Here is a 121,896-nt window from a genome sequence, read left to right as displayed (position 1 = left end):
ATTGCTTTTTGTAGAAGTCAACCCAAAATGTATGATTCCAGTTGAAATACACATTTTAGGACTCTAATAACATCTGCAAATCTAACGGTTTATCAAAGAGATATATATATATATAATCTCTTTATAGGCCTCAAACTTGTCTCTGGGAAGCCTCAGTACAGAGTCACTGACTTTTTTGAAAATAGAGATGATCCAACAAAGACAAATACATATAACATTTATTAAAATACATTTGTATATAGTGCTGTTGTACACTCAAAATAGTTATAGTGTGTATGCTTATATTAACAATACATTTTACAAACATATACAAATACTATTCAAAGGGTTGTTCAACATGTGTGCAATAAATAGGGCCTGTGCTAAACTATACTTTTTGCTTGTTGATTTAATTAAGGAATATCTTTGGGTTTTGTTATTTCTGGCACTAAACAGGGCAAAATCACAAACTTAAAGGCGCTACTCTCCTTATCTTAAAGTCTAACAAAGGCATCAGAATCTAAGAATCTTGCCTCAGGTGGCAGTGCCCTGCAGGTTATCAGGCATAAAAAAGCTGCTCTTTGTACCTTTTAAGAGCCAAAATTCAGATTTTTAAATCAGATTCTTGTCTCTTCTAGTGCACAAAGCCCAACTGCACTCTCCGCACTAACGATGTGCTCAACCCGTGCAAAAGGCCTGAACTGTAGGTGTAGGTCCCTGACTGGGTTTGTTTTTACAGAAGACTTCTCAGTCGACTGTTAATATGTTTTGATTGTCATCATCAAGAACTAGAAGTAAAATGTGACATTACTTAGAATTTAGGTTTTACCCTGTTCAGGACAAAAAATAACAACCAGATTTTTTTCTAATTAAAACAATAGGTAAGAATGTTTACTCAAGCAGTATTCATCACACTAATGATAAAAAAGGAGTCTACTGCCCCATAGGACAATGGCATGTGGGATATTTTGCACCCAAGGTAAATTTTCACTACCATGGGCAACAAAACGTGCTTAGTTTCCTTCCCACCAGCAGTAATGTGAATTGCCGGTGGGAAAACATGAGTGTCACAAAGTAGCCCAAATTCTCCTTGTGAGGCAACTTTGTGCTACTTCAGATTACTGCCAGTGGGAGGGAACCCAAGATCATTTTGTCACTGTAGTGCAGATTAACCACGGTGACAGAACATCCCCTGTGCCATTGCCCTTAGAGGGAGCTAAAAAGCCCCAGATCCGCAAGCTGGATGTATACATATAACTCGTCTTATTTCCTCTGTCAATGGCTTTAAAATAACTCTAATTCTCATCTTCTGTTGAATTCTCATCATCGTCATCATCTTCATCCTCATCATCTTCAACTCTGTCTTTTTGTCTGTTTCCTGGAGGTTGCTGTTTAATACAGAGAAACAATATGAATTGTATGTCAAGCCATTTTAAAAGGACAGGGAATGCAAATTAGTTCAATATAATGGACTCTAATTAGGTATTCTTATAGAAAGCACGCATTACTTGCAGAGTTGGACTGGGGTGTCCGAGGCCCACTGGGGCTGTCCCCTCAGGGCCCCCCGTCCCAGTTACAGACTTTCTTCCACCCCGCCCCTCTGTGCACTGCATCGCTTATTTGTGCCCATGATCGGTGGATGAGGAAGGAGCGTCTAGGTCAGAGAGCGAGCAGGACTTTTTTTTTTTCGATGTCCCATCGGCCCAGCCTGACTCTGAGCTCTCTGTGGTCTGTAGGCAACAGACAATACCTATGGCCTCGAAAAAACTATACTCCAGGGTGAACACATGCAATTTGCAAGCGCTGTGCAGTTGTTTCTATTGCCTTTTATGTCATGTGGTGACTCCTCGCTGACTCTATCTGTCCTGCTGGCCTTCCTCTTGCCCCAGTAGGAAACATTGAGACTCGTTGCCTATGATATATGATGTCCGTACTCCCGCTCCCCTGCTTAGTGATCTTCTACCTGTTCACTATGATATGTGTGCGCATTTTGCCAAAGTAGCATGGGAAATGACATAAGCAGTTAAAAGATGGCAGCTGCTATCTCTTCTGCTTCAAGCACAGTATGGGATGCAAGTGTGGAAAATCAGGGGTCTGAGAAGCAAAGTTTTACTGCATTTCAGGAGAGGAACATCAGGCCTATGAGTAGGCAGTAGGTTGATTTCCTTTCCTTTTTCTTTAAAGGAGAAGGAAAGTCATTTTAGCATTTTACTGCCAATACAGTTGCCTTATTAGTGCCACCTAGAACACTATATTTATTGTGCAGAAAGCATTACCAAACCTGAGTAAAGAGCCCTAGAAGCTTTCTCCGTTTAAGACAGCAGCTGCTACTTTAAGTAGCTTCCTGCTTGCAGTCTAGTAGTTATAGCTCAGTTCACACACTCCTAAGGGTGGGGGGAGTGAGCTTTATGAATTCTTCTAGGAGAGGGGGGCAGGGGAGGGTAGAGAGGCGTGAACTGTGCAGACTCTGGCCCCCAGAATGAAAGATCTTTCTGAGAGAGGAAGTCAGATACCTTAAGAATATGTTTACAAAAAGGAGACAAGAAATCCTGTGTTTCTTTTGATAGAGGACTGCATTTACATAGACATGTCCGATAAAGCTTACTTAGTGTTTACCTTTCCTTCTCCTTTAATATTCACTATTCAAGGGCACCTTCAGTTGAGTATACTGAACAGTTCAATTAATTTCCCTAACAGCCTAATAATGCCATAATCACTGAGTTTAGTTATAACCAAAGTAGTTTATACTGAGGTGCACCCTTCCTTGCAATTCACAGTGGGCAAACTACTAGTGTATAAATCCATGACAACCAATCAATTTTTTTTTTTTAGGTCTCTTCTTGCAGGTGGCTGAACTAGGCTCATCACTGACTGGTTGCTATAAGTTAAGTCTATTAAGTTCAACCATTCCAGGTGAACCCAGCAACACATAGTTACTGCTGAGGTGCCTACGGTTAGTAAATAAGCCTGACAGTTTCTTGCATACTTAAGGGAGTGGAAGGGTAGTTATTATAATCACTATGTTGTGCAATATCCTAAGCTACTGAAGAGATCTCCATTTCCCCCTGCTAGAAATGGTAATCGAATTACTTAGTTTGGTGTCTCCCCCTTTTATATACGAGTTTCATTTTCTTTGCTGCCTGTTACTGAGAGATGAGAACAGCAAATAGTTCTCCTTGCAGGTGCATAATGTTCATAGAGTAGCCCATCAACTGGTAAAATTCTACTATTCCATTCACTCCCCTCTTTCCTAACATGGTAACAATGCTACCTAGACACAATCCTCAATCAGCTGTAGAACTACAATTTTACACAACACCTGCAACAGACTCTAGCAGTGTCAGACGAAATCAGGAATTCCAAGTTCTGCATTACCAAATGATATATTTTATTTTTTTGGTTTTGCAAATCATTTCACAGAACCCTGGCAGCAACTGTTTAACATTATTTCTGCACTTACGGATATGACAGAGGGCGCTCTGTTTGTTGACCCAGTTCTGGAATTGGCACGAACAATGTCTAACCGAGACTGAAAATCTGGTGGATGGAGTGAATTACGGAAAACCTGAAATGTATCATAAGGATATTTAAAAAGTTTATCTGCAGCATATACTATGCAACAAAAATATAGAATGCCATATACAGGGATGTTTATCATTTAGTTACTGTTTGCAAATGGTTAACGGTCTTCTTGCATGTTTTCTGCGTAGCTTGAGATTCTAGGCTCCATGGTGCTGATTGCTGAGCATCTGCACTGGATGCCAGGACCAGATTTGCTTGCAGTATGCATGATCCTGTTGGTAATCAGCAACAGGAAGCCAGACATGGCAGGCACCAACCCCTCTGTGCTTTTCTGCATTTTCTGATCAGGTACAGTGATACAGGATGCCTTTGTATGTGTGGATGGAATGGCTGGAAAGGGCCTCTACAGGGACCCTATGATGTAGAAGTTACTCCGTTAAGTAAGACCATAAAGGTACTTAAACTATGGTCAGAGACACGTAACTTACACCTTAATGTCTCTGTGGCTAGCTATTCTTCCAGAACCACTATTCTAATAGCACAGATAAAGCCTTATAATTTGAATCCATATATCCAAACTTGCAGGCAATTTACATCATCAATGCAAGTTTCAAATTGAAGTGATGGCTTTTGGGACTTGAAGTCCCTCTGCTTTCAGAACAAGTAAAGACACACATTATCCCCCCTAAGACAAATGCCTGCTTCTTGTATAAACATGGACTTCAGGCCGCTGTTATTCAATGGATTTCTAATCCAGCGCAAATTACAACCCATGGGTTCATGCACACGCATGTGGGACAAGAAACTTTCTGGCTGGGTTGATGGAAAGAGCAAAAGGAGCCAGTATAAGGGCTTTAATTAGCCATCACCACTGAAAAACAGCCAAACATTAAACCTTACAACATGGCACAACTACCAGTTGCCCCATAGCCACATAGCCCGCAGGAGTGGGGTATTTACAACCTATATTCTAGGAGATAGGTCAAATAAATGGGCACTCTTACTTCAAGATCTTCTTCCTCATCGATGTCTTGAATATGCTGATATGCTGTTGTTAACACCTCCAGAGCTTTTCCATGAAACACCATTTCAATAGTAACAAACTCTGTAAATAGTTTCTATACAGGACAAGAGCAATACATTATTACACCAGCTGTAATCTATATATTTGCACAAGTATTGTTATGCTCAAACAAATTCATCAGTATGCCTTGGACTGAAAATTAAAGTTGATTCTGGAGGGTATTACATTATAGTAACTGGTTATATCAGTATATACCGATTGTACATACTGCTCCCAAAAAATTGTGTGTACAGGTATGGGATCCCTTATTCAGAAACCAGTTATCCAGAAAGCTCCGAATTACGGAAAGCCTGTCTCCCATAGACTCAATTTTACTCAAATAATTCAGAATTTTTTCTCTGTAGTAATAAAACAGTACCTTGTAATTGATCCCAACTAAGAGATATAAATAATCATTATTAGATGCAAAACAATCCTGTTGGGTTTAATTAATGTTTTATTGATGTTTTAGTAGACTTAAGGTATGGAGATCCAAATAACGGAAAGACCCTTTATCCGGAATATCCTTGGTCCCGAGCATTCTGGATAACGGGTCCTATACCTGTATTACAACACATTATCTGCAAAGCCAAGAGCCAGAACATATAGGCAGCTACTTGACAGCACACTGTTCTGTGGTCTAATACATACACAGTTGGGATAATAAAGGGGTTTGGCCGTCAAAACAGGTGTAGAATAGCATAATAAATGCACCTTTGTGAGGATAATATCCTGTAGTTGAGCCTTTTTGTTTCAACAAAATTACTACGTGTAGAGTTTGGGATGTATCAAATCACCAGAAAAGTAACAGGCGATGTAGCTGGTTTACGAACATAGGTGCTTAATTGTATCAGTGCAGTTATCTATAGCAACCAATAAGATTTTCCTTTTTCAGATTAATAGTAGACTGCACAAAGGCTGCTACTGGCAACTGCACCTGGGATATTCAGCATGATACCTTATGTGCACTCTGGGTTCTGGAAAACTGTCCTCTGCATCCTATTTTCCATCAGCCCCTGCCCCCGTGAAGCTTAGTCAAAGGTCCCTATCACAGTTATTAACAGTATGGACGATTGTAACGGGAGCAAATTAACATTCCTGGATCACCGAGAGAAAGCAAACTCAAGAACAGGAAAAACTCACAAATGCCTTGCAGATAGTTCATTGGCTCCAGTTCAGCAAGGCATACATTGTAACCAATGCGCCACTAGACAACAATATAAATAAAATATATAAAGTTTCAAATCTTTACCTTTATGTCTTTAATTTTTTGCTTCTCAAAATTGTCAATTGTTTCTTCGAGCTGCTGGCTAATTCTTGATGCATCCATTGTTGCCCTCTGCAGTTCTGTTTCAGCCTAAAAAGAAACAAACAGATCATTAAATGAACAAATAAATAGCTATAGAATGACCATTTTTTTCCACTTTAAGACAAAAACAAAAGCGTATAAGCCAAACTAAAAAATTATCCTTGGGAATCTCTAGCTATATCTATTTCTGCTATTACTAGGCATAATCTATGCTATGCTGCCACAAAACTAGGAATATTCACTGTAAAGGGTAGATATTTACCCAGTTATCCCTTGTACCGCAAGCTCAACAGGGGGCACAATATAAGAAAGTATGTCATGATTGTGCAGTTAGTGCAAACTCATATGAACCTGTAACATCAGAAGGGTGATGTTACTGCAGTGCTGACGACAAGCAAAACTTTAGTTACTGGGAGGTTCCTGCTTATTAGGCACCCCCCCCAGCAACTCGAATATTACCTCTACCAAACCATGATTCATCTCTAAAAGCACACTGGCAAAAGGGTATTTTTTAGAAGAGCAGGTTACCTCCATTTTCCCCCAGCTTTCCAGGCACCCCTGCACCTTGGTAAGACTTTTAGACGTGTCACATACACAGGACAGAACTCTTCAGAAACCTTTTGTACTATACATGCCCCAAGTCAAAAACACCTAACCAGGAGTAGTGAATACCAGCAATGCTGGGGGAAATTGGTGGAGGCCTGCCTTGCTGAAAACTATCCTGGGCTGATTGACTTTTTAAAGTTAATCAGCAGCTGTAGTCCAGTGGAACAACACTGCTGTGAAAGGGTGTATGTCCCCTTTAACCAATTCTACATGCTGACTGGTTGCTATGGGTTACTGCTCCAAGGCAAAGTTAGTGCCTTTTATTACATAACCCATGTGTCCTATTGCATTTAAGGCTAATAGCACCAATATGAAATCTGGGTTGTTTTGTCCGCTGTTTTTTTTTTTTTTCTCAAAAAGAGGCAAACTGCCCCTCACTGTTTATCAGCATAGCCAGCTTTCACATTGTTCTTGCACACTTGCAGGGAATTGCATGAAATAATATGTGAGGGGCTGCGTCTAAAGTTGTTTGCATTGGTCCCATATGTTCATCATGAATATTAATCTTTGGACCAAATATCATCTTCCAAAAGTCCGTTAGTCCTCTGCTCCTGGATAATTATGCCAGCTTTGTAGTTTTGCTTCCATTATTTTCTTAGAAATATTTCTACCTGTGACTGTAAATGTGTAAAGGAAAAATAAAAAGCAAACACCAATTTCCAAGCAGAAAAAAAAAACAAATGTTAAACTATTCCTAAAGTTAATAAACCACAAATGTTTCTGATCTTTCTTATACAGGAGCACATGAAAAGAAACTAAGAGGCACACTAAATTGAATGCTACGGAGCAAAGAGTGCACTGGATAGTTTCTATACATTGTAAATAATGTATTGCTTTTGTTAGGCGATCAACTTTGTTATACATTACTACAAACATACAAATGTGCAGCAGGAAACCACTGATGAACACTAAGTGCTACAGGTCACAGAATCTACATCCTGTGGCTAAAAGAACTCATCAGCATGGGTGCAGAAGGAGATCATAAGACTTTACAGCCTGTGATCTGCTTCTGTGTCATACCCCTGCCTCTAAGAAATAAGCAGAGTGTGGGAACAAACAGTCCCTAGGATAGAATTTCCCCAGCGGAGTAGGAAAAGAGCAGGCATGTGGCGCTACCCCTAAACATTTTGATTCACATAGCAGCTTTTACTTATGACTTATAAAACAAGTTTCAAAGGGGTTGGGTATGATGTATTTTTTATTATTTGTAGTTTTTTTTTTTAATTATTTCAGGTTTTTGTTCAGCAGCTCTCCAGCTTGAAGTTCCAGCTGCTATTTGGTTTCTAGGTTCCTAATTACCTTAGCAGCCAGGGTGTAGTTTAAATGAAAGACTGATATTTGAATAGGAGAGGGCCTAAATAGAAGAATAAGTAATATAAAGTAACAATAACAATAAAATAAAAAGTTTCATAGAGCAATATTTTTTTGCCTCAGGGTTCAGTGACCCCCCATTTGAAATCTGGCAAGAGGCAGGCAAATAGTTTAAAAAATATGAAAAACAAATAATGAAGACTAACTGAAAAGTTGCTCAGAATTTACACATATACAATTTTTATTGGCTTTTCAGTTCCAAATTGCTGTTGATACCTTTTTCTCTCCATGTAAAACAGGCATTGCACAGGGAGACTTTTCTATGGCCTTTAAGAGGGGCCTGGATTAGTTCTTGAACAAGCATAGTATCCAAGGCTATTGTGATACTAATATCTACAGTTAGTTTTAATGGTTGTATATATAGTTTATGTATGTTAGTGTATAGATTGTTAAGTATAGGTTGTGTGTGCTGGGTTTACTTGGAAGGGTTGAACTTGATGGACTCTGGTCTTTCTTCAACCCTATGTAACTATGTATTTGTAGAAGCTTATTTATCAAGTGGTGAGTTCTAACTTTTACCCACTGATAAATACACTTTTAAAAATCCCATGGGAATGAATAGAAAATGTGCAAGTATTTATGTATTAAGCTCTAAACGTATATTTTGATAAATCTGCCCCTATGTAATGATTTTGCTTTGATTGGTTTTACTGAATTATGCATAAAACTGCATTCTTCATTGCTTGTTTTGCAAGTAAAAATTATGGTTTCTACAAGCCACAGGTTTGTAATGCCAAGCATAATAAGTAACCAACCCTGCCCTGGTATTTATATTTTCACAAAACGATTTAGCAAATATTTGCAGATTGGAGAAAAATATACATTTACATATTTTGTTAGAACGGCTTACTTTCTAAAACTATATGGTTTTCTGGGGTCATCTTACTGTTAGGGTCAATTTTGGCCAATATAAACATGCTTACTTCTGGTGTAGTGTTTTGAAAATGTTTAGAGCCATATATCTTGTTACAGAACTGGGATTACACATTTAGAAAGCTTGCCTTATCTTGTAAAAAGAAAAAGTATTGAAAATGGTAGTATATGTTAATAAAGTCTAAGCATAATATATTTATTTTGCCCTTTATGTGGCATTAAAAGGATACTATAATTTGTCGATCTGATGGATTTCTCTGGCGAGTTTTCTCTAGCTGAGCCATTTGTTTTGCTTCCCGGTTCCTAGCAGTCAAGGTCACTTTGAGATCCTCCTATGAAATGATAAATATCAATGTTACTCTTATTCAGACATTCAAAAACATTCACAAAGTTGATCAATACTTTATAAAAAGCTGAATCTCTATTTAGAGAGATTTCAGTAGAGTACATGGGAATCACTGCAGTTTCACAGTTAGCTAGAAATTTTAGAAGGGCTTACACCTAAAAACTAAAATTAAGAGGCTACATTTCTTCTATACCAGAAAACACACAAGATATAATCTTAAAAGGCACTTTCTATGTGAAAACATATACATATGTATAAACAATAGGTTTTAAGCCAGGGATCCCCAACCTTTTTTTACTCGTCAGCCACACTCAAATGTAAAAACTGTTGGTGAGCCACACAAGCACGGGAAAAAGTTATTTGGGGATGCCAAATAAGGGCTGTGATTGGCTATTTCGTAGCCCTATATGGCCTACAGGAGGCTCTGCTTGGAGTAAAACTGTCTCTGTGCTTCCAAATCTTGCATCCAAGCCAGAAATTTAAAAATGGCACCTACTTTGAGACCACTGGGAGAAACATAATGGGGTGGAGAGAAACGTGTTGCTCACGAGCCACTGGGATCACTGGTTTTAAGCTATCCATTGGTTTCTAAAGCCTATCAGAATATTTCCTAATGGCTTTGCAGCTTGAATGTGATATAAGTTTAATTCTGGTTTAGCTCTATAAACTCTCAGCACAGAGTAAAATTCCCTAATTATGTCTCCCAATTAAACTTCAGCAGGAGTATCTGTTCTCTGAATTCTGTAGGGAGGAGGCATTGCCAAGGGCAATGTAGAACCAAATCCTGGCAGGTTAAAGAAGAAATATTAATTTAGTATTTGTCCCCTAAAACATTAAGAGATTATTGATGAATTATTTCCTTAGCTTGCACTAAGTACAATTTAGCAGGATGAACTGAATAATCGAAAAAATGATCTGATAAAATGTATTAATTTCTTCCACCTATACGGACTTTGAAGCAAACCCTTTCAAACCAAACTCAGGATCAAGAAAAAGTACATACCTACCCTTTTAAGCTTGATTATACCACCGTAGCTTTTCAGAGGTTCCACTACTCTGGATTCAAGCCTCTCAACCTGAGTTTATAAAATGCATTCAATTAAATAAGACTTTTAGGTGAAAGGGGTGTTAATTATTTACAGTACATTTCTAATTTATTACCTAAAACAGATACCATCCTGATGACAAATACTGACTTGAATATGTACATAAAGAACACACCTTTATATACAAACACTTGTGTACATGGGAGTTAAGCTGCCCAAACATGGCCCCATATAAACTGCCAATTTGGCCCCTCCAGACTAAGTCGGCAGCTTCTTGGCTCATGTATTGGGACTTACTGACATACAGAAGGTAAAAAACCCTGTCAGACAAGGATTACTTCAAGCTGTTGATGTTGTCCGTTCTGTATAGGCCTGCACTATAATCCCACTGGGAGCCAAATGTTTGTATCAGTTCAATTCGGCAGGCCAAGATCTGCTTTTCTGGCAAGGTCATTTATCTGTATGCTTATTTAAGCAACCTGGTCAGGTTAGTAAATCTTAGCAGGTTAGGCCACCTTTAAGGTGCAAGTTTTTAAAAAGCGGTTGCCACCTCAGAGACATTTTTCAATCTTTCCCTCCCAACTGAAACATGCACTGGTAACCCCTATTCGGAAAAAACCCTCCCTTGATCCCTCCAATCCTACTAACCTCTGACCTATATCTCTGCTCCCATTCATCTCCAAACTGCTTGAGCGCCTAGTTTACAACCGACTGACGCTATTCCTCTGACAATAATCTCCTGGATCCCCTACAATCTGGTTTTAGACAACAACACTCCACAGAAACTGCTCTAACCCGACTAACAAATGACCTCCTTTCGGCTAAAGCCAAAAAACACTACTCGCTACTAATACTTCTCGATCTCTCTGCTGCTTTTGACACTGTGGATCACCCTCTTCTCCTTCAGACTCTCCGCTCTCTTGGCCTTTGTGACATTGCCTTATCCTGGTTTTCATCTTATCTCTCAGATCGATCCTTCAGTGTCTCTTACAATGGGGAATCATCTTCTCCCTTGCCTCTTTCTGTCGGGGTTCCCCAAGGCTTTGTCCTGGGCCCCTTACTATTTTCTCTCTATACCTCCTCACTTGGCAAACTAATCAATTCTTTTGGCTTTCAGTACCACCTCTATGCTGACGATACTCATATCTATCTTTCCTCTCCTGATCTCAACCCAGAGCTTCTAACTCGCGTCTCTTCCTGCCTGTCTGCTATCTCTACTTGGATGTCCCAACGTTACCTTAAATTAAACCTCTCCAAGACTGAACTGGTTCTCTTTCCCCCATCCAACGCCCACATTGTTCCCGAGGTATCTATACAGGTTAACAATTCTACCATCACCCCATCTCCCCAGGCCCGGTGCCTTGGGGTTATCCTTGATTCTGCCCTGTCCTTCACTCCTCATATCCAGTCGCTTATCAAATCATGTCACTTTCACCTAAGAAATATCTCAAAAATACGATCATTTATCACCCAAGATGCTGCCAAAATTCTTATTCACTTATATATTCCTGCTTGGTAAGATTCTTTAATAAGCCACTTAGTATAATAAACTATTGGTTAAGTATTCATTCCAGGGGTATATTTTTCTTTAATTGTGGAAATTTTTCGGAGAAAATAAAAACCTTAGGAGCAAATTTTTTTTTCTTTAATTATAATTTTTTTTTTAGACATACAATGTTTTACAGTATGGTTGTGAATACCTCAGCTTGACGGTAATCCTGAAGTTTGGCGAGTTCATCAGCAAAGTTTTTCAGCCCATGTTTTAAGGTTGGTGTTTCTGTGTCTGCATACGTATTGACTTCTCTCACAAGTAAGTCAGCTTTATCTCTAAGCCTAGCAGTTTTACGGACGTATCCGGCGAAGATTTGGCACAGCTCTCCAAAATGTTTTTCCACATTGTTAACACTTTCTTGTATCTGTCTTGTCTGATTGTCTCTAGAACGGAAGAGAGGAAAAATAGTATTATGTTACTTATTGCCTTCCTTCTTCTTCATATACAGATAGAGATAGTGAGAAAAATCTCCCACCAAAGAAAACACATAACAGAGTTTGTGGGCAATGATTAATGGAAAATTAGAAAATATGCACTGAAGTGGACCAACTTAACATCAGCCCGGTCAGTTGGCACAAATGGGAACTTGGGAATTAAAACATATCTGCTTAACTCTATGTTCTCTTCTATACCAACATAGTTATAGCTCCCAAAGTATCTTTCTGCTTCATTCCCAGCATTGTGTCATATGTAATCCCTTAACTAAGGATGTAAGGAGGCAAACAAAAAAGGAAAAGTTGCCAATTATACTAATATTTATAATACAAGAAAGTAGACGTTGCAGCTTAATTCAGCTTTGCTTCTGTGGTTGACTAAATTTGTCTTAAGCAGTGAATGCTTGAGCTTTGAGCAATGTTATTGCGTAGCTTATCAGAGATGGTGAAAAGGGTATATTATAGGAACAGGGAAGGGTGACATAGCATGCTTGGGACGTGGTGTGTGGGTGGGGGGGTTACAAATGCACTAAATGACTAAACTGCTTCTGTGAGCAGGAAAAGGGGGCAGCTATAAAGTGTAGGGTCAAATCCATGTTCTAGTCACAGCCTTTAAAAAAAAATATGACCAACCAAAATTATGTGGAGTAGCAATGTATGGGTTGGCCCACAACCCGCAGGTTTACTCTAAGTCAGGCGGTTTAGGGTTGAAATTTGGGCAACCATTGAGATTTTGGGTTGGGTGTGGATCAGACAGGGGAAATACACTTACCCTCTGCTCCCAAAGTCTCCCTGTCTTGGAACCTAAGGTGCATGCAGAATAGTGTACAGAGTACACATGCGGGTACAGGTTGAGTTTTTCCTGACCTACACATCACTAATGTTGAGGGTTTGGAGAATTTGTAGGACCAGTACAGCATATAGACACAGGTGATAAAGGCACAGATACTTGTCCCCCAAAGAACACACAGGCCTGTAGTTACCTAGCCCTGGCCTCAGGGGTCTGGCTCATTGTGATGGTGTGTCCTCTCCAGGATCAGGAACTCAGCATCCAATTTGTATCCCCCTAAAATGTCTTTCCTGGTGCCAACACAGCCATCGAGGTACCAAGCGACAATTCTTAGTGAAGAGAAGGAATACATCCTATTTATGAATGTGAATCCAGGTTTAACAGAACAACACTTTTGCACAGTAAACAAATTACTTATGTTACTCAGCTATAGAACAGTAAACATTACTAAATGCCCAGTTTGATGCAAAATAAACAGGATAGTGTTTGGTGCAAGTGCCACATTCTTGTATTCTACCCAGTAACTGCCAAAAATCAACAGGGCACTTCTCAGCTGGTTGAAATGCACCCTAATGAACCTGTCCATTCAGCCCCACCCCATAAAGAGTGATGCTCTCTGTTCCACATTAATCTACCTCTTTTCCCAATACACACCATAACCAGCCCCCAGTGGGCATTGTGTACTGCAGGTTCCCATGCTAAGGAGACCCAGCTCCACCTGGGTTCACAAATTGCTTTTCTGCAGCTCTGTTTGCTATGCACTGCTGCCTGGAATCTGCACCCATAGCTCTGTGCAAAGTATTCTGATGCCCCTGCAGCTGCACCACAACTGCGCACACCAGGAATACTATGACCAAACTAACCTCTCCTGTGTTCAGTGCCCAGAAACCTAACTATCAGGGTAGGCAATAAGCTGAGAATGTCCTGCAGGGAACCTCATGCTATGTGAATTCTCCTGCTGGATCATTCTCCCATTTATTTGCAGTTATGTTCCTGCTTTTATATATATATATATATATATATATATATATATATATATATATATATATATATATATATATATATATATATATATATATATATATAAAGCAGGAACATAACTGCAAATAAATGGGAGAATGATCCATCTAAAAGAATAAATAGAGAAGCTTAAACTGATCTTGTGTGTTTTCTTCAGCCACAGGCCACCATGCTCCTCCATGTTAAGCGGTCATACACAGGCTGCCGATTCAAGATCTAGAATGATTCTGCAGTTTATCTGCCCATGCATGGGGACCCTCCGACAGCCCTACCTGACCGATATATGCTAAATATCATCCAGATGTTTATGCGCCAACATATTCCGCAGCGCTGTACAATAAGTTGCCCATGATAAAACTTTGCGGTATACCTTGGGCGACTAATCTCTCCAAAATGCCTCTCCACCATAAAGGGCATCAGTGGTTGAAAGGCTAAGGTATCTCTTTGGCTTTTGGAAGTCTTGTGAAGTCGCCTGCAGAAGGAAACTTCGCGCAACTTCGGAAAGCCGAATCCCTGCATCGCCCTTTCCACTGGCAATTCCCTTTGTTGCTGGCGGAAAGGCATTTGGGAGTGATTAGTCACCTGTGGTAGCAGAGATTTATAGCGGGTGACTAATCTCTCCATGGGACATTAGCCTTACTGCCCACCCCACCCCACCCCACCCAAGAGCCAATCTTATACTCTCTCTCTCTCTCTCTCACACAGCATCATGTGACCAAGCTGTTACTAAGTCTCTGGATGAACAGGAAACAAAGTGAGAGTAACAAATGTGCGGCTGCCTAGCACACCATGCAACTTTATTGTGAGAAACACAGATCATAAACATCAACATGAAAACTCCCTGCTTGGAGGTAAAACTCTGATGGGAGGCAAATGATTCGCCCCACCCTATGCTACAGTCATTAAGCATGAGTTATTTACAAGCAATGCGCAACTGTAAATTACTTCTAGGCTGATATTCTAAATGTCCTGTTAAATACAACCTTAGCGGCTGCAGCTCCACCGCCAGCTCTTACCCCGCTGACTGGAATCTGAATTGCCTTCTTTCTCCGCAAACCAAAGCCCGCAGCGAGGAGGCGCGCTGAAGCGCACCAATCAGGATGCCAAATGAGGGAAATCCGCCGAAGGCTAGCCAATTAGGGAGCTCACTCCTCTCCCAGGAAATGCTGTCGATTTGGCGGAAGTCCCGCCTCCCCACTCGCCCGCCCCCATCAAAGATGGCTGGTGAGTCTGCAATGGAGCTGCTTTTTCTTGACACATTCAAGCACCAGAACTCTGAGGTGAGTGTAACGTTGTGCTTGACTGGGGTACGGGCGGGAGTGCTGGACGCAGGGTACTGCGACAAAATGACTTCGCCTTTGTAACGAGAGGCATTATCCTGGGAGTGAGGATTCTCCGGGCCTACACCCGCAACATCCACTTGGCGCTGCGAGAGCTTCAGCCCCCGCTGTCAGTTACTGGCCCCATGGGGAATTCGAGTTAGTGGCCTTATGCGTGTGTTGGTTATAGGCCTCATGGGAGTCATAGCCTGATGTGAGTGGGGCTATTGGGACGATATGGTCATAACTTGTAGCAAGATCTGTCACCTCATAGGTACTTAGGGGCGTATTTATTATGCTGTGTAAAACTAATTCGCCGAAAAAATGGAGTAAAAAGCTGTGTAAAATAAATGGAAAAGACCGCCATCTGAACGCCGGATATTACGCCGTTATTTTCCATAAGTTCCGTTGGAAGTTGGAAGAAAAAATTTTACGCCATTTTTACATGGCGAAGCCTGCCGAATTTTCTCGCCATTTTTTACACAGCATAATAAATATGCCCCTTAGTGTTTATCCTTTCATAAGTATGGGCTCACTTTAATTCACACTGCTTTACTCCCTTGCAATACGCCTTGCTGGTACATTAGCCTCCCTGCGGCTTCTTCCTATTTTTCACCACTCGCTAAAGTGCAGAGGTCTGTATGGATGGTGCCTGCTGCATATTAGCCAGGGCTCTTTTCATTTTCTTTCGTTTATGCCCTCATTCCTGACTTCTGTTGCTTGATCTGTATTTGTACTTTGTTTTGTAGCAAGGCAGCAATGTTGATGTAGTTCGATTTCCGTGTGTGGTTTACATCAATGAAGTGCGGGTCATCCCACCAGGAGTCAGAGCACACAACAGCTTACCAGACAGCAGGGCTTATGGGTAAGTTCTCTTATGGTAGCTTGTTTAAATATGTGTATATGACGGATGTGCTAAAATAAGACGTTGGGGTATTTGTCTATACATAATTGGATTGTCCTTCCCCCCCCCCCCCCCCCCTTTCCCTAAATGACTACTGTTATTTCTAATGTAGGTGCTTATATGCATATGCATTACCTGCTTAAAGAAACAGCATTAATTACATTTTATTCTGTATAAATAATCAGATGTGTGCAGGAACCACAATACTTTTTTTCCACGAGAGCTGTTGCTCTGGTTTTAGGCTTATGCAAAATGCCATTGTGTGTTAAGCCTGACTCCAAAATTATACATTTTCCTTGTCACAGGGAGATATTGGTGCTGCCGTAACCCTGTGTTTCAGACACTAGAGTCTGGTTTCTCTGTGTAGGAGCTGCTTTTGAGAACTCTTGTATCAACTCTTAAAGGAGAAGAAAAGTTAATATGTAATAAGTTAATAGGTAGTGCCAAATGTAAGATTTTTAATGGCCTTGGGCCCTAAGACATTAAACTTAGATTTAGTATCCCTGCATCAGAAGAGAGAGAAATATTCTCCCAAGCTGATACAAAAAGCATTCAAAGGTACATCTGTTAATTATTGAGCAGCCTGGCAAAACCACAGTGAATTAAATAAGAGTTGGGAATAATTTACCTGACACTAGTGGGCTATAGCTGGTGTGAAAAGAGTTCATGGCCCATGTGCAATTGATTAGTCTAAATAAAACCAGTTTCACTAAAAAAAAAAAACAATCCAAGTTATAATTTTCTTTCTTTGAGAGATATATTGATACTTTTTAATGAGCAATTTGTGGGTATGCATATTGCCAACAGCCTGTCCCGGAGTCCGTTATGACAGTGTTTTTGCTTTTAGGGAGACCTCGCCACACACATTTCACCTGGACTTGTTTTTCAACAATGTTAGTAAGCCAAGTGCTACCGTGTTTGACAGACTGGGGAGGTAAGTATACAGACTGAAAAGAAAATTAGCTGTAAAAATTTAGTTCAGGTTTTGGGGCAGAGTGGGTCAAGACATGTATATAATTTAATGTCCAGAATGTCAAACTGCATTTATCTGCATCTTCCTCTTCTTGAGTTTCTCTATAGAACTGAAGGGCTTTGGATCTGAGATCTAACAATCCGGCAGTGGTGTACAAGGAGTATTAATGCTATTATAGTCCTTCGGACCAGTGCTGTTCAGCTTATTATATTAACTGGGCAGATTTTTTTCATGTAACATATTTGAGGGCTGGATCAAATTAAAGGAACAGTAACACCAAAAAATGAAAGCGTTTTAAAGTAATGGAAATATAACGTATTGTGGCCCTGCATTGGTAAAACTGGGGTGTTTGCTTCAGGAACACTATTATAGTTTATATAAATAAGCTGCTGTGTAGCCATGGGGGCAGCCATTCAAGCTGGAAAAAAGGGGAAAAGGCACCATTGTATTCTACAGGGTTTATCTGTTAGCTGCTGTATAACCTTTGCCTTTTCTTCTTTTGAATGGCTGCCCCCATGGCTACACACCAGGGTTTATATAAACTCTAGTAATGTTTCTGAAGCAAACACAAAACTTTTACCAGTGCAAGGCAGCAGTATATTATACTTTAATTTCTTTAAAATATACACATTTTTTGGTGTTACTGTTCCTTTAAAATGCTGTGAGACAGTGAAGTCTATGGAGCCTTTAAGCAGATTGGGGGTCGTAAAAATCCTTCCGAGGACAGGGCTATGTATCTTTTGGGTAACACTCTTTTTTGTGTTGTTTAGATCCCAAATAAAAAAAAAAATGAAATTGGACCTTAATTACTGCTTCATACACAATTTACAAATTTGTTTTCCTGTGTTTTGTAAACAGTTTGGATTACGATGAAAACTCATCAATCATCTTCCGGCCAAATGCTAAGGTAATATATGGGTACTTATTACAGTAAAAGGCATATTTTCACAGCACACAGGCACACTATACTTATTACAAAACCTTTCACACATTTAATTTTCCGCTACTAAATCTTGAGAGGCAATCAAATTAATATTTGAATGAATGTGTGATTTTATGGGTCTGGGAGTTTACTGTTTTTTTACTGATTTTACTATTGATTCTTAAACAGCATGTTATCACTTTCTCCAATAGTTATTTGTAGTCCATTTACTAAGCTTATAACACAGTAAAAAGCTGGTCCATATCTCATTTGGTGCTTGTCTTTGAGAAAATTATTTTTGATATATCTCTTTCAGATCAATACAGATGGGTTGGTGCTGAAAGGATGGTACAACTGCCTGACTCTGGCAGTCTATGGATCTGTAGACCGAGTTATCATTAGCCATGACCGAGAGTCTCCTCCTCCTCCGCCACCGCCACCACCGCCTCCCCAGCACCAACAGATTGGTCTAAAAAGAAATACCAAACATGGTGAGTTATAAGTAATTTGCATGGACTTTTTTATTTTGAAGAATGTCTGGCCTCTGCGTTTGTTTACTGTTAAATCAATAATCTTAAACAAAATGATTGCTGCTTAGTACACACACACATTCCTTGTGTTCTTAGCTAGTTTAGGTTTAGATTAAATCTGTCTAACGTACAACCTTGGTAGGATTTCAGCATATTTACAGTAGACAGTATTGGAGTTAATATGCAAAGGGGGAGTTTTCATTTGTTATTTGGTTGATCATTGGGAAAGGTGACAGTTACGTAGCGATATGTTGGTATACTTTAGGTGTATGAGACTACATTATTTATCATTTTTGGCCGGCTAATGTTACACCATGTGTAGCATTACCCTTAACTGATAAACTTGCCATCTCAGCCCCTACAAATGGAGTTGGTATCTTATGGGTCTGCATTTGGGTCCTATCTGATGGCCTGTCCAACCAATATCTGCTTGAAAATTGGCCAGGTATTTATCAGGTTGGCTTTAGAATTCTGTCAAGTGAGGAATACATTAGTGTTTTGATGGGACCCTCTCCTGATGAGTCTGCATAGGCCCAAGTTAGGAACCGATTTTTGGCCCTTGGACAGTTACTGGATCAGCCCAATTTTCCCCTTAACGTAGCTGGTAAACCTCACCAAACAAGTAGGTCCCACTGTGTTTGGCTCTCTTAATGAAGGTAAACTACTGATGGTTGCTGTGGGTTTCTAACTCTAAACTTTAGTCCAGTTTTTGTGCACTTGCTTCTTTAGAAATGTGGCCGCTGATGGCTTTTTGTATCTTCGCTATGCACCTACAGGTGCCCTGAGACATGGAGACAAAAGTGTTTCAGAAATAAGCAGTGGTGTAACCTGACTCTTCGCGAACACCAGGAAAAAATTCAGGGCCCTTGTCACCTATGATGACCTGCAATTTAAGCAGTGGTGTTGCTACCAGGCAGTATAACCCCCAAACTGATCAGTGCGGCCAAAAGCCGCTCTTGGTATCAGTAAAAGAGTTTCTAAAGCGGGATGGTAGATAGTATTGGGAAAGCCGCCTCAAGGCAGCCTTTTGCCCAGAAACGCCCCTAACCTTAATTCACCCTCACTGATTTTTTTACCCCTAAATCCCCCTGCATGCTGGCTTGACCTATTTCAGACCCCCTCTCCACTGCAATCTCTACAGGATCTGATGTATGCTAGTTATGCAATTGGAAATAGGGCAGAAGAACTGTCATAGTAAATGTTTGATGTTATTTCAGCAAAAGCTTAAGGGCCATGGAACAGTTTTTTGAATTCTGAAGATACAGTTCCTATTGCACCTCAAACATTTTGAACGTGGAAAAGTTGAGCTTTTTTTTTTTTTTTTTTTAATTTCATTTTTATTTTTCACTGATTATTGGTAAATTACCATCTAAGTTCCTCAATCTCTGTTTTTATTTCTTTACCAAGGAGTGTACCCCCAGGAACATGCATGCTTACGAGACATTGTACCATAAATAACTAATATTCCTTATACACTTGCTGCTAGTGTGAGGATGGGTTGTTACCATTAGGGAAGTTTTTAGACTGTGGCCAGTATAGCCCCTTTTGATGAAAATGTGTTTGAGAGCCTGACTCAGTGCCTTGCAGTTTACTTGTGTTGCAGTTTGACCAACCCTTAGCATAGATTTGCACCCTTCCACACCAGTATAAATCAGGTGGCGGTTGCACTCACTGTTGCTTATTACCATTATAGAACCCCTGGCTCAGACCTCTCCAAAGATCATAGAGGCATTTCTCTGAGTAGGGTAACATATACTGATATTCCCTAGTCCCCTGTTTTATTAATAATCTAGTATCTGTGCAAGTGCAAATATCTACAAAAATGTGTTTAGTTGTGCCCATAAAATTGCCAAGACAACATACTGTGTCAAGGTAGGGCCACCATATGGGGGTTTAAGTATCCTGGGGAGGCACCAATTCTTTAGGCAGGCTTTCAGAAAAAAGTCCCAGTAGAAATTAAGGGGATTGATCAGCCAAAAATATGCAGCACTATGATTAACTATGATTTTATTTCCTTTGGCCTTGTTTAAAGAACTGTAAGATAACAGCCAGGCTGATAATGTCTCATTAACAGCACAAAATATTTAAGTTTGAGACATAATTTTGGTTTATTATGTGTACCTATCCCATTTGAGCACATTTAATTATTGTATCCTAGTTAAAACCAAGCCTCAAGGTACTTTTTTTTTTTTTTTTTTTTTTACAGCTTTAAAAGAAATTCACACAAAAATAAGCTTCTTTTTTTATAGGTTGCTGGGAAATGTCATTACAGTACTGCAGATCTTACAATGTAACGGATTTACTACATCCCATACCCTTTTTTTTTTTTTTTTTTTTTTTTGTTGACTATAATCATTTTTTTAGAGCCCATGCTATTTATATATTTATTTAGAATTCCACTAAATCCATAAGACTGTGTGGTACTGAGACAACACCTAAAATATGGCTGAACACACTACAGCTCATAGCAAACACACCACAGAAACATGATTTTTTTACCAGTTAACAGAATAAACAAGCAAATTTTAAACACCCCTCATCAATGTGGGAGGTAAGGGCACCTCTGTCCTTCAGTGGAGTGTTTGTCCTATAGGAGGAGACCAGATGGATATATTCTCAGTTCCTGATTGGCAGGCAGCACAGTCTGGAATTAGCAGAGTATTCTTGCAGGGTCTAGCTAGTGTAGAAACTATTCATGCTTTTCTTGTATGTATTCCAAAAATAATTCTTCCAGAAAAAAAATAAAAAAAAAAATAAAAAAAATAATGGTATATTTAAATTAAAATCCATAGCTATAGTAAATTTTCAACACAGGCCTATTTATTTTTTTGTTTTTTTTGTTTAATGTTGCCTCTTTTAAAAGTAACTAAATCTTAAAGTAGATGATAGATGAAGTTAGAAGTTGCTGGTCTCCTTGCCTCTCCTCATTTATAGAAAAAAGGCAGGTTCGCTTTTAAAATGTTGAATACAAAATAAGTTAATTAGCATGCTTTGACTCAGGGTTGGGCAAATCCATAGCCCTCCAGATCTTTTAAACTGCCTGTTTCCTGCTGGCTGAGAAAGTGCTGGGAACTGTAGTTTAACTGAATGGTCGCTAGTTTCTTCTCCCTGGTGTTAACCCTTTGTATTTGTAAGATATAGCCCTATCACTTGTTCTTTTCCATATGAGATTTAGTTCCCCAAATCTGCGGCAAACAGTGGTAAGATGAAATTGTGTGTACAAACTTATGCCGAGGTCCCACCAGGAGATTTGTTGTCGGGCTTTTTTTCGTAGCCACGACTTATCTCTAAAAGAGTAACTGTGACAAAATAAGGCTTATTAATTAAAGTAGGCACAAGTACTAGATGCAATAAAGGGCTCAAATTGTGCTATTGCATTGCTGTATAGCTACTGTGCCTATCTGCCCTCCCCTAAGTGAGCAAGGTGTAGTCTAGGTGTCCTTTTGCATCACATATCAGAGTATTTCTACGCATTTTCACCCATAGCATAGGGAGTAAGCATTTGCAACGGATTGCAGCAGGTGCAAATTCACCAGAATACGGACCATTGGGATCATTGCAAATATTTCCCAATAAGTCTCCTGGTGTGACGGTGGCTTTACATGCATTTTTCAGATATTTGTAGGAAAAGTAACACTGCTATCAGCCACTCCAGTAAAATATATATTATTTAATAAGAAGCTGCCTGTCCAATCCACTTTGAATATTGGGCTAAAACTATAGATCTTGTTCTATAGTATTTAAACTAAATACCACCGTACTGCTCCTTTTTATTAGATGTGTGCAAGTCGCTACACATTGGGCCTTCTGCTAATGAGTGGGTTGCATTTGGTCTGCTTCTTTCAGTTGAAGAAGACAAAGATGATCAATACAATGGTAGCCCCCCAAGGCCGCAGCCGAGAGGGCCCAGAACTCCCCCTGGCCCTCCGCCACCAGACGATGATGACGAGGATGAGCCTATGCCAGCCTCGGGTAAATGTACAGTTTGGTGATTGATGAAACCTTTGTTTACCTCATCTGCTGTAAATCCGCAGGCTTTATCTAATGCTGTGTGGTCTGTTATGACAAGAAGTCGTCCTCTTCCCCAGCATGCTTCCTGTGTATTGCTAAATGCTCTGTAGTCTGTTCTGCATATCTGCTTGTTGCTCTGCTGCTGTGGTCAGTATCACACTTTCCCAGGACACGCAGAGCTCTGGACTCGACACAAGACCCAGGACTCTGGTGCTTGTGTCTCTGAGCTGTGCTTTCCTTCTGTGTCTCTGTGTGAATAATCCAGCTTTCCTGTTTTATGGCAGTTTTATTGTAACTTCTGCATTTTTAAAGTTGAATAAGACTGTTTGTTTTTGCTTTCTAACTGCATGAGTCCTTTATAAACCATCAGGGTACTTTAACATTCTCATATTTTTTTTTTTTTTTTTTAATTTGTCACAGTGAATGCAGTACTGGATGCAATTTACACTATTTTGTTTCATTGTTTTATATATTTGGCTGTGTTGCTTGTCCACAGCATATTTGGTCAGGAGCGTTCAGCAAGTCTAGTCTGCTTTTTGCCTGATTTTTGGTGCTTAGGCTCAGACTGGGCTCTGTGTATATCCCAAGCATTTTTCCTTTATAGTAGGTGCTTGTACCTTATGAGCTGGATGAGTGTTCTATGCATGTACTAATATTTTGCTAAAGTAACACATTCTGATGGTACACTTGACCTTTACTCTTTGTAATTGTGACTATTCCTTAATTGTGGAACAATTTCCCAACTCTGCCTGTTTGATGATATATGTCCTCTTTTATCTATCTGTTAAGGTCATTAAAGGGAACCTATTCCTGTTTATAAATGGGGATTCTATTCTACCTATTATGGTTAAGAATTAAGACCTAGGATATTTTGTAATACAGGGCATTCCTCCTGTGTGACTGCATTTTTAAAGGGGTAATTCACCTTTGTTAACTTTTAGTATGTTAAAGCATGGCCAATTCTTAGCAACTTTTCAGTTGGTTTTCTTTATTTTGTATAGTTTAGTAATTGTTTGCTGCTGCCTATTGACTTTTTCCATCTTTCAAATAGGGGTCACTAACCCTTGTAGCCAAAAAACAATTGTTCTGTGAGGCTACAATTATATTGTTATTTTTACTTCTCTTTCTATTCAGGCCTCTCCTATTCATATTAGTCTCTTTCAATCCAGGGCCTGGTTTCTAGAGTAATAGAAACCATAGCAGCCATATAGGTGCTGAACTTCCAAACTGAAGTGTTGCTGCAGTCATTACATCAGTGATCCCCAGCCAGTGGCTTGTGAGCAACATTTTGCTCACCATCCCCTTTTAGTTGCATCTAGTGGCCTCAAAGTAGTTGCCCATTTTCACATTTCTGGCTTGAAGGCAAGTTTTGGAGATACAGACACAGCAGAGCCTCCTGCAGGCTAGCAGTCCACATGGAGCTGCCAAATAGCCAATCAAGGCCCCGACTTGGCACCCCTGCTTGTGTGGCTCACCAACACTTTCATTACATCTGAGTGTGGCTTACAAGTGAAAAAGGTTGGGGCTACCTGCTCTACAGAATAACTAATAGTTAATTTTAAGGTGAATAACCCCTTTAAACTATAAACAATAGAACAGCCGTTTATCTGCTACTGTTGCATCTCTATTGCAGTCTTTGGAAAATACCTAAGAATATAGGGGAATGCTGCTGCTACCCTTGTATAATGATTATACAGTGCTCTTTCTTTATACTAGCACCCTTTTTATAGCACATAATTAGTTCAAGTAAGATTTTATTAACAAATGTGCATATCATTATAATGAAATATCACTGTTAAAATGCAATTGGTAGGCAAAGTTTAAAACGGGCAGTATATTCAGGAAGCATTGTATTCAGAGAAAACTCTCTTGCTGTCTGTTAGTGAAAGTTAAACCATAACCCTATCATTACTTGGGGGTAGTTCCCATTAAGTATGTCTTGAATTGCATCACCCTTCATCATAGTCAGAAGATGTGTTCTCTATCTCCAAACCCCCTATAAATCACATGTACATAACTTGAAAGCTGCTTGTTTTTCTGACAGGCCCTTTGATTTGCCTTGTTCCTTTTCTGTGTCAGGTGGAGAGATAGAAGATGATGGATTACATAGAGAAGGATATTTTGAACCCATATCCCCTGATCGAGTTTCTGTCCACCCTGATGGCAACTATTCAGATGAAGACGATGGGGAAGATGATCCCCAGGATGAGGGAGATGAAGACGATGAGGATGAAGATGATGATGACGATATCAATGCTGAAGATGAGGAGGATGAGGAAGATGATCAGACTGGTGACAGCATAGCTGACGAAGAGGATGAAGATGATGAGGGTGATGACGAGGATTTAGAAGGTGTGTTTGAATTAGATTTTCCTGCTTATATAGTTGTTAATGTAACCATGGAAAACCCACTGTGTAATTTGCTGTACTGTAAAGAAAAAAGATTAACAAAATACCTTTATTCCATTTGGCAGATGATGGCTACGAACAAATTTCAAGTGATGAAGATGGGATTGCTGATTTTGAGCGGGAGGCATTTAAATACATAGACTATACTCCTGAGGATTTGGCATCTGTACCCACCATGGCCTATGACCCATATGACAGGGACTTGGGCCCTCTTCTATACTTCAGTTGTCCGTACAGAACTGCATTTGAGAATGAAATCTGCAGACTTCAGGAACTAGATCTAGACAAAGAAAACTCTGGGGAAAATGAAACATCTTTGAAGCTAACTGAATTACTTGAACTGTATCAAGATGACAGAGGCTCCAAGTGGGTCACTGCATTAGAAGAAGTCCCTGGTTTAATTGTGAAAGGACTGAGCTTTGGCATGCTTAAGGAACCTGGAAGAGATCACCTCAGTCAGCTAGTTGATTGGGCCATGCAAGCATTGGACTTGCAGCTTGCACTTCAGCAGCCTATTGCTTTAAATGTGCGGCAGCTGAAAGCAGGAACAAAGCTTGTGTCCTCACTGGCAGAGTGTGGGTCGCAAGCAGTAGAAGCTCTCTTAAATGCCAATGTCATTGGAAAGTTGTACAACTTGTTATTTGCAGATCACGTGTCATCTTCTCTCAAGCTGAATGCTTTCAGATCATTAGATAGTATCATCAGCACCAATGAAGGAATGGAAAGCTTTTTAAAACCTTCAGAAGGACAGGGGACCAAAAGTGGGTACCAGAAGCTCTTAGAGTTAATTTTGTTGGATCAGACTGTTAGGGTATTCACATCCTGTTCTGCTGTTCTGCAGAAGTGTCATTTTTCTGAAATTCTTTCTCATGTGAAGAAGATGGGAGAGCAGCTGGTAGAAAGTGCAGCAGTCCCTCAGAACCAAAATGAACTTGGCCAGGAAGCAGAAACTGCACTTGAAAGACAGACCAGAGACTATGATAATGATGTGGAGATGCCTATGGAGATGGAACATCTCCTTGATGCCACTAATGTAAATGAAGGAGATTTAGAGAAACTGGTTGGTCTCCTGAATGAGATCTTACACCTATTGGAAAAGGCACCTCATACAATGATTCAGTCTCCGGTGAAGTCCTTCCCAACATCAGCCCGCATCACTGGACCACCAGAAAGGGATGATCCCTACCCTGTTTTATTTCGGTAAGTCATATAGACAGAGGTAAATTGGGTATAAAATAAAAATGTAATGCTGTTTTCTAGCAAGCTGCCATAAAGGCATAATGTGAGTTCTGTTGCTTTAGGTAGAACACACGTGCCCACTATCCAAGTGAGTGACTCTGTCCTCTAATAGCAATAGGTTCTCCCTGTTAATGCATATTTCAGTCTCTAATGAGAGGTCCTTTGTTGTTTGGTCACTTTATGTAAAACACTCTTGCTAGTTGTGGAACATGTACACCTATTCATGATCCAGTATGGGACTCATGATTACACCAACCATATTTTCTGCTGTAGATTTTTACAGCACCAGTTGTCAGTGATCTGACTGGTAGCACTATAAAATGTATGTTTCTGGATTATGCTCAGATCTGTGTTATTAACATTTGGGGGCTGATTTACTAACCCACGAATCCGACCCGAATTGGAAAAGTTCCGACTTGAAAACGAATATTTTGCGACTTTTTCGTATGTTTTGCGATTTTTTCGGATTCTGTACGAATTTTTCGGATCCAATACGATTTTTGCGTAAAAACGCGAGTTTTTCGTATCCATTACGAAAGTTGCGTAAAAAGTTGCGCATTTTGCGTAGCGTTAAAACTTACGCGAAAAATGCGCAACTTTTCGCGTAAGTTTTAACGCTACGCAAAATGCGCAACTTTTTACGCAACTTTCGTAATGGATAGGAAAACTTGCGTTTTTACGCAAAAATCGTATTGGATCCGAAAAATTCGTAAAGAATCCGAAAAAATCGCAAAACATACGAAAAAATCGCAAAGTACCGATCATTACGAAAAAAACGCAATCGGACTCCATTTGACCCGTTCGTGGGTAAGTAAATCAGCCCCTTGGTGTTGCAAAAAAAGTCATGCAGGGGGAAGAAAAATACCACCCAAATTAAAAAAAAAATAGCTGTATAATTTGGAATGTTTCGAGAATTACTTTTTTTTTTTTTTTTAAACAATGAAATTGTCCAGCAGAATTTTTTGCACGGGTTAATACCCTTGTAAAGGTTTTTTTTTTTTTTTTTAATTAGTGGGAAATCTAGAGCTGAGCCTAAAGATGCAAAATAAACCAGTAACTTCTTCAGAGATACTTGGGGGATGGAAAACCATAGCAAAATAAATTATTTTTTTTCTCTTCAATGATAACATTTAAAATAAGACATACTGGCGCCTAAACACGAAACCATTTGCTAATGAGATTATACAGATAATAGTTGTCTTTCTGATCTAAGTGTTATCCTTCTATTAGGTATCTTCACCATCACCAGTTCCTGGAGTCTGCCACCCTCCTGCTCTCTCTGCCAGGCACCAGTTCTCACCCAGGAGTGATGTATGCCATTAGAGAAATCCTCCGATTCCTGGCACAGTCTCAGAAAGGTCTTCTGTTTCTCTTATTTGAGAATGAAGCAACAAATCTCATTGCCAGGGCATTGTGTCAGGCTTCTGACCAGGAGCAGGAGGATAATCTACCATCTGATAGCAACAACGAAGACTCTTTTGCCTTATGGATACTGCATGCCACACAGGCTCTTCAGTACATCTCTGAACTCTTTCACCATTTCCAGAACTGCACTGCCACTGAAGAGACAGATCATGCCAACCTGCTGGGTATTCTGCACAACCTTTATCTAATCACCTTCAACCCTGTTGGGAGGTCAGCTGTTGCCCATGTCTTCAGCCTTGACAAGAACCTGCAGTGCCTCATAACATTAATGGAATTTTGCTCCAAAGAAGCTCTTGGGTAAGGTTCCCTTTTGTTGCTGAAGCCATACACATTATGTTTTTGTTGTACTAATATGCCATGTACAATTTTTTAAGGCTAATGCTGTTGTGATAAAGGAAACTGCACTTGAATGTTTTTGGTGTGTACTCCCATGCCAGTGGTGGTTAAAGTACATTACCCTACTATCACTTAATTTCATGTACTTGTTTCCTCTAAGAATCTGCATGCTTTATCACAAACAGGCTTCTGTTACACAGGATACTCTTATTCTTTTCACTATTTTATACTTTTCCAGGTAAATATTATAATACAGGAGCAAAAATTGCCTCATCTTAACCAAATACCTGAATGGAATATATGTTTCTGTTATAATGGCAGATGCTTTTTCATGTTTACAGGGACACAAAGTCGAAGAAATCAGTAGCCTATAACTATGCCTGCCTACTTGTGCTGCTCGTGGTCCAGACCTCCAATGACATACAGATCCTGGAGAGCCATTCAGCGCCTCTTCTGAAACTCTGTAAAACGGATGAGAATAATGCCAAGCTTCAGGGTAGGTTTAGGCATTTTCTATTAGCATATAGTTTCACTCTAATACTTACACTTTCCCACAAGACTCCATACACTGAGAAACTTGATAATGTCCTTGCAAGTAGCAGCTTAAAGGGGTTGTTTACCTTCCAAACACATTTTCAGTTAGTACAACAGGAATAACCTTTCAAAATTACTTTCTATTTTTATTTTTTTTAATTTTTTTTTTAAATTGGTGTTTAAACTTTAATGTCCCCTCTAGCATTCAGGCAGCTCAGTAATCTAGTTACTCTCACTGGATTTACATTTTGATACAATAGTTACTAACATTGCAACTATTAACTAATGTATCAATTCTGGAGATTATGCTTAGCAGGGCTAAAGATGATAAATGTATAAACTAAAGCAGGGATCCTCAAACTAGGCACGCGGGTCGGATCCAGCCCCCATTATTTACCCTCACCCCTGGCTACTTCCTGTCTGCAGACGCATCGGGGAGTGGGTTGTAGTTTGAGGACGTGGAGGGGGGTGTAGTTTGAGGACTACAGTCCAACCCCCAACAGTCTGAGGGACCATGAACTGACCCCATGTTCAAAATGTTCGAGATCCCCTGAACTAAAGTATCTCAGAGCTGCTCTAGGGAAACATGATAAGGTGAAAATATAAACTTCAATAAGTATTAAAAAAGCAACTTAAAATAATCTTTCTGGTGTACTATCTGAAAACACCTACCATAAAGGGGTTGTTCACTTTACAGTGTCAAATGAAGGAATCTTGTGTTAAGCCAAGCTATATTTACTCCCTCCAGCAGATTTACAATACATTACATGTGGACCTGGTGAGAAATTTTCCTCTTCTGTTTTGCCCTTAGACCAAAAAGCAACAGGCTAGTGGGCAATTTAAATGTCACTGTAAATAGTAAAAATGCATGTAAATGGCATAATGTTATAAAATTCAAGTCTAAAAAATTTTTTTTTTGCGTACACGATTCGAGTTTCTACTAAAATGAGGTTCAGATAGGTTAAGCAGAACTTAACTGCATTTCTTCATGTTTAGCTATAATGCATTTCTGTTTCTTAAATACTATAATTTTCTTTTGTAGAACTTGCCAAATGGTTAGAACCATTAAAAAGTATTCGATTTGAGATAAATTGCATCCCGGTCCTTATTGACTATATAAAGCAGGTAAGAAATAATTGCTTATGAAATTTACACTTTGTGATTGAGTTGCTTGATGTTTTATTATATTTGACTTATTGGTCACCTGGTAGGTGCTGGTCTGGTTAGCTGTTGACCAAAAGACACATACAACCTGGTTGTGTCATAAGCCATATAAAGTAGCTTTCTCATCTAGGCCAAATATTATTTATAATGCATGGAGTGGCCACAGACTAGCCTACCAGCTAATTACAGTTCTACAGCAGGGAAGCACAGAGGGATGCCATGCCCTGCCTACAGCTTCTGTCAACTATATAAGAGCTTAGAATGTGGTAAGCCACAGGGCCACCATCAGAAACTCACATTTATGTATAGGGACCTGTGCAAGAGAAATATTTGGGTTTCTGAAATACTGAATAGGACTAAAATTTGGTTGCCCAAGTGCAAATTGATATTTTTACTCAATCGTTGTAAACAGGTATTTGCTGAAATGAATTGGCAACTAGTTGACTGCATTTCTCATGTATTGGTGGCCATGGTATTGTAAGGATTTTAGCAGCTGATTTTGTGTTTTTATGTATCGTCATGGATTCAGTGTGCACATAATAAACGACCCCTTTTTTAATGTCAGTCGTATAAATGATGTATTTTCTTTTAGAATGTAGACAATCTGATGACACAGGAAGGTGTTGGCCTTCTCACTGCTCTCCGCATCCTTTGTCATGTAGCTTGTCCTCCGGCTCCAGTTGAAGGTAAATTTAACGTATTTAAGCAATTGATCTAATCTTTCTTTCATATTAAAGTGGAAGTCAGTGGCAGGTATAGGCATAATGTCAGTGAAGTTATTGTGGGTACTAAATGGTAAACCTCACTTCTTTGTTTAGTGTTTACTTGCCTGTAAAAAATGCAGAATGTTGTGTGTGTTGTATTTCATTTATCATCTTAGATAAAGGAAAATATTGTATTCGTTAATCTTGATTTTTATGGCTGGCCTTCTAGGTTAAAATGGCTATTTTGTCTTTTTATATAGTTTTTAGATAAAATTCCTTCCTTTTCTACCTCTTCCCTTTTTAATAGGAAGTTGTTGCTGACCCCAGCAACCCAAAAATCTATTGCTCCATAAAGCTTTAAAGAGGACCTATTGCCCAGACATTAAAAGCTGTATAATAAAAGTCCTTCTCAACTTAAACATAAAAATCCGAATTCCTTTGTTTATTAACACATCCAACCCCATTATAAAGCTATTTAAAAATCCCAGCTGTCAATCATATATTGTCTGCCCCAGCTCAATGCCCTAGGCATAGAGGCAGGGAAGGCAATTACTTTCACTTTCCATTCAGCAACCACGTTTTCCCCTCCCTCCTCTACCATATAACTGTGTATCATTGGGATGGGCATCATGTCCCACATTCTGGCACATAAACAAGTTTTTGGGATGATACAAAACTTGCCTTAATAACTGTGGCCACAAAATGGTGCCTACCTGCTGGGTGTGGTTGTGAAATCTAAGGCTAAAGGAAACAAGATTTATATAATTTATGTAGTGTAGGTGAAGTTTATTTTACTTGACAAACACAGTAAGAAATAATTTCAAATTATTTTCTAGGGTGACCGGTCCCCCTTTAACATTGTTACTCTTTATTTTTTTTTTATTGGTCATCACTGGTGCTGATATCATTGCCTGGTTGCTAGGGACAAAAGTCCAAATTAGAGTGAACAAAAAAACTAAATCATTAAACCACAAAAAGATGAACACCAATTGCAGATTGTCTTAGAATGCCACCATTCATCAAACTTGCCACCATGTCAGGAATTCAAAAAACTATCTGGTTTTAGTGCTTATTATCACCAAGTTATGTAACTTATGCCGGTAACTGTGTTTACATCATTTTAGTTTGTGAAAATATTAAGTGCATTGGAGATTTTTATCTTTCCTTTTTCCTTAGAAATTAAAACTTTTTTTTTTTTTCAATTTGCTATTGTAGGCCAACAGAAGGATCTAAAGTGGAATCTTGCTGTCATTCAGCTCTTTTCTGCTGAAGGCCTGGACACCTTTATACGTATCCTCCAAAAACTGAATAGCATTCTCATCCAGCCATGGAGGCTGCATGTAAACCTGGGCACCATACTGTACAGAGCTATCACTATATCTGTGGCACGCTGCACCCTGTCCTTGCTCAAGACTATGTTGATGGAACTTTTACGGGGTGGCTCATTTGAATTTAAAGACATGAGGGTCCCATGCACACTGGTCACTTTACACATGCTCCTTTGTTCTATTCCTCTCTCCGGAAGACTGGATGGAGAAGAGCAGAAAGTCCAAAATGATATCGTAGACATTTTATTAACCTTTACACAAGGAGTTAATGAACAACTTACAATCTCAGAGGAGACGCTGGCCAATAACACCTGGTCACTAATGCTCAAGGAAGTGCTTTCGTCTATCTTGAAAGTTACTGAAGGCTTTGTCTCAGGACTCATTATATTATCGGAGCTGCTGCCTTTGCCTCTTCCTATGCAGACCACTCAGGTAACAGTATAAATGGTCATCTCACTGTTGGCATACTCCTATAGCAGGGGTCCTCAACCTTTATTAGTCTTGAGCCACAGTCAAATGTAAAAAGACTTGGAGAGCAACACAAGCATAAAAGTTCATGGAGGAGCCAAATAAGGGCTAAGACTGGCTATTAGGTAGCCTCTATGCACACTATCCGCTTACCGGAGGCTTTATTTGGTAGGAATTTTTTTTTTTATTCAACCAAAACTTGCCACCATGTCAGGAATTCAAAAATAACTCCCTGGTTTGGGGGCACTGAGAGCAACACCCAAGGGGTTGGTGAGCAACATGTTGCTTACAAGCCACTGGTTGGGGATCACTGTCCTATAGTATCAGTGGTGGTTACTCCTTTACCCCTCTGCAAACCGGTCACGTGGGATCCCTCCCCTGCCCTCCAAAAATATAATATGCATAAACTGAAAAAGTGATCTATAATTCCAGATAGATTTTCATTGAAAAAGACAAAAGAAGTTTGTTTTTTTTTTTGGGCGCAAGTGCAAGAGTGTGCCTTTTGTGCTCCATGATAGCACCTACACCCCTGGGGTTGCTGTTCTCTGCACTTGAGTGCTAATTCCAAAATTCAGTGCTCACTGCAGGGTCAGCAGGTGCAGCTGAGGCACAAATGATATCCAGTGATGCACAAACCAGGGGACAGGTAGGGGGACAACTTTGATAAAGTTCGTAGTTAAATCTAACTATATTTAATCATATGTTGTGGCTGAATTTATACAGGTACAAAAACAGAAAATTGCGCAGGGGTGAAGATGACAATAATGAGGTGGTAATTATATTAAAGCTAGCAATACATGTTAACATGGTACTACTTCGCACAGTGCAAAAAATATCTAAATTCATATGCGTGCAGTACCCAGGAATATGCCATAAAAAAACACAAGCATAGCATAACGTACACCCCCAAAATACAAAGGTCCTAAGCCCAATGTGCATTTTACCCAAGCACAGGTTTTCACAGGGACACAAAAAAAGCTTAATTCATATCCAAAGCCAGCAATTATGTATAGGTCCACCTAGTTTGCAATACAACAATAGTTATATTAATTGATGATGAGTGAATCTGCCCTGTTTCACTTTGCCGAAAAATTTGCAAAACTGCAAAAATTGGGGGAATGCAATGAAATTAATGTGTGTTTTTTATGGCAACTGTGCAAATTTTTTTTTTTTTTTGCGCCCATTGGAGCCTATGAACATTTTTTTTTCATGGAAAAACCTGACTGATTTTGTTCGCTGTTTGTATTGCAAATGCTTGCATAAGCTTTTTGTGAAGGGTATCAACACTTTTATTGCACTATATACACTGTCAGCCCCCTTCTGAAAGACTGGGTTTATACATAAATTATCACAATCAATCAATAACAATCACTAAATAAGTTGGCCTTTTCCTTGGTTTTCAGGCTATTGACCCCCAGGATATTGCTGTGGCTTTAAACACCAGAAAACTGTGGAGTATGCACCTGCATGTACATTCTAAACTGCTCCAGGATATTGTGCGCTCCATCTCCGGGACCTCTTGCCAACCTCTACAGCACATGATCAGGCGTGTCTGTGTTCAGCTCTGTGACCTGGCCTCACCCACTGCTCTACTAATTATGCGCACGGTACTGGATCTCATTGTGGAGGATTTGCAGAGGTAATTCTGTAATATGACTAAAATTACTCTTTAGTAATTATTTAGCCAGTAATCCAGGGGTGTGATCTTTCTTTACTGGGGTCCTGGCAAATCTAAATGGGCTGAATTATTGACACAGGTGCTAAATTGCAACAGCGCAGATTGCAGTGGCAACCAATAAGCAGTTAATATTTATTACTGCACACTGCTTGCCAGAATCAGCTGTGCTGGTGTTTAGTACTTCTATGGTAGTAAAGTAAGCCCTTCCTAGTGTTTTCTCATAACCTGTACAGTGATGCCAATACCTTATGCCAGCATGTATTTTTATACCTTGCATCTCAGTAGAATAAATTATTCTTTTAGTTTCCCCTTTTCTTGTTATTACACATCCTGTTTTAACTGGCCTTGTATTGGCTCTTCTTTAGCTTACAATTAAGTAATTGTTAGCTATTTTATTTGTTTATGCAGAATATGTTCTCATTGCTAACATGACCATATACGTACTGTAATAAGATCACATGCTATTTGTGGGATAGTGGGCGTTTTGACACCTTGAGATTCCACATTTTAGCTTTGTGTTGAGCTCTTGCCTGCTCTTCATTTGTATGTTAATGAATGAAATGCTTAGTATAACAAGTTCCTCTTCATAATGTATTCTGTACAATTTGTTTCAGTTCTCCAGAGGAGAAGGACAAGGAGAAGGACAAGGAGAAGCAATACACAGGACAGCTGGCGCGGCTGCTCGCACTTCTCGATTCCTTGGCAGCCCACCGAGCATGTAAAGTGGCAATATTACACCTGATTACTGGGGGCAAAGGCGATGAACGATATGCGGAGTTGTTTCAGGAGCTTCTGACTATGATGAAATCAGCAGCTGACAATGTCATTCACCAGCAGTGTGGGGAATATGTCATGTCCATCATACAGTATCTCTGTGATCAGGTACCTATGTTTCCCCAAGGCAATGATAAAAACAAAACAAAAAAAAAACACAAAATGAAAGACAAACACTTTGCAAAGTGCACCCTGTTAAACAGTTAATGATTTGCGTTCTCTCTTCTAGCTGCATTAGATCAATTAAAAACTTATAATAAGATACTGTGGGTTACAGGGATAGGGAAAACACATAAAAAAAAAAGATTTTAATTTGTGCTGATCATCCTACAGAATGTCTTGTTTGTGTAACATCTGTATCGAATGATTTTTCCTTTCAGGATATTGCCCTAATCCTGCCAAGCACCACAGAAGCACAAGTTTCTGAACAAGAGCAGCTAGCTAATGCATTGCCCGGTAAAGAACTTCTCCCGTCCATCTGTGATAGTCTAATGGAGACATTTGCCAACAGTGATAGCAGTTATGCATCTCTTCACACTGCCATCAGAACCATGATGTTCCTATCAGAGCATGATTACGGATTCTACCACTTAAAGAGGTAGGGAAAGGAATTATTCTATAATAGCCAGTGATGAGACACCTGTAGCACCATTTATTTATATATAGTGCAAATATTGTGCATCATTCACATCGGGCCATCCCAGTGGAGCTTACAATTAAAGGTTCCTAACTTTCATGTATGTTTTGCAGTGTGGGGAAAAAAAAAAAACTGGAGTACTTGCATGGAACCCACGTAAGCTCAGAGAGCATAAAAGTAAAAATCTTTGCAGATAGAACCCAGCGCTGCAAGGCAGCTCTCCTGATCAATGTACCGCCTGTTTAAAGGATAAGTAAACCTTTAAAATAAGTGTAAAATTGATGAGGGTGCTATTCTAAGCACTTATGCAACTTTTATTTTATTTTTTATTTCAGCATATTAAGGGATATAGGTGTTGAATTAATTTTGTTACAACATCGCTACCTGCTGGTCAGTTTCCGGAAGTGATGTTGTCAAGGAGTTTATTTTAGTAAAGTTTCTAATGATTTTCCTAGCCAGAATAACATCAGACAGCCCTCTTCCTTGACTAAAATATGGTTAGAAACAGACCAGCAGGTGGCATTGTTGTAACAAAATGTATCCATATTAATAGTACCTATATCCCATAATATCTTGAAATTAAAAAAAAAAAAGATATGAATGCACATTGCAAAAGTGCTTAGAATAGCATGCTTCTCAATTTTACATTCACTTATTTGAAAGTTTTACTTGTCCTTCAAGATTCCATAAATGACATAGGCAATTATTTATACGGCTGGCCTTGTTTATTTAAAAAAACTATTGGTTAGTCCGCTTCAGTTTGGCAGTATGACTTTACTATGACATCCATGGTATTTAGAGGTTTATGATTGTCTTAGTGCTATCTCTGAGAATTCTGGCAATCAAACTACTTGTCTGTCTGCACTCATTTTTTGTTCAACTAAATGGAAAAAGTAATTCCTTTGACAGTCACTAGCATATTTCTTGGCCATCTCTTGTGAGTCATTATATATGCTATCTGTCTTAGGCAGCTCAATGCAAGTGAATGGATAGTATGTGGTGGTGGTGTAAATGAGTACAGGTATGGGGACCTGTTATCCAGAATCCAAAACCTGGGGTTTTCCAGACAAGGGATTTTTCTGTAATTCGGATCTCCATATCTTAACTGTACTAAAAATCATATCATATAAACATTACATAAACCCAATAGCTTGTTTTGCCCCCAATAAGGATTAATTATATCTTAGTTGGGATCAAGTACAAGGTACTGTTTTATTAAAAAAGGGAAATTATTTAAAAAAATTATTTGCTTATAATGGCGTCTATGGAAGATGGCCTTTCTGTAATCCGGAACTTTCTGAATAACTGGTTTCTGCATAAGGGATCCCATACCTGTGTATTGATTGGTGCAACCAAAAGGCTGACATTACAAATACCTTGGGCAGCCACTCTATAACACACACAACGTGAAATTGGGGTACCTTTGCCTGAAATATTTTTTAAACATACACCCAATTCCCAAGCAGGAATTGCATGAGAATTGCGTTTTCTAACATTTTATATTAGATCCCATTGCTGCCAATATGGTATTTTGGGTGGTTTTAAAAACAGGGCAGGCTAAAGGCTCAGTGCTCGTCTGTGTGGGGTTTTTGTTTTTCTTTTTTTAGAACAGACTATAGCAGTGTGTTGGAAAATGTATGTTTACACCTTTATTAGGGTAAATTTGGATCAGGCACATTGCAAATTAGCATAACATTAACATCAGCTATAGACTTTATTTGTAACTGAAGTACTAAAAATCATTGCACATTTTCCACAGCTCGCTGAAGAAGCACAGCAGTGCTCTGTATGTTGTCCTTAAACGCATTGTGTGTGCCTTTGGGAAAGACACTGGTGAATTGGCTTCCTCTTACTTGGACTTTATGAGACAAATAATGAACTCTGAGTCAATGGCAAGTACCTTCATTTATTTTTTCGCAAGTTTGAAATGCAGTTGCTGCTGTGATGGGGGAAATTGGGAGCAGAGTCACCAGGGATGTCGGATTAAAATCATTATTTTTTTTGAATTCTCCTAATTCATATAAAAGCTTAAGTTATATAGTGTCTTAGTTTGCACTTTCAACCTTTTCTAAGTAGCCATTGTTTTGCTGCAGGCAAGGTCCTTAGTGGGGTGGGGAAAGGGTCCCTGCGACCCTTTCAGAGGGGAGGCTTGTGAACACTCCAAGGCTGCTTATGGTGGAAGTGCACTTGTAGGAATCTGTAATATGCAGTTTAAAAGATTCAGTGTGTGGGGGGCGGTGTTCTGTAGTTTACAATTTGCTTAATAATCTGTTGAAACCCAGGTCTGTGGGGAAGAAGGAGGAATGATGGAGGTAGATGGCTCTCACCCTACAAAGACACAAGGCCTCACCACTGCTGAAATAAAACACCTGCTCCTGAGCAAAGAGGAAACATCAGAGAACTTGCTGCTGGATTTAGAAAAGCTTGTTTTGGTATGGTAACATTCCTGCTTGTATTTATGCACATTCCTTCCAGACCTGCTGTGTTAGGGTAAAGATCTGTTTGGTCTGCCATGGACCTACTGAGTAATAGCCTACCAAATAAGAGAACTACATGATAAATGAAGCTGAACTAATATGACTGTTAAGGTGCCAAAGTACATGACCAAAATGTTTGGGCCTTTAATGCCTCATTTATAATTGCCATGTCCTGTGCTTTTAAAATTGGCAACAATGTCTGTTTTCTGTAGGAGCAATCCAAAGAAGATGACAACTTAGAATCCTTGCTGGACAACGTGTCTAGTTTTAGACAGATAATAGAATCAGCCAAGACTCCAATGCCTCTGAGTGACCAGGATGTGGAGCCTGTCCTACCTGCAACAGACCCTTTGCAGAATATGTTTAACAACAGGTAATCTTTAAGCTCTAAACTTGACAGTAAAGTCTTCCCAACATATGTTGCATGGACACCTAATTCTGGCACTGCCTCTTGACTCTGCTCACACCTCTCTGTCTTGTCACTCCCCCATACAAGAGGCCTTTGCTCACTCTTTCCTGCATAAGGTGCCATTTTGTGTGCTTACAGGGGGGTAGCATGTTGCAACATTGTTTTTCCCCCATCTATTGAAATAAAAACATCAGTGTCTCGTCTTGAGGTGGGGTCAGCATAAAGATTGCTCTTGTAATACCGAAAAGCAGCATACGATCAGAGTCCCTAGTCCCTGGAAATGCTAGGTAGAGCACCCAGCTAATGGCACTTAAGGAAAACATTGCTAAGTATCCGCTACAAAACTCCCTGCTTGACATAAGCCTTAAATTAACAAGAATCTGACCTGTTTCACTTTTCTAGGACGGTGTACATCCTAGCAGATATGTTGGATGAACAGCTGAAATCTTTGTCATTTACACCTTTCCAGCCTGAAGAAGCTGACGCAGACTTAGATATGGTAAAAACCTTTAATATATTTGTTTTAAATTAATTCATGAGAGCAAATCTTAGTCCAACACATCCAAACCTGGTGCACTAAATTCAGTTTTAAACTGCATGGGTGCATTTATAGAAATTAATTAATCTATGTATTTATAGGTTAAAGTTGATTTGCTTGAACTATCAGCAAAATGCTGCAGTGACTTTGATTTAAAATCAGAGTTAGAAAGATCCTTTTTATTGGAACCTTCATCACCTGGTCGGACAAAAACCACAAAGGGGTTCAAGCTAGGGAAACACAAACATGAGACTTTCATCACAAGGTGAGTTACATTGCAAGCTGTGGTTTGTTTGTTTGTTTTTTTTTCCTGTGACTGGATTTTCTATGGGTTTTAAAACTCTACATATATTTTAATTTTCCAGTGGCAAGTCCGAGTATATTGAGCCAGCCAAAAGAGCTCACTTTGTTCCTCTCCCAAGAGGAAGGGGCAGAGGTGGATTTGTACAGACTATGCGTCCTCATGATCTCTTCCGGCAGAGGAAACAGAACACAAGCCGGCCGCCTTCAATGCACGTAGATGATTTTGTGGCAGCTGAACGTAAGGAAGTAGCACCTCCTGTTGGAATCCCTCCACCCAAGAGGCCACCCAAAGTTTCTCAGAAGGTCTCATCCCGTGGGGGTTTCCCTGGAAACAGAGGCGGAGGGAGAGGAGTGTTTCACCAAAGCAGATTCTTTACTCCACCTGCTCCTAAAGGTTTGCTGTTTATTTATAATAGATTTCCATACAATCCCCTATTCATTTGACTCCAATTTAAGAGTGCTAACCAGTAATATGCAGTAACTTCATTGGGTAGTCTATAGATAGCAAATCAGGCTACAGGTATTAAAAGAACATGTCCACAACATTTAGGTGTTTTATAAATGCTTATTATGGATGCTGTAATAAAACTTTGCTGAGATTTTCTAATATTGCTTATTGTTTTGTACTTAGTAAATTATAATCGACGAGAAGGAGTTCGTGTCCTGAACTGGAGCCCACAGGCAGCACCACGAGGGGCTTATGTAGAAAGTAGAGGAGCCCAGAGTAATTTTGACAGAGCGCCTCTTCCTCCTCTCAGGCAAAGCTCTGCAGGTTAGTACCATTTTTTTTCCAAGTTAGACATAACCCACTGTTTTCCGAATGATTAACAACTGCTTACTAATATGTGATGCCAGAAAATGGTTCATTTCTAGTACAAAATGATTGCCCCAGGTTTTGGTTCTAGTCGTTAAAGTTAAAACTTTAATGTTTATACACCTCATGTATGTTGTTTTGTTTCACCTATTAGTGATATTACAAGAGAACTTTAAAGGGTTTGTTCATTTTTAAGTTATCTTTTAGTATGATGTAAAGAGTAATATTATAAGACAGTTCGGTCTTCATTTTTTATTTGTAGTTTTTTTTTAGTTCAGGCGTTTCAGTAGCTATTTGGTTGCTAGGGTCCAAATTTCCTTAGCAGCCCGATAGTGGTTTGGATGAGAGACTGGTAAATGATTAGGAGAGGGCCTGAATAGAAAAGTTACAAAAAGTAACTATAAAACTGTAGCCTCACAGACTAAGTGTTTTTTTTTTGCTGCTGGGGTCAGTTTAAAAACTGCAGAGTTGGTAGAAGGCAAATAATTAAAAAAAAAAAAAACTAAAACAAATAATGAAATAATCAAAAAGCTACCTTAAAGGTGAACTGCCCCTTTAAAGGAATAGTTCAGTGTAACAATGAAACTCTGTAAAATGAATAGACTGCACAAAATAAAAAATGTTTTCAGTATAGTTAGGCGAAAATGTCATTTATAAAGGCTGGAGTGAGCAGATGTCTAATATAATGGCCAGAAAATTACTTCCTACTTTACAAACTCTCTAAGCTGTTAGCAGTAACCAATCAGTGACTTGAGGGGGGACATATGGGGAATAACTGTTCAGTTAGCTTGGATTTGAATCTGATCTGCGTGCTCACAAACTAACTAAACAGTTATGTCCCATGTGCCCCCCCCCCCTAAAGTCACTGGCTAAGGTAAGAGAGCTAAAAGCAGGAAGTAGTGTTCTGGCTATTATGTTAGACATTTGCTCACTCCAGCCTTTATAGATTACATTTTTGCCTAACTATTACACATATTTTTTTAGTTTTCGCAGTCTATTCATTTTTACACTTAACTGTTCCTTTAAGCATGTATTCCTGATTGTAAATTATACTGAGATAATCAGGTGCCAATGCAAAAATTGTTTCACAACACCACAGTTTGTGTACACTATAGTGTACAATTTTATGCCACATCACATTAATGAAGCACTATTTATAACGACCATATCCCTATCCCTTTTTTAACATTAGTGCAATGAACAGGCCTTGTGCTAGTTTTGTCTTTTAAATAAGTATGGTTTCTGTTATCTGGCGTTAAAGGAACAGTAACACCAAAAAATGAAAGTGTATAAAAGTAACTAAAATATAATGTGCTGCTGCCCTGCACTGGTACAACTGGTGTGTTTTCCTTAGAAACCCTACTATAGTTTATATAAATAAAGCTGCTGTGTAGCCATGGGGGCAGCCATTTACAGGAGAAAAGGCACAGGTTACTTAGCAGATAACAGATAAAACCCCATTATATTCTACAAAGCTTATCTGTTATCTGCTATGTGCCTGTGCCTTTTCTCCTTTTTCCCAGCTTCAATGGCTGCCCCCGTGTTGACATAGCAGCTCATTTATATAAACTATAGTAGCGTTTCTGTTGCAAACTTACCAGTTTTACCAGCGCAGGGCAACTGTACATTATATTTTAATTACTTTAAAACACTTTCATTTTTTGGTGTTACTGTTCCTTTAAATTGGGAGAAAACTGAAAATTAGTCACATTCTACTTCTGGGTTTTCCAATAAACAAACCCCATCCAACCCCTCAGGCAGCCCGAGGGTTGCTCACTTTTCCACTCTAATGTATTTTAGTTGTGGTTGTAGACAGGAAGTAGACTGATCTTGCAAGTATCAACAAACAAATTGTGCCTCTTTTAAATATAAAATATGTATGTACATCACAAGGCCATTCAGTGCACAATGTTGACTGTACTGTTCTTTTAACTATGGTATATCCGCAAGAAGAGCTCTCCTATCCACTGTAGCTTTTGCCAATAAAAAACTGCATCTGTTCCTCTGTCTTTATAAATAAATACATTTTTAAAAATATTGATCGATATGTATTTAGATATGTTCAGGATAGAAATTATAGTTCAAATATTTACTGGTCCTTAAAGCAGGGGGTTTCTTGTACTCACTTGTGTGTGTTTTAGTCACTTAGAAAGCAGTTTCAGGTTTACACTTACCCATCCACCAACTAATAGTTATATTTTGGGAACCAAGGACAAGGTTTAGAGGTGCTTTAGCTGGAGATCTTTGTGGTGTACGTTATATTTATTTAAAGCAGACTTTAACCATTTGTATTTCTTCTTTTATTAGGATACCGGCCAAATCCACGTGAAAGGGTGGCCAGAGGTCGTGGCGGTATAGGACCATCATGGACAAATGCCGCTAGCAGTGCAAACAGTTCGCGTGGAAAGTTTCTTGGTGGGAACGGAAACAGAGGACGCCATGTTCGTTCTTTTACGCGATAGATGGAAAAATCATATTGGACATGTGAATATTTCATAAGAGATTCTTCACTGCACTAATGGACCAGTATAAAAGTGTGTAAACACTTATGGCATTAGCCATGCCTGGATTATCTTTTTGATACACAATTTGAATGTTATTGTGTAAAGCATTTTATTTTTGTGTACAGTCTAGTAACTTTTTTTCTGTGTTTGTTGTTTCTCCTTGCAGCTCTTTTTAATAAAACAAGAACGAAATTTGTTGTTTTCTTAGACTTATCACCTACTTTTTACCTATTTAGCAGTGTTAACCAAACTTTCTGTTAAATGGGGGACAGACTGATTTTTTTGTAGTCTCCCCTCTAATAGGACACTACATCGCAGGACTTAAATTTTTATGTTTGTTTCTGGGTTATGTTGGAGGAAGGGGGCAATATTATGTATTTTGTTTCAAGTTTATTTTGTATTTATTTATTCCTTATATATTGTATTAGGAACAGATCTGAGTTAGTGCATTGGGGATGATTCCTCTTTACACTGGGAGTGCGTGCTTGACACTGTTGCAAGCCTTAATTTATACAAGATGGCACCACTAGAGCTCATTTATTTCCCCCAGGTTACTGCATGGGAAATTATTAGTGCTGTAAGCAGTCAAAGTGGTGATGCTCTCCAGTGACCAATGCTGTGGTTGCATTGTCCAAATGGAGATGCCCATGTCAAAACTTGTATAGTCTAATGGTGGCCATGTATGGGCCGATAAAAGTTGCCAATAGACCTAGTTGGTAGCTTATTGGCCTGTGTATACAGTATGTGGGCCCCCAGGAGGGCCTTCCCAACCAATATCTGTCTGTAAACTGGCAGATGTTGATCAGGCAATTTTAATTTTACACACACAGTGGTGTGAAAAACTATTTGCCCCTTCCTGATTTCTTATTGTTTTGCATGTTTGTCACACAAAATGTTTCTGATCATCAAACACATTTAACTATTAGTCAAAGATAACACAAGTAAACACAAAATGCAGTTTTTAAATGAGGGTTTTTATTATTTAGGGAGAAAAAAAATCCAAACCTACCTGGCCCTGTGTGAAAAAGTAATTGAACCTAATAACTGGTTGGGCCACCCTTAGCAGCAATAACTGCAATCAAGCGTTTGCGATAACTTGCAACGAGTCTTTTACAGCGCTCTGGAGGAATTTTGGCCCACTCATCTTTGCAGAATTGTTGTAATTCAGCTTTATTTGAGGGTTTTCTAGTATGAACCGCCTTTTTAAGGTCATGCCACAACATCTCAATAGGATTCAGGTCAGGACTTTGACTAGGCCACTCCAAAGTCTTCATTTTGTTTTTCTTCAGCCATTCAGAGGTGGATTTGCTGGTGTGTTTTGGGTCATTGTCCTGCTGCAGCACCCAAGATCGCTTCAGCTTGAGTTGACGAACATTCTCCTTCAGGATTTTTTGGTAGACAGTAGAATTCATGGTTCCATCTATCACAGCAAGCCTTCCAGGTCCTGAAGCAGCAAAACAACCCCAGACCATCACACTACCACCACCATATTTTACTGTTGGTATGATGTTCTTTTTCTGAAATGCTGTGTTACTTTTACGCCAGATGTAACGGGACACGCACCTTCCAAAAAGTGCAACTTTTGTCTCGTCGGTCCACAAGGTATTTTCCCAAAAGTCTTCGCAATCATTGAGATGTTTTTTAGCAAAATTGAGACGAGCCATAATGTTCTTTTTGCTTAAAAGTGGTTTGCGCCTTGGAAATCTGCCATGCAGGCTGTTTTTGCCCAGTCTCTTTCTTATGGTGGAGTTGTGAACACTGACCTTAATTGAGGCAAGTGAGGCCTGCAGTTCTTTAGATGTTGTCCTGGGGTCTTTTGTGGCCCTTTCGGATGAGTTGTCTCTTGGGGTAATTTTGGTCGGCCGGCCACTCCTGGGAAGGTTCACCACTGTTCCATGTTTTTGCCATTTGTGGATAATGGCTCTCACTGTGGTTCGCTGGAGTCCCAAAGCTTTAGAAATGGCTTTATAACCTTTACCAGACTGATAGATCTCAATTACTTTTGTTCTCATTTGTTCCTGAATTTCTTTGGATCTTGGCATGATGTCTAGCTTTTGAGGTGCTTTTGGGCTACTTCTCTGTGTCAGGTAGCTCCTATTTAAGTGATTTCTTGATTGAAACAGGTGTGGCAGTAATCAGGCCTGGGGGTGACTACAGAAATTGATATTGAAATTGAAAATTGAAATTGATAAATCACAGTTAAGTTATTTTTTAACAAGGGGGGCAATCACTTTTTCACACAGGGCCATGTAGATTTGGAGTTTTTTTTCTCCCTTAATAACGTAAACCTTCATTTAAAAACTGCATTTTGTGTTCAATTATGTTATCTTTGACTAATAGTTAACGGTTTTTGATGAGCAGAAACGTTTAAGTGTGACAAACATGCAAAAGAATAAGAAATCAGGAAGGGGGCAAATAGTTTTTCACACCACTATATATCAGTAATAGCAATCCAGACTGCCGGCACTCACGAAATAAACAAATTCAGATCGCCTGGGTGCAGGATTCAGCAAAAATGTACAGAAGGAAAACTCGCACTCACGGGACTTATGTGAAAATAAAAAATTATTTATTGCCAGAGGAGTGAACTAACGTTTAGGCTGTTACACCAGCCTTTGTCAAAGTTGAAGCAAACGGATACAAAGCAGCCATAAATACCGTGTATGGTGGGAAAATCAAACCAAGAAGTGAAAAAAGGTGCATGACGTGTACACTACACGGAACCAGTAACCCCACCCACACATCACCCACAACATATACTGATGTGTGGGTGGGGTTACTGGTTCCGTGTAGTGCTTTGTATCTGTTTGCTTCAACTTTGACAAAGACTGGTGTAACAGCCGAACATGAACCAAAGAGTTTAGGGTGAGTAGGGCTTTCCCTGTCTTGCCTGGGTTTCTTCTGGGTATTGTGGTTTCCTCTCACACTCCAAAAGTAAGAGGAAGGTTAATTAGCTCCTTTTTAAAAAAAAAAAACAAAAAAAAAACTAACCCTAGTGTATGTTTATAGATGGTAAGTTCCATACAGGGCTGGGCCTGATGTAAATTCTATATAGCATCTGTAAAGCACAGTGGAATATTTTGGTAATGCATATAAAAAGAATAATAAAAGGAAAACAAAGGCCCACAATTTGTAGGTAAAATAGATTAAAAAACTTCATAAAACATGATATAGAAATGCCTCATTTTACACACACAGAAATGTAACTCACAGAAACAAGAAATTTTGGTCAACTATGCACCCCAGACATACATTCTGGCTAAAAATTCTTAGCTATAAATCCAAACTTGCAGACATCTACTTTCAACTGCTTTTAAAGCTCAACAACTTTGAGGGTGAAGTGGGGGGGGGGGGGGGGGGGTTGGGTCTAACTGCAGTTGGATTGAGTGATTCCTTAATAAGTGATTATCTTAGTGCAATTTGCCTATTCATAGGTGTAGCCAAACCCTCGATACCAGACTGAAATCATAGGGAATCTGCCTATCTGGGGCAACATGTAAAGGAACAGTAACATATATTTCTTTTTTGTTTTAAAGTAATTTAGACTATTATGTACTGTTGCCTTACACTGGTAAAAAAAATTGAGTATTGGAAAGACTGCTGCAGTTTATATAACTAAGGTTTTTATGGGGGTGATAACATACAATATGGATAAAAAAAAAAAATCCCACAAGAAAGAATGACATACTCAGCATTCATCCAATGCAATATAAAGCATGAGACCCCTAAGGCCTTTTACACACTTGAACTCGAGTTGTTCTACCTGCATTCAGTGCTCAACCTGCACCACAATAAGTACATCCTTGAAAAGAAGGGGCTGTGTTTACTCTTGCATTCCCTTGCAGTGGGAAAAAAAAAAACAATTATATAGCTGTGTTCTAATTTTTGCCCATGGGTTTCTTGAGTTTATCTGTCCTGTATATATATACTATTTATATTTTTGGGTCAATAAATATTTTTCATTAGTTGTATATTTTGTGCTTTAAGTAGATCAGTGCTGTCCAACTGGCGGCCCGCGACCCCCCTCTGTGTGGCCCCCCACCTGTCTGGCTGCTTTGATGGCTTACTCTTGTGTAAACTTTAAATGGTATCAGTACTGAGATTAACTGCCCCCCCTCCCGCATGGTTCTCACCTCAGATTCAGGCTGTAATCAGGCTGTATTGTTTAAATATGTAATCCCTTGTGTTGTTCACACTTTTTAATCTCTGTATTGTTCACCCCCTGCAGTGTTCACACCTCAGGCTCAGGCTGTAATCACCCCCATTGTTCCCCTGTTCACACCTCAGGAGCAGTAGAAACCCACAAATAATCCCTGCACACTACAAAAAGAACATATACTGAGGTGGTACTTCAATTAAAAAGTTTTTTAATATATAGTTTTTTAATATACAGTGCAGACTGTAGGAGCAGTGCCAGCATTGTGTCACTGTAGGCTGCCTGTGTGTGCCATACACACAGGCATCATAGGGCAAACAGAGTATGGCACACACAGGCAGGGTAGGGAAGGCAGAGTATGGCACACACAGGAAGAGTAGGGCAGGCAGAGTATGGCACACACAGGCAGGGTAGGGCAGGCAGAGTATGTCACACACAGGCAGGGTAGGGAAGGCAGAGTATGGCACACACAGGCAGGGTAGGGCAGGCAGAGTATGGCACACACAGGCAGGGTAGGGAAGGCAGAGTATGGCACACACAGGAAGAGTAGGGCAGGCAGAGTATGGCACACACAGGCAGGGTAGGGCAGGCAGAGTATGGCACACACAGGCAGGGTAGGGCAGGCAGAGTATGTCACACACAGGCAGGGTAGGGAAGGCAGAGTATGGCACACACAGGCAGGGTAGGGCAGGCAGAGTATGGCACACACAGGTAGGGTAGGGAAGGCAGAGTATGGCAGGTTTTTGCTGTACTACAACCATTAATATGGCTATGGTCATGTGATAACATGGGTGTGGTTTCAAGTAGGTGCGGTTTCAAAAGGGGGAGTGGTCAAAACTGGCTTCCATTATCGGCCCTCCACCACGAAGGTCGGAAAAATTCTGGCCCTCGGTACAACAGAAGTTGGACAGCACTGAAGTAGATGATTCTCTTATCCATGTATTGTATGGTCATGGAAAATTATAATGCTGGGTCTTTGTTTAGGTCAGTGCTGTCCAACTGGCGGCCCGCGACCCCCCTCTGTGTGGCCCCCCACCTGTCTGGCTGCTTTGATAGTTTACTCTTGTGTAAGCTTTAAATGGTATCAGTACTGTGATTAACTGGCCCCCTGCATGGTTCTCACCTCAGATTCAGGCTGTAATCAGGCTGTATTGTTTAAATATGTAATCCCCTGTGTTGTTCACACCTTTTAATCTCTGCATTGTTCACCCCCTGCAGTGTTCACACCTCAGGCTCAGGCTGTAATCACCCATATTGTTCCCCTGTTCACACCTCAGGAGCAGTAGAAACCCACAACTAATCCCTGCACACTACAAAAAGAACATATACTGACATAGACATACTGAGGTGGTACTTCAATTAAAATTTTTTTTAATATATAGTTATTGTGCAGACTGTAGGAGCCGTGCCAGCATTGTGTCACTGTAGGCTGCCTGTGTGCTATACACACAGGCATCATAGGGCAAGCAGAGTATGGCACACACAGGTAGGGAAGGCAGAGTATGGCACACACAGGCCAAGTATGGCACAAACCAGCCAAGAATGGCAAACACAGGGAAAGTATGGCACACAGGCAGGGTAGGGAAGGCAGAGTATGGCACACACAGGCAGGGCAGGGAAGGCAGAGTATGGCACACACAGGCAGGGTAGGGAAGGCAGAGTATGGCACACACAGGCAGGGTAGGGCAGGCAGAGTATGGCAGGTTTTTGCTGTACTACAACCATTAATATGGGTATGGTCATGTGATAACATGGGTGTGGTTTCAAGTGGGTGTGGTTTCAAAAATGGGAGTGGTCAAAACTGGCTTCCATTATCGGCCCTCCACCACGTAGGTCGGAAAAATTGCGGCCCTCGGTACAACAGAAGTTGGACAGCACTGGTTTAGGTGATAGTAAATCCAAATGATAATCCTCAAACACAATTTTAATTCCAATACTTAAAATATGTCTAAAAAATGATACCTGAATGCTACTGAGATGTCATCAAATGGCCCATTTTATATCACAGAATTCTTCCTAGGGAGAATCAAAAATTTTTTGATAGCTGCTATTCTGTAAAAGCCCCCATCTACCTTGCCCTTTGGAAATTCTGTATTGCTGGTACAAATGTTACACAATCGAAATTATATGAAAATATACAGCGCAGGAAGGCAGGGGCCCTAATTGGTGTCTGACCATGTGAATGAGATCTAATTGCAGTGTTGCGCTATTAGCGCGATCATGGGGGCATCAATAGCAACAATTGTCATGGGAGGGACATTTACCCCAGTGGACAGTGTTTAATATCTATATTGGGAAACGTGTTTTGAGACCAATTCTCTCTTTGAAACAACTTTATTGACAGCGGAGACGGAAAGAAGGCGTTGTCATGGCGACAAGACCTAGAAGGCGGCACGCAAGGCATGCTGGGAGAGCGGGAGGTTTGAGTGGGCGCTTCGCAGTGGATTCCCTGCTGTCTATGGCAGACTTGAAGGGACACAGGTGTAAGTATATCGCTATTGCTTAGCGCTATGAAGCAGCTGGGCGGGCACGATTCATTGTATAATGGTTATTGCATCGTATCAATTCGTGCGACAGGATTCGGCCCTCCAACTAAACTGCAACTTTCAAATCCCACCTACAGTCGCAGGGTGTCAGTGGGCTTTTGTACAGGGGAATAATGGAAGCAAAAGTAATGCCAATCAGCTTTCCCATATGCTACATGTTAGCTGCTTTTAGGGTTATAAATGAAAATAAAAACTGGATTAATCTCTTTTTGCCTCTCACTTTGGGTTCTGACTCTTGACACAGTATAGCAGAACTTGCATTCTTACAAAACTCTAAACCTCTGTAGTCATTGACAGATACTAGTGTCCGTTGCAGTTATATTTACAAATAACTTGCAAATCACTGGAATGAATATATATTGGAAAGTGAATTAGGTTTTCTTTTTTTATGTAAAAATAGTTTTGGGGTTGACTTCCCCTCTAAATTGCTATCAGCTCTGAAAGCTCCGTCAGTTGCAGTCAATAGAACATTAGATAAAACAGTAAAGTTCATTAAAGTCCAGGAGGCAATGGTTAGGGATCTGCGGTCAGGGGCTCATGGAGCGGATCATCAGTTTTCCTCTGCCTGTATTTTGTATTTTATGGTTCATATTTCACAAAGGCTATCAGCTCCCTTGCACACTTATATACATAGGGGATCCATTATCCTGAAACCCATTATCCAAAAAGCTCTGAATTACGGAAAGGCAGTCTCCCATAGACTACATTTTAATCAAATAATTCAGATTTTCTTAAAATGATTACCCTTTTCTCTGTAATAATAAAACAGTACTTTGTACTTGATCCCAACTAAGATATAATTACCCCTTATTGGAGGCAGAACAGCCCTATTGGGTTTATTTAATGGTTAAATGATTCCCTTTTCTCTGTAATAATAAAACAGTACCTGTACCTTATCCCAACTAAGATATAATTACCCCTTATTGGGGGCAGAACAGTCCTATTGGGTTTATTTAATGGTTAAATGATTCCCTTTTCTCTGTAATAATAAAACAGTACCTGTACCTTATCCCAACTAAGATATAATTACCCCTTATTGGAGGCAAAACAATCCTATTGGGTTTATTTAATGGTTAAATGATTCCCTTTTCTCTGTAATAATAAAACAATACCTGTACTTGATCCCAACTAAGATATAATTACCCCTTATTGGGGGCAGAACAGCCCTATTGGGTTTATTTAATGGTTAAATGATTCCCTTTTCACTGTAATAATAAAACAGTACCTTGTACTTGATCCCAACTAAGATATAATTACCCCTTATTGGGGGCAGAACAGTCCTATTGGGTTTATTTAATGGTTAAATGATTCCCTTTTCTCTGTAATAATAAAACAGTACCTGTACTTGATCCCAACTAAGATATAATTACCCCTTATTGGGGGCAGAACAGTCCTATTGGGTTTATTTCATGTTTAAATGATTCCCTTTTCTCTGTAATAATAAAACAGTACCTTGTACTTGATCCCAACTAAGTTATAATTTAATCCTTACGGCAGGTAAAACAATCCTATTAGGTTTATTTGATATTTAAATAATTTTTTTAATCGACTTAAGGTATGGAGATCCAAATTATAGACTTCTTATCCAGAGCATTCTGGATAAAGGATCCTATACCTGTATTAAGTTGCTGGGCTGTATAAATGCAAACATTCCATGAATTTTTTAATAGTGTCACCAATTTATAACCTATTCTATACAATATATTGTATATTGCTTCTAGGACCATTAGCGAGCACTGGGGGTGCTAAATCTGTTTGTTAGAGCCAGTATCTTCCATGGGTAGAGCATATTTTTGGTGTAGCTTTAAAGGGAAATAATTTCTCTGGTTTTGGAGCTGCCATGTAAATTACTGTATTGTGACCTTTATATTATATGTATACAGGATATTGGGAGCAGAAAAGAAGATGGGGGGGTACTGGGGGCATCTTTGGGGGCACAGATCCTTCTTAAGGGCTGTTGGTAACTTGGGCTGGTACAGGAGCCCAAAACATAATGTGCAATATTTTTGCCTTACATCTTTGTTAAGTTTTAGTTCTCCTTTTAAGAGCCATTAGTTGGTCCTTGCATAAGTATTTGGTATTTTGATAAAATATAGTGAAATATGCTTTTGACTGTATACATATTTTTTTATTTTTTAGCTACAAAATGCGAAGATCGGCCGCCCCAAGTCAACTCTCTGGGAATCCAGCAAAGAAACCTCGTTTTATACCTCCTGGAAAAGTTAATGCAGCATGCCCAGATACAGAAACCAAACATTCTATAACTGATTCGACGGTAAGCACAAACATTTGTTTTTTAATACCTACAAATATACATGCATATAAAATTAATACACTGAGCAAGTCTCCTGGCATACATAATGTGCCTATAATGGCTGCCTTCTTTGCTATAAAAGTCCCATGGATAAATTTATCTATATAAATCAAATTATTCCATTTCCCCTAAAAACAAGTTGCATTGAGGGTTTGACCAGACAATATAGCCAAACAGGAATAATCTTAGTAAACACAATTTCAAGCTACTTTGCTGTATACATATACATACATGTATACATGTATACATATACATACAAAGTATGCAGCCTTTTTATGACTTTATAATGCAGGGGTCCCTAACTTTTTTTTACTTGTGAGCAACATTTAAATTTAAAAAAAATTTGGCAGTACACATGGTCTTTAAGCCTCAAAAATTCAAAAATGAACACCTGTCTTGAGGCTACTGGAAGCAACATCAAAGGGGTTGGTGAGCAACATATTGCTCTCAAACCACTCATTGGGGATCACTGCTTTAATGTAATAATATGGTCTGTAACAGTTCCCTAAGCCTGCCCCCCTGTTCTCCTGCTGATCTGGCTAACTAGTTTTAGACATTTGTGTCAGTAATCAACTGTCCTCAGCCTGCCTTCAGCCTGCATCTTCCAAATCCCACAATTCCTTGTGCACGTGATGTCAATAACAAAAGGGACATCACATTTGCAATGCATTGTGGGTTATGTAGTTCCTGCTTCCTGTAAGCTGTGGAGTAAGTTGTTACAATTTGCAACATAAATGTTTTAGTCCCTCCTCCCCTGCCAGTATTTCAAATGATGCAGGAAGAGAACTGTTTTGCAGCTGGAATTCAGCATATAAATATGGTATTTGTTCATACTTTTTCAAAGGAAAGGATTACAGTGATAGGTAAATCAGGGGGTTCTATGCTGTGGGGGGCTCTTTAACAAATTTTGGTTAGGAAGCTGAAGTTTCCCGTTAATACATTTAAAGACATTAGGACGTTTTGTGCAGGATTTTGAAATTCTCTGTCCTTTATTTATGAGAGTGCTCTTATAATTATGTTCTTAAAAACCTGCATTGGGTGTGTAACTATATCATTTAAACAAGTATGCAATCTAAAAATTGGTGCAAATCTAAAAAAAAAAAAAAAAAATAGCTTGAGTTGTTTTAAGATCACATGTAAATATGGATATCATGGCTGGGTCATTGATTAGAAGAATAAAAAATGGCAAGCCATTCACAAAAAATAAATGATGTCAAACATCTGTGTAGATGTTTGTTCTGGGCTAAAATTTGTATTGGTTTGAACCAATTGACTGCATATGTTGGAAAGTCCCTGTTGCTATTGTTTTTATTCTTAACAAAGCTTGGGTACTTCATGCTTTGCCCATGTGTGTATTTTTTATGCTGTTGTGGCTTTTCCGGTCCTTCATACCGATTTTGGCAGCTTATCTGCCCCGGTATGGGGCCCTCTGACATGCTTATGTAGGGGGTTATGGAAAGTTGGAGCGAGGACCGCATCAATGAGCCAATGCTGTCCAAGCTTTGAATTTTCATACTCCCTACATTAGCACGATATTGGGGGAAAGATTAGCTCATTTGGCGACCTCGCCAAACCATAAAATCTTGGCATGTATGATAGTGTTGTAGACTAGAGGCAGGGGAACATTGTGCAGTAGTTGAATTTCCCCCTTAACTATATAATTTCTGCTTGACTAACCAAAATTTTAGCATATGTTTAAATATACAGTTTGTTGTGTTTTTTTAGGATAAAAAAGAATTGTCTTCAAGAGCCTTTGAAGAAAGATGTGGGCTGAACACAGTGCTTCCCAGGGCAGAAGGGAGTGCGCAGCCTTTGAGCAGCAATAAAACAGCCATTATGACAAGTGTTCCAGTGTGTAGATCTGTGGCTGGTAAGGACATCTTGATTATCACTTTGACATTTAGACTAGATTGGTAAAAATGTCCTTCTCCATGTGTATGACCAACTTTCCCTGATGTCTTATCTAATCATTTTGATGTTAGTCAGAACTGTGTTCTAAAGCCTCTGAATCGTACATATAAACCTTCACAAGGCTATATATATATATACTTGAATGCCTCTGTTTTGAGACAGTCTTGAGACATAAAGGCTAATGCCATGTGGCTGGTTTTATCGACAGGACAAGAATCAACCCTGTGTGGCGTTAGCAGTTTCAAAGTTTTATATATTAAGTAGCCTCATATTCATATTTAACTGATGAGAATGATGTATAATCTCTATAAAGCACTGCGGATTAAGTCAGCACTATATAAAAACAGTATAATAATCTAGTTACCTAATTACCTTCAAGTTACAACTGTTCAGTCTTAACATAAGAATCACCATACACACCCTTCCTCTTCACTCACAGTAAAAGAACGGTGGTTTTCTGAATGCGCTTTAATGTAACTTTTTATCACTCAGAATCAGACATTAACTTTGGCTTTTATTGTCATAAAAATAATAGAAATAATGTTGTATACCTTGCTAGAAGTTACCAGCTTACCCTTTAAGATACTTGCACACATGAGAAATACAGCTTGTGTTGGCATCTATGTAATAACTGGATATACTGGATATACAAATATAAAAAAGGTACCATCAAACCTCCAGTCTTTAAATGGTCAAAACACAAATCTTCACCATATGAAGTAGTTATTCAATTCCATGGTGTGATGCACAACGTATTTCAGATCAACTGATGCTTCATTAGGTGCTCCACTGGATATTTTTATGTCTTCATGAAAAGAAGATTTAGCAAACCAAGGAGTCATCCTTGAAGAATCCTTTGGTTAAGGTGGCATACATGGGTAAACTGAAGGGGCCAAATCAGCAGCTTAAAATTCGGCATATTGGCCCCTCCAAAGGGCCTACACAACCGAGATCTAGCTGAAAATCAGGCTAGCTACCAATTGGGCAGGTTTGATTTTCCCATCGGATCAAGGGCCGCATCAGCCAGACAGTTGGAACTCCAGTGATTTGATCTGGCCAAATTATTGGATCAGCCCGATATTGCCTACTGTTGGTGGGCATAAAGAGGAAACATTTGCTTGTTTGGCGTATTTAAGTGGCAGGTTTTACAATATGTTATGTTGGAAGCCAAAGGTTCAGTGTCCGATGGGACAAAACAGAACCGAGTGTCCTTTAATGTGAAAGGCTCATAAACATTTACTGCACTGCTGCTTGGAATGCCTGTGGCTGACTTAATTATCAGTGTAAAAGAGATAAGGAGGCTTACTGAGGTAGTACATACACTTGCATACTACATATGTGACTTGAGGTTTTCTGGATAAGGGATCCTTTTGTAAGTTGAATTTCCATATCTTGTCTGCTAAAAATAATTTAAATGTTAAACCCAATAGGATTGTTTTGCCAGCGATATGGACCATCAAGTACAAGGAACTGTTTTATTACAAACAAAAAAAAAAAAATCAATTTTTAAAATTAGAATTCTTTTCTTAAAATGAACTCTGTAAGGTATGGTTTCTGGATAAGGGATCCCTTACCTGCATTTCAATATGGGATTAACCAAATGCAAAATATATTTTCATATGTATATGAATAATAATATATTTGAAATATGGTCTGTCTTATTCGATATATTTTTTTTATAGAGACATGAATTGTTCATGGTTTTTCTTTAAAGCAATAAAGAAGATGTTGAAAATGCCCAGAAAATATTTGCTTTCACAGAGGCAAAGATAGTCTTTCAAGGACAAATATGTTTTATTGCTGATGGTTGAAAGACATAACTTGCAACCTACTGTTGCTGGAAAGTTAATTGCATAAGGGCCGTGACACACTGGGAGATCAGTCGCGCCGCAACAAATCCCTGTTGTCGCGGGCGACTAATCTCCCTGCAACGACAGCCCACCGGCAAGAATGTAAATCGGCGGTGGGATGGCATTTGTTGCGCTGCAATTTGCCTAAGTCGCCCGAAGTTTCCTCTCAAGGCAGCTTTGGCGAAAATCGCAGCGCCACGTATGCGATCCCACCGGCGATTTACATTCTAGCCGATGGGATAGCATTGCGGGAAGATTAGTCGCACTCGACAACGGAGATTTGTCGCAGCGCGACTAATCTCCCCGTGTGTCACGGCCCTAAAAGTAGTACTTTTTACAACCTACTCTACTAAAATGAAGACCAATTGCAAATTGTCTCAGAATATCAATGTCTACATCATATTAAAAGTTAATTTAAATGTGAACTACCCCTTTAGGTCTGCTAAACATTTATTTAAAAGCAATCAAACCCAATAGGACTGTTTTGCCTCCAATAATGATTAATTATATCTTTGTTGGGATTAATTACAAGGTTCTATTTTAACACTACAGGGAAAAAGAAAATAATTTAAAAATTAGAATTATCTGCTTAAAATGGAGTCTATGGGAGATGGTCTTCCTGTAATTCAGAGGTTTCTGGATAACATATCCTATATCTGTACAAGGTTGGCTTTAGTGACCAGTGCTAATCTAAGCTTCGAAAGAAAATTCAAATGCAGTGCAGAGTGCATTTTTTAGATTTTTGCCAGGGCAGAAATGTTGTACAGTATGTTTTGGGCTTCTGTACCAGCCCTAGGTACCCACAGCCCTTTAGCAGGGAAGATCTGTGCCCCCAACGATGCCCCAGTAGCCCACCATCTTCTTTTCTGCTGATTCCCTGCACATGCTCTGTTCTGCTGTCACTTACCTGAACTTAGGGACCCACTCACCATATACTATATAAATGTAACAGTAAGGGTGAAGACACACGGAGCTACTATCAGCTACTTGTCACGGCTACAGAAATAGTCAATGATCATTTACAGTCTCGACGTGTGTTTTACCAAAAGCAGTTTTCAGTATTGTCTTTGGCAGGGTATTTTCTGGTGTTTAGTAGCCATGACAAGTAGCTGCTACTAAGCAGCTCCGTGTGTCTTCACCCTAGTAGCAGCTACTTGTCGTGGCTACTAAAAAAGACAATGCTGATCATTTACAGATAACTGTCTCTACGTGTTTTAGCAGAGGCAATTCTCAGTATTGTCTATGGCAGGGTATTGTCTGGTGTTTACTAGCCGTGAAAAAGTAGCTGCTACTAGTAGCTATGTGTGTCTTCACCATAAAGGCTGATTAGTAATTCATTCAGATTCATATTACATGACCGATCTATAACCATGGCAACTGCATCAGAATTGAATAATCAGCCCTGTAGCATCAGCTTATATGACATACAAACCTCATTTTCTACTTGATATTTTGTGATGACCCCTAAGCTCAGCTTCTCAATAGCTGCTCATAGCCCACTGAGCATGTGCATTGTCCCTGGCACTTCTAACAGAATCCAAGGTAAGGAAGTCCTGAGGCAAAACATCCTATATCATTACTACTGTAGAGATGTTGAAACTTTAAGCCAGTGCAGTCAGTTAATTATTTAAAATAGGGCATTTCTAGCCATATTAATTTTTAGGGTTTAGTTCTCCCTTAAGTACTTTAGCTCCTCCTTCTGGGTGTATGAAGCAATGTGCTCACACATGAACAAAGGGTACACATACTGCTAGGTTATATCAGCCAATGAATGGACAGTCTTTTCCCACATGTTTTGTCCTGTCAGGTGATCAGTGATTGACACCCAGAGCATCACAAAATGGGGGCTCAAGGGGAAAATATGTAAAGAGCAACATTTACTGATGCATTTGTCAGTGTTAGACTAGTGTGTGTACCCTGTCAGCCACAAAAACCTCACTAATATACTGTTATATTGTTATTAAGTTCTGCCAGTAGGTGTCAGTATACATGTTGTTTTGTGTTTAAAAAGTGTTGTGTTGAAACCTGTGCATTGTGGGAAAAATCTTCAGGATGTGATGCTATATCCTCATAAAGTTTCAGCCATGCTTGCAGTTTGATCCTGATTGGTAAGAGTCCTGACTGTTGCTGCACCTCAGATTACCCAGACAGTCAGTCTGATAAGATTCTTTGCTGGATAACTTTTCAGGATATAAATCGGGGCTGTGGAGTCGGTAGATAAATTCTCCGACTCCTCAGTTTCTGATACTTCCGACTCTGACTCCTCTGTTTTTAATATGCTAATGTATTTTATACATTCATACAGTCAATGAAAAGCATGCTTCATGGTCACTCAACGTGTTCGTTTATGCACTGCGTGCATTGGGCTTTATTCTTATAGCAGAGAAGTAATTAATTATGACTGTTTGAGATTTGGGACATTTAAACTTGCTTTATTTTTTTTTTTTATTCCCATTTAAATTTAGTAGGAGTCGGAGTCAGAGTTGGTTCATTTTTTGCCAGGTACCCAAAATTGCCTCTGACTCCTCGACTCCGACTCCACAGCCCTGATATAAATTAAGTTTTGGTTAGATTTTCTTTCAGTTTACCTAACTCCATTAAGGCCCATAACACAAATAAGGCAGTCGTCCTCAATGGTTATTTACTGCCTAATTGTGCAGTCAGGGTTACATCCAAGGGTCTCATTATTACAGCATGTTGCAGGGTCTGGACTCGGCCTTAGGCACTCTACCCCTTTATATTAACACAGTATACACCTGCTTCCCACATTGAAACCTGACATGATGCAAGGACATAGGTAGGTAGGGAGAAAGAAGGAGAAGGGGACGTAAAATTAAAGAGCAGAAGGAAAGAAAGGGGGGGGGGCATAGAGGGAAAACAAAGTGGAAAGAAATGTCAAGAAGAGAGCTTAAGAGAGAGAGTAACAGAGAACACAACAGCTCTTTTTAGAATAAGAAATCAAAATGATGGAAAGATAAGACAACTGTGCAGGAAGAAGCAGAAGAAAAGGCACAAGAATGGGAAAATAACAGTAAGGCTGATGGCCCATGGTTAAATCTCTATTACCATGGACGACTAATCTTCCCAAAATGCGTTTCCATCAGCAAGTTAATGGCCGGTGGAATGGCATATGCCTTGCTTAATTTTTCCAAAGTCTCTTGAAGCTTCTTCCTGCAGAAAGCTTTGTGCAACTTCAGAAAATGAAGTGATGCATATACCTTTCCACCAACAATTCACTTGCTGGTGGAAAGGCATTTCAGGGAGATTAGTCGGGAGGTAGGTAAGACAGCGTACAAAATAGCAAAAAGTGATAAAAGGTAATGGTAGAAATTTTCCATTGGGACTAATAATCCATATTTTACCAGGATGGTAGGATTATCAGTTAGAACAGCCCTGTGACTGCCCACACATGCCTAGACAGTTGAGTGATAGGCATATATCACACAGTGCTGATTCTTGGCCCTAGCATAAACGCAGGCCGAGAATCAGCCACTATGCTTGAATCAGCCTAATTTTGGCCATACACGGGCAGATTTCAGCTTATTTTATGACTTCCATTGTGGGTTCCCCAAGGATATTGTCCTATACCAGGGGTCTCAAACTCGCGGCCCTCGGTACAGTATTTTGTGGCCCGCACCAACGCCTTCTCAAAAGCAATGAATGGATTGCGATTTTTATTGTGATTCAAGGGATAATGCAAGGCACGGCGGGCGGGAGCTGCTGATTGTGGAAATGACGTTATGCCATCATAACCGTTATGGGAAGACGTTCTGTGTGCACAATTAGCTCCTTAGCAGCTAATTGTGCACACAGAACGTCTTCCCATAATAACTGTTATGATGGCATTACGTCATTTCCGCAATCAGCAGCTCCCGCCCGCCGTGCCTTGCATTATCCCTTGAAAGCCAATTTTTTGTGAAATCCCTTATGCGGTCCAGCCTCATCCTGACTTTGCCTCCTGCGGCCCCCAGGTAAATTGAGTTTGAGCCCCCTGTCCTATACACAATACATTCACAGATTTTTTCATTAGGCAACCCAAATTTTCTATCCTGCCCGATCGACTAAACAACCAATCGATATAGTACAGAAATTATTGGAACGATAATTCAGAGCCCACATGGTCCAAAAATAGCATGAAACCTACATGTATGGCCAGCTTTAGGCTGATTCTCAGCCTGTGTTTATTCGAGGGCCAAGGATCAGCCCTATGTGGCATTAGTCCAAATCCTGGCATTTATAAAGCTGCCCAGACATGATAAAAGATTCACTTGTTGACAAAGTTCTTCATTTAGTGGATCAGTGCAGGCCCATCAGAAGAGAACTGCATCAATGGACTGAATCAGTCCTATTCTGACAGGATTAAGACTCCCAGATTCGCCATGCAAATCTTGGTCAGACAGACCATCTGTTTGCCTTAATACTGGTGGTGGGGGAGGCTGAATTGGCAGCTATTATTGGCCTGTGTATGGCCACCTTGAAACATAAAAATCAATTTGACAGCTAAGTGATAGAAAAAAGTGTGTTGTACCACTCAGACAAAAAAGTGCGGATGATTTTACATGCCTGGGGAAGCAATATAAACTGGGGTGTTTTATTAGCCAGTTTTGGATTTAGAAAAGAGTGCATGTTTTGCAGGCCTTTTAATTGCTGAGTAAATCAGTGGTGCTTCAGTGTTGGAGAGATGTTGCCAAATGTAAAATGCATTCATGCATAGCCAATCTCAAATGATAATTTGGCCACTGGATGGCACAGTTTCATCAGTGTCTTTGTGTGAGGTTCTCTCATTAGAGTGGTCATGGCTTATCCCACTTATATGAATAAATGCATAAATAAGGATTTCCGTGAAGTCCAACGTTATTTTCTGAGTACTCCGTTGCACCTCTTTTTGGTTTTAATCATCGGTGGTGCCTGGTTTCTGCATGTATGGCAAGGTTTCATTCAGGAATATAAAGCAATCAAGAGACTGCACAATATTTAAAATGTTCAGGGCAGCTTAACCCTTTTATTGTGCCAGTAAAACCGAGCAGTAATTGCCTGATCTGCAGTTGTCTATGGAGAGGCAATTCTTAAGCTAGCCATGCATGTGAAGATCTGCTTGTTTGGCAAGGTCGCCAGACTACTGGATTTTTCAGTAATAATTTTTTCCCCTTGAGGAGGGCAGTATCGGGCTGATGTGATTGTTTTGCCCTTGGGCCAATGATCAGATCATAATTGCCACGATTTGGGCTGACGGATCAAGGGCTGCATCATCGCACAGGGAAAATCAAACCTGCCTGACCGACATCTGCCCAATTTTTGGATAGGAGGGACCATACACGGGCAGATAAGCTGCCAGACTGAAGGGGCTGAATCAGCAACTTTAATCTGCCCCTGTACAGCCACCTTTCATTTTTTTTGCCCAGCCGAGCCGAATAACACTTAAATTAGCCTTTTAGATAAATCATCTCTGTGAAACAAACATGATAATGAGAAGCTGATTGTGGCCCTTCCCATTAATCTCTGCAGCCCTGAATCCATCTGGGATCTAGTGCAGCAGACTGCGAGAGCTGTGAGCTATTTCAGCTGTCATCAGGGAGTGCCCTGGCAATTAGGGGTTAAATCAGCATCTCTCCTATGGCTGCTCGAGTGGCCGAGCCAAATGCTTACAAAACAAAATGCTTGCCATCTCTAATCCTTGTCTTTCCTTCCTTGATGTTTTTTTCCCTTTGCTTCGCAGCAGAGCCAGGTTTCCCTAACGCCTTAATCCCCCCACGGCTGAGCAGAAGCTTCAGTGCAGGAGAGGCTGAGCTTGGCTGTGGAGTTTGAGCCTTGGGTGTAACCTAACTAGCTAGGGGAAGCACAGATCCTGATTGACAGCAGGACTAGCATTATGCAAATAGCACAAGCCTGAACAGAGGCTGATTGGGGCCCCAGCAGGGGTTCTCATACGCACGGCCCATGTTTGCCTTAAACTGCTGCTCTTTTCTCTCTCTCAATAACCTCCTATGTACCTGGATTATTTAGTCTAAGTTAATAAATACTGACAGATTAGTTTGCAAGTTACCCGTAAACATGTCCTAATGTTGGTATGAGAATTTTACATGTAGAAAGGTGTGTAAGGAACAAAGCACGCTTATCTGATAATCTGCATTTTATACATTCTCTCTGTCTCTTATTGCAGAGCATTAGATTTTTTTGTTGGGGGTGGGTGGATTTATCATCGAGGCATCTTTCAGCATTCTTCCCAAAGTCTTATGTAGGTCAGGCCTGTCTTAAACAGATTTCCTGAACCTGTGGCAGATTAAGCTGAAGGAATTTTAATAAACCCTCCCATGTAGGCGTAGGCCTAAGCGAGACTAACCTAGTTAAGCCTGATTTTTTTTTCTGTGTGTGTGGCTGTGGGGGAAAAAGAGCTGTGCAGAGCTCAAGGCTGAATGGTGGCTCCAGGAACTGGCTGCTAATAAAAGGAGAACTGAAAATGACGGGGAAAGCTCGCTCGTCTAATTTCACAGTGTTTGAAAAGCTTGATTTGCTGAAACTGGTGAAGCCATACATAGGGGTGCTGGAGGAGCACACCAACAAGCACTCAGTCATCATAGAAAAAAACAACTGTTGGGAGATCATTACCCAAAAGTACAACGCCATGGGGATGGGACGCCCGCCGCGCACCGCGCAAGGCCTACGCACACTGTACAAGAGGCTCAAGGAGTATGGCAAGCAGGAGCTGATGCAGTGCAAGACCTCTCAGGCTGACTACCAAACCACTGTGTCTGAGGCCACAAAGAAACTTGTCGAGATCATCCCACAATTTGGCGGCTTGTGCTTTGGGCTAGACATCAGCGCATTAAGGTAAGATACCGCCGCATAGCGTAGAGTGCAACTGAGATATATATATATATATATATATATATATATTTAGTGTAATATACCAGTCCTAATATAGGAATAGTACAGTGTACAGAGCTTATAATGTAAGTGCCTTCATGTGAGAATTATGTGTAATAAATACACTTATTGCCATAATAACCCCTCACTGTATGACTGGCAGGTTGAAACTGTGGATTAGAGACTAGTCAATGCCTTCCTACTTCATGTTGCCCCTTGCCAGTAAGAGGCCTACCAATGAATGTATGTGTGATTTGGGTTATATGGGCTGCTTCCTTAGGCAGAGGGGGAAGGGATGTCCTATTCAATATTAGTGCGACAGCAGAAATTGTCCTCCCACCCACGTAGTTACAGTGACATTGTATTTCAGCTGTGTGTTTCTGCCCTTATTCAGATAGCTGAAATCACACACATCATTTTATACTAGTAGGTGCAGGGCATAGGAAACGTCTACCTCCAATACTAGAATGCTGCTCCATGGAACCACTTCCATGTTGCAAAAAAATAACTTATACTTTCCATGTACATGGTCCTTAATTAAAAAGAATAGAAACAGACTAGCTGTTTAGCCTCTGCAGGGAAGTGACTCCATGGATCCACTACCCTTTTTCAAAGTTTACAGGCTCGCCCTATTTTTTTTTTTCTTTATCCCCCATAGTATAGCTGTGCATTTGCCTCTTAGTACTATGGGGTGTAATCAGTTTTTCCACCCCTCGAAAATCTTTAGCAAGTCCTTACAGGAGGAAGCGTGGTCTTAATATTAAAGAGCCAGTAATAGCATACAGTAAATATATATTATTTTTATTTAATGGCTGCATTGATGGTTTAGCACCTGTAAATGAAATATCACCTGACAGTAACAGCCCTACTTTATATGAGACCGTTTTCCTCCCATAGATGTTCTGTGTCCATCTGACCCCCACTAAACCATTGTATGCTAACAGCTTTAGGAAAAAGACACACAAATGATTTACAGTACCCAAAAAATACTACATCAGAAAACCCAAAACTGCCACCATCATCATGCATGTAAATCACCTGCAATTGCAGTAGTTGCTTGGAAACGCGGCAGGCCATTTTCCAGGTGACTAGTGCCTTGCAAGTGCTTGCAGGTGATTCACGTATTCATCATATCAGGGCATTTTCCTTTAATTTTATGTATGTTACTGGGCCTTTAAGGGGTTAAAAAATACAGTTTAATGCATTAGATTTTTTTGTTGTGTTTTTTTTTTTTTTTACAACGGATCCTTTTTAGGATTTTGCCATTTAGGTTTTGGCATTATAGTTAATGTGGATTGTGGATATTGATTTTGTTTTCCCTGCTGTAGGTCCCACCTTTGTACCTAAAGGCAAAGGTTACATACACAGCCCTCAGCCTTGGCTCTATAGGCTTCCCAGGTGTCACTGGTGCAGCATATACAGGTGTGCAGACACTGTGCCCCCCCTCCCGCTCGTTATTCTAACGTACACACGATTCAGCTTCATCCTGCAGAAAAACACAACTCAGCATAATGACAAAAAAGGAATTCTATGCAGCAGTTATCCTGTTGCCCTGCAGTGTAGGCTCCCTTTCCGCATAGCAGCCCAAACCTGAAATTCCAGTCCTAGGATGTAAGGATGTAAGCCTGCCAGCCCGGCCAAACCTTTATTTATGTGGGCAGATGGCTCCCGGGAGCTTAGGGCATGTATGCAATAAGGAAACTCCCAAGTGTTTTTACAAGGGCCTTGAAAAGCATTATATCTGCAGTGTGTGGAGCTTATTGGATTATATTGTATTCAGCAAAGAAAAAAACAAAGTAAAGTGAGGAGAGTAAAGCTCCAACCAAAATGTTGCTCTTCAGTTGCTTCTAAACTACAACTCCCAGCAGCCCCTGAAAGCTCTTGGTTGATACTGGGAGACCTATTCCAGAAACAGGAGGGCTGCACAGATTGCAGTTTTTTAGTTAGTATTAAAGGTGAATGGAAGATTATTATAGCCTACTCAAACCCAATATCTTTAGTTCATCTATGTTACCATTAAGGGTTTTTGTGACATAACTGCAGCATTTAATAGTACAGATGTACAGGTATAATGCCCTGTTGTTCTACATCCACACAAAAAATGTAAGGCATTTCAATAACAAGGTATATTTTTCATTTATTTTGTCTTTTATAGAGAATAGCTTCTTTGTCCATTATTTTTTTAAACATTGAGAGAACAGCACCATCTTGTAGTGAATTTTTTTTTGCTTTATGCGATGTCTGTGCATTGTAGCTCAGCTGGGGACAGCAGTATGGCAGCTTCCAGGGTTGTGATTTTTATAAAGAAACCCTTTGGTTTTAAATAATTCCTTCCAGCCTGCTGATGGACACTTGTAAGTAAATCCGGCAGCAGAGCGTGGGGGCACTGCTCCCCTTTGTAATTGTCATAGTAATACCCTTGTGTCAATCTTGAAGGTGAGGGGCATGTCTAGGGCAGCACTGGCAACCAGGCACTTTTATTGGAAGGAGGTAATTTTCTAGCACACTGTAGGTTTGGACAAGTGCAATAACCTATATCTACCTGATTTCCTCATGCTGGCCATACACTGAAATATCCTTTTAGGTGCACTTGCACTTGCCCAAATCAGGCCAAACCAGTCATTTAGGCCCCAGGCAACAATCAGACCACACTGCAGGGCTGCAGAGACCCTTCTAGAGAGGACCCCTCATAGAGTTGTGATGGAATTTTCCAAGCTTCCTGATAAATATCTATCTGATAGGCAATCGTTTTCACTTGTATGTGTTGCCTGTACAGGAGCATTTGAGTAACCTGAACTATTTGTTGTTTATTTTAGTGAATCCATTGTTTCAGAGGAGAAAATGGGATTAAGTTCACAGCAGCGTCCTCTACAAGAGAATATGGGATTAAGTTCGCAGCAGCTACCTATGCAAGATCAACATGCTTCTGTTACAGTTCAGATAGAACTAGAGGAAGAGGAGGAGGAGGAGGAAGAAGATGTGAAACCCCCGCCATCATTGCTCATAGAGCCGCCATCTTTGCTCATAGAGCCACCACCTCCCACAGAGATTGAAGAACCTGAGGAGCAGCCATTTCAGCATACACTAGAGGGGTCGTTGTCTCCTTCTCTTTCTTCTGTGGATATGAGGTTATCCATCTCTCCCCCAGTCCCAAGGATTGAGGAATGCTTTAGTCACACTGGTGAACGTTTAAGATCAGCCTGTGGTTGCAGTCCCGAGACCCTGCAAATGGTGAAAAAAGAACATGAAATTGTTCTGAGCAACCAAAGACAATATGGGTGTTATATCCGGGAGAAGAGGGAAGGCTTAAAAAGAAGGCAACACTTAGAAGAGGAGTTATTAAAGGCAAAAATCAAGGTGGAAAAATTGAAGGCAATGAAATTGCGACATGATCTACCCGAATACAGCAATCTATAAAAACTTTTTTGTTAAAGGCATTTTTTTATTTATAATTTTCTTTACATTGTTGTTTACAAAAGAAAACAAAAATATTTTTTTTGTTTACATAAATGGACACTGCCCACAAAATAGACTAAAATGCAGTCAGCTAGATACAAGGTCTTTAAAGTCACATTAATATTTATCTTGTGTACAAAGGCAAAAGGCACGCAAAGTGTTTCCATCTCTACAGTGTTCTCAGGGAGAACTGTTTTGGTCTAAATACCCTTCATCAGAAGAACACTGCCTATGACAGACATTGCTACTATCAGATGGGGATTACTCAGAAACATAACTCGCTGTGATCCAGCATAACCAAGGGGAAAATACCTTACTTTGCATTTTCCCATGATTAAGCTGGATCACCATGTGTATTACTTGCGGCGATCCAAAGGTTACACAAGGGGAAGGCATTTTCAGGAGATTAGCAGGGTCTATAAAGATTATTCTAGGAACACAGTCCGGTTAGTCTGTTGTAAAATGAACTTGGTACTTAAAGGACATGCCAACCCCCCAAAATGTTTTTGCCTAATAAAAGAAAAAATAATTCCAATCAACATTCCAATGTGAATTTATTGAAAGGTTTTTGTGCTTTAAAAGTTATTTGTAAACGTAATTACTGTTGAAAGGAGCATTTGCTAAACTCCTGGTTGTTAGTTTTTAAACAGTGTTACTAGGGTCAGTCTCCTCCAGCAAGACAGGTCTGTCACCTTGCTGGTTTGTGTTACATTGTTTCAAATGCCAGAGCCACCAGTGTCCCCAACATAGAGGGTTAAACTGATCTATTATTACTTTACTGATTTGATTCGCTGAGTTCTCGCTTTCACCTATAAAATATTTATTTTGGCCACTCAGTATGATATTTAATGATCTTTAACTCCAAGATACTTCATACTGAAATCAAAGATAAGCTAGTGGCTTGTTCTAATGTCAGTAGCTGCAACTTTGATACCCACTACTTGTGCCCATACAAATGCCCTGTTACTTTTATTTGCATAATCTGCGGTAGCCAGGTACCTCTTAGGGCTCTGGCACACAGGGAGATTTGTCGCGCGCGACTAATCTCCCCGTGTGTCAGAGCCCTTAGTGGCTCTTAAATCCAATATTATGTTAGTTGGATCTATAAGGTTTCTTTCTATTAGAGATGCATCTTTTAATTCCCCAGTTTGTGTCAGCCTGAATCTATCTTTTCCCCACCTTCTGATGGAATGTTGCTTTTAAACGGTAAAAAAAATGGTTTCTCTGCATCTGATTAGTTTTAAATGAAGTATGATTATACCTAAAATCTAGCAGGAAAGCAAATTATTCTCTAATTTAAGGGAATATAAAGTTGAAACCCTAAAAATAAGCCTGTTTGTAATATATATATGTTTTGTACAACTATATAGACTGCAGTTCTCTTCACTGCCTCAGGTAGCCCTGCATACGATGCCAAAGAAGTGTATGTGGTTGGCAGTGTATGTGGTTGGCCACTCGATGCAGTGGGAGTCAATTGGAAGTGACTAAGAGTGGCTTCACGCCATGCATTCTCACTTCCAATTGGCTCCCACTGCACAGAGAAGACTAGAGACCAATTTCTGCATTGGAGGCAGAGCTATCTTGGGAAGCCGAGGGTGCTGTATCTTTATAACTGAAGATGGCCATATACGGGACGATTGTTGCTGCCGATATCGGTTCCTTACACCGATTCGGCAGCTTATTGGCCCATGTAGGGGCAGCAACGACGGGCCTGCCCGACCGACATCTGGCCTGAAATCGTCCAGATATCGATCAGGGAGGTTAAAAAATTTAGTCGGATCGGAGACCGCATCAGCTTGTTGATGTGGTCCCCGAACCGACTGCACCCATTACCGTTGTTATAATTCAATCGTTTGGCTCCAGGGCCAAATGACCGATTTAGCCCATATTTGACCGATATGACAAACTAGCTTTTATTTTTTTTTTTAGAGATTCTACAACAGTCTCTTAACTTAAAGGCATGATCTTACCTCCCCTATAAGCTTTGTGTTTTGACGTTTACCTTAGCATTAACTTTCAGTATGATGGAAACAGAGGTAATCTGAGACATTTTGTATTTGGTATATATTTTTATTTTTGTAGTTTTGAAGAGTTTGCCTTTATATATTGTGTGCTAGCATGACTTTTAAAATGCTGGTTTCTGTTGTCAGTCAAAAAGCCTGAGGCTATATTGTTAGAGTTCTGAATGCTTCTATGACATATCCTTCTAGTTATACGCATGCCTATTCATCTCTCACTTGCCATACATACCAGAGTTCACTTTAAACTGTAAAGATGCTGAACAAAATATAAATAAGTCAAAAAGCACAATAAAACTGTATCTGTCATAGTTGTCAAGTTCATTTAACGTGAACAGTTCCTTTAATTCAGTTTAGTGACTGGAGGAAATTTGCCGTCTGAATTGACGTTTTTTCATTTTCCCTTTTTTTAGTTTTTTTGTTTTGTTTTTATTTCCCCATAATTGCCAAAATGTATAAAGACAAGAGTTATGTTCTCTGTACATAGCTTTCTGCATTTCAGCTGGGGTCAGTAACCTGAGAACTTGAAATATGAATATGAATGTTTCTGAGTTTTCAATAAAGACGATTTCAATTAGAAAAAAGAACCTGTTGCCTTTTATTAAACACCTTACATCTGTTCTAAATCAACTGAGCTCATATTTATTCAGGTTATGAGCCTTTTATTTGATATTAATTGGTTACAATCCCTAGAAAGTACTTGATTCTGCCGCTAGGTGAAGCATTTATAAAAGGGATTCTGTTGTGATTTTTTATTTATAAATTACACTGTTTACATTGGAAATAATTAACTGGATAATTGAAAATTGTATTCTTGAACCAACAAATGTATTTTTTTTTTGGTATATTGGTGTGTAGGTTCCAGCTCAGTGCATTGTGCCTGATTCTGAGTTTCCAGAAGGAGCCAACACTACACAATGGAACCACTTTCAGATAAGCTGTTATGTCTTCTACTCAGTGTACAGGTATGGGATCCCTTATCCAGAAACCCATTATCCAGAAAGGTCTGAATTACAGAAAGGTCATCTCCCATAGACTCCATTTTAATCAAATAATTTCAATTTTTAAAAATGATTCCCTTTTCTCTGTAATAATAAAACAGTGCCTTAAACTTGATCCCAACTAAGATATAATTAATCCTTATTGGAGGCAAAACATACCCATTGGGTTTATTCATTATTTAAATGATTTTTAGCAGACTTAAATTGTGGAGATCCAAATTACGGAAAGATCCCTTATCCGGAAAATCCCAGGCCCCAAGCATTCTGGATAACAGGTTCCACACCTGTACTGTCCACCCAAGTCGCATAATAGCAAAACAGGATTTCTCCTACTTGGGTGCCATTAATGTGAGCATATTTAGCTACGCAAATGATTTCTAAGTTTTTTTTTTTTTTCTACCATGCTGAAATCTTTACCAGCCTTCAGGAAACCTGTTTTTTGGAGGGGTAAGGGGGGTCTGGGGTATTAGAAATCATTGCCACTCATTGTAAATAATGTATTTGGGGCAAAAGTTCCCACTGCTTCTTGCTGTATTTAATGTATTTTGGGTGCCAATACCCTCATTCTCTCACTGTATTTAATGTATTCTGGGTGCCACTACCTTGGCCCCTCACTGTATTATGTATTTAGTATCTGTAGTTATTATTCATAGAAGTCAGTGTACCATTATTTGCCAAATGCATACTGTGTGTATATATCTATCTCCTGTTACTGTACAAGCTAATTGAGGCTAATAGCACATGAGGCTGTGAGTGTATTTTAGCTGACAGAGAAGTGCCTGAAACCACCTTAAGTTATTGGTAGGCAGTTTTGCCTGTTTACCCACTCTCTAAAATTCAGGGCAGTGCCAGCAAAGCTATTATCCTATGGAGGCACTATCTGTTCAGGCAGCTGAATCCTTCGTCAGGAAAATTAGATGAGACCTTGGTGCTGTATAGGGTTCTGCACAGACAAGTCTAGCCTCCCTCAAGCCACAAAAAGTTTAATAAAAATAGGAGCATTTATGCACATTACATACATTTCGGATATGTTAAAAGCAGGATAAAATTTACAGCACATAAAAGGTGGTAGTGTCCCTTGGAGTACTGAGCTGTTATCATTATAAAGGCAATTCCTATAATGTACACTGCCATAAAGGCAGCACAAATGAGACTGTGGTGTAATCTAAAAGTGGAAATGAATCATGGACTATTTTTTACTGTTGTGCCCCTATAACTAACATTGGGCTGCATGGCATGGGATTGGTTGTGCAAACTTGCATATGGTCAGTTATTAATAAAAAGGTCTCAGACGTTAGCAAAGTAAATTGTAATACAAAGGGATAGCGTTTCATTCTGTAAGCCATACACTTTAAACTATATATTACAGACCTACTGTTTAACTTTATTGGAGATAGGCCAGAACCTATCTATAGCTCTGTTCTACTGGAATTAATGTTTGTGCAGGTCATTATAAACTCGGGATGCACCAAACCCAGCTTTTCAGGTTTGGCCGAATCCATGTTAAGAGCTTCGGGCGATTACAGAACCAAATCTAAAATTTTTTTTTACACTTCCGTGTTTATGTGGCAACATTAACCCTTCCAAATCCTAATTAGCATATGCTATTTCGGATTCGGTTCGTCCAGGACCGTGGATTTGGCCAAATCCGAACCCTGCTGAGAAAGGCAGAATCCTGGATTCGGTGCATCCCTATTATAAACACAAGACAAGACTTCTTTACAGAGATTATTCATCATTCCCTGTCCAAAGGGGCACCTTAGATTGTAAGCTCATGGTATTCACACATACACCCTCTATGGTCAATTTTAGTCAGAAGCCGTTTAACCTGCCTGTACAGGTCCTTTTCAAAAAATTAGCATATTGTGATAAAGTTCATTATTTTCTGTAATGTACTGATAAACATTAGACTTTCATATATTTTAGATTCATTACACACAACTGAAGTAGTTCAAGCCTTTTCTTGTTTTAATATTGATGATTGTGGCATACAGCTCATGAAAACCCAAAATTCCTATCTCAAAAAATTAGCATATCATGAAAAGGTTCTCTAAACGAGCTATTAACCTAATCATCTGAATCAACAAATTAACTCTAAAAACCTGCAAAAGATTCCTGAGGCTTTTAAAAACTCCCAGCCTGGTTCATTACTCAAAACCGCAATCATGGGTAAGACTGCCGACCTGACTGCTGTCCAGAAGGCCATCATTGACACCCTCAAGCAAGAAGGTAAGACACAAAAAGAAATTTCTGAACAAATAGGCTGTTCCCAGAGTGCTGTATCAAGGCACCTCAGTGGGAAGTCTGTGGGAAGGAAAAAGTGTGGCAGAAAACGCTGCACAACGAGAAGAGGTGACTGGGCCCTGAGGAAGATTGTGGAGAAGGACCGATTCCTGACCTTGGGGGACCTGCGGAAGCAGTGGACTGAGTCTGGAGTAGAAACATCCAGAGCCACCGTGTACAGGCGCGTGCAGGAAATGGGCTACAGGTGCTGCATTCCCCAGGTCAAGCCACTTTTGAACCAGAAACAGCGGCAGAAGCGCCTGACCTGGGCTACAGAGAAGCAGCACTGGACTGTTGCTCAGTGGTCCAAAGTATGTCATTCGGAAATCAAGGTGCCAGAGTCTGGAGGAAGACTGGGGAGAGGGAAATGCCAAAATGCCTGAAGTTCAGTGTCAAGTACCCACAGTCAGTGATGGTCTGGGGTGCCATGTCAGCTGCTGGTGTTGGTCCACTGTGTTTTATCAAGGGCAGGGTCAATGCAGCTAGCTATCAGGAGATTTTGGAGCACTTCATGCTTCCATCTGCTGAAAAGCTTTATGGAGATGAAGATTTCATTTTTCAGCATGACCTGGCACCTGCTCACAGTGCCAAAACCACTGGTAAATGGTTTACTGCCCATGGTATTACTGTGCTCAATTGGCCTGCCAACTCTCCTGACCTGAACCCCATAGAGAATCTGTGGGATATTGTGAAGAGAAAGTTGAGAGACACAAGACCCAACACTCTGGATGAGCTTAAGGCCGCTATTGAAGCATCCTGGGCCTCCATAACACCTGAGCAGTGCCACAGGCTGATTGCCTCCATGCCACGCCACATTGAAGCAGTCATTTCTGCAAAAGGATTCCCGACCAAGTAGTGAGTGCATAACTGAACATAATTATTTGAAGGTTGACTTTTTTTGTATTAAAAACACTTTTCTTTTATTGGGCGGATGAAATATGCTAATTTTTTGAGATAGGAATTTTGGGTTTTCATGAGCTGTATGCCACAATCATCAATATTAAAACAAGAAAAGGCTTGAACTACTTCAGTTGTGTGTAATGAATCTAAAATATTTGAAAGTCTAATGTTTATCAGTACATTACAGAAAATAATGAACTTTATCACAATATGCTAATTTTTTGAAAAGGACCTGTATGTTTTTGGAGTGTGGGAGGAAACCAGACTACCCAGAGGAATCCCATGCAGACACCATACAGACTCCTAGCAGATTGTGCCCTGGCTGGGGCTGAACTCAGGACACCAGTGCTGCAAGGCAGACATGCTACTCACTGAGCCACTGTTTTGTATTCATTTTTTATGGCAAATGGAACTTATGGGTCACTCACTAATATCATTATATTTTACAGTACAGGGAACTAAATATTATCTAAAATTATTATGGCTGGCATCCTCTCTCCATGCGCACCTTCATGTCAAAGCCTGAATTGCTTATTCCCACCTAAAACCGGCCCCCTGCCTCTGTTTAACATTACAGTTGAAAATCAAAACAGGTGTCTGGGTGTCACCTGAGACCCTTCTCTCACATTCTCAGCCCACATCGCATCCCTCACCAGAACTTGTCGCTTCTTTCTAAGAAACATTGTGATAGTACGCCCCTTTCTCTGCCCCTCCACTACTAAAACACTGGCCCAGGCTCGCATACTCTCCAGGTTAGACTACTGTAACATATTACTGGCTGGTCCCCCTTCTGAACCCTCTCAATGTAATCCTCACTGCTGCTGGCCGCATGATCCCACTTGTATTTAATTCACTCCCCACCATCTTGTCGTCAAGTGGCACATTAAATGCTAAATTTTTATCCTGTCTTTTGGAGTCCTTCTTTATTCTGCTCCTCTCTATATATCAGCTCTCGTCATGCTTACAGGGTAACCCTTTTGAAATAAAAAAATAACAAAAGTGGTATAAAGGTGATACCTTTATTGGCTAATTAAGATAATCATAACAAGCTTTTGGGCTATTGACAAGGATCTTACAATCTGATTCAGGGTGTAATCCCCCTGTATTGTTTAAAAATGTAATCCCCTGTGTTTTTCACACCTTTTAATCTCTGCATTGTTCACCTCCTGCAAGGTTCACACCTCAGGCTCAGGCTGTAATCACCCACATTGTTCACCTCTTCACACCTCAGACTCTAGGAGCAGTAACACACAAATAAACCCTGCACACTACAAAAAGAACATATACTGAGGTGGTACTGCAATTAAAATTTAAATATATAGTTATTGTGCAGACTGTAGGAGCAGTGCCAGAATTGTGTATGTATTGTATTGAGTATGGCACACACAGGCAGAGTAGTAAAGACAGAGTATGGTACACACAGGCAACATAGGGCAGGCAGAGTATGGTGCACAAACAGGCAGGGTAGGGCAGGCAGAGTATGGCACACACAGGCAGGGTAGGGCAGGCAGAGTATGGCACACACAGGCAGGATAGGGCAGGCAGAGTATGGCACACACAGGCAGGGTAGGGAAGGCAGAGTATGGCAGGTTTTTGCTGTACTACAACCATTAATATGGGTATGGTCATGTGATAACAGGGTGTGGTTTCAAGTGGGTGTGGTTTAAAAAGGGGAGTGGTCAAAACGCTTAAATTATCGGCCCTCCACCACGTAGGCCGGAAAAATTCCGGCCCTCGGTATCGCAGAAGTTGGACAGCACTGATCTAGAAGGTGGTTTTTAAGAAGCTTAGAGAAAATTGTTGGCGCAGGGCCTTTCCTGATGCAAGATGGTAGAGCATTTCAGAGGAGGGGCACAATCAAAGAAAAATGTTTTGCTCAACTGTATGGTCAGTACATTGTCCTGAGCTGGGAGGGAGTGTATGGCATGATGAGAGGAAAAGGTAATGTATGGTGCTAGCCAGTCAAAATAAATAAATAATGCCTGCCCCAAGCCAGAGAAATACAAACATCTGTAGAGACACTGGGCCAGTTAATCACATGGAATTCCTTTTACTTCACACTTCAGTAATTTACCCTAATTTATATCCAGCCACTTTGATCCACGTTATCCTGTACCTTATCTGTTTGTCCCTTGCAGGCCCCCTTTTATATGACTTTGTTAGCACCTTCCACACAGATATTCCTTTTTTCTGGTTATTTGATCTATGAGCTGAATGTTGTATATATATCAGAGAGCACCATGGCTTCATTGTAATCAGCTTGAAAAATGAACTAAAATGTTCTGAAAGCTTGCTATGATTATCTTAGTTAGCCAAGAAAGGTATCACCTTTATACCACTTTTGTTATTTTTTATTTCAAAAGGGTTACCCTGTTATTATTTTGACTGGCTAGCATTATACATCACCTTTTCCTCTCATCATGCCATACACTCCCTCCCAGCTCAGGACAATGTACTGACCATACAGTTCACCAAAACATTTTTCTTTCATTGTGCCCCTCCTCTGAAATGCTCTACCAACTTGCATCAGGAAAGGCCCTGCACTAACAATTTTCTCTAAGCTTCTTAAAAAACACCTTCTAGATCTAGATGAAGTACTTTGCCTTCCTTAACAGCAACACATCCTATGCACTTAAACTCACCCCCCCCCCTTTTTGTTTCTGTTTGTTCCATTTTCCTAACAGATTGTAAGCGCCTTGTCAATAGCCCTCAGTTGTTTAAAAACTACCACACTTGGTGCATTACTGGCAAACTGGCCACTTGGAGGCATATGATAGCGTAATGGTAATATACTTTATCATGGATTCAATGGAAGCCCGCACCAGTCTTGCTGTTCTGTCACACAGTCACAATACTGATAGCAGGCTACTGTGAAATCTTCTCATTCCAGAACAGACTCAAGGGGGGGAACTACGAACCAAACTTGTATTCTGTTGCTCAAGGAAAAGGTGAATTGTGAAAAATATTTATGAGAAAAGATCCAACGCTCATTTGATTGAACTTGTTGACCAACTATTACAACTTTGTCCAGGAAAGATCCCTAGCTCCTTGCAGTCAGGATCAGCAACTCTACCTCCAAATCTTGCTTCTGAGCCAAAATCAGATTAAAAAAGAATCTGTAACTGCAAATTTTTCAAGATTTTAATGAAAAAAAAAAAGTTTTAACTATGCAGTTCATCCCAGTCTCCATGTTGCTGACTGCATTTGGTATCTCTTTACAGCATATTCAAAGACCATGGAACATTTAAATGAATGTTTATTTTTACATACATATGTATATATGTTTATTTTAACATAGCGGGTATAATGTAGAAGCATGTGGAAAACACGAGTCAAGGGTAATACACTGTGTACAATTGTAAAGATTATATATATATATATATATATATATATATATATATATATATATATATATATATATATATATATATATATACAAATTACATACATACATACATCTGTGCCTTAACAGGCGCTGCTGTATCTGTCAATGATTTTGGGGCAAAAGGAAGTGGATCAGCATTTTCTCCCTCCCGCATAGATAATAATGGAGTTAATGCCTTGTGTGACATGTCCCTTCCTGTTTGAATGAAAGGAGCAACATGCATTCAGCTGGCCATGCAACATACAGTGTATTGCCAATTGAACAAGGTCCATCCGTTTGGCCTATGGCCGATTAGTCTGCTGCCAAAGAGTGTTGGCCAGTGTGTGGCTACTCTGGGCGTTTCCACAGTGAAAAGTCATCAGTGATAGGTTCTGTCTATACTTCGTTGATGCACCCCAAGATCTCCACTAACAATAATGCGCACTTTCATTATGAATCAGTATTAGAATATATTTTATAGCATAGTAACCCTAATTAAACATTTATTTATTTTAGGATTTACTTCTATATAAATAACTGCTGTTTCAGGTTCCCTGATTGAGCTACGTACTCTCAATATTCCCTTATATATCGCCTACCCCATGATTTCTTTCTTCTCGTTCATCTGGGATCCTGTACTGTCATGATATTTACATGAATCTCCTCTTGTTTATCTGGGAAAAAATCTCAAATGTGGCGCTGCCTAGCAACTCGCATCGGGAAAATAACTGCCTGTAAAGAAGAAGCAAAATTAATGCTTCTGTTTAACACCAATTGCTCTGTAGGCCTCTGTGTGTAGGAAGCCAAATCCAGGCATGAAATTCTCTTTACTTATCATGTGAAAATGTAGACAAAGCATTGCATTTTGTTATTTCACAATAATAATGCACATTTAGTTCCTTTTGGTATCTCTGGAACGTGGGGGAAAAAAAGTAAAAAAAATGTTAGCCAATGCAATAGAGCAATTGCTCCTATTTGTGCAACTTTCTTTTAAGCTATAGTTTGATTAATTTTTATTGTGTATAGGTAACCAGTGCTATGCAGCAGTAACTTAGGTGCAAATCTGGACTGAAATAATTTTACACCTTGTACACTTTGTAATAAAACTTTTGTTATGCTTTAATGGTATTTTTATGGAACAATTTTGTCCCAGTGCAGTAAGAGTGCACTTTGCATCAGGCAGTAAGGATTCAGATGGGTGTTAGTGCTCAGTGCTGCTGCTGAGCAGCAGTTAGCAGCAGGCCTGGAATGGGATTCAAAATAGGCCCTGGTATTTCAAGTACACAAAGGCCCAAACAGCCCCCCAGCAGCCCAATAAATAGTGACTGCCTATGGCATCTTACAGCAGCCTCTCTGGCATTTGCCAGAACCCACAGATTGCCAGCCTGGGCTTGTTAGCAGTTAAACCTAATATAACAAAATGGCGGCTGACTGTTCAAAACAGTCAAAGACATTTAGGTAAATTGTATTAGTTTGTTAAATAAACTTCAACTGTCAGAATACATGTTCCTGGTAGTTGAGGAAATATTGATAAATGAGCAAAAGAATCTAACAGGTCTAAGATGTCAGTTCTGACTTCACTCTACTATCAAATCCCAGTCATGACTGAATATTAAAGTGCTACATGGTCTCCCTTTCTGTTAGGTGCAATAAAAGAACACAAGAATGAGGTGGAAGAAAGCAGCTCTTTTGCAAAGTATTTCAGTGTTGTTTGGTGCAAGGCCTCCAAGAAGAAGCACAAGAAGTGGGAAGGAGATGCCGTCCTAATCGCTAAAGGGAGAGCAGTGACATTAAAGGACATGGAGGGAAAAGATATTGGAAAAGGTATAAATGCTTTCTTAATACTGCAACTTAGTAGATAAGTGTGCATTGATACTAATACAATGAATAGTCCATTGATCAGTCCATGTTTCCTCCTGCTGCAGCCACACAAAGCCCAAGCATGACAGATCTATCCATGATCTTTTCTTAAAATGCTTCTTAAGGTCCCCATACACGGTAAGATCCGCTCGCTTGGCGGCAATGGGGCAGTCGGTTCGGGGACCGCATCAACCAGCCGATGTGGCCCCGATCCAACTGAATCTTTTAACCTGGCCGATTGATATCTGGCCAATTTCAGGCCAGATATCGGTCGGCCAGGCCGCTCGTTTCTGCCCCTACACGGGCAGATAAGCTGCCGAGTCGGTCCAAGGGACCGATATCAGCAGCTTCTATCGGCCCGTGTATGGGGACCTTTACTTTCTTCTGTAAATGCATGTTGGGCAGTTGTGTCCAAACAGTCCAGCATTCATTTAACCCATTATGTGTAGGCAGTTCTTTACTATGACCTCTGCTTTTTCTTAGTCTTTCAGATCTTGCTTTCATTTCAGCAGTTCCACATAACTTGCTTTTTAATGTTTTTTTTTCTCTTTTTAAGTGTTTAAAACATTTTTATGTCCTTCTTTTAGTATGTAAGGTTCATTTATCTTCTTTTTTTAAATCCTACTTTTAAAAAAAAACAATAATTACAATAGTTAAAAGGGTAAGCAGATTCCCTCAAGCCTGAAATCATCCTGACATCAGTAACTCAACAAGTCTAACTGAAAAATATAATAACTAAACCCTTTCTCATTTGTAATCAGTATTATTGCACAAAAATATGATGTCCCATGTAGATGTTGTGTCTGCTTCTGTCTACTTAGATGAAATGGACCATAAAGTTTCACCATGGGGTTGGTAAACACATCGTACATTGCTACCCCAGTAATATGCTAGAGGAGGATGTCTGAGATGCTAGTCTATCTCACCAGGCATAGGCCAGCATAGTAGTCTGGCATGATGGAACCATTGTTCGTATTGTAATCATTTGGGTTTAGCCAGTCTTATTAAGTGTAGCTATTTTGTGACTGGTGACATGCCTGGATTTGCACTGGGTACCTCAGCTCTACACTTTTACTTGCTTCTTACTGTAACAATGTACAGTACATGGAGCCATGCAGCCTAGCTGGGATACCCGCTGTGGCATTAAGGAGTTCCATCATGGCCTTACATAGGGCTTCTGATTTTACATGTGGCTTAATGTTCAACATAAGATAAAAGTTTTTACCCTAAAATGGAGAAATATTGGTTCAGCAGTTATATTAATTTTGTAGAATGGAAATTTAATTCTTACTATGCCTTTATGAGAACATTCTTTCTTTTTGTAGGTACGGGGTACAAGATAAAAGACCTTGAAAGCCTGGAAGAAGGTCACACTCTGATGATTGGTGGGAAAGAAATAGAAGTAATGTCTATAATGTCTCCTGAAGATTACAACAGTGGCCGATGTTTCCATTCCGTAGTAACATCACCAGCATCTACCCCTTCAGAATCTATTCAAATGAAGCCCTTCACTAACCCACTGAGAAATGACCGTAAGGGTGCTAGCAAGGAAAATATGTTTAAAGAGCTTCAGAATATCAAACCTCGTCATGATCCTTGTGCTCCGAGTAAGATTTTGTTCTATGACTAGCAAATTAAACTTATTTACTGAGCTTAGACAATTAAGTGGCATTGGAGCTGCTTCTTTAAGGACCTTCTAGGGATGTTTTTATAGGGAAGCAGTTATGCTATAGTATGACCATAATTAAACCCCTGTGTATTGGTCTCCCAGGGCAAGACTGATCTCTATATACTAGTAAATTCTTCTTGTACATTTATTATGCATATGATGTGTTGGTGAAGAGCAACTATTGTATGCATTCAGAAGGATGCAGTAAGTCATATATATGTGGTTCCTTTGTAAGATAATGCAAATTATAGGCTAATAACAACCAGTTGTAGTTAATTTTTTATTCTTTTCAAAGATGCTTTTGTTATGCCAAAACCAACGCAGCATCACCAGTGGGCTTATAATAAGACTGGCCTGCCAATCGTAGATGTGGTGGTGGATCCCTATTTAGCTGTTCATCTTAGACCTCATCAGAAAGAAGGCATTCTCTTTCTTTATGAATGTGTGATGGGAATGAGGTAAGAGCAAAATATTTATAATAAAAACTTTTATACATACACTGCCAGATGGGACCTTAGGGAATGTGCAGATGTTGTAAGGCTTTAATGCTGCCACTAGATTGCATATCAGCCTTAAGGTGGCCATACATGTTGCCATCCGCTCTTTGGCGAGGTCGCAAAATAAGGGGATCTCTCCCCAGTGTGCCCACCTAAGATATGAGATATTGGTCTAATTTGGCCTATAGGCAACATTGGACCGAGGACCCCATCAACAAGCTGATGTGGTTCCCAAACCAACGGGAAAATAAAACCTGCCCTATCGAGATCTTGCCAATTTTAGGCCAGATGTCGGTCAGGTTGGTCTGCTGAATCGGTCTAGATCGACAGCTGAAATCTGCCAGTGTATGGTCACCTTTAGTCCATAAAGTAATTACTTACCAATAAAGATGGTAATTACAGTTCCCAAAGAGCTAAATTGGCACGACTCAAAATTCTTACAGTGATCATAGCCATGATATTCAGAAACTAAGTATGGCACTTTCATATAATAGTAAGTACCCCTTTCTATATATGGTACAACTGAAATGCTTTGATTGCTTCAGCTCTTTATCTATTAAATCTTCAAAAACTGTCACCTGCAGTTACATTTGGAAATAACTTCAAAAGCACTTACATTTAATGTATAATGGAAAACTGCATGGAATTACATTTTCTGTCATTAATCAAAAAAAAAAACAGGTTCTGGGTGGAAATCTCCTTGAAAATGCTATCTTAGTCTGAGAAATGGCTTGCTGTGCCCAATTCCATGCCTGGGGCATTCCCAGTTAGATTGCAGTTTCTGTATGAAAATAAAATGCAAAGCCTAATTCTGTTTCCAGGCTTTTTCCAATTAAATTGAAACTTTTTATAGGACTTGCTGTGTCTGCTATTTCCATTTACTTTGGAAACTTTGTACAAGTTCTCCTTGTTAAGGACACTGAAAACTACATTAATTTTCTTAAGAATATTTATATTGTTGTTTAACAAATGGATTAGTGTAGCTTGTTTATTGCAGGGTTAATGAGCGGTTTGGCGCTATCCTTGCTGATGAAATGGGTCTGGGGAAGACCCTGCAGTGCATCTCCCTGATCTGGACACTGATCCGTCAGGGCCCATATGGAGGCAAACCTGTTATAAAGAAAGCACTCATTGTCACGCCAGGTAGTCTGGTGAAAAACTGGAGGAAGGAATTCCAGAAGTGGCTGGGAACAGAGCGTATCCGAGTATTCGCAGTAGACCAGGTACCATAACTGTTAGTAGGATGTATTTGTATGTAACCTTACTGACAAAATGGGGCTATTTTACTAAAACTCAGAAGAATTTTTTTCTGAATTTCAACCTTTGAAGTTGCTATGCAATTAAATTATTGCCGTAGGAAATTAAGAATATAATCCTGTGTGAGACTTCTCAAAGGAAAGGAAATATACTGCAGCAACAATAAAAGTTTTCAGTTGCCTTATATTTTTCTAATTGATTGAAACAGAATCCTGAAAACAGTTTTGTCATTGGCTAAAATGGTTTATACCATGTCAAAGCAGGCAAGAACTTGAATCACAAGTGTAGAGAGTGCAGTTGGGCTTTTTGCCTCCCCTGGTTACTTTGGGGGTGCTGCTGCCTAAGGCACCTCATGGCAGCAGCGCCCCTGTTTATAGATCTATTCTGCTTTAAAGACCGCAAAATCCTTTCCTCCTTTACTTAACAAGGTTACATGATTACCGTATCCTTTCTTTAGCACTTAGGGGGAGAGGGTGGCTGGGATGGCTAAATACTGGGGTGGTAGGTTTATGTTCCTCCATTAACACCCCCTCCCCCCCATTATCCCTTATAAATAAAAAAAAATATATATATATTTCTATAAAGGTGATTTTCATTTGTTTCACTTTAGGATCACAAAGTGGAAGAGTTCATGAAATCCCCTCTTTATTCGGTGCTCATAATAAGCTATGAGATGCTGTTACGCTGTCTGGAACAAATACAAAGCCTAGATTTTGACGTAGTAATTTGTGACGAGGGTCACCGCTTAAAGAACACGTCTATAAAAACTACAAGCGCTCTGGCCAGTCTAACTTGCAGCAAGCGAATAATATTGTCCGGTAGGTTTCACTGTTTTGTGACGTGGGTTAGACATGGGTTGTGTATTTTATATATTTATATATTGCTTATTGACAGAATAGAATGACACAATACAAAACCTACTGTCATTTCAGTGCAATGTGACTAAATGACAGGGCTGCCATCAGGGGAGGGGGTCCAGTTGTGCCTGACACTGCAAAAGTTAAGCTATAACTTACGCAATTAATGTAAATTCCGCAAAAACTGCCTAGAAAACTACGTAATTTGTTTAGAAACTTAAGTAACTTGCATATTAAGCAAAAGAAAATGCAGAAAAGCTTTACAGGGACAAACTCCACTGACCCCCAATGAATTAAAAACATTTAAGGTAAATTCCACTGCCCCAATAAACTGACTGACTTATTAGCATATTAATTATTTATTTTAACTATCTGAACTGCTTATTATAGAGTAACGGCAGTTGGTTGTATTAGGAGCTATTTACTGAATTGTATCGGCATCATGAACTTTTCAGCAGGGAAATAACTGCGTAACTTATGCAAAAACTTAAGATACTTTCAAAGCAACTTATGTATAAACTTCACCGACCCCTTATGTAGCAACTCCACTGACCCCCCAATCAAAATACTGACTTATTAGCACATTAATTATTTGTACTATTTTTATGAACTACTACTGACTATTTATTGGGCCCCATAGGAACATCATTGGGCCCCTAAACTTATGCAGTTTACGTAAATAATGCAAACTTACGTAACTTCCTTATCAAGAAAAGACAGCACAGAGCAGGGGCAGGTCTGAAGGGGTTAAACTTAGGGCAAACTCCACTGACCCTCCCAATAAGCTGAATGATTTATTAGCAGTCTACATGGTGAAAGCTGTTATTCTAATCATGTTGCATCCTCATAGGGTTAAGAGGACTTTATTTTTGCGTTTGCTAGTCTGGTGGGCATGTATTGCGTTTGGACACCCATTCTCTGGCAGGCAGATCCTTTAGTACCATCCATATGTTTGGGTCGGATATTAGGAGTGTAGCATAAGAACCAGTTTTAGCCTTGCCTTAGCTTGGTCTAGGCTGCTCATTGCTCTTGGATTCCTCACAGGAGTAGGTATTGTTCTCTGTGGGTTATTATCTGCAAACCATTTGTTAATAGAGTAGCGTGCGGTATGTATCAAACTGGCCATCTGGTAGACTTTTGTGCAGGGCACCATCTTAGAACCTTCAGGGGCCGGTAAGGATCTCGGCTGGTTTGGCTTGCCAAGTTATTGTTCTCCCTGTGTCTATCTAGTTTTCTATATTTTTCTATATAGTTATGCCCAGGTAGGTCCTTGGTTTGGATTCCAGGCTAGGTTGCATGGCTGTCCAATAGGGCTTTCATATATGGCTGCTCTTAATCTTCCCCACAGCATGCTTATATGTATAAGATTCTGGGCAGGGTTGTCTGTGACTTTTGTACTGGAGGTATCATGTTCAGCTAGAGGTTCTCTCCACATGATTCCTTGCATGGTGCATGGCCTTAGGGTCTAGGATATGTGTACTTTGTAAACATCAGGGTTGGAGAGACATATTTCTCTACAATAAACAGATGCATATGTTTTGCAGAGGGAAACAAGATGGCTATCTGCAATAGCTTATAGAGGTCTGGTACATGTAGAATGTCATTGGTTGGCTGTGTTACTTTCCTCAGGTGCTCACTACTTTAGCTGTTTCCAGTAGTGTTCGCGGGGGGAGCATATTTATGACAGGCGTGCTGGTAAGGGAGTGAGAAGAGCATACAGTGTTTTACTATTATCGGTAAAGTAATTAGTCCTCTTCCTCCAGGTGAGATTGCCAGATGGGTTGCACAATCAGTATCATTAATTTGGTGTGGGCTTGCCTTTGTAGAGCACTAGTCCTTACTCTGGCTATTCACACAGGTCTCATTCTTTCTTTTATTTCAGTCTAGATTCCTGGGCATAAATAGGATTCACAAGTTTATACCAGGTGTTTATCTCTACTTGTTCACTTGTTTTGGGATGTATCTAGTTACATTCTGGGATCCAGATTTCCTTCCTTAATGGAACTGTTAAGGTGGCTCTACACGTTAAGATTTTTCTTTCCCTAACGACCAATTTCAGTGCGATCCGACAAATCTGCATTATTGTAAGGATAGTGGGCACCAAACAATAGCACATCTAGCAAGGTTTCATACATTGGTAAGAAAATTGATTGGGCAGGTTTGAAAATTTTCATCGTTAGCAATGAAATATGCCCATTGTCCAATCGTTTGCAAGACCAAGCAGATAGTTTTCCTAGCTTCAACTGATATCGCTTGAAACGGTCATTTTCGTTAATGGACAAATCGTACTTTTAAATGATCGTTTCTGGGTAGGCTTGGTCCTACAATAACGAAAAGATCTTTTACCCTCCCAGTTGGGGATATTAGCTTGCTGTGTCCCAATGAGTGTTGGCCAGGGAAAAAGGAAAATGTATTATTGTATTATGTATTGTATTATACTTACCGTGAACTCCATATCAGTAGTTTCTCACCCTTTTTTGGTATTTCTAGAAGCTTATTACTAGACACGGGATTGGGGATAGAATTGGGCTTTTAAAGCTTTGGGAAGGGTCCTTCTGATGGGAGCAGTGGAAAGGGGCTATCCCCTAAGTGCTGACATGGAGTTGTCCAGGAAATAAGAATCATGGGAAGTATGATACAATTTTCCTTTTTTCTTGCTGCACACCTCCACTCAGTGCTCTGCATCAAATTCATAAACAAAAATTCTCCTGGTGAAATATAATTTTATCAGAATTGAACTGATATATATTCAGCTCTTGGTTATATATCCTTTTATTTTAATCAAACTGGTATATATTTATATATATATATATATATATATATATATATATATATATATTTGTATACTCCTGAAGTTAAAGATCAATTTCAGGAGTTACTGGATTTTGGGGAATACTGAAAAAAACTCACAGAATTATCTCATCAGCACAATCACAGCACAAATCTTTTGATTCAGTGCAAATCACACGATGGCCACATTCATTCGCCAATCCAATGTTACTAACAGACAGCACCAGCAGCCACACTAGTGGGATAGCTTGCCAGGTTTGTATTGCTGGGTTAGTTTTGGCCTTTCCAATTTATTAATAACCTCTTGCTTCTTTTAGGCACTCCAGTTCAGAATGATCTCCAGGAGTTTTTTGCACTGATTGAGTTTGTTAACCCTGCCGCACTTGGCTCTTTGTCCACGTACAGAAAAATATTTGAAGAGCCAATTATTAGGTCTCGGGAGCCAACAGCAACAACTGTAAGTACAGACATGTAAACCTCACCCCAGTGATATCTTTAGTGTTTATGAGATGAGATGAATCTGTGGGGCACAATAAGATAAGATGAGATTAATCTCTGTGTTATAACAATAAAATATTTAACTTTAAGTATTTAGTATATGTGACTTTAACTGTATTGTATTTATATAGCACCAAAAATGTATATTATCCATTGCTTTACAAGGCATAAATACAAACAGGGGTATGATTATTAAACATTATTATTAAAACATTAACATTATTATTAAATTAGACAGTGAAATTAAATAGTAAGTTTTAGGGGGGGGTCAGTAGATAGCTGGCATGAAGTCCCTGCCCCAAAGAGCTTACAATCTATTAGAACATTTTTAACCACTTCACCGTCATAGCAGGTCCAAGTTGATTACTGTATTAAAGCTTGAACATGAATATGCCACTGTATAAATGTGAGTATGTCTTATAAAACTAAATTCTGCTTTTTCTCCCAGGAAGAGAAGAATCTGGGAGAAGAACGAGCAGCCGAACTAGCACGACTGACAGGTCTTTTTATACTTAGAAGGACCCAAGAGGTCATAAATAAATTCCTGCCTCCGAAAATCGAAAGCATCGTCTTCTGCCGCCCATCTCAATTCCAGCTTGATCTGTACAGAAAGCTTCTGAACTCACGCACTGTTAAATCTTGTCTGCTGGGAAGTGGAGAAAGCAGCCCCCACCTGGTGTGCATTGGCGCGCTTAAAAAACTGTGCAACCATCCATTTCTGCTGTTCCGAACTATCCAGGTAAGTGGAAAGCTGTGATTGTACCCTGCTGAGGAGCAATGTGCACCCCTGTTGTGCTGCAGGGATCATTAAGATCATTTATTTTCATTGAGAACAAATCCCTTTAATTGATGTAGATAACCTTGGTTTTTTTTGTTTCCACCAGGGTAAAAGCACAAATCCTGATCAGGATGAACACAATCTGTATGAAAGTGTAGCTGAAGTTTTCCCCCAGGATTTTGACGGTTCTAAAATTTCAGAGTCAGAGTCTGGAAAGCTACTGGTCCTGAGTAAGCTGCTGTCTAGAATACGGGAACTTAGCCCATCTGAGAGGTAGGGACACGCTCTCTTCTACGTCTATAAAAACATTTGCCTTGAAGGGACTGTCTAGCACCTTGTCTAGCAGTGGTGTAACTACTGAACCACATACCCTGGAACAAAAAAAACGACACCCTCCCCCAATTTGCCCTCCTACCGAAAGATGTGCCAGGGAGCAGCAGGTGCACCTGGGCCTTACACCCCCCCCCCCCCCCTCCTGCTGGAGTCGCCATACACCATCTTCCAAGGGGGCAGGCTTAGGATCTGGGAGAACCCACTGTTCCCCCATCTTTGGTCTGCCAAGAAATTATGCGCAGAGGGTGAATAGTGCTTCAGTCCCCATATCATGTAACAACATGCTTTTGTTACTTTCTAGGGTGGTATTGGTCTCAAATTATACACAGACCCTCAACATATTGCAAGACCTGTGTAATCAGCATGGATACAGTTGCACAAGGCTGGATGGGCAGACCCCGGTTACACAGAGACAGCACATTGTTGATGGATTTAACAGCAAATACTCCACAGACTTCATCTTCTTGCTGAGTTCCAAGGCTGGAGGTGTTGGCCTCAATCTGATCGGTGCTTCTCATTTGATTCTGTATGACCTCGACTGGAATCCTGCAAATGATATACAGGTCTGGGAAAAATTAAATTCTAATTCTTTTGTAAAGAGTGTGCTCTCTGTAAAGTGTTTTTCCATGTAAATCACTGCCTTTGTCCTGAACATAAAAACTGCTTACAGTAATAGCAAACTACAAACCCAAGCATATTCTCCCTGCTACTGACTGCAGGAGATGCAAAAAGGTGTATAAATCAGAATCAGCTAAGGTGACACAGGTCATCCACCATTTTAAGGGATATTTGCCCAAAAACTGTTTGGGTTTTTTTTATAATGAAAGACAAATAATTCTAATCACCCTTTCGATATATACATTCGTTACATAATTACATATTTTTTTTTTATTAATGTATATCATAATGTTGGTTTAAATTACATTTTGTTTCATTAAGCAAAAAAATGTTTTTTTTGATCAGGTCTAGACTGTGATTTAAAATAGGCTCTGGCATTTAACATACACAGAGGTCCAAATAGCCTCCACCAGCACAATAAATAGGCTGTGATATCTTTAAGCAGCCCCTCTGGCATTTGCCAGAATCCACAGATTGCCAGTCCCGGCCTGTTTTTGGTGGAGGAACTGCCTAAAAGAAGGTTGTTTTCCTAATTATTCTGCTGGGGTTTGTTCATGTAGGCTTCTACCAGCAGGTGTCGCTGTAGTGCCACAAGTGTACTTTACAGCCAGTGTGTCATTTAAATGTTCATGAAAATACTTTTCACTTCTATACATATATAATCTACTATAATTTGCTTTTAGTCTTTCTGCTTTGTTTATGTATTTATACAGTGCTACCGTGTGTTCACAGCACTGAGCATTTTTGCTGCTTATAGTATTAACAAGGAGAAAGAGCACATAATAGTCCAAAGACGTAGGAAATGTAAATTAGAAATAAATCAGTACAAAGTACCAGCCACTGGAGACAAGAATGGTAAGGACCTTGAGTAGAGCAGCTTATAGTCAGTGTGTATTGACTTAAAGTCACAAATTGCAGCGTATTAAGTGCAGCAGCTCACAGTGCTGGAGACATCAGCCCATAAGTGCTGTAACATTGACTGTCATCAAGATTAGAAGTTTGAGCAGAAGAACATCTAGGTACAGGTATAGGACCCGTTATCCAGAATGCTTGGGACCAAGGGTATTCCGGATAAGGGGTCTTTCCATAATTTGATCTCCATACCTTAAGTCTACTAATGAATCAATAAAACATTAATTAAACCCTATGGAATTGTTTTGTATCCAATAATGATTATTTATATCTTAGTTGGGATCAATTACAAGGTACTGTTTTATTACTACAGAGAAAAAGGAAATCAGTTTTAAAATTCTGAATTATTTGATTAATATGGTGTCTATGGGAGACGGGTATTCCATAATTCGGAGCTTTCTTGATAACGGGTTTCTGGATAAGGGATTTCATACCTGTATAAGAATAGGAGTTATGGAGCGATCCATAGCATTCTCTGTTATGTTCATACTTGCAAAGCATTTCCTGCAGTAAAATCCTAGTAATGTATGTGCCTATAAAGAAATGCAGCTTAGCCAACATTAGAGAGTCGTATTTAACGTCCGCATGGGAAGGAAGAATATTTTAATATTTAATTTGTTAACTGTAATAATCTGTTTGCTTTAGGCAATGGCTCGAGTGTGGAGGGATGGACAGCGGCACACTGTGCATATTTACCGGCTTCTCACAACAGGTAACCCATGACTGTGCTGATACAATCCAGCTCAATGCAAGCTCTCACACTTGTATTTGTAACATATTTGTTATATATGTATGAAAATGGTCTCCAGCTGTCAATTTTAATCTTTTGAAATAAAATTCTAGATATTGCTGTGGCACAATCTCTTAAAGTTGATGTCAGTATGTCAGTTGAATTTCTCCCGCAGGTTCATTAGAGGAAAAGATCTACCAGAGGCAGATAAGTAAGCAAGGCCTGTCTGGTGCTGTCGTGGACTTGACAAAGAAATCCGAACACATCCGCTTTTCCTTAGATGAGCTGAGAAATCTATTTACTCTGCATGAAGATACAGATTGTGTGACTCACGATCTACTGCAATGTGACTGCACAATCACAAACTGCCATTCAGGTAACACACCCTATAAATCTTTTATTTACACTCATTGGTTATAGTTCATGTTGTTCATCCGGAATTTAGCTCCAATCTACACAGGTTTTATGGCCTCTAAACAGAACACAGGTTGTGTGTAACCTATTAGTGATCTGCTTTACCCTTAGCCATACATTCCCACGTTTCTGCAGTTTGGTGGTTATTTCATATTATACATATGTGCCTCTGTGACTTTGCATGCCATATTCTTCAGTACAACAGAGAGCATGTAGCACCCAGTTTCACTCACATCTGCTACTCGGGCACAGTGGCTCAATGAGTAACACTTCTGCCTTGCAGCGCCTGAGCTCAATCCCAATCTGAAGGCACTATCTGCGAGGAGTTTGTATGTTTTCCCCATATATCCTCCAGGTACCACACTTCAGAAACATAGAGGCAGGCAGGGCCTCCTTTTTGAGGGGAGGGAACTCATGCCTGCAAAGAGAGAGAGAGAGAGAGAGGCTGTCATGGTTTTCTTTCAATATGTGGAAAGAGGCATGTCTGTGTAAAAAAATACATTTGTATATATTTCTTGATAGTTCTGTTGGTGTCTATGCACCGTTTTTATATAAGCCCTCAAAAAGGAGGGCATCTTTTTACTTTCATTTGAACTGTACTCTATACTGATAAAATGGGAATAATATAGAGAAACAAATATGTAGTAACTTAAGTAACTAGTGGTCAAGGTTGGAAATATAGCAACATAATAAAGGCATGAGGGAAAAATGTATGTAGCAATTGTGCCAGTGTAACTTCAGATAGCCAATCATGCAAAGCCTATATTACATAATATAAAATGATGTAAGTCCACTTTGCTGTTTCTTAGTTTCCACATTCCCCATGTTGAACATAAATGAACATATTTTGCACATACATTTTAAATATGTTATCAATAAATACTCTTTAAGACATACATTTAGGCTGTAATAGCATTACTGTTGTATAATATCTCATACAGCATGGTGGAGGGTCAGATTGAATTGTAATGATTTGTCATAGAGGGAAGTCTATGGAGCCTGTGAGCAGACTAGGGCCATAAAAATCCTTTGGGGGGGGCCACATCGGTCCTCGAGCCTCTAGCTGGACAGTCCCGATTAAACAGATATGGCTGGAACTTATTGAGAACCCATTGATCTTTGTAATAACGGGACTTTCAGTTATTCGAGACAGCTGGGCTCATGTAGCTTTGGTACAATGAGACATTAACTTTGAGTGACCCAGCCAAGCATTTATACCTGCTGGGAGGAGTGTATGGTTTGCCAGACTTAAATAGGTTACATCATTCGTATAATAGATGTTATAAACCGTAATTACACAGCAGCTCCCTGGCAAGAATTAATCTCATCTAGATCTTATTTCTATTGCTCAAATTCTATCGCAGGGATCTGAAGTTGTGGGGTTACTGAAAATTATTGTACTGTGTGTACCGGCAAGCATTCCAGCATGGGACCATTTCTCCCTCCCCTCATCCTTCTTTGTTTGATAGCAAAATGTACTGTGTAGGTGGCCATACATGGGAAGATTTAAGTCTATTGGTGTATGGGGCCTTCCAGCTGGCCTGGCTGACCTTTGTCTGGGCAAAAATCTGCCAGATATTGCTTGGGCAGGTTTGATCCATCGTTGTGATCAGATCAGCCCAATATTTCCTAACTCAAGGTGGGCATATCGGGGAAAGACCCTCTTGTTTAGCAACCTCTCCAAACTAGGGAACCTTTCAATGTATGTTCAACAGGTTCCATCTTCCAATCCAGGAAAATAGATTATTGCATATGCCCAATATTCCATTCTGTATATTTACATTTATGCAAGTGGGAGCTGCCATCCTTCGGTTATATGCTGAAACCCAAAAATGGGTTGGTCTGCTGTCTTTGGGTGGGTCACCATGCTAAAAAAAAAAAAATATATATATATATAATTAATATTCAATTCTCAAAGGGCTGTTGGCAAAAGCCTTGTAATTGGCACAAAACTTTGGTTCTTTGGATGCACTTTTTTTTTTTAATAAAAACATTTGTGTGCAGTTTTATTAAGTCCAGTTGTTATCTCTGAGCACCAGTGCCATTTACTATTCAGTAGCTGGAGTGCACTGTCCTTGCTCTGTATGTATAAATGTGTGTGTATATATGTATGTATATATAATAATATTAATTAATGTTCACCGGGCATTTCCAAACAGCTGTAATTGAAATGAAGCATTTCCTCTTAGCTGGGCAGGGCAGATGGCAGTTGCTGCTACCCAGGAGGCACTGGGCAAGTAAATTATTAGGATGGCTACCAGTTCTTACAGTGCTTGGCTCTTCCTTCATACTGTTCACACTTATATCAACTTTTTCATTTTGGTTTCAGATGGTTCGCCTCAAAAGCCGTTAATCCATAGGAGTTGTCAGCTTGGATTACACCAGGATCAGCTTAATAAGAATTTTTCCATGTCTGAGCTCATGCAGTGGAAACATTTCTCTGGGCAGCAGAATACGGAAGATCCCTTTCTGCAAATGGGAAAAGAACATATTTCTTTCGTTTTTCAGAATACAACAAACAGCCAAGTAAACCCAACGTCTGAACTTTCTCCTGCCTCGTGACCGTTCTTTTTCACCTTATGTAGTATAACTGCTTGGCCATTGCCACTGGTAGTTCCCCTCACTGAACCCCACTCTATTAGCCCCAATGGAACTGCTGTTGGCTGCACTGTTCATCAAACACATGTTGTTATTGTTATTTTGTTTCTATTGTTTTCATAGCGGCAGAGGTCACACATCCCAGAACAGCAGCCTAGTGTTTCTTTGCACAGCGGGTACCTGTAACTCTGGTCTGGACCGGTACGGCAGTAACTGGCGCAGCTGGCCGTAGCCATCGAGCCCACACCTTGTAACTGGCCACTTCACAAACTTGCTGCCATAGCTCTGCCAGTAGGGGCTTTACCCTACTATATACTTATAGCAAGTACAGAGTTGCTCTTTTACATAAATGTAGCGACATCAGAAGAACAGTAGATGGCACTAGAGGTAATTGTCACAAACTTTATAAAATAATTTTCAAAGTCCTGACATCTTACTCATATTCAGACAGATATCATTTTTTTGACAGTGACAGATTAGTTTTGTTTTACCTGTACAGGCCAGGCAACCTTTCATCACTTTGGTTTAGCACCAGATTTATAGAATGTATATGGCTGGCATTTATATGTTCCTCACATTAAGGAACATTTTATATTCCTGTTATGTGGGGCTTTTCTTGTTAAGTAAAGCAAGGTTATGTGACTATTTTTCTTGATAATTTGTTCCTAGGGCGCTTTTCTACAGTCCTTTTTTTGGCAATGTAAACATTATAGAGACATTCCAGCATTCTAAACTCATACACACTGCTCAAACAGACAAGCACAAATACCAGTGCCATTCATTTTGGGTTCCAGCCTATAACAGAAGCATGGCAGCTCCCACTCCCAGCTCTGACCCTTGTTTCATTTTAGGAATTCTAGCTTTCTAATTACAGTTAAGTCATGAGCAGTTGGCCAAGCCATAGCTGAACCCTTATTTTTATGGAGGTATACTGTATTTAACAACTAAACTCATTTTGTTCACTTAAACGAGAAGGAATGGTGTCATGTAGGCATATACGGCCGCTGTGCTTGGCTTGGGCCCAGTAGGGTTAGGACTCAGTTGGAGATGCTTTTAGTTCCCCCAGCATCCCCCCTGTGTTTGCACATTTAGTACAGAAATCATCAAGGAAATTCTGTTCCACTCGCCCAGAGCAGCGGTGAGGACAATGGGGCACTGAAACACATAAGTAGGGCATGTGTCTAAGAACAAAAGTACCCTGGTTTGGTGCATTTTTTTGAAGGAGAGAAGCGCCAACCCAACATCTAAAGTCTGCAAATAGAATCACTATGGAGGTGCCTAACAACTTGGCAACCTCATTCATTCATTCTTGTATCTGAATATTCAGATTAAGCGTAAGTAGACCATGGGTGCTTATTTTTTCTCCTATTGTTTTATTATGGTACTGGGTATAATGTACATCCATTTTTTTAGCAGCCCTATGACTAGGATCCCCGCTTAGGAACTTTTAAGGCTGCACAAGGCTGGAATTTAAAGGGTTAAGCTGGCCATACACCAATATTATCATACGAAACAAGGCTTTGTGCGATATTCAGTGCGTGTATGGTGGATCAACGAGATGACCTATATCGCAAAAGCCTTGGATATTGGTTGTCTCGCCGATCAGGCTGGACAGAAGATTTTGATTGGGTGCTGTTGAAGGCGCCCGAGCAAAGGTATGTGTCTAGGGCTGAATCGTCAGATGGGGTAGAATCTGACGATTCAGCCCTGGACAACAGTGGAGGGAACGAATGATCTTTCCTGCGACCAAAAAATCAGTAACTTGTATGGCCAGCTTTATACAAGCTTTTGGCAGATACTATAGTATCGATAGTATTGATAGTATTGCTTGTGTGTGTCTTAGGGAATCTGCTCCGCTTTGACCCGAGGAACGGAAAATTTTGCCGGAAAGCTTATTAGAGAGAAATTATTTGTTCGAAAATATGGTATTGATAAGTAATTGCGCACTTATCTCTAAGCTATACACAACTTCAGCATATATCGCAGGGAAACTCGATGTTTTGGCAACAAAGGTAAAGCAAATGAATCTAGAAAATGTTGCAAAACATACGCACAGTGTGGGTTCCAGACATGACACTAGATTATTGTAGTGCTCAAAGCCATACACCTGAATATATATATACATCAGCCCAACTTGTAAACATTTTTACCATTATTTTCCACTATATGTGAAGTGCAAAAATCATTGTTTGGGCCAAAGAAGTGGAATAACACATTCAAAGTGGATGCTTTATAGGGTCCTTAAAGGGAAACTTTACCCAAACACAGAAGCTTTTAAAAAAAAGTAAACATAATTTCAAGCAACTTTGCAATATACATTGATTAAAAAAATATGCAGCCTTTTCGTGATTATTAATATAATAATATGGTTTGGAACAGTTCCTTAAGCCTCCCTCCCCCTCCCCTGCCAGGATTTCAAATGATGCAGAAAGAGAAGACCTGTTTTGCAGCTGGATTTCAGCATATAAAATGGTATTTATTTATAATTTTTGAAGGAACAGATTACAGTGAGAGGTATATTAGGGGTTTCTGTGTTGTGTGGGGCTCTTTAACAAATTTTGGTTCGGAAGACAGAGTTCCCTATCAAAAATGGATTAAAAGAATAAGTTACATTGGATAAAGGGACCAGAGGTTTTAGCAAGAATAACCCAAGCAATCATCCCAGGATGAATAAATCTGCATAGGCTCTGAGTACTTATGCGGCTGATGATATGGGAAAGAGCAAAGCATGCTGGGAAAGAGCAAAGCATGCTGGTAAAGCATTACATTGCCTGTCCATCCATGTTCAGTGCTTGTACCATATGGAAGCAGCTTTGATTGGTATAACTGATAAATATGGCTGATAGCTAGCGTGTTTAAAGATGCTCTTTAGATACATTGTACTTCCAGTAAGTCATTGCGACTGAGGTCTGTCTCATCAATTCTTAACATACATTTACTGAGCAGCATGAAGTGGCACAGGGTAAAACCAAACATAATACTGAACATGTACACACTGTACTCTTATTTGCCATAGAGAAATACAATGTTTTTCCCAAACAGCTCCATTAGCTGGAAGAACTATTTGGATAATATTAATACTGCACACTTACTGCAAATATCAATGTTTATTGGCATGACAACACAGGACAACCCCCCCCCCCCCCCACACCAAAGCCTCTTTCCCTTCTAGAACATAAGCTCTAGTAAAAAGGACCCTAACCCTATTGTCTCTTAAAAAAAAAAATGAAAGCCAAGACCTGATTGGTTGCTGCTGAGAACTGCTCATATGGCATTTAGGGTTCATAAACGAGCCCTAGTGTGGCATCTAGGCAAATGTATGTGATGTAGGGGCCGTTGAACTGTTAGGCACTATGTTGCACCAACGTACAAAGTCTGTTGATCACTGGTTGTTTAGGAGGGTAGCCATCAGTGGTGTAACTAGATGTTACTGGGCCCCACAGCAAATTCAATTTTTGGTCCGAAAATATTGGTAAGTTGAACTATTCTACCAAAATATATTAAAAATGCTCATTAATTAGTGCCTGACTGGACCGTCTACACTCATGGCGATACAGTAAGCAGAAGTAAGATCCCTTATGCATGTCCATGTCTCTGATCTTACAAACCCTGCCCCTTTATTGGAACAACCTAACACTCCATTCCCTCACTGGGACCCTTGCAGGAGCCTGCCTGCCCCATGCCCATCCTTTCAGTGTGCTTATAGCTGGCATTTATCAAGCTGCAGTGGGTGACATCTGGCAGGTCAGTTACCAGCTGTTTTAATTGTATGAAATGGTTTTTACTCTGTTCTTATTATGACAGCATTTCTAATAAACCAAATCAACATAGCGTAATCTTCTAAAGTGTATTTGTCTTGCACTCTAAATACAGCTGCTGAGTATTTATTTCAGAATCCTGTAGCCGGCAGTTCAGTTAATGCTTTCCCCATTTCCCAGTACAGTCCAGAGTTACAGGTTGATGAGAAATAGTTCCATTAAACAAAATGCGTCGTTCCTCATGCTGAATTCACAACCCATGTCTTTTTTCACTTCCACTTTATGACGCTCTGTTTTATTTAAAATTCAGGTCATTGAAATGATCGGTTAAACGTAGATCATTAAAAAGTGATGTGAGCGCCTGATAGGGACATGGTGAGGCCCACGGCCTGCTGAGTCAGTTGTGCAGTTCCTACATCTGTAGGAGGCCTGGCTGAGACATGAAGGAAACAAACTACGGTTGCTAGGCCAAGCAATCATTATTCACTCATTCATGCCTGTTGGCTAGTGAATGCCGGAAACAACTCTATTTGGAGATTCCGACATAGGCAGATTAAAAAGACCATTGTAAATTACTGCTATACACAAATAACTAATGTTAGGCAGTGTATCTCTCATTTTCAGCTGGCTGCGTCGTAACACTGTACTGTAGATCCGGGCTGCTGTCCTTGAATTAACTTCTCCAGGTCATCAGCTTAATATTTTAGCCATCTAAATTGCCATATTGCCAAAAGTATCTGGATGCGCCATCTAAAATTACATTTAATAAAAAGTCCACTGTTTGAGGTTAACTCACCAGTTAACATGAGGTGATCCAGGTGTCAGGGCATCTAAAATGACATGTCCTTAGTTGGAACATTCAGCGCCAAGTTCTAAACTGTCTCTGGAAGCAATGTCTGTACATCAGGAACGTTATGGGTGAGCAGCTATATCTGTGCAGGTGTAGATGTTATTGGAATTTGGAACAGTGGAAATGATTAATTAAATATTTCACTTCTCTAAATGGCAGATGAGTCGGGGTTTGAGAGATGTCAAACTACAAAAAAGCAGAATGCCTGAAAGCTGAACGTTAACTGTAAATTTGGTGGAAAAGGAATAATGATGGTCTTTTATGGGTTTGGGCTAACGCCCTTGGTTTTATTGAAAGCAAACGTTAATCCTGCAGAGTACAATTACATCCTGACCAGTTATGTGGTTCCTACTTTGTGGCAGCAGTTTTGGGAAGGCTTTCCCTGTTTCAGCAAAGTAATGCCCCTATGCACAAAGCTAGATCCATACAAAATGACTTTGCTGAGATGGGAGTGGGAGAACCTGACTGGCCTGCACAGAGCCCTGATCTCAACCCAACTGATTCCCTGAGAAATTATTCTTACTGGGAGCCAGGCCTCACATTTATCAACATTGAACATTGAACCTTATTTGCCAGTTTGCCAATTTTATCAAATCCTTCTGCAAAATGGCAGCATCCTGCATGGAACTTATAGTTTTGTACAATTTAGTATCATCAGTAAATACAGAAACAGTACATTAAATGCCCATCTCTTATTGTTTCTGATTACTAAACCAGAAATGTAACCGGACAGATCTGTTCCGTGGGGAAATACTGTAATATTCTCATTATGGAAGCTTTAACAATAAAACAATGAAGCAGCTAAGCAGAGGGGTGATACAGAAGAGAAGAAGGTTAAAAGAAAGGGGGGAAGGAAAGAAACAAAGGAAAAGAATGCTCTGCTTTATGTTATACATTTTACAATAAAAATGAACAGGTAAATACCATTTGTCACAGTGCTGAGTGGGGGTGTCACAGTGTCACTGTCGGGCAGTCTGCTTAGTCAGTGTTACAATTACTCCATCTGTAGGAGGCCTGGCAGTAGATGCAGCAAACAAACAGTGGTTGCTAGGCCAAGCAGTACACGTTTAATCAGTCATGTTTGTAGGCTAGTCAGTGCTGGCTCAACTATATTGGAAGAATTTAGAATAGGATGACTGTAAAACTGAAAAATGTGGTTAAGCAAATAGTGCTTACTTTGGGGGCTTGCTGCTTAAATATAAGGTAATGGGCATAGACAGACTAGATTCTTAGGTGCTATAGTGATATTGTACTGTGGTTATTCTTTGATAAGTTGTTAAAAATGTAAGGCCCACATAACACTTTACAGTATAAACATACACTGTATGTCCTAAAAGATGTGGCCGGTCCAGCGTTACATTCTCAGTCCAAGGGTATTTATATGAAGTTTGTTCTGTCTTTGCTGACATAAAAATGTCTACTCTTCTGGCAAAGGTTCCCACTGGATGTTGGAAAATCTGTGGGATTTGCTTCTATTTGGCCACACAAACTAGTGAGGCAGGGCACTGATGTTATGGATCAGGCCTGGGTTACAGCCAGAATTCCATATCATCCCATGGGGGATCAGTTGGATTGAGGTCAGTCGAGTCCTTCCAGTCCCCTCTCTGCAAACCAATTCTGTATGGACCTTGCATTGGGCACAGGGTTATTATTCAGCTGAAACAGGAATCTTCCCCAAATTGTAGCTACAAATCATTGAAATGTAAAGAATGTCATTGTACATCGTAGCTTCAAATGTAATATTTTTTACATGTACTCGGAACAGATAAACTGTGAAGAGATAACCTCAGCTTTTATATACTTTTTTTTTGCCTTGGACAGGATAGTTCTTCAGCAATTAAACCAGTATTATAAGAATTTATATTTAGGTTTAATGACTTTTGCTCATCAGCATGAGCTATACATTTGGATTCTTCCAAGGGATCTGAAACAAAAATACTTATTATTTGATGTCACTATCCAGTAGTAGAAGAGCGATCTCAGTGCAGTAGAATATGAGGAGCCAGAAGGCCTCACCAGAACTACAATCGGACATAGATGCAGTAGCTGCATGCATGTGTTTCATGATGGACCTACAGTAGGTCTTCTTTATGGTAATTGTGCAACTAAAACCCAAATGAACCTGAGGGGTGCCTGGGTTCAACAGCTGGAGGGCTCCATGTGTCCATCCCTGCTCTGATATACATGTTGGAAATTACTGCCCACTGCAAATGCTATTCACAGAGTATATGCATTATACCTGGGGGTGTATCAGTAGGGGAAGAAGTGCCCAATACAGTACAAAGGCTACTATGCAGTTTACTACAACCTGGTTGATATTGCTAATGCCCCCTAAAGCCTTTTCGTGCCCATGTGTTTACCTTTAGAGCCCTTGGCAAATGGCCTCCATTATTTTGCATGGCGCACACATGCCTCTCTCTTTAAGCTACAGATCAGCAAAGGCTTGATATTTATGCAACACAGGATTAATAAAATAAACATTTGCACAGAGAATAAAATAGAAAGACAGACCCAAGTAAATGATGTAAATCAGGATCCTGAAGGCCTACCCTTCCAGGAAAAGAAAGTGACTAAGCAGAAATACTTACCAGAGCCCAACTACTTTATGGATTGACTTGGTGACTTATAGTGGGACGGAAAAAATATTGATTGATGTGTTCAAGGTTTCTCAATCCCATGTCATGTGATGTTTATTGGTTTCTGATTGCTATCATTTTTGCACATATTAAAGGATAAAACCCAGAAAAAAAAGAAAGTACAAGCTTTAAATATTTACAAGAACCAGTCTCTGTAACTAGGGACGAATGGATTTGGGTCTGGACATTTGTGCCAATTCCAGGCGCAAGTCACATGGAGGCTCTCAAGTTTGGAATTTTAGCAGGTTCAAATTACTCTAGCAACCAGGCTAGAATGAGATACTGAAATAATATTAGGAGATGGGCTGAATAGAAAGGTAAGTAATAAAAAGTAACAATAACTATAAAATTGTAGCCTCGCAGAGCAATAGTTCTATGGCTGCCGGGGTCAGTGATCGGCTTTTGTAAAATGGAAAGAGTCAAAAGTAATAAAAATGAAGACCAGCTAAAAAGTTGCTAAAAACAGACCATTCTATAACACACTAAAAGATAACTTAATGGTGACCCACCCCTTTAAGAATGGTTTTCTTAGACAGTTTCCACTTCGTTGATCTAATAAAAGTGACAATATTCCCATTTCTGTATGCAGAACCCAACACTAGTCATTTCTTATATTAAACACAGCTCCGACCATCTAAGAAGAAGTCTCTGCTTTCTGTGGACCATTGGGAACCAGTTTCTGGAATAACTGCAGTTTCTCAGAAACCCCATTGGCCATTTAAGGTAATGCAAAGTGACTATTCATTTCTAAAGCAAAGTTATATACATAAATCATGGACATTTACCTTCTGTAATGTTCTTCATATAATATCAGGGCAATGATTTATTTGGCAATATAAATCCCTTGTCCACACACAGTATTTCACCATATGAATCTGACAAGCAGTGCTGCATCTGAGAAAACAATGAAACTTAAACAAAATATATAAGAGGTGAATACTCTTGAAGGAGAAGAAAAGTTACTGGGGAATTTTGTTGCCAATAGATTAGTCATAACAGTGCAAGCTAGAACACTATCTTTATTCTGTGTTCCAAGTTAATAGCCCTAGAAGTTCCCTGTGTTTGTTTAAGAAAGCAGCTACCATTTTAGCTTGGTCTTGGTAACTTCCCTGCTGCAGCTCTGGCTGCTGGTAGCTCAAATTACAGCAGAGAGGGGAAGGTGAAGACAGAGAAGGGAGGGGGAGAGAGGGGCAAACTGAGAGAAGGAAGATGATACCGAAGAACATGTGTACATAAAATTATACAATCCTGTGTTTATTTTGATAGAGGACTCAGAGCAGCTTTTCTGTGAGTGTTTATGGCTATATTTACAGTATTTGGCTCTTTTATTTATATAGCACTATTGTAAAGCAAAAAAAAAATGTATATATATATATATATACAGTACATACTTATAACATATAACATGAGATTCCTGGCATATTGAAGAAGTGATGATACCCAGAAAAGGAAAAGTGAAACTGGGCTATATGTATCAGTAATGAAAAGGCAATGCTCTGCGCAATCTCTAATTATACTGATACCCAATTCACTTTTTTTAGGCCTTTGGTGTCATTTTTTAGAAAACATTTGCCAATAGTTTTGCAAAATACATCTATGTGTCTTTTACTCCCATGAAAACAGCTGTTCTCACAAAAGGCTATAAATGGCTCTGAATATAGAAAACTGGGGTACAAGTCAGGCCTTGACCCTTCTTACCTAAGCCCCAGATTCCATGGGATCTTCTATTAACAGTACCTTCATTTAGACAAATATAGTATTGACCAAAATGTTTTTCAGTTACTTATTAAGATACAGGCAATTATAACAAGAGTGGCCCCCCCTTTCCTTCTATTGTTCTACAGTGTACTATAAAGGGTGCATACAGACCTAATCACTGATCAGTGTCGGGAGCAACAGTGTGCCATGGCAGCGGCCATTACATTGCTTTGTGTCATGACATCCTTACAGCATATTGCAACTGTGTATGAGGGCAATGATGCCTGAACATCTTGTTGCCTAATGTCTTTACATCATGTCTATGAAGATTTTCATTCATCCAGGTCATGGTATATCTAGTATAAATAAATTTAAAGCAACTGGACTTGTTAAGTAATCATTGAAGACGTTTCACTACTCATAATGTCATAATGTCACTAATGTCTTTACAGTATAAACTAGACTTGGCAGCATTATAGCAGTCCTGATAACCTACAGAGGCTGTTGGTAGGATGCTGGGAGTTGAAGTCCAACCAAAAAGGCGTTATAAATGGAATTGCACTCGGGAGACTGTAAGTACCCAGTGACTGTATGAGTTCTAGTGGGACTGCTGGTGTTACTCACTGTGTATCAATGTATGGGATCCTGGAGCAGCAGTTCCATGCAGCATTTACTTGTGAGAGATGCAGGTGGGTTTTCCTCTTGGAATCTGAGGTGCAGACTCTAAGGGGGGAACTGGCAGCAGTGAGGGCAGCTGCAAACATGGGGGAGGACAGGAGGCTCACTGAGCATTGGCAGGGGCCGGTGTAGTGGGGGGTGGAGAAGGGACAGTAAAGGTTAATGAGGGAGACATGTTGTAACAGTCAAGAGGGGCAGTAGGGGACAGAAGGGTAGGGGGGCTGGTGCACAGCTTGTCCAGACCAACAGGGTGAAGATGATGGGTAGGGCAGCTCTGAACGTATGGAGCAGGCTGACACTCAGAGCACCCTGGGGGCCAGCACCTCTAATACAGGTGTGGGGAGTAGTGCTAGGAAGGGAAGACTGGCTATAGTTATAGGGGATTCAGTTATTAGAATGGTGGATATGGTAAGTTGTCCAAAGGACCCTACATGCTGAACTGTATGTTGCTTGCCTGGTGCTAGGGTTCGGCATGTGGTGAAACGAGTGGACAGATTATTGGGAGGGGCTGGGGAAGACCAGGTGGTCTTGGTACGTATTGGTACCAATGACAAAATTAAAGAAGGGGGGAGGCACTCAAAATCACTTAAAAAAACTAGGCAAATAGTTGAGGGCCAGGACTTCCAAGATATTTTTTTTCTCAGAGATACTGTATTACCTGTGCAACGAGCAAAGTTAAGGAGGCAGCGGGAGCTCAGGGAGATGAATGCATGGCTGAGAGATTGGTGCAGGGAGGAGGGCTTTGGGTTTCTGGAGAATTGGGCTGATTCTTTAATCAGCTACAGACTCTTTGCCAGGGATGGAGGGCACCTCAATGATGATGGGGCAGCTGCTTTGGGGGAGAAGTTGGCTAGAGGGTTGGAAGAGATTTAAAACTAGGCATGGGGGGGAGGGTGCCGTGGGTAATCCTGTGATAGAAAGGTTAGCTGAGGTAGTGGGCATAGTAAGGGAAAATGGGGCAGGAGACTTGCATGGGGATGCTGATAATGGCAGGGAGGCCCATAAGCTGTATATGCAAAATTCTCACGCTGATACCAGTAATAAATGTATGTTTACAAATGCATTGAGTCTGACTGGGAAAATAGAGAATTGGAGGTGCTGGTACTGGAGAGAAAATATGATGTAATTGGTGTTGCTGAAACTTGGTTGATAAGTGAGTGTAGGATTGGCCAGCCCGGGGCTGACTGTGACGCAGTTGGCCAGCTTGAATATATTGTAAAACATGGACAAACAATCCCTTTTTCTGTTTAGAACCTATGATAATTAAATAGCCTCCTGCTAGTCTGAACATTAATGCTCCCTAATAATAATTATACAAATTGTAAAGCCCATATACCTATATTTCTTCTGTTAAAAAAAAGAATGAAACCGTTGCATTTCTTATATGAATTTCACCCTGAAGACAAGAAACCACCATTTAAGTGCTGTTATTTCTGTAACTCAAGTGTGTAATATAGGCAGTGTGTAACGCTACCTGGCTTTCATTCTGGGAGATCGATGCACATTTAGAAGCTTTTAGGCAGATAGAATATCAATGAATAGGTGTCAGTTAATTCCAGGGCAAGCTGAGAGCAATTTATTTATTCATTATCTGTGACAGAAATAGGTTAGTAGGGCCACATGGAGCTAATGGATGGAGCAGGTGACGCACACACGGAGCTGCTCCCCAGACTCATTGGGTCAGTGCCAGACTAGAGGCACGCATCTCCTCAAGGTGTCCAGCCACTCACCTGAGACGTAAATGGAAAGAAAGTATTGTATATAGTATTCAGTAAAGCAGAGCAGTGTATATGTTTAAGTTCAGGCCACTTTAAGAGACAACACTTGGGATTCGCCTTATTCCTTATAATGAGGATATATGATATAATATACAGCCATTGGTTGGGTTTGTTGGAAAGCTGTGTCTGGAGGCATTCTGTATCCGGGCTTTCCTTCAGTATTACACTGAGGGCCCACCCGAGAGACAGTGCTGGGTCGTAGTACTGTTTCATATCTATCAGCTCTCTGCCTATCCAACACCATCTGCTTGTTAATATATCCGTGATGTCAGTCTCTTTACCTGTCTATTCTTATCTATTATCGTGTACAGTATCTATCCCTATACTGATCAGTCTGTCTCTCTCTGTCTCACTCAGCCATCCCCAGTTTGTGACCACCAAGAATGAATGGCAGCCGCATCCAGGGCATTTTAAGGCGTTGGTGAGTCCTGGGCAAATATCCAACTGGCGGCCCCTGTTATCCTATGTGGGTAGGCAGTGGGGAGTGCGGAGAGGGGTGCCAGGAAAAGGATTAAATTAAAAATTAAAGAAATAGTGGCACAGTGGGCCCCTCTGAATTAGTGGCCAGATGCCTCTTTTGCTCATTTAGTAAAGTGGCCCTGGCGGCACCCTCAGAGGTTGGTAGTTGCCCTGTAGCTCACATTCACAAACAACTAGGGCCACACATGTTATATTTGATATTAAGATTTAAAGAAATTAAAGGGGTTCCTTTCCATATTTACCATTATGCGTACCATATTCTGGTCTGGCCTATACCCCCCCACCCCCAAACAATTAAATACAAATTGGAGAGATACAGACTAACTTTAGCCATCCTATGAGATATTATACTTATCACTTATAGATTCTGTAATAACTTTGTTGATGAGTAATACATATATATACATATATAGCTTTAAATGGCATATCAAACAAAAATTATTTTAAATTTTCTGTCCTCAAGTAAAAACCCAATGAAACATTAAGGGCATGGTCGGACTGGGGGTACAGGTGCCCCCGCCATCCCCATCCCCCGCACCCCCAAGGGGCCCCCACTGAACCTCCCTACCCCCCTCAGGGGCCCCCGCCCGATGTCCTCCCCTGAGCCTGATTAAGTTTTAAGCATCAGGGGAGGAACACTGGGGTTTTTCCCGGTGGCCTGGCAGCCCAGTCCGATCCTGGTTAAGGTATATGGGGTGATCTTGTGGCACAGGGTGTCTGTATATGGGAAGTGGCAATGATGACCTAAATCATAAGATGAATTAATTTAATATCTGCTCATTACAGAATGGCTGCCCAGTCAGCCTACAGGTCATTGGCCAATGCTGGATCATGCAGGTGAGGGTGGCATTTAGTTTGTTTGCTGCTCTTATATACATGCAAAAGCACTCACTAGCCAAATTAGCCAAAATGTCCACTCAAAATCCTGTGTACACCCCGCCGGGTATAATCTGCCAGTTCTGTATGCTTGCCCCGGTATGGAGATGCCCCAGAGTAGCAGAGAGACATTCAGCTCCTAAATGTTCCTGTCAGAGCTGACAATACAGGAGAACAGAATAGTCTGATATAAGGGGAGCAGGGAAAGATCTGAGAGCCGTTGGGGGGTGGCAGTCATACAGAGGGCTTAACTGGTGCCTAATTTCAGATATTCTTCCCCTGGGTTTATGGAATTGGGTTGGGTCACTAAAAAGAATTTGCTGTGGGGCCACTAATGTCTGTTTAAGCCCCGATATATACAGAGCCAACTGTTTTTTAATAGAAGTTTTACTTGATGAACACGCCCAGTATTGGATAATAAAGTAACTCAATTAGCAGGCTATGTACGTCATTCTTAATGAAGCTATTTACATAATATTATGTTGGTGGATAATTCTGGTAACAAAGTTAATGAAATTCATTTGTCTGTGTGCGTATCTGGCTAATCCTTCCTTGGCCGGTGGCATCTGGCCATGGCTAATAACAGCTCTTTAAATTTAAAGGATGAAGCTTGGTCTTTGACTTCTAATCCAGACACTTCTAGGCACAGGGAATATCTAGAAGAATCTAAATTTGCAGTTTCATTTGGAATTGCCTGTAACTCAGCCCTTTATTGGGTTATGATGTTTTATTATGGCTTAGCTTATTTCTCTATCATTTCTTGGTACCAACCTCAGGGACAGCAAGTAACAACTAAAACAAACTCATATCCATACCAGGTTCAAGTTTAGATGGGATGGTCCTGAATCATGGGTCCCAAAATTAATGCTCTTATGGTGGCCATGCACAGGCCAATAAAAGCTGCCACCATGGTCCATCAAGACCAAATCAGCAGGTTATTGGCCCATGTATGGTACCACCTCAGCCCCCCCCCCCCCACCCTAGTTGTGAACTCATCCACTTCTGGCAGCCTCACCCACCCCCAGTGCATGCCCCACACATTGGATACATTTTACCTCTTTGTGACTGTAATTAGGGGTGGGGGTAAAGCTCCAACAGTTCCTGCCAAGAATTGGGACTGGGTCAGCTGTCTCACTGGCCCAGTCCAACCCTGGGCTTCACCTGTTTCTTTGCAGCCATACAGAATGGAAGGAAATTTTGTATATATTATTATTAGTAGTAATAATAATAAAAAATAAAAGTAGTAGTAATAATAAGAATAATTCTAAACAAACATATCCCCCTGCTGTTGTACATAGGGCTGCCACCTGTCTGTTTAAAGATGGGCTGTTTGGCAAAACTGCCTGCTTAGTTTTCCTAATTTGGAAAGCCAGGCTGGACTTTCCTAGATTGATGTGGTGATCAGGTAATTGCCAAATGCCAGGTAATAGCCCCGCCCCTATAACAATACCGCCCATGATGTCACTGTTTCTGCCCCATGATGTCACTGTTTCTGCCCCATGATGTCACTGTCTCTGCCCCATGATGTCACTGTCTCTGCCCCATGATGTCTCTGTCTCTGCCCCATGATGTCTCTGTCTCTGCCCCATGGTGTCACTGTCTCTGCCCCATGGTGTCACTGTCTCTGCCCGATGATGTCACTGTCTCTGCCCCATGGTGTCACTGTCTCTGCCCCATGGTGTCACTCACTCTGCCCCATGGTGTCACTGTCTCTGCCCGATGATGTCACTGTCTCTGCCCCATGGTGTCACTGTCTCTGCCCGATGATGTCACTCTCTCTGCCCCATGGTGTCACTGTCTCTGCCCCATGGTGTCACTCACTCTGCCCCATGGTGTCACTGTCTCTGCCCCATGGTGTCACTGTCTCTGCCCCATGATGTCACTGTCTCTGCCCCATGGTGTCACTGTCTCTGCCCCATGATGTAACTGTCTCTGCCCCATGATGTAACTGTCTCTGCCCCATGGTGTCACTGTCTCTGCCCCATGGTGTCACTGTCTGGCTTTCGGCTGAGTATTGTGTTTTCAGCCCCTGGGAGGGCAGATTGATTAATCTTCACAGAAAACAAATGTTTACTTCCCATAAACAAAGAAAGATTAAATGTATTTTTAGTTGGCCACCTAAAAACACTTGCTTGCCATACACACAACGGTTTCTGCAGCTGGAAATTATATGGATCTAATTATAGATTTTTTTAAAGTAAAACAGACCACACACTGGGTGCTATATACACGCTGCTGCGGGCACCACTGATTTGTAGTATTTACATGACAGAGTTACCAGGGGGTTTCCTTGGCGTATCTGGGCTCAGCAATAGTTACACGCAGCCCTATACCATGTAAATAAATGGAATGGAAACTGCAGTAAAGAAGGTGCCCAAGTGCTACGTGCAGATTGGCCTGGGGATTCCTACATTGACTTGATCTACAGAGCCCATGTGTCAGGCAGAAGCTTCCCATTGCTGCACAGTAACAGCCTAAGAGCTATGAGGCCTATACATCAGTTCTGCGCAGTAACAGTCTGGAAACAGTAACACATTTGGAATGTTTTCAGTGGGATTGATCAAATTTATGTTCCTACAATGTCCACTGTTGGATTTAGGTCTAGATCTGGGATGGGCCCCTGAGTGGCAATGGAAGCTGCCATACTGCTTGTGCCAGCACGTAGCCACTGATCTCCTACTGAGTGTGAGCAGCAGAAAGAGACTTCTGATTCAGATAGCAATAAATGAGTTCCTGTAATATTCCTATAATATATTTATAGTGTATTACAGATATATACAATATATTTATAGTACAGTAACGATGATGACAGGGATAGCAGCCCCCAGTGCAAAGCATCTGCAGCTGCCGATAGATTTAAATCTAAAAGGGAAAAGCTGCTTATCCCAAGGCTGCTTCATTCTGTGGCCGGAGCAATTAACATTTGGATATTTAGCATTTTATCTTCACAACATCTGCTTCTGGCTCTTTGGTTTCGTTCTAGTGATTAACTCTTTCCTGCCAGTGGGTTTACATATCAATTATTTTCCCCTGTGCAAGGGAACAGCCTTATAGCCTTTGATATTGGGGAAGGGCTGAAGCCTGGTTGGGGGTGAAGGTGAAGCTTCCAAGGTCAGGGTTGTATAATACAAGGAAAATAGATTAGTAGGAGCCCTCCCAGCTCTTCTTCATCTTTCTATTGTGGTGGTGCAATATCACACCCCATAATTCCACAAGGTATTTGAAAACACATGGCAATTTTCTTGAAGTGACGGAGGCCAGATTTGAGGGTAGGCCACAAAAGCCCGAGTCTAGGGGGCCGTAGATCATAGGCGTGCCACCCACTGGCCGCATCTGAACTGAAGACTGGGCGGGAGGTTTTTTAATCTCCTGCCCACCCAGTCCCCAGTGCCAGTGATTAGAGAGGAGAGAGTGGGGGGCAGCGCTGTACAAGTGGGTGGGTGTGTGTGCAAGGGGGGGCAGGGTGCAGCCTAGGGATGCACTAACATAAAGTCCAGTCCTGCAGGCAGTTGTGCTCTGTGCCCAATACTCTCACCAATAAGCTCACCAAACAAGCAGAATTTCACCGAGGTTGGCCACCCTTTTGCTTTGTCAAATTGGGTTGTTCTGGCCCACAGCTGGGTCATAATTGGCCTGTAAACGTGTGGTCCATAGCCGACACAACAGGGCAGTTTATTGTGGGAAGCTTCTCTGCATTTATTTAAATACAAACCATACAAATTTTCGGGGGCAGACCCCTTTTATCAGGAATATATATCTGATGATGGGTCCCAACCCCAAAATGTTGCATGGTTTGTGACTAAATAAACGCAAAGGAGCTCCCTGTAACAAATGACCATGTTGTGCCGCTCAATCATTTTCAAGCTGTAAAGTAAGGGGTGCCAATCCCAGGGCTGAGCACCAGGCTAAACCTTTAGCAGAGCAGAGTGTGCTAAATAGCACTGTGTAAATAGGTGACACAAAATAAAGCTGCTGCAAAAGGCCTTTACTGTGGGAAGAACAAGTCACACACATAGATACAATGTTTTCTCTCTCGTCACGCACACATAGGGCAACCTCCAGGACTTCCCGATGGCCCGGGTACTGCATGGTAGCAACACAGTCAACTGGAATCTTTTAGCCTCGCCATACTGTCAGTAGAGCGGGAGTTTTATAGCAGCAGCCCAACCCCACTCCAAGACGTGGAACACGGTCAGTATACTGGCCACATGATGGCTGTTTGGGGGTACTTCATTGGCTGTACATTGATCCCATCTCTATGGTTGATCATGTGGTTAAATTACACAGAATTAGGAAATCTGTATCATGGTGTATTCTCCTTCGACATCCATGATCAAGCTGCATCCTGGTAGAAAGGTAGTGTCTAACCATTCCTCTGCTACTTTTGCTTACAGTTCCCCCTCCTCAGTTCAGCTTAGTGTGGGGTGCCCCAGGGCTCAGTAATTGTCCATTTGTTTTTCTCCCTGTACACTTGTATCTCCTCATTTGGCCTTAACTATCACTTATATCCAGATATACATAGACACCCCTTCACTAACCAATGCCATTTAGACCCAGAACTCTAACTGCCTCCTAGCTGGATGAACCAACGCCAACTCAACCTAACTAAAACAGTCCATGGTGTTCCCACGGAAACCTGGCCCTTTTCCTCCTTTACTATTTATACAGATGGCATGACCATCAAGCCTGGTGCTTTGACCAGGGTTGAATGCCAAAACCTGCCTCTTTTTCCTCCATAATATTGCTAAGATATGCCTCTTTCTTTTATAGATAACTGCCAAAACACTAATCCATGCCCTTGTCCTATGCAACTTATCCATGCCCTTGTCCTACTGCAACCTCCTACTAACCAGTCTCCCATGCTATGAATCCTAATATCCGCAGCTAAAATCCTCCTGCTCTCTCCAGAGGGAACCTGTTCAGCTCCAGGTAAAGTCTTTACCATGGCTGTCTGTTAAAGGACAAGGAAAGGCTAAGTCACTTGGGGGTGCCAAAATGTTAGGCACCCCCAAGTGACTTAAATCGCTTACCTTGTACCCTGGGCTGGTGCCCCTGTTAGGAGAAAACAGCACCAGCCCGGGGTACCTGTAGTGAGCACTTCCTCCTTCCTGCTTCGTTTCGCTGCGACTAACACAATAGGCGCATGCGCAGTAGAGTGAAAAGCCGACTTCTCTGTTAAAGTTCCACTATTCACTCTACTGCGTATGCGCGCACTGAAGCCAGAAGGAGGAAGCGCTGCAGGTACCCCAGGCTGGTGCTGTTCTCTCCGAACAGGGGCACCAGCCCGGGGTACAAGGTAAGCGATTTAAGTCACTTGGTTGTGCCTAACATTTTGGCATCCCCAAGTGACTTAGCCTTTCCTTCTCCTTTAAGCAAAGGATAGCAAACAGAATCCTTCTGGTAACCTTCAAAGCCCTTCACTCCTCTGCTCCTCACTACATTTCTTTACTTGTCTCCCTGTACATCCCTAGCTGTCTCCTCTACTCTTCTCAAAGCCATTGTCTTTTCACACCATGCACACCACTACTGTCTCTCGTCTTAAACCGTTCTACCTTATGGCTCCTTACCCGTGGCATTCTATCCCTTAATTCCTCAGTAGGGAACACTCACTCTTTTCAAAGAGAAACTTAGATCTTACCTTTTGGGGCACTAGAACACTACCCGCCCAGCCCTGCAATTTGCCCTCCTATTTGCTCCTGTATGTAGTCAGCTCACTTAGATTGTAAGCTCTGCGAGGCAGGGACTTCCTTCCAACTGTGTCATATACCAAATGGCACTTAATCACTGTATATTTATACATATTTATTTTCCATTATTTATTATAATCTTATCTTCCCTGTGTGTACTTTTCTATATTGTAAAATTATACAGTGCTGCATATCCTAGTAACTCTATATAAATCAAGTTATACACACATATTTTAATTAATGTGCCTAGAGCAAAAAATTGCAACCTGTGATCCTCCAGATGTTTTTAACTACAACTCCCAATACATTGGTTGGATGCTGAGATTTGTAGTTCAAAAGTATAGGAAGTGCTGTGGAGTGAACATCATTTGTCTGTTGTTTATAAAGTGATGTTGTCAGGGAGTACTGGCAGGTATCACATTCAGGGACAATGTTGGCATGCCTAAATATCTGTCATTATTTACATCAAGGAGGTCTAACTTGCAGCATTTTTGCAATTGTGAAACCCCAGTCGAGAAAAAGAACATGATTATAATTTATTTTGCTGCAAAAATCAAGCACAAATAATAATAAATCAGCCCCAAAGAAGCAATGTAGTCATAATGTATATTTAAATGTACAACAGCATGGCCTAGAGCAGCATAAAGAGTAAATCCTCTGTGGCTACATCACTTACAAATTGCCCACCAGGTAGTGTATTTTTTATACAGGTATAGGATCTGTTATATGGAAACCCATTATCCAGAAATCTCCGAATTACGGTAAGGTTGTCTCCCATAGACTCCATTTTAATAAAATAATTCAAAATTGTAAAACATATTTCCTTTTTCTCTGTAATAATAAAACAGTACCTGTACTTCATCCCAATTAAGATATAATTAATCCTTATTGGAGGCAAAACAATCCTGTTGGGTTTATTTTACGTTAAAATGATTTTTTTTAGTAGACTCAAGTTATGGAGATACAAATTACAGAACAATCCATTATCCAAAAAACCCCAGGTCCCGAGCATTCTGGATAATAAGTCCCATAGCCAAATACGCAATGTGCTTTTAATGTAACAGCCACCCCCAAAATATTTTAAAGAATTACTACCCCTATTGGGTTTATTTAATGTTTAAATGCTTTTTTTTTTGGAGATCCAAATTACAGAAACATTCCTTAGCTAGAAAAAACCAGGACTTTAGGATCCTGGATAACAGGTCCCATACCTGTACTCGAACTAAACATGGCTGGACTCTCTATGGACCCCTGCACAGGTAATAAAGACAGAGTAGGATTTAGGACACCCCATTATTGTACCACCCCCACACAGCTAATGTATTGCCCCATTCTATTTGTTCCTTAATTCACTGTAATTCATTTCCAAGTTGCTTTGCTGCCATTCTGGACCATATAATTTTACTGGAAAATGAATGAGTGGAGTTCTAGTGGCTAAATGATTTCTTGCTGCCTGTGTGAGTGCACAGGAGGTTCCGCTCCAGCCTCCCCGGCCACTCTCCTGCTGCAGTGGGCTGGTGTAATGCTCATCGTGACATCACGGAAAAGCCCTGTCTCCCAGCCACCGAGCTTAATATAAACCAGAGGAGCTGAGAAAGAATTAGAGAAAGTCAGGGAAACGGACAAGCAGCACTTTATCCAACTATTCTATTCCCTGAGAGATCTCTCTATTCTACACTCAGGACTCCAGGCTCAGGGGGAGAGTATAAGGGGACAAGCAATAAAGGTAAGTGCTTCCCAAAATGCTCATTTATAGATGAATTCCTGTGGAGTATAGTGATCAGATACACTTCTGCTATGAACAAAGCCAAACCAATCTCAATAGTTATATGGAATGGCACACACCAACTAAATGTTCATAATATTCATAATTACTCCCTCGATCATTATCATTGTGTGTATATAGTACAGGTATCGGACCCCCTTATCCGGAAACCCGTTATCCAGAAAGCTCCGAATTACGGAATGCCCATCTCCCATAGACTCCATTTTAAGCAAATAATTCAGAATTTTAAAACTGATTTCCTTTTTCTATGTAGAAATAAAACAGTACCTTGTAATTGATTCCAACTAAGATATAATTAATCCTTATTGGATGCAAAACAATCCTATTGGGTTTAATTAATGTTTTATTGATTTTTTAGTAGACTTAAGGCATTGAGATCCAAATTACGGAAAGACCCCTTATCCGGAATACCCTTGGTCCCGAGCATTCTGGATAATGGGTCCTATACCTGTACTATCAATTGACAGCATGCATTAGAATCATTAATACAGGGGTCTTATTATGATGCACAGAATTGTGGCACTTTAAAGTGTAATTTGTTGGGAAAGGAATAGGTTTCATGTGCTTGGCATACAGTTTAATTAGAGCAAATTGTATATACAGGTATGGGATCCATTATCCAGAAACCCATTATCTAGAAAACTCCAAATTACAGAAAATTCTGCTCCCATTTTAATCTAATAATTCAAACTTTTAAAAATGATTTTGATGATTAATGATTGATGATGATTAATGGTTCATTTTTCTCTGTAATAATAAAACAGTACCTTGTACTTGGTCCCAACTAAGATATCATTTATCCTTAATGGGGGCAAAACAATCCTATTGGGTTTATTTAATGTTAAAATTATTTTTTAGTAGCTTTAAGTCATGGAGATCCAAATTACAGAACAATCCTTTATTCAGAAAGCCCCAGGTCCCGAGCATTCTGGATAATAGGTCCCATACCTGTATTGTGTACTGTTCGTAAAAGGAAAATTAAAGCTATAATAGTGACAATAAAAGCACATTGCATATTTAGGTGTAACAGCCACCCCCCAAAAATATTTTAAAGAATTATTTTTGCATTGTTTTAATAACATTTTATATGAAAGTTGGGCTTAAAGACAACAAATCTTTGCATGCCATAATGATTGATAGAGCTGCTATCCAAATAACTGCAAACTGTTTATTATTCTATATGTAACTGCAAAAATTCGGAATGAGTTTCTGGGGTGCTGCTAGGTCTGCGCAAATAACCTTACTAAACATGGTAGTCGATTGGAGCAGTGTAATTTGCACCCCAGCAGCAAAGCGCGACTCTCAGATGCCACAGCAAGCCATGTTTAGACAATAGAAGCCTAACCTCCTTGACTGAGCTGATTTGTTGATTTAAACACTGTGAATTTATGGACCTTTTATTGAACACGTGTGCGGCCACTAGTGGTGATCCTGGGTACTGACAAAGCTGGAATTCTTTGAGGGGCAGCTTTGTAGCACAAGATCCTGGAGACTCAATAGTTTGGGGATCCAAATCCCTGCAATAAGATTTGTGTTCTGGCTGTCCCAGACTTGCGGTGGGTTGCTAAACACACAAATACTTCTAAAATATTTTATCAAAAATGGCAGCCAGAATTTGCACTATAATTGTTGTTAAACTACAATTCCAGCACCCACCAGCCAAAGGGAGTTGCTGGTAGTTGTAGCTCACCAACTACTGATGGGCTGCAGGCTGAGAAGCACTTATCTTAAAGGAATACTGTCATAGACAGTTAATAGAGCTTCTCCAGCATTGAGTCCTGCATTGACATCTGGTTTTTTTTTGCTAGAAAAGTGCTGCAACTTTTACAAGTTTTGTTACATTGTCCCCCACAGCCAGAGAACGATGACTTTGAATGTGACCATGCGTCGCAGCAACACCACGGCCAATGTACAGCAGCGATGGAGCATCCCGGCTGATGCAAAGAACATTCACGCTCAGAAAAAGCAGCACTCTAACCTCACCCGCAAATACACCGCCAATAACACAAGCATCAATAACTCAGCGGAGTACTGCCGGAGAAGCTGGTCATCTGACTCTTCCGACTCCGTCATCTCTTCTGAGTCTGGGAGTACCTACTACCGGGTGGTGCTGATTGGGGAGCAAGGAGTTGGGAAGTCTACTCTGGCTAATATATTTGCAGGGGTGCCTGATTCTGTGGATGGTGACTGCGATATGTTAGCAGGTAAGGTCACAATTAATGCATCCAACAAACCAGCCAACAGCTAGCCTTCTTTAAATATAATGTTGTTTGAGTTCCCATGTAATATGGCCAAATATTGGACGCCCAATTTGCACAAAACTCCCAGCAGATCTGGATGTCTGAAAACTGTTCTTACTACTAACTACTAAGTTTGGACAGATCTACTTTTGCTATGGACACCAACCACCACTAAAACTGCCCTATGCTGTCTTGTTATACTTGTCTTGTTTCACTTGATAAAGGGCTTTGCCCAAAACATGTAGTGGAACACACTAATAAACACTAATTGCAGCAAAGCCCTGCAGTGTCAGGTGTCCTCCATTATCTTATATGATGTCTACATGCAATTAGTGCTACAACAGGAGCACAGGAGTGATAGCCTGCTTGAATGAGGTAGCTGAACTGGAATACTGGATTTGGAAAGTTTTTGTTATATGGTCTAAACAGTCTGGTCTCTAGACTCCAGTTTGGATTCGGTCTTTCCAAATCCTATAGACTTTGTTAATTTAGAGCTTGAAAACAACCAGAATTTTTATGGAAATCCAGTAACTGAAGGGCTGCTGACTAAGACTAAGACACATGTTACTTTAGGCCCCTTGGGAATAACCCCTATTGGGGTACCTAAACAATAGCTCTGAGTATAGTCCTTTGTAGGTAGCGTTCTATGTATGCAAAAGTAAGTGCAATCCTTCCAAGTCAATTTGTCATATTTACCTAAGGGATACAAAGCTCTATGTATGGTCGTTGTGCATGGGGAAAGTTCGCAGACAGATTGAGGCAGGCAGCGATGTGGAGCTGGGGGCAAGAGCATGAGATTCCTCTGACAGCAGAGAAATTAACTGTGTTTTCTCTCAGAGGTGAAGTCACTTTTTCCATTACCGTGCAATCTGGAGTTTATCCACTGAAGGCAGCCGTGCAAAAAAGTGTTTTTATTATGTTCAGTAGAAACTATATGGGAAACAATATTTAGCAGAGTTACCTTCTGGCAAATCACGGTTTGTTGGATCGGAGTTCCAAGTATCTAAAGAGACATTAGACTTTATATAGTCAATGAAGTACCCTCTATGGTAAAATATAAGGATGTTATAAGTCACCAAAGAGTTCAATGACCATATATTGTGGCTTCTAATGTCCCCATATTTTAAAACAGGGATCACATTATTTATTATAATACACACGTTTCAGTGAGTCATGTGACAGAAATTACATCACAAATCAACATTTATATAGGATATAATTTACATATATTCACTGCTCTTGTGTATTAAATTACTGTATATACTCTAGTATAAGCCGATCCGAATATAAGCCGACGTACCTAATTTTACCTAAGAAAACTGGAAAAACTTATTGACTCGAGTATAAGCCTAGGGTGGGAAATGCAGCAGCTACTGCTAAGTTTTAACAATCAAAATAAATACCAATAAAATGACATTAATTGAGGCATCAGTGGGGTATATGTTTTTCAATATTTGTTTAAAAGAAAAACAGTAAACTAGCTCTGTAAGTGGAGAAAAGGGTCAACAAAAACAATATGAGTACTACCCCACGCTCATTGCACATTGGCAAACTGGCAGCAGACCCAGTCCCGGAGGAGATGTAAGGGGAAATAAGTATTGCTAGTGGGAGCCTAGGCCAGGGCACTGGAGGGTCTGGTTGCGGGAGGCCTAATTTGCACACAAAGGAGAGAGAGTGCTAGCCTAGAGGGACCCATGGCACCCGACTCGAGTATAAGCCGAGGGTGACTTTTTCGGCACATTTTGGGTGCTGAAAAACTAGGCTTATACTTGAGTATATACAGTATATATGATGTGTGGTAGTAACACAGGACCATAAGCAATGGGCCTAAAAGTGGACTGCAAGTTAAATACATGAGGCCCAATATCTGAAGGGCTGACAAATACAGAGAAATAGCAGATTCTTTATTTTGTTTCCAATGCCTTAATAACAGGTCCATCTCAAACTTTGCCCTAGTTACACAGTAAATCAAAATATATAAATTAATTTCCTTTTCTCTTTAAGAAAACACTTATGAAAGAAACTTGATGGTGGACGGAGAAAGCGCAACTCTGATTCTAATCGATATGTGGGAAAATAAGGTACGTTACACTGTATGTATTGCCTCTCTTCCCTGTCATGGGGGCTGCTGTCCTGCACTTTTTGTTTAGGGTATATAGAGGGTTTTTGTCTAGGGTATATATCTACTTCTCTCCTGCACTGTCTACTAGGGATGTCTACTAGGGATGTCTACTAGGGATGTCTACTAGGGATGCACCAAAAAAATATGGTCATGGAATCCCTTGGTGACTTCTAATATACCTATATTTTACAATATGGGGCACACTGTTCTCTGTATATTAGAGTCAAAGATATAGCTATACATACTAATATCCTTCCTTAAAGATATTTTGCTAGTGGTTTATGGTTCCACCCATAAATTGCAACTACAATTTGTGTGTTTTGTTGCCAGGCTCAAGACAACTGGATCCGTGAGCAGTGCATGCAGGTTGGAGATGCCTACCTTATTGTCTACTCCATCACTGACAGAGCAAGCTTTGAGAAAGCCTCTGAGCTGCGCATACAACTCCGTCGGGCGCGGCAGACAGAGGACATCCCCATTATACTTGTGGGCAATAAAAGCGACCTTGTCCGTTGCCGAGAGGTCTCTGTCTCAGGTAAGTGCAACACACATTTAAATGCTTCCTACTAAGCAAACCCACTGGCATAAGCTACAAATGTCATACAATTAAAAGCCAAATTCCATTTTTTGTTCATGTCTGAAAAAGAAAAGAAAGATTTTGCGTGCTGACATTGTATCAGTTCATGATTTCTTTCCCCAGCTTTTAGTTGGATAATGAATTCCATGTACCACATAAGCCATAAAGGCGCAATCAGTTGCTATGATCTGTGGCTCATTTATCTTGGTTGCTATATGCATAGCAATCATTTTATTGCTTTGTGAAAACTTTGGACTTTTGCTATGAGAAGCTGCAGTGAATCTGTGGTGTTTTCCAAGTCCAAAAATGTGACAAAGCTGTAATGGGTCATTGTTATGTTTTTATCCTTACTGCCTCCCACTCCTCTTAGAATCAGAGGGCATACACACACCAATCCTGTATGGTATCTGTGAGACAAATACTGTAACAGGGGCTGTAAACAATATAGCCACCTTTCAGTTGTCTGGGGCCAAAGAAATGATGGAAACAGCAGAAAGTAAAGATCTACAGTTCCTCTTCACTTCATCTGCCAAGGCACCATGTCTTGGCCATTTTCAAACCTGCCCAATCAACAAACCAGCCAATATCCATAGTACAGAGATGCTGGTTGGGATCACTGAGCCACTATACATGTACCACAAATTTTATCTTAACTTTTAGCTTGAATTCAGAGATGATATTTTTATATTTACAAGTACAGTTCCGGATTTATATAGTTGGCACCCCTAGGCCCCCGTCACTACTCGTTGTGCCCACCACCCTCCCCTTCTTGCATGAGTATGTGTAAATTTTCCTTGTTGGGTATGGAGCATTGGCCATCGTTGAGCAGGGGAGTTAAAAACTATCAAGTCCAGTGGTGGGCCTAATGACTGCCTAATGACTGTTGTGCCCTAGGCAAGCCCAATGACAGGGCAAGTTAGCTTTCCCCAACTCTCGCGAGAACTCTCCCGCTCCCTAAGCCGCCAGCCTCCGGAGGAATAGAAGAGCCAAATTAGGACTAAATAGGCAGAGAAGGTATGTGATCTCTGCCCCCCAGTGTTGTGCCCTAGGCACCTGCCTTCCCTGCCTACCCCTAGTTCTGTCTCCTGCACATCCCCAGTGCTTCAACCCCAATTTAGATGCAGTTGGGTGGTGTTCTGCCCCCTAAAGTCCTGCCACCTTATATCTGGGCCTTTGTGCCCTTGCCACAAGTAGTGTAACTACCATACAGCTGACCCAACATGAAAGGGGGGGCCTAGGTTCCACCTCCCACCCTTGTTCCTGCCTGTGATGCTATGGGGGCCAACTCAATCAGTTCCCACTCTCATGACTGACTCTTCTTACTGGTTTAACATCCCATATCAAGAAAAAAGCAACAATCATAGACATAAACACCCATGAAAAAGCTCAAGCAAGCTCAAGGTCAAGAAAGGTTAAAAAATGTTATGGCTATTTAACTGTAACATAAAGTTGCCCCCCTTACTGTTTCAACTGTGAATCTAGGAACTCTCCAGTGACCATAGTCTCCACTTTCTGTTTTCAGAGGGCAGAGCATGTGCTGTGGTGTTTGACTGCAAGTTCATTGAGACATCAGCAGCCGTCCAACACAACGTGAAGGAACTCTTTGAAGGGATTGTTCGTCAGGTGCGTTTAAGGCGAGACAGCAAGGAGAAAAACGAGAGACGATTGGCCTATCAGAAGAGGAGAGAAAGTATCCCCAAGAAAGCCAGGAGGTTCTGGGGCAAAATAGTAGCCAAGAAAAACAAAAACATGGCTTTTAAGCTAAAATCCAAATCTTGCCATGACCTCTCTGTACTATAAATGAAGTCGGACTTCCCAACAAGAGCAAAATATGTTAAACTGATGGGAAATCATTTAGCAATTTTGCCAACCAATAATCAATCTATATTAGATTGGACATGACCACAATTTACTTGTGCTTTCTTCAGCCATGGATGCCACAACAGTCAACTTTGTGTTATCTTCAGCCATGATACTCAGATCTGCCATTGCGCTGACTTTGTGATCCGAGAGATGCAAAACTTTTGTTTCCATTTGGGGATTTTGTAAGTTTTGATCATCTGGGAACGGAGAGATCAGAGACAGGAACTAAATTGCACTGAAGAAACTTGATGTATGGCTGTCATGCTGTATTCTCATCAGTGGGAGAAACCATCGAATCATCTGCTGCAGTTATTTCCTCATGTCATATTTATATTGCCTTATTTTATAGCATCTGATAACAATTTTTACATGCAACTCCAGTTTGTTGGGGGAGAAACTATGCAAGCGACTTTTCCATGAAGCTAACACAGGGAAGGCCAATCGGAATATCTCCAGCTGATATAAAGACACACGGAGCTTCTTAGTGGCAACTACTTGTCATGGCTACTAAACACCAGATAATACCCTGCCATAGACAATACTGAGAATTATCAGTAAAAGATCAACATCGTCTATTTTAGTAGGCGCAGCAAGTAGCTGCTTCTAGTAGCTCTGTGTGTCTTCACCCTAAAGGTCACCAACAGTCAGAGAGCTTCCAACTGCCCGTGCCTTATCTAACAATATCTTATTCTAATATTAATTAATAGGAGTAATACTAACAATCACCATACACGCCCAGTTTCCCAAAGTTCTTCTTCTTCTTGCTACACAGAAAATATTTTTGTTTAAAAAATATTTTTGATCGCCTACTTCGATATTTTTTATACTTGATTTTTTTTGTCAAAATCAAAATGCTGTTTTTTTTTTTTACCTTAGAAAGAGAATAGACTTATTTGAAACTATGGTAATAATACAACTGCCTTTTTGTATGTTCTGTATCTGTTCATTTTTAGAAAATGAAATGGGCAAATGGGGGCAAGATTTGGGGAATGTAAAAACTGCTGGAACTTGTCACCCAAAGTAGCCAGTCACCAGGAAGCATCTATTGGGCTCCCAGACCTGGATCAATTTTTTGCCAACACGCATGAATAAAATAATGATGTGCCTTCTGGTAAACCTATTATAACAGGGTGTTTCCCCTTCTACTCATGTGGCCCTGGAGGAAAACCAATGGAAACAGTTTCCTCTTAAACGGCAATTGCAGTCATATGGTACTGCTTGCTCCATGCATTAAACATTAAGGCATATGGATACAGTGGGAAGGTTTAGGCTTTCTGTGCAAGTAGGTGATGGATACAGGTATATGCTTTGTAATGGGACAGGTCAATAAGAAGGCAAAATAAGAAAGATGATGATACTTATAGTACCGTTGAAGACATGGAGGGTTAGGATAGGATAAGATAGGATAAGATGTTGCTGCTGACTGGGGACTAAAAGAAGGATGCTCCAGGGCTTCTAGGGGTGCCAGTGGCAACAGCTGCACTTTATTGACCTCTGATAATTGATTCTATGGCAAATACCCTCTGCCACCAGTTCCAGAATATGCACAAAGATTCATAAACCTGATGTATTCTTTAGCTTGGGATAGAGATAGCAATGTGGCAACTATATATTTATTATTTGGTTTCCTGTAATATTTCTATTCATTTCTATTAGTTTTTTTTACCTGGTACATCATAAAATGAAAAATAAAGATAAATCAGACCGCATCTTGAGGATCTGACGTATTTATGCATGTTTATTTATGCTCTTCCATAAGCTGAAGAAATATCCTCTAGCCGCAAAGCTCCTGGCTCAGAGAATGCGCCCCACAATCATAACTCTACTAGCCGCCTGCTACAGCCATTTGCCAGGACCCACCAATTTAAGTAATAGCTTTCCAGAACTCTATCTAGTATAAATAAATCTAAAGCAACTGGACTTATGTAATCATTGAAGACGTTCCACTACTCATCCGAGCAGCTTCTTCAGTGAGTAGTGAAACGTCTACAATGATTACTTAACAAGTTCAGTTGCTTTAGATTTATTTATACTACATACAGTATACCATGACCTGGATAAATGAAAATCTTCATAGTCATATTTCCAGAACTCTGTTTACACAAATGATTTACCCACCTTTGGGGTTAAACCATTGCCCACCCATACAAGCACAATCCCCCCTGGCAGACTGACAAGGGCCCGCCTACTGGCTGTGACAACTACCATGATTAACTGTATCTCACTTTTATCTGACTCCCCCCCCCTTCAAACACTTGTACCCCATCCCTCACACCATTGACAACTAGCAAAACAAGATAACAACAAAACCACCCTAGCCTAGAGCGGGTGTGCAGGGCACCAAAATGGAGGACTAGCTCCCCCCCATCACCTGTACCTTATCCAAACAAGCAAACTGACCTATAGGCTCCTGTGTGGCTCAGTCCCACCCCCTAGCTGTACCTCCCCCACACAATCAAACTGACCTATGGGCTCCTGTGTGGCTCAGTCCCACCCCCTAGCTGTACCTCCCCCACACAATCAAACTGACCTATAGGCTCCTGTGTGGCTCAGTCCCACCCCCTAGCTGTACCTCCCCCACACAATCAAACTGACCTATAGGCTCCTGTGTGGCTCAGTCCCACCCCCTAGCTGTACCTCCCCCACACAACCAAACTGACCTATAGGCTCCTGTGTGGCTCAGTCCTACCCCCTAGCTGTATCTCCCCCACACAATCAAACTGACCTATAGACTCCTGTGTTGCTCATTCCCGCCCCCTAGCTCTACTTCCCCCACACAATCAAACTGACCTATAGACTCCTGTGTTGCTCATTCCCGCCCCCTAGCTCTACTTCCCCCACACAATCAAACTGACCTATAGACTCCTGTGTTGCTCATTCCCGCCCCCTAGCTCTACTTCCCCCACACAATCAAACTGACCTATGGGCTCCTGTGTTGCTCATTCCCGCCCCCTAGCTGTACCTCCCCCACACAATCAAACTGACCTATGGGCTTCTGTGTTGCTCATACCCGCCCCCTAGCTGTACCTCCCCCACACAATCAAACTGACCTATGGGCTCCTGTGTTGCTCATTCCCGCCCCCTAGCTGTACCTCCCCCACACAATCAAGCTGACCTATGGGCTCCTGTGTGGCTCAGTCCTACGCCCTAGGTGTACCTCCCCCACACAATCAAACTGACCTATGGGCTCCTGTGTTGCTCATTCCCGACACCTAGCTGTACCTCCCCCACACAATCAAACTGACCTATAGGCTCCTGTGTGGCTCAATCCTAGCCCTAGGTGTACCTCCCCCACACAATCAAACTGACCTATAGGCTCCTGTGTGGCTCAGTCCCACCCCCTAGCTGTACTTCCCCCACACAATCAAACTGACCTATAGGCTTCTGTGTGGCTCAGTCCCACCCCCTAGCTGTACTTCCCCCACACAATCAAACTGACCTATAGGCTCCTGTGTGCATACCTCCCAACATTTGAAAAATGAAAAGAGGGACAAAAAAAACAAAAAATGTTTGGCCACGTCCACTTTGTGGCCACGCCCCAATTGCCACACCCCATTTTTAAAATAGTTAAAATAGTGCCCACAATGGCCCAATAGACAGCACCCCATAGAAAGTACCCTCCATACACAATGCCCCCATAGAAAGTGCCCCCATATACAGTGCCCCCCATACACAGTAGCCCTCCTTACACAGTGCCCCCCCATACAGTGCCCCCAATACACAGTAGCCCTCCTTACACAGTGTGCCCCCCATACACAGTGTGCCCCCCATACACAGTGTGCCCCCCATACACAGTGCCCCCCATACACAGTGCCCCCCCATACAGTGCCCCCAATACACAGTAGCCCTCCTTACACAGTGTGCCCCCCATACACAGTGTGCCCCCCATACACAGTGTGCCCCCCATACACAGTGCCCCCCATACACAGTGTCCCCCCATACACAGTGCCCCCCCATACACAGTAGCCCTCCTTACACAGTGTGCCCCCCATACACAGTGTGCCCCCCATACACAGTGTGTCCCCCGTACACAGTGCCCCCCCATACACAGTGCCCCCCCATACACAGTAGCCCTCCTTACA

At 40.5% G+C, this 121,896-nt stretch overlaps 4 protein-coding genes across 8 annotated transcripts; 3 read left to right on the top strand and 1 right to left on the bottom strand.

Annotated features, from left to right (window-relative positions):
- Positions 1-200: 200 nt before the first annotated feature.
- Positions 201-15,017, bottom strand: fam92a (family with sequence similarity 92 member A). 3 transcript variants are annotated; one of them, XM_012964249.1, is made up of 10 exons: positions 14,928-15,017; positions 13,085-13,220; positions 11,816-12,050; positions 10,077-10,145; positions 8,954-9,055; positions 7,091-7,096; positions 5,817-5,921; positions 4,506-4,619; positions 3,440-3,544; positions 201-1,367 (listed from the first exon to the last, which is right to left on the bottom strand). In XM_012964249.1, exons 2-10 carry the CDS (start codon positions 13,111-13,113, stop codon positions 1,275-1,277), a joined length of 858 nt encoding a protein of 285 aa, XP_012819703.1. In that variant the 5' UTR covers positions 13,114-13,220; positions 14,928-15,017; the 3' UTR covers positions 201-1,274. The 3 variants fall into 3 exon arrangements, with proteins under 3 accessions (XP_012819703.1, XP_012819704.1, NP_001107335.1); XM_012964250.2 differs by having other exon boundaries at positions 14,895-14,977; NM_001113863.1 differs by lacking the exons at positions 201-1,367; positions 3,440-3,544; positions 4,506-4,619; positions 5,817-5,921 and having other exon boundaries at positions 6,817-7,096; positions 14,928-15,002.
- Positions 14,988-42,503, top strand: virma (vir like m6A methyltransferase associated). 2 transcript variants are annotated; one of them, XM_002934412.5, is made up of 24 exons: positions 14,988-15,191; positions 15,980-16,095; positions 16,982-17,068; positions 17,966-18,014; positions 18,346-18,520; positions 22,406-22,531; positions 24,650-24,922; positions 25,045-26,179; positions 27,449-27,940; positions 28,321-28,475; positions 29,556-29,638; positions 30,270-30,363; positions 31,597-32,141; positions 33,581-33,816; positions 34,470-34,737; positions 35,010-35,227; positions 37,026-37,158; positions 37,549-37,698; positions 37,956-38,116; positions 38,555-38,651; positions 38,792-38,955; positions 39,056-39,387; positions 39,625-39,765; positions 42,115-42,503. In XM_002934412.5, exons 1-24 carry the CDS (start codon positions 15,012-15,014, stop codon positions 42,267-42,269), a joined length of 5,565 nt encoding a protein of 1,854 aa, XP_002934458.2. In that variant the 5' UTR covers positions 14,988-15,011; the 3' UTR covers positions 42,270-42,503. The 2 variants fall into 2 exon arrangements, with proteins under 2 accessions (XP_002934458.2, XP_004915201.1); XM_004915144.4 differs by lacking the exon at positions 22,406-22,531.
- A 6,384-nt stretch (positions 42,504-48,887) lies between these two features.
- rad54b (RAD54 homolog B) lies at positions 48,888-91,430 on the top strand. Of its 2 annotated transcripts, NM_001128037.1 has the most exon segments (15): positions 48,888-48,950; positions 51,153-51,288; positions 53,053-53,197; positions 76,619-76,798; positions 78,160-78,441; positions 78,799-78,961; positions 79,998-80,223; positions 80,868-81,075; positions 84,222-84,361; positions 84,851-85,141; positions 85,287-85,453; positions 85,815-86,076; positions 87,689-87,755; positions 87,949-88,149; positions 90,517-91,428. In NM_001128037.1, coding segments are annotated over 14 exon segments (2,694 nt in total). In that variant the 5' UTR covers positions 48,888-48,950; positions 51,153-51,159; the 3' UTR covers positions 90,750-91,428.
- A 19,461-nt stretch (positions 91,431-110,891) lies between these two features.
- gem (GTP binding protein overexpressed in skeletal muscle) lies at positions 110,892-119,523 on the top strand. Its single transcript, NM_001097353.1, is given in 5 exon segments — positions 110,892-110,952; positions 112,867-113,216; positions 115,257-115,333; positions 115,705-115,909; positions 117,474-119,523. Coding segments are annotated over 4 exon segments (900 nt in total). The 5' UTR covers positions 110,892-110,952; positions 112,867-112,876; the 3' UTR covers positions 117,752-119,523.
- The last annotated feature ends 2,373 nt before the right edge of the window (positions 119,524-121,896 follow it).

Source organism: Xenopus tropicalis, chromosome 6 (genome assembly GCF_000004195.4).
Source record: "Xenopus tropicalis strain Nigerian chromosome 6, UCB_Xtro_10.0, whole genome shotgun sequence".
In the NCBI taxonomy this organism is placed as follows: Eukaryota; Metazoa; Chordata; class Amphibia; order Anura; family Pipidae; genus Xenopus; species Xenopus tropicalis.
The sequence above is the reverse complement of the archived record's forward strand: the minus strand, read 5'-3'. Positions and strand labels throughout refer to the sequence as shown.

Coding starts and splice junctions, on each gene's coding strand:
- fam92a (XM_012964249.1), bottom strand. CDS start 13,113: ATGAGCCAGACCCCTGAGGCCAGGGCTAG. Junction 9,056..10,076: donor GTATAATCAAGCTTAAAAGG/GTAGGTATGTAC, acceptor ATCATTTCATAG/GAGGATCTCAAAGTGACCTT. Junction 3,545..4,505: donor ATGAGGAAGAAGATCTTGAA/GTAAGAGTGCCC, acceptor GATACATTTCAG/GTTTTCCGTAATTCACTCCA.
- virma (XM_002934412.5), top strand. CDS start 15,012: ATGCCAAATGAGGGAAATCCGCCGAAGGCTAGCCAATTAGGGAGCTCA. Junction 30,364..31,596: donor TCCTCCGGCTCCAGTTGAAG/GTAAATTTAACG, acceptor TTGCTATTGTAG/GCCAACAGAAGGATCTAAAG. Junction 37,699..37,955: donor ATTTAGAAAAGCTTGTTTTG/GTATGGTAACAT, acceptor TGTTTTCTGTAG/GAGCAATCCAAAGAAGATGA.
- rad54b (XM_012964352.3), top strand. CDS start 68,370: ATGTCTTCTACTCAGTGTACAG. Junction 76,799..78,159: donor GGGAAAAGATATTGGAAAAG/GTATAAATGCTT, acceptor TTCTTTTTGTAG/GTACGGGGTACAAGATAAAA. Junction 80,224..80,867: donor GAGTATTCGCAGTAGACCAG/GTACCATAACTG, acceptor GTTTCACTTTAG/GATCACAAAGTGGAAGAGTT.